The sequence below is a fragment of the Microchirus variegatus genome, assembly GCF_963457635.1.
Source record: "Microchirus variegatus genome assembly, chromosome: 5".
NCBI classification, from domain to species: domain Eukaryota; kingdom Metazoa; phylum Chordata; class Actinopteri; order Pleuronectiformes; family Soleidae; genus Microchirus; species Microchirus variegatus.
In genome coordinates, this window is record NC_139806.1 from 2,809,628 (window position 1) to 2,938,369 (window position 128,742).

General features: G+C 42.3%; 6 protein-coding genes across 12 annotated transcripts; all 6 read left to right on the forward strand.

Annotated features, from left to right (window-relative positions):
- Positions 1-6,300: 6,300 nt before the first annotated feature.
- LOC310927060 (proenkephalin-A-like) lies at positions 6,301-10,326 on the forward strand (the record flags this gene model as incomplete). Its single annotated transcript, XM_083889301.1, has 2 exons — positions 6,301-6,444; positions 9,724-10,326. The coding sequence occupies 2 exons, from the start codon at positions 6,301-6,303 to the stop codon at positions 10,324-10,326; spliced, it is 747 nt and encodes a 248-aa protein (XP_083745427.1).
- A 7,322-nt stretch (positions 10,327-17,648) lies between these two features.
- Positions 17,649-23,969, forward strand: LOC310926693 (low choriolytic enzyme-like; the record flags this gene model as incomplete). Its single annotated transcript, XM_083888877.1, has 10 exons — positions 17,649-17,708; positions 18,425-18,455; positions 18,554-18,619; positions 19,387-19,539; positions 20,678-20,798; positions 20,881-21,059; positions 21,581-21,662; positions 22,298-22,422; positions 22,585-22,642; positions 23,886-23,969. 9 exons carry the CDS (start codon positions 17,649-17,651, stop codon positions 22,632-22,634), a joined length of 867 nt encoding a protein of 288 aa, XP_083745003.1. The 3' UTR covers positions 22,635-22,642; positions 23,886-23,969.
- A 3,707-nt stretch (positions 23,970-27,676) lies between these two features.
- Positions 27,677-42,148, forward strand: LOC310926877 (epidermal retinol dehydrogenase 2-like; the record flags this gene model as incomplete). The annotated part of the gene is made up of 7 exons (XM_083889084.1): positions 27,677-27,791; positions 28,773-29,100; positions 32,108-32,239; positions 32,362-32,461; positions 34,149-34,293; positions 37,463-37,588; positions 42,052-42,148. Exons 2-7 carry the CDS (start codon positions 28,777-28,779, stop codon positions 42,146-42,148), a joined length of 924 nt encoding a protein of 307 aa, XP_083745210.1. The 5' UTR covers positions 27,677-27,791; positions 28,773-28,776.
- Positions 42,149-45,577: 3,429 nt separating this feature from the next.
- On the forward strand, positions 45,578-58,369 carry LOC310926694 (choline transporter-like protein 5-A; the record flags this gene model as incomplete). The annotated part of the gene is made up of 22 exons (XM_083888878.1): positions 45,578-45,662; positions 47,720-47,768; positions 47,951-48,024; positions 49,933-50,017; positions 50,335-50,419; positions 51,166-51,294; positions 51,417-51,477; positions 52,051-52,174; positions 52,673-52,756; positions 53,728-53,840; positions 54,017-54,148; positions 54,473-54,572; positions 54,689-54,781; positions 55,275-55,362; positions 55,552-55,820; positions 55,920-56,014; positions 56,202-56,305; positions 56,404-56,477; positions 56,777-56,847; positions 56,955-57,043; positions 57,916-58,000; positions 58,272-58,369. 22 exons carry the CDS (start codon positions 45,578-45,580, stop codon positions 58,367-58,369), a joined length of 2,187 nt encoding a protein of 728 aa, XP_083745004.1.
- Positions 58,370-85,846: 27,477 nt separating this feature from the next.
- On the forward strand, positions 85,847-88,968 carry rab36 (RAB36, member RAS oncogene family; the record flags this gene model as incomplete). The annotated part of the gene is made up of 10 exons (XM_083888880.1): positions 85,847-85,927; positions 86,428-86,519; positions 86,612-86,686; positions 87,134-87,235; positions 88,097-88,161; positions 88,237-88,288; positions 88,372-88,453; positions 88,532-88,622; positions 88,704-88,817; positions 88,907-88,968. Exons 1-10 carry the CDS (start codon positions 85,862-85,864, stop codon positions 88,966-88,968), a joined length of 801 nt encoding a protein of 266 aa, XP_083745006.1. The 5' UTR covers positions 85,847-85,861.
- Positions 88,969-90,217: 1,249 nt separating this feature from the next.
- On the forward strand, positions 90,218-122,307 carry depdc5 (DEP domain containing 5, GATOR1 subcomplex subunit). Of its 7 annotated transcripts, none has more exons than XM_083889413.1 (43): positions 90,218-90,466; positions 90,873-90,940; positions 91,032-91,119; positions 91,199-91,245; positions 91,322-91,407; positions 91,491-91,574; positions 91,657-91,706; positions 91,893-91,962; positions 92,576-92,654; positions 92,749-92,810; positions 92,891-92,960; positions 93,048-93,120; positions 93,206-93,309; positions 93,417-93,491; positions 94,903-95,037; positions 95,137-95,198; positions 95,968-96,041; positions 96,143-96,212; positions 96,301-96,337; positions 96,872-96,992; positions 97,064-97,290; positions 97,508-97,708; positions 103,958-104,093; positions 104,187-104,278; positions 104,354-104,413; positions 105,358-105,541; positions 107,145-107,305; positions 107,418-107,538; positions 107,818-107,985; positions 108,073-108,295; positions 109,660-109,796; positions 109,911-110,013; positions 110,307-110,369; positions 112,008-112,120; positions 112,343-112,420; positions 113,464-113,596; positions 113,870-113,969; positions 114,045-114,284; positions 117,528-117,697; positions 118,646-118,817; positions 118,935-118,995; positions 119,758-119,840; positions 121,562-122,307. In XM_083889413.1, the coding sequence occupies exons 2-43, from the start codon at positions 90,883-90,885 to the stop codon at positions 121,855-121,857; spliced, it is 4,767 nt and encodes a 1,588-aa protein (XP_083745539.1). In that variant the 5' UTR covers positions 90,218-90,466; positions 90,873-90,882; the 3' UTR covers positions 121,858-122,307. The 7 variants fall into 7 exon arrangements, with proteins under 7 accessions (XP_083745539.1, XP_083745540.1, XP_083745534.1 ...); XM_083889414.1 differs by having other exon boundaries at positions 114,045-114,224; XM_083889408.1 differs by having other exon boundaries at positions 113,870-114,284.
- Positions 122,308-128,742: the final 6,435 nt, after the last annotated feature.

A 128,742-nucleotide genomic window follows, 5' to 3' on the forward strand; every position in this document is an offset into this window, starting at 1 on the left:
ATACAGTACATACAGTTCGCTCTATGCAACATCATCTGCAAAACTAGCCTACGCTGTCGGGGGCCGACAGCAAGGGGTATATCCGCGAACTTGTCCAATCCTCAACTTTCCAATATATGAAAAAATGCTAACCACACCTGCCATATCTTCAAAGTGTCCAAATGTCATGAAAAAGCGTACACTATGTTTATTAAATTTCATGAAAAATCTACAATATGTTCAAACTTTCCATTCAATGCATTAATAAAGAAATGGAGGCTTAACTATTTTTATATTATAATTAATAAATGTATAATATAATGTAATAAATATTATGAATAAGTGCTAAATAAACCCATGATATCCTCAATGTGTCCAAATGAGCTCAATAATAAAGAAAAAATGCCTTAACTATTTTTTCTGTGTTCACTAATAAGTTAACCAGTTAACTTATTATGTAACTATTACCAATCATAGCCAAAGTAATAATGATTGTACTTGTAGATAGTTGTTACATGAATCATTGTACAACATTTGAAGGCAATATCTCCATCAGTCTGGAAGATAAAGCCCAAAATGTGTTTTTAGCATAATAAATTAATTAATTTGCTAATTAATAATAAAGCTACAAAGATAGGGATAATTCTCAGGTGGTATGTGATGCCCATGCAAAATTTGAAGCCAATACCTGCAATACTTTGGAAGATACAGGCGAAAATATGGTTTTCATATCATTAATTAATTAATTAGTTAATTAATTAATTAATTAATTAGTTAATTAATTAATTAATTAATTAACTAATTAATAATAATGGTAGACAGCTCAAAATCAATAGGGATCATCTACAGGGGGTATGTGACCTATAAAAAAAATAAGAACATTTAATCTCAAACGCTTTTACAGTTATCGCTAACGGTTGAAATCTGCGGACGGGGACGATTCCAGACTGTCCAGACCAATTCCATAACATCTGCGCGCGTTTCTCGCGGATATAATAACAGTCATTAAGCATTTGATCATTTCACATAGCTGTGAAAAAGAAGAAGGAGAACATTAACATTCGTATGACTTGATTATAAAAGGATAAGTCTTTTGTTTTGTCAAGTCTGACTCATATCTTGTTTTAAAGAACCTCAGAGCGACACCATGTGGTGCTGGGGGGGAAAATGCCAAAGGGAATGGAGTTCGATATGACATGGTATCGGCCAGTGATTCTCAATTATATGATTATATTTATACATCTGTTTTGATTTACTTATGGATAATAAATGGAAGGGAATAGACTTAATGAACGAAAATAGAGAGAAGAGGTTTCTGCACATCCACACAGACTCTACTTAATCTAACTAATTACCCTGAGTGCACTTAACGGACCCTAGACCTTTTTTCACTGCATATTGTCCAGCATGTGTCAGATCCTGACCTTTAGGTTTGGATAAGGATGGTACACACAGTAATCCGGTTCAATCAAGAAAGACATGGGGGGGGGGGGGTCATGACTTATTTCAGATTGTACTGTGATGAAATGATTTATGGAGTCTCGTGCGAGGTTGATGTCGTGTTGTCTGAGCGGCAACAGCGTAAATCCTTCAGACACTTATGGTGATGGTGCTAAAGGACTTCCTGAGACTGAAGGATGGAGATTGATTCCCAACAGTGTAGATAAAAGCAGCTCAACTTGCTTCGAGATTTCTTGAAGGCCTTTCGCGTCTCCTCCAAGAGGCTTCTTCAGGTTTCTGAAGAATCTGCAATGATTGGGGTGGTGATAATATGCACGTTATACAACCTCCCTGATATGAATATAATGCATCAGGAGAAGGTTATATGGTCTGAGTGGACAGTACAAGTCCGGCCAATCTGAGTGAAATGTTCATTTGTAACTTCCTGAAAGTACACTCTTAGAAATAAAAGTGCTTAGTAGAACCAAATCAAGTTCTTCGGCTTGTCCTCATAGGAGAACCCTTTTGGGCTCCAGGTAGAACCTTTTTATAAAGGTTCCACCAGGAACCCTTTTAAAACCCTTTATTCAGGAAAGGGGTGTTAAAGGGTTCTCTGGGTTACTGGAACCATTAGTGTTACCAAGAACCCTTTAAGAAGCAAATGGTTCCAGGTAGAACCTCAGCCCTTGTGTATGTTCCAATTAAATGTCTGGTACGAATCTACTACTACCCATTGATCATGTGACAAAAACCTCCCAAAACATTTTCAATAAATCCAGATCTAATGGGTAATGGGCAAATTTGACCAAAAAAAAAATTCCAAAATTTGACCAAAAGGTAAAAAAAAATTCCAAAATTTGATGAAAAAGTCATAGGTAAGGATGTCGTTCAAAATTGTACAAAAAAAAAAAGTCCAAAATCTGATTAAAAAAATATATATATTTTTTTTATGTTGTCCATAAGTTGACAAAAAATAAACAATAAAAATGTGTCCAAAAAATGTCAAAAAAAAAAGTCAAAAATTTGTCAAACAAGTCTGAGGTTAGTATGTCGTCCAAAATTTGATAATAAGGTAAAAGAAACATTTGGAGCAAAGAGAGGAGGGTTTTTTTTCTATCTCTTCAAACATTTGGTGCCTACGATTTTCTCTGACTCTCTCCAGCGTAACGATAAAAATCTGTTTGTGTACGTTTTTTCCACAGTCAGTTAACAACACCTGAATGTCAGTGTAATTAAGGCTTTTTATGAACACTTACAGTTAAAAGACTCAATCTCAGCACTAATGGAATGCCTGAAGGAATGCGTCCAATCAAATTACCTGGTCCCAACCGGTCGGAACTAACTGTTAACTACAGCGCTGTGTTCATCACACTGTTGTTACACTAGAAATCCCTTGGGTTTTGGACCAGACCATGTTTGTTAGGGTTAGATAACACTGTACCTGTGTATCTTGTAGAGTGGAACATCCCCTAAAGATTGATTAACCGTGACTCAGTGTGGGCTCAATACAACAGAAAAAAACTAGATTTCCTCCATAATCACATCTGCAATTAGACGAGCCGTCACACAATGATGTGGCGTTAGTCTTAAACACACACACACACACACACACACACACACACACAGCTCATAACTGGCATTACAGGTTAATCTTTATTGAGGCTTTTGTTCCCGTCAAACAAGTGTCGGGAACAAACAGTGAAGCGCCGCAGCAGCGACGTTAGTGAAAACACCTTTTCTTAATTAAAGAGCTTGTCTTCGTTACACCTGCAGCGACGATAAGAGCCGTCTGTGTGCGTGAGATAAGACGTGGAGTGGAGTATTATTGTATTATTGTGAGTATTATAGAGCCATAAACAGTCGCTGGTGTGTGTTATTGCTGCAGCGCTTGAAATGAAAAACTAGCCTCTGCGTCTGCCGTCGTAAACGTGTTGGATCGACGTCGTCGTCGTCAGCCCCGTGGAGCGTCACACATCGCCGCTCTGTCGCGTTACCCTTATGATTAACATGAGAATCCTTTTTACTCGTCTTTGGTGCAACTACAGGAAAAGTAGTGCGCGGAGGCTCATGGTGGTCTACAGTGACGCCGTGGTGAGGTTGCTGCTTCAGTTCCCAGATGACACGGTGACCCTGCTCTGCAAACACATCTGATGATGTACAACTTTTACGAGTCGACCTAGATGATGAAAACAGCATCATAGGGTCTTCATCATAGGCCGAGGAAGAGCTGCTATCGGTGCTCGTCCAGGCTCAGAATACATTGACACGACAGCCTCTGTACCAATGTTGTCTAAAACGTCTAAATTGAATTAAATTGAATTTTTATTAGGCTAACTGTTAGGCTATACTTAGAGGGCAAGGCTAACTTTCCCTGTTGGAAACAGTTTTCAGACAACTGTTATACAACTGCTCCTGGTCTTCTTTCTTCTGCCTTCTTCTACCATTTTGTCCCTTTCACCACAACCGGCCGAGGCAGATGATGCACATCGAGCACATTTGGGTTTGGTTCTGACAGAGATTCTATCACAGATTTCTTCCTTTTAAAAGGTTGAGTTTTCCCCCTCAGTGCAGGGAGGCCACGACTGGCCTTATGCATTTTGGCGCCCGAGGAGTGATTTGGATTTATTGTGTTTTATTCAGCTCTGTTGCTAAAGACTAGCTTGGCCTGTTATCTGTCTTGATAGGTTGGGCGTCTCTTTACAGATGATTTCTTAGGTTTTTGCAACAGTTGTCACATGTGTGGTCACTACAGTGTGACCATGTTGTGTTGTGGTCGTTGCAGTCCACTTTGTGGTGTGGTGTGTTACTGCCGTTAGCATGAGGTCACTGCACAGATGAATGGACCTGGTGGTCGTGTGTGTTTTTAAATTGCATTTGTGTGACTTTTATATGTGTTTGAACATTTCGCTTTCAACAGAATCAAGCTTTCCTGAGCCAAGCTTGTTCAACGCGAGATAGAACGATAGAACGAACGCGATAGAACCTTTATAGAACGGTTCCCAGAAAGTTCCCCTAACATTACACTCTTAGAAATAAAAGTGCTAAGTAGAACCATATGAGGTTCTACCTAGCTTGTCCTCATAGGAGAACCCTTTTTGGCTCCAGGTAGGACCTTTTTATTAAGGTTCCACCGGGAACCCTTTTGGAGGGTTCCACCAAGAACCATTTCAAAATCCTTTATTCGGGAAAGTGGTTTTTAAGGGTTCTCTGGATCAATATGGTTCTTACTGGAACCATTAGTGTTACCAAGAAGGACCATTTTCGGAACCCTTATTTCTAAGAGTGTACTTGCAACAGTCTGGGAACATTAACTGTTGGTTGTGGGAACGTTCCCTGAAGGTTGTCCGCTTGGTTCTCTTGTGGTTGCTATGGAACGGTTTTCCTCCTGTGTGTGTGTGTGTGTGTGTGTGTGTGTGTGTGTGTGTGTGTGTGTGTGTGTGTGTGTGTGGTGAGTGGAGGTTGTCACGTCATCATCATCATCATCAACATCATCACTCTGTTGCCACAGTGACGTAAGCGCCTCAAACTACTTAAACGCTGTGGAGCTCCACATCTCCAGTGCGCACTGAACCCCCGGTGAGAGACTTCCTTTGGTCCGGTAATATCCCGGTACAACCGGAGACTGAGTGTGTGAGAGAGAGAGAGTGTGTGAGTGCGCTGATTGGCTGCAGCGCGTGCCACACCGGGCGCCGCGCGCACATATTAAAGTCGCTGCTCGAGCGCGAGCCACTCCACGGTTTCCCAAACTCCGCCGGTTCCCCCGAGGGCGCGCGCGCGGGCAAACGGAACTCACAGAGCGGCTTTTAATCCCGTTTGTAACAACAAGAGGTAAGAGATGAACTTTTAATCTATGACTGTTTTATTAACCGCTGCTTTCACACACACACACACACACACACACACACACACACACCTATTTTCATTGATTATTGGTTGTACACAGATTATAACGCAGACTCAGCAGAAAACAATATTATGACAAATTAGAGATGGATTTATACACGTGCTTCCAACACTGTACAACATACACACACATTCATAGAGATTATAGTGTATCAAATAGCTATAAGAGTGAATTATTTATATCTATATATATATATATAAATCCAAGTATTTGTAATCTCACGCTCTTAAATATCCATAATAATATTCATAATTAAAAATGCAGGATTTATTCATTTTATTGTTTATATTTTCTTCATAAAATTTCAAGAAAGTAAAAATAATTTAATTTTCATGTTAAAAAAATATAATTTAACATATATATAAAATATAAAAAAAATCAATTCATGAATTAATTCATGTGACATTTAAGTGATGACTGTTTGCAGCCCTGTATTTTAAATGTTATGAATCATGATAATTATAATAATTATTATTATTATAATAATGACAACAATTATCATCATAACTGATTCATCTGTCAATGTCTTGATTATTCGAGTAATTGTTTGTGCCATAAAATGTGGATCAGTGTTTTGTCCTCAAACTAAAGTGATTCAGATTTTATGAATTTAATAAAAAAAACAATAAAAAAAAAAACACAACAGGAAATATTCACATTGAAGCCGAGGCTGAAAAACCATGATGTTCTCAATTAACCGAGTCATTTTCTTTCTCCGTGAAATGTCAGAAAATATTGATCAGTGTTGTGAAACCCTGTCAATCAGTTTGATTGATTTCCTTTGTCGTACGGAGCAAAGAAACCAGGAAATATTCACATTTAAGACGTTTATTGTTCATTTAGCAATCGATTAATTGCTGCAGACAATTCTTATTTAATGTGATGCATAATCATAATATTAATAATAATATTAATAATAATAATAATAATAACAAAATGTCTGTTGTTGTCCTGCCTGTCCCCCCCCCCCTCAGTCCATGGCTGCCCCCCCTCACAGCAGCTGCATGTGGATGCTGGTTCTGGGTGCGTGTGCGTCACTGGCCGTCGCCACAGACTGTGGTAAAGAGTGTGCACTGTGTGTGTACCGTCTGCTGGGACAACAGTCCGGTTTCTCCCCGCTGGTAAAGTCACTGTCTTTGATTCTTTCTTCTTCTTCTTTTTTTAAAACTCTGCACGACGTCACATTTGTGGGGGGTCGTTGTTTGCTTTTCTTGTCTCGTCTCGTCCGTGAAAGTTGAACGCATCCACAGCTTCGTTTTGTAGCACACTGTCGAAGAAAAAATAGTGCTACGGCGGTTAGCGGCGGCAACGCTAACGCACGTTAACGCATGCCGCGTTTCCATGGCGACAGACCGGAAAAAGATGCGCGTGGCGGCATGTTTACGTGACTCCCGATTGTTAAAACGAGTCTCTGAAGTAACGCTAAACTTTAAAGACAGAGGCTCGCTCGTTCAAACGTGTGTTCAAATGTTCAAACGCTTCCCAGACTTTTGTCTAGTATCTACTGCCCTCTCTGGTCAAACACCAGCTACTGCATTCCCGGCTTCTTCTTGCGCCGCATGACGCGTTTCCATGATGGCAGGCGCGCGTGGTGTCATGTTTACGTGACTCCCGATTGTTAAAACGAGTGTCTGAAGTAACACTAAACTTTAAAAACAGAGGCTTGCTCCAGTTCGACTGTAGGCGCGCTAACGACGCTAAAGGAGCTAACGGAGCTAACTGATAAACGGTGCCTGGACTCCGGTGTCGCGTAAACCGGCACGTAAAAGTGACGTTGCGCGTGTCTTTTCCCGGTCAGTCGGCATGGAAACGCGCCATGCGGTAACGCTGACGCCGTTAACGTGCCCAGCACGAACCAAAAACATGTTCAAAATGTTCGCGAAAATGTTCAAACGCTTCCCAGACTTTTGTCTCGTATCTACTGCCCTCTCTGGTCAAACACCAGCTACTGCGTTCCCGGCTTCCTCTTGCGTCGCTGGCTCACTCTTTCGCCACCCGCCTATCCAATTAGACTCCTCCCCCTTTTATGAAGCCTAGAGGTAACCACCCCTCCCTCCTCGGGTTAAAGGGGGTTAGTTACCCTTTAAACGGCGTCATTATTTTAAGGAAAATACGTTCTTGGGCTGAAAGTGACCGCTTGATCTTTTTCGCGATTAATTGAGCACTTGTTTGCTCCATGAAGTGTCAGAAAATGAAAAAAAAATGATTTCTTATGGAGCAAATGAAAGAAGAAAATCTTCACATTTAAGAAGCTTGTGTCTTTTGCTTTGTCTTTCTAATCTTTCTAATCTAATGACCCTTTTTTTTTGTCTCCGTCGTCTTTCCGGTCTTCTCGTCCCTTCATGTCTTCTCTCATTTCCCCACCGTCTTTTTTATCTCTTCATCTTCTGCTCTCTGTTATTACGAGATGACGATGATGATGATGATGATGATGATAAAACCTCGTCTTCTGTCGACACTTCACTGCACCCACGTGGTTCAATAGAGGGAAATAAAATGACATTTAAATTTTTTTTTTGATTTTCTGTTTCAGCTTTCTCTTTGTGTGTCTATATATATATATGTGTGTGTGTGTATATAACGTATACATACATATATATGACATTTTTCATTTTATGGACCATACGGCAAATCAATTATTAACATATTAATGGATTTATGGAGAACAATTGTTAACCGCGACCCTGAGTGCAGCGGAGACGACTTCCATCCTCTAAAAAGGTTTACAACAGAATAGAATAGATTCTATTGAAATCAATATGAATGATTTATTCAATAGAATAGAATAGTAACATAATAACGCTGCTTCTGGTTTGTGCATTTTACTATAAAAACAAAAAAAGTCAAGTCATTTGAAAGGTTGTTATTATGGATGTACATTTATTGCATTCTGGTTTTGAAAAAATCTTACAATAATAAGTGAATATTTTCGTGAGGTCTTTTCACTCTGAACACCTTGCCGTGCACTTCCCCTCTTGGCCACCAGAGGCTGCTGCTGCTGCCCTCCACCCCCGTAACCCCACGGGCACCAATATGTCCTCAATTCAATTTTCCTCTTCATTAATTCTGTCTTCCGAAAGCTCAGCAAGAATCCACCCTGGCTGCCATCACTCAGGGAGGTTTTCTGATAGATGAAATAAGTGAAATCCAATGATAACACATGAGGGGGGGGGGGGGTGGAGTGAGCAGGACGCACAGCAGCAGCAGCCCCCCCCCCCCACGGCCTCACCTTTAGTCTGATTACACTCGTGCCACTGGGGCTTTATGAACACACTCAGCTAAAGGACGAGTGGGATAAGTGGGTTGTTTGGTGAGGGACATGCAGCGTTTATGGTAATGTGACGCTGTGACGGTGGCTGAAGCAGCGAGGTCCAAATGAGAAACTGTGTTTTATGTCTTGAAACAGATGCACTGGGTCGTTCTCACACAGCATCTGTTGACTCCCGACCTCTTTCTCATCAACAGTTTGTCTCTCTAACTCTAACATGTTCGAGTAAGAGCAGGGAACTGTGTGGGGGTTATATCTTCTGTTTAATATGTATAATGTATATTAATATTTTTTTTTGTATATTTGTCTGATTTCTTTGCTGATGTTTTGTGTGTTTTTGTTTGAATGGTCACCGTTACCATTGATATTAAAACTATTGCGTTATTGGACGACAAAAATGGTATGTCCCGTCAATAAATGCATGAAACAGGTCCTCAAAATGGTTTTTAAAACAACAAAAATGTGCCTTTTGTAATCATCAATAATCAACAATAAACGTCCAATGCCAAAAGGACTAATACATTTTGGAATACTATCAAAACATCTGTGAATTCAGTATCAACCAAAGCCAAAATGTTGCACCTGTTAAGGGTCATAGAGAAGGGTCTATGACCATGGTTCTCAAACTGTGGTGCGTGTACCACCAGTGGTACGCGAGCTTCCTCTGGTGGTACCAGAAATAGTGTTCCACTCTAATACCAGGGTATGTGATCCGAGTTTAATGCAAGGGTGGTGGACATGAGCATCCAGATTTTTTTACGCTGGATGCTGTTCCTGATGCAACCCTCCCATTTATCTGGGATTGGGGGTGGCACAAGGAGTACAAGGATTGTGCTCCCCCTTGTGGCTGGGGTGAAAGTAGGGTGTCCAAATAACAATGAGCAATGGGGATTGGGAAAACTGGCTCAGGGGTTCCCCAGATCTTGAGCCCTTGGCAAATCTTTGGTCACAAGCCATGTTTTCTTTCAGATTGGATGAGCCAAAAATTGCTGGCACAAAAACTGCAACTTGTACAGTGCCCTTCCCATCCCTTCCTTACCTAGTAACACAATAAAATGCAATAGAGCCATTTAGGACGCTTACAATGATCATAAAGTGACTGTGGAAACCTTTTTTTTTTATTTCCTTCTAGACATGCTCACTTGAGTGCGACGGTGGGTTGGACAGCCAGAAGCTCCGCCTTTGCCGGGACTTCCTGTTGGAGGAGGAAAACATCATGCCTCTGGACGCCGACCCGCGTCAACAGCAGGACCAGGACACGGCAGAGGTCATGATCTCAGACGGCGAGGACACAACATCACCGGAACACCTGCTGGCCAAGAAGTACGGCGGCTTCATGAAGCGCTACGGCGGTTTCATGGCTCGCCGTTCCTCCTCGCCAGAGGGGACGCTAGAGGGTCCTGGCACCCAGGATGAGGAGGAGAGTGTTCTCCTGGAGGTCCTAAAGCTCCTGAACGCAGCAGAGCATGGCGCCAAGGGGGATGGTCAGGGAGGCGAGGCGGCGGCGGCGAAGCGGTACGGAGGGTTCATGCGCCGAGCCGAAAGTGGGGTCGCACAGAGCGACCTGCTGGAGGCGGTGTTGGGCCGCGGGCTCAAGAAGCGCTACGGAGGGTTCATGAGGCGCGTGGGCAGGCCCGAGTGGCTGGTGGACAGCAGCAAGAGTGGGAGCGTGTTGAAACGGGCTTGGGAGAACGGCAGTGAGCTACAGAAGAGGTACGGGGGCTTCATGGACTAGGATGCCACAGTTATGACCCTTCAATCCCTCCATTCCCCCAACCAATAACCGTGTAGTCTGGACTTGTTGGTGTCTGAATCAGCTGCCCACTCCCTCTGCTAATTACATCATCTGGCTTTGTATAACGTACTGCTGCTGCTGCTGCCTCCTTCATTGGATCAGTTGGTCCTGTAGTTAAATGTAAAAAAAAAAAAAAAGTTTGACAGAAATTGTACACAAATCATTTTTGGTCTCGTTATGGTTTTGTTAATATTATTTATTAAAAGAATCTGTTGATTGAGGTATATTTGTTGTGTGTATTTTTTTGTGTGTGTCTGCAAGGATGGGGCAGCCCATGGATGAGCGCGAGGGAAATGTTTTCGCAGTTTGAATCCCTACCAGGGGCTCAGGCCACCCTGAGCATGGTACCCAAGCCTCATTGTTAATCGGACATTCCAAATTGACCCCAGCCACAGGGGCCGTTTTGCCACAGACCTGAAAGGTCTGGTTCGGTGCAGTATGGTACGTATTTCTTGGCGCTTCAATTGGGAATAACGCCAAAATAACCAGCCCTACTGTTCCATTCTTTGGCACCCTTCCCTTGGGGAACCAAAGTAAAATTGTGCGGTACGGTCGGCTCCACCCACGACAGCAGGACAAAAAGAGCTGCTGGTGACGTCTGTTGCGTCGCGTTCGATGCCGCCAATCTCACAGGTGTCCACTCATGTGCTGCACTTTATCATCTATTCTCCTCGAAGTGGGAAGATAGTTTAACCTCTTCTTCATGGTTCACAAATTATTTCCACCGGAACAAAACCACTTCTAATGAAGAACTACACTTCCCAGCATGCTTTGGGAACAAATTCCGGTCTAATTGATTATTACAGAGCGACATTAGATCGTTCTGATTAGAGAAGGGCGAATGTCTTTTGACTCGCTAATGAAGTGATTCACACGCATTTGGAGACCGGGGTCTGATTCTACCGGTTTAGAGGTTTAAAACGAGCTGTCAATCAGCCTAATTGACCAAGGTAAGCCAGAGCTATGGTGCTGCGTAACTGAAGACGCTGCAGAGTCACAGAGTTGTTATTACGCACTGCACAGGAAGCATCTATTAAAGGCGACTTATTATACTTTTTTTTTCAAAACAAGTTATTTTTAGATCTGTAGTGACATATAAATAAAATTAAATGGGTTTTTAATAATTTGATACCTAAGAAATCTCAAATGACACAGATGGTGCCAAACTGTGCCAAGAGTGAGAATGCCCAAACATCTCTTTACTAAAACCTCTGTAATTTCACTCTGCTTTATTTCAGCAGCATCAGACTTTGCACAGCTCATGACCTCCATGTGTTTTTAAGTTCCTACTGCATATTTTAAAGGTGATATTTGCTTTAAAATGCAATCTTTTTTTAGGCGAGAGAAAAAAAATCCTTCAGTTATGCTGTGTACCACATTTACTCTGACACAGTGACATCTACAGTGAAACTTACACCTCTGGTGGAATCTCACAAGTGTAATCTTTATTTTGATACCAAGATAATCCACATAGAGCTTGTAACTGCAGAGATTTACTCTATTTAGTTTGGGCATGTCATTTTAGAGCAGGGACTCCGAAAAGAGGGTCAGGGAAGAAGAGGTTAAGAAATCGACATCATGTTCTCCTGAAGTCGACCTCAAACTTGTGATTTAACCGGAAAATGTTTAATGAGGTTATAAATCGAGATCCATTCGGACTGACCTGTTCATGGCTTCAGGAAGAACCCAGAGACTATGTGTATGTCCATATATATATAATCCATGATTAGAAATAAAGGTTTGCCATATTTATGCTAGGGCTATGGCCTAGAAGAGAATCAGATTATTTGAAATAATGATCAAGCAATTCAGCAGAGAACACAGAAGCCCCGGACATGGATTTAGTTTGAGTTTCACACTGTAGATGGCAAGTAATATACAAAACTCACCTGTTAGCTTAGCTGTTAGCTCCACCGGAGTGAGTGTTCAACCTCATGTGATTCAGGGTATGGTACAAATATTTTCCACTTTATCTCTTCTAATCATTCTTAACCTGAATCAAACCTTTAACATGTAAACATAAATAACTAGAGGTTAGTTTGGATGATTGTTTACCTCCTTCAAACAACTGGTATTCGCCAATTATTATTGAGTTATTCAGAGTAAACGTTTAGTCCCTAAAACTTTATTTCTTATATCCAAAACGTTATTTTGAATGCCCTTTTAGCTTTAGTTTGACATGCTTTTATTTAAAATATGAGTGCACTGCAGTGCAGATACAAAATGCACATCAAAATAATGCACACAGTCAATGTAAAAAATAACAAATGCTGTCAAACATCACACAAACTCAACAAACTCACCAAATAAGAGACAAACACCAGACTCATTCCAGGGAAGATGACCTAAGCTAAATCTGTGTGTGGTGAGAGACGACCCGTGACTCAGCATGAGTCATTTTTGTAAATTGGGTCAAGTCCTCCCTTACTGAACACATTGAACTTTATAATTACAGTTTGTTTGAGTCTGTTATCGACTGATGGTCTCTGCATTCACACCCACACACTAAAAAAACCTGAGAGGAGGATAAGTCAAACAGATGATGATGTCCAGTGCCCACGCAGAGGACAAACGGACAATAGCAGCAGTTAAATTCACTGACATGATCCATTTCAGCTCCATTTTTAATCACTGACTCAACCAAGGTATTATGTTGCATAAGAATAGAAAAATGACTGCCATAAAAACATTGATACAGCAGGTAACACGCACCACTGCTCCTCTACTTCCTGTTTACATTTGCTATAAAAAAATAAAAACAGTTTTTATTGCAAGATAAATACAAATGGAGTCTTTTACTTCCACAACATTTGCTGCTACCACAAATGCCTGGAGCAGGTTTCCGTCATAAAGCCCTCGGTCAGGCTTGCGATGTGCCCGACGGCCGTGTCAGTGAGATATGGAGCGCAACATGGTACCGGTGTGTGTGTCGACAATGGACAACGACACAACGAACAGCAACACAACGGCAACAACAGGGGCTGCAAATGAGTGACACTTTCCTGACGCCCAATCGGTTGACCGTCGTGGGTCCAGCGCCACCCAAACCGTACCGTACCGTTACTCTGGTACCCCCAAGGGAATGGTACCAAAAAATGGAATGGTTGGGGCCGATAATTAAAAAAAAAAAAATGTGTACCATACCAAACATCTCATAAAGGCTTATGTTAGCCCTCGACTACTCCGTTCATCAAAGGATTGTCGTCTGGCGGTTAGGGTTACAGGTTAGGGTACATTACAGGTCAGCCTAATTATCGTACTGAAGGCTACGAAAAGTAATGCACATCGTTTTTGTATGCTTTCGCTCGTAATTTGCCCTTTATTTCCTAACCCTGTCCCTTTCCCTAACCCTACCTACCACCATAACCATAATGCGAGGTAGAGACCTGAAAAATCTCCATAATGACTGAGAAACAGAAGATAATCCGTTCACCGAACGCATTGCGCACTTGCGCTAGAGGGAGAGCATTTTTGAGATTGAGGGTTAAGCGAGGAATTGGAATTCACCCAAAGCCAGACCCATGAAAATATAACTTTTTGATGCCTGCAATTCAACAGAATTATTCATCAATCCAAAAGAGATATTTAGTTTCACTGGAACGATCTCAGTTTCCTCATGTTCCTCATACCTCTCAGCCGTCTCTTCATTTCTTTAACTGGATTATCTGAACCAGTCATTGGCATAAATTAGATGACAGACATCTGAGACTCTTTATCTTCTCCAGCTCTCCGATAAAACAAAAATGAATGAAAAAAACATCCATTTCCGTGGTTACACACTGTGTTGTTATTCTTGAACTTCAAACAGTTCTGGGAAATGTTTTACCGTGCAATCACATTTGTACCTTTGGACTCAGATAAGCTCAGGCGATTAAGTTAGCCCCGGAGTCACGTTCATGGTGAAGATGAAACTTTTACTATTATTATATACAGTTAAACTGACAAGATGTGATGATAGATGCCATAGCAATAATTAATTATCCTAATTATTATTTTGATCGCCCTAATGCAGGGGTTCTCAAAGTTTTGATACCTGAGGGCCAATTTAGGAATGAAAGAAATCCCATTTGTAATCATTTTAATCACCGGATTGCAGTTCTACAGTTTAGCGTTAAGTAATATAAGCGTTAATATAATAACACTTTATAATTTACTGGGTAATTACCCAGTATTTTGGCCATTGTTCATACCTTCTAATTACAGGTTAATACCAAGTAACACATTTATGTTACCATATATTTACTGGGTAAATAGCTAGTAATTGGGGGCTGTAGCTACCTGCTTATTACCAGCTTATAACCCAATAATACACTAAAATTCACCATATAGAAACCAGGTAAATACCCAGTATTTTTGTTTAAACTTATTGGTCTGTATCCAGTAATGTCCAATAAACATTTAACAAGCTTAGTACCTCCTGGATTAAAACTATCAACTGTAATTCATTGTGGGGCCGCCCCCCGCAGTGAATGGTTCTACTTAGCACTTTTAATTGTAGGCGACCAACAACCACTCACTCTTACACTCACGCCGACAGTCAAGAGGGTCCAATGTTGCCGAATCCCCCAAATCTGCGTGTCTTTGGACTAAAAAAAGAACAATTTGAATAAAACCGTTGCGGTGCAAAACATAATGTTCAAGGCTTGTTAATGTTTCACCGTGGTCGCCCACATGAATAAACAAAGTCTCTGAGGACAAACAGGACGATGAGGACAGTGAACAAAACACACAGAGCCTTTAAAAGCCGACCCGTTTACTCGTCTCTCTCTATTCTCCGGACTGAACCAGAGCGTGTGTTTGTTTTCTGTCTGGAAGCAGATGATCTGTGCTGTGAAACAGGCGGCGGCACCGCTGCTGCTGCTGCTGCTGGCGGCCGCGGCGGTCCTCGGCTCCGACGCCGACCCGAAATGTGACGGCCTGAACAAGATGCTGCCCAGAGAAGACCTGCACAAGATCTTTGGCCACTGGATTATGGTCTGGTCCCTGAGTGACAATCCTCAAGCCTGGGACATGTTCCCAAACATCACCTCCTCCCACACCGAGTTCCTCCTCCTCGCCGACAACAAAACCATCATGTTCACCGAGGGCAACCTTCAGGACAATGCGTCGTGTACCATCTACAGTGCCAACATGTCCGTTGACGCCAATCATTCGGACCACCACAGACTCTTCACCGAATCCTCCGTAGTGTACGTGGATGGAGTCGTTCAGCCGTACCAAGAAATGGGCGTCATGGATCTGTACGAGAGCCAGCCCGACTCCATGATGCTGGACTACAAAAGCAAAATCGGCCGTTTCCTGATCTTCTACAGGAGGGAGGGGCATCACTCAGACGTGGAGGCTTTGACCGCGGCTCACAAAGATCACCAGCTCAGAGCCAAGTGTCTGGGTTACCCCGATTACCGGCCGTACATCTATGAAGGCGTCTCACGTTTCTGTGATCAGAAAGTTTGAGAGTCCGAGTGAACAAATGTCTAAGTGCAGCGTCTGAAATAAACACAAAAATGATAAACATGACTGTGTTTTTTTATTATTATTATTACCAAAGCTTTATAGGCATGACTCTCAAAGGCCTGGTTTGACTTCTGGTGCAACATATACATCAAAGTTGTGTTTTATTTACTTGAGATAGATCTAAATTGCTATAGATAGATAGATAGATAGATAGATAGATAGATAGATAGATAGATAGATAGATAGATAGATAGATAGATAGATAGATAGATAGATAGATAGATAGATAGATAGATAGATAGATACTTGGCTAGCTAGCTGCATTTTCTTGTCATCTACAATGCTAACTTGCTCGCTAAAATAAGATATATATATTTACAGATTATTTTTGCATCATACAGATTATTATTATGTCAATAATGTCACGTTGCTCCACTCCTACACTGTCGGATGTTTCTTCCTAAGCGTTTGTTCCTGTCTTTGTAAGACTTTGCAAAACTGTGTGTTAACACATGCGTTACACACACACACACACAAACAGGCGGTTGCGACTGCAGACCTCAGGTTTTCTGCACACAGGGTCTTGTGTAAGTGAGCGACATGAATGCAGTTGGACTTCACTGTCCAGGCTGAAGGACACTGACCCGGTATAAACACTGATGCAGCTACACAAACGTACAAAATCTAAACACAAGTGTGTGTTGATGTGTTGGTTTGTGAAGTGAAGGCTTCACACTTTTACAGGCAGCTTTTTCAACGTATGCTTTGGTCACATTTTAAGCGTTACAGGTGTGATTTTAATTTAATTTAATTTAATTTAATTTAATATTTTTTTTTTAAAAGCGTTTTTTTGTGTGTGTGTTTTTGTTTCATTGCGACAATATTTAATTCACTGATGTTATTTGATAAAATGATGATAATATATATATTTTTTAAGTAATTCATGGGTTGTTAGATAATCTAGGATTACAGATTATTAAATTCAACATATACATATATACACACACATATATATATATACACTGTTTATAAGACATGTATATGTATACATATATATATACATACACATACATATATACACACATATGTATATATATACGTAGACATACATAATTATATATACATACTTATATACGTACACATACATATATACACACATATATTAAACACGCATATATACTGTATATAACACACACACACGCATACACACACATATATATATATATACACTGTATATAAGACATGTATATGTATACATATATATATACATAATCAATCAATCAATCTTTATTCCAGACACAATAGCGGTCCATAGACATACACATACATATATACACACATGTATATATATACGTAGACATACATATATACACACATACATAATTATATATACATACTTATATACGTACACATATATTAAACACACATATATACTGTATATAACACACACACACGCATACACACACACATATATATATATACATATATACACACATACATATACACACACATTATTACATTTGATTAAAAGTTAATTATTATTATTTGTTACAAATAGTGTAACGAATAAATAAATGAATAAATACTATTGAGTCACTGCAGAGAAGCACCAACACCACAGACCACAGATTTATTTTTAAGAAATAACTGCCACTTCCAGTTTTTTAAGGCGACTTTGCCAACACGCGCGCGCCGAGCAGAAAACACGTTACCATTTAAGGACGAAGTCAGACGACTTTGTTGGGTATATAAGTCTGAACTGTCCTCTCTGTTTCCCACTGGTCATCTTTTGTTTTTCTGCAGCAGTCATGAGCGTTTACTCTGCTGTCGTGACTCTGATCGTCTGCACCGTCGGCTTCTCTTCACAGGTCAGGACCAACTCTGTCATTACTATCATCATCACCATGACTTATTTATGCGTTTATTTATTTACTTTGTGGTTATTGAACATTCATATTTTATTGTATCATGTTATTTGTTCATTATTTATTGTTTTTCCTTGCATTATTTTCATCATTACATTACAGGCAAATTATTGTAAAAGTTGTTTATATCCAAAAATGCAATAAATATGTTCAAATATCATCAATTTTCTGTCCAATATTACATTGCTGATAGTCGAAGAATTACATATAAATAAAAAAAAATGTACTTAATTTTTATTTGCAAATATTAATACTTTTTTTTTTCTACAATAAATCCTAAAATTTTAATTTACCTAAATGTATAACCTAGATTAAAATAAGTCCCATATGACTCGGTACCAATCATGTGATGATGTTACACATAAAAATGAATTAAATTTAAAGCACATCTCACATTGAATTATATAATTAATGTCTTTTTTATGTACATTTTTTTTTTTTTTTTTACAAATACTGAATTGCAATAAATGATGTAGACTTCAGACTAATATAATCTAATCTAATCCAGTCGTGCAAACGACAGACGGCACTTATTTTTCACTACATTTAATTTCTACTGAATTAGTTTTCCCACAAAAATTAACGTCAAATCTCTGCTTGAATTAAAGTGTCCACATCCACCGAACTGTAAACACTTTTTATTCTGTATATTGTCACAGGCTTCTCTGGAAAAGAGTGAAGAATACTCTGGTAAGACTTGATTATACTTATTAAAACAAAAAAGTGGCAGAAAAATGACGGACGACACGTGAACAAAGTGTTTCTTCTTCTTCTTCTTTTCTCCACAGGCAACAATGTAGAAGACGATGATTTCAGTGTGTCCACGCTGTTAGAGAAGGCCAACGCTAATCTTGGTATGTACCAACATACTCAAGCTCACATGACATGAGCTTTAGGCTTGTTAGGGAGGGGCCAGTCCAACTGTTATAAAAAAAAAAAAGTTATACCACGATATTCCATCATCAACAATATCTGTAATAATATTTTACACAATGTCTAAATAAAGGTGCTGATGCCTGACCATTACACCAACAGGGACTGTACCGACTTATTCAATGGAGTTGGTCGCTTCTTTTGTAGCTTCCACATTTCCTGGGTTTACTTAGCATTTTTATTTCTAAGAATGTAGAGCATTGATGAGGTCAGATGAGAAGACCTGTCTCGCAATCTCTGTTCCAGTCAAGTTCTTCCACATAAAAAGTCAAACCAGTCCTTGCAGTTATGTTGAAATAGAAAAGGGCCTTCCTCAAACTGTTGCCACAAAGTTGGAAGCCCTGCATTGTCCAAAATGTCTTGGTGTGCTGAAGGGGTAAGATTGTCCTTCATTGGAGACAAGGGGCCTGTAGCCCAAAGCTTAAAAACAGCCTCAATTCAACAAATAACAGGTGTGACCAACTGCTTTTGTCCAAATAGGGAATTTAGTCATTTCACAAAAGCCTCAGCGAGTAAAATCTACTTCTGCTTTTCCATCTGAAAATGCAAATATGTGAGCTGCTCGTTCTCATGCACCATAAAGACAATCAGGGATTTGGTGTTGATTATATGCGACAGCCTCATACAATCACGCTTACTGCAGATTAAAACACCCAGTGTCATGTTTGTTTGTTTGGTTTTTTTGCAGGAAAGAACCTGGATGAGCCTCTGGTGCTGTTTGGAGACATTGCAGTTCCCACAGGTTTCGAGAACGCTGATCCCTGCACGGCACGCGGCTGCCTGTGGCCAAAAGCCTCTGACGGAAACGTCTACGTGCCGTACCGTATCTCATCAGCCTACTGTAAGTACAAGAGCAGGCCCGGGGTTAGGGTTAGAACAGTGGTGACCAATCGTGACCAAACACAACAACTACCAATTAAGTGAGCCTCAGGGTTAGGGTTCTGCAGGGACAGCTTCGCATCACAATAACGTCTAAGCTGTAATCTGAGACAAACAAACACTGTGTTTTTGTAGCTTTTAAAACACAGTTTACGATGCACAATTACAGCAACAAGCCCGTCGGCAGATTCCAGACGAGATGTTGTCCAGGATGTTTTGGGCGTGCGTGCAGCGAGTCAGAGATTCCCAATCTCAGGTCATTTGAGTGAAATGTTGTCTGTCTGAGCATGAGCGAAACCTCTGGGCAAACCACAATGTGCTTGAAATCACTTAATGTTAATGACAAGCTCAGAAAAAAAGCAGGGGCAGTAGAAGCGGCAGTAGATGTAGTAGAAGAACAAGTACATTTGAGTGAAAGAAGTTTATGTCGTAATTGAAGGAATACAGAGTTGAAAGTGAAGTACAGCTGCCACAGATTCAATGATTCTTAATGAAATGGAAGCAATTGCAATTGTTGTATTTGACACTGATGTAATTTTACCAGCAGTAGTAGTAGTATTAATTGACGTAATATTAGTATATGAGTAGAAGTGATATCAATAATAGTTGTAGTAGTAGTACTAGTATCATAGCAGTGATAATCCAATCAATCCACTTTATTTGTATAGCACGTTTTAATCAATCAATCAATCAATCAATCAATCTTTATTTATATAGCCCACAGTTTACAAAACATAGTTTGTCTCAGGGACTTCACAGGGTTGGTAACATCCTCTGTCCTTAGACCTTCGATCAGGGTAAGGAAAAACTACCAGGGAAAAAACCCTTATAACAGGGAAAAAAGGTAGAAACCTTAGGGAGAACCACAGGTGAGGGATCCACAGGTGTGGGATCCACTCCCTGGACGGACAGACGTGCAGTAGATGTTACCCAAAACATACAATACATAATGAAAAGAATAAAAACAACAAAGTTACCAAAGTGCTGCACGACAGCACAAACCATAACCATGACAACAGACAGACATAGCTGCAGTTACAGACATTACTAGATCTTGTAAAATGACAAACGATTCCTTTCTTTTCTCCTTTAATTCTCAGCCCAAAGAGAGCGAGACACCATCGTCGAGGGTCTGCGCTCGTTTGGCCGGTCCACCTGCATCCGCTTCAGCCCCTTACAGAGAGGACAGAGGGACTTTGTAGACATCCAGTCCATGTCAGGGTATGAACCGACGGAGTGCTCATACACCCTTATCTGTTATCTTAAATGAAGAGGCTGAATGTGTCATGTTCTCCGTCGTCAGGTGTTTCTCATTTGTCGGGCGTCGGGGAAACGGTCAGGTGGTGTCTCTGAGTCGCAGGGGTTGTGTTTTCCAGTCGATCGTCCAACACGAGCTCCTCCACGCCCTGGGCTTCAACCACGAGCAGACACGTTCCGACAGGGATCAGCATGTTCGCATCCAGCTGGAGAATGTCATTCGCGGTGAGTCCTGTTACAGATAATCCTCTTTAACTACAGCTTGCAGGATGGATGGAATTTGGGTGCCTTGCTCAGGGGTAGCACAGCCCTTGCGCCTGGCAGGGACGCAAGTGAAGTTCTTGTAGTTTAGTCAGGCTTCCTTCTTTTTGAGAACAACAGGTGTTGAGACGATGATGCAGAATGAAACTCCGTGACACAAGACTTTTCACCAAACAAAGACGACTTTATTCTCTTACAAGTCAAGTGTCAATCCCGAGTACTGCAGCTCGCTTGGGAGAGTTTCAGCCAAATTCCCCAGAAGCACTAACCCCCCGTAAGCAAGACCCCACTTCTTTAAGGGTATCTGCTCATCCTGATATACATCACATCTTGCCCATATTAGGTCTTCTGGCTTCAGACTCTGTATGTGCGACTGCTGCATTTGCTGCCGACACAACTCCAGCGTCAGTTGGAAACTGGCAACGACAACTGTGTGAGTGTAAAATGAAGCCCTCAATGTGCTCGGCTTGTTTGTTCCCCTGCAGGTATGGAGGGGAACTTCAGGAGGATCAACACAAGAAACCTGAACACTCCATATGACTACAACTCTGTCATGCACTACGGAAGGTAGCGTCCCACTCTAATAACTAATAACAATTGTTACGGAAATGTTGTATTAATATTATTATATAAATATAATAGTATGACCTGCAGTGACCTAAGATCAAGAGACAATTTGCTATTTTGTTGAACAACAGTTGGAGACACAGGGGTTTGAGTCGTAAACACCTTATCTTCCTCTTTCCCTATGGGGGGTCTACCTGATTCCCTCTCTTCCCGTAGGAGGGGGGGATTCTTCTTTTGTCCTACTTTGTCTGTGTGGGGGGGGGGTCGTTAAGTCAGAGAACACACCCACAAGACAGGTTAACTAGAGACATTTTCCATTGTGTCTTCACAGGGTGACTGAATCTGTAAGTTGCTTTGTGATTGCTCTTCTTGTACAAGAATAAACTCTTGTTTGATTCCTGAGCTCCAACTTCCATCTTTTACAAAATTATTTTGACAACAATAATATAATATATCATTGCAATGGTGAAATATCAGGCTATGTTCAGAGATCAGGCAAATCAGTCATTTTGGTAATGATGTAAGCATGCTGAACTCTGAGAGCTGGTGCATAGATCGCCAGATTTGTTTCTTACAAGTTGGTTGAGACCAAAACTAAAATGTTGAAGGAAAAAAAAAACATTTCTGCTCCACAGGTTTGCTTTCTCAAGCAACCGGCAGCCGACCATCATTCCCACCCCCAACCCCAACGTTGCCATTGGCAGAGCCAACCAGATGAGCGCAACCGACATCCTCCGCGTGAACCGCCTTTACCAGTGCAGTACGTACCCGTTTCACACACACAACTGAATACTCTTAACTCTCAGAGTCCAAGATTCGTATTCGTCGTTGTCTTTGTTTACTAACATCATTGAAAATGAACGGAATATTTTCTCAGGTGGAACTAGGGATAACAATTGTGTTTGTCTTAATTTAATTGCAGATTCAAACGCCTACAAACGTGACTGGAAGTCAGTGCAGAAAGAGCAATAGTAACCAAAGTAAGTCTCATCCTCCGTGGTTCGTTTTATTCTTCATTTTTAAGTCTCTTGATGGTTTGGCACCATCTTACCGTCTTCTTCTTCACGCCACATCCTTAGTGCTGAGGTCAAATAAAGCCCAATTTATACTTCTGCGTAAAGTGCTCTGCGTAGGCTACGTAGAGACTCTGCGTCGACGCAGAGACTGTCGAAGAGCCTCTGCGTCGTCTCCGTCTGCACGAAATATTTTTTAAGTGTCCGTCACTCCGTCAAGGGACAACGGAGACGGCAAGAGCTGCGATTGGTCCTCAGGACAGGCCGAGCGAAGCTGCTCTGTGCCGGCTCTCAGTGCGCTCCGGGCGTCCTGACAGAGGCGGAGCTGATCCCCGCCGATAACGCCGCTGCCGAACTATAAATACGTCATATCTATACACACACAACACATGTTTAGACTCTAAATGGCCAATTTCTCGCCTCAAATTATCTTAAAACTGTGTTCCGTCACACAGAAAAGTGAGAAACGGCCACTGTTTCAACAACAACAGTCTTTCTCTCTCTTTCTTTCTCGGACGCCATTGCTCACTGTAGCCAGAAGCACAACAACCTTGCGCAGCGACCCCTACTGATCGGGCGGGAAATTGCAGCGAGTGTCCGTCACCACGACGCAGAAGTATAAATGCTCGAGGCGTCTACGTGGTGACGCAGACGGATAACGCATACGCAGTCGGAGAAGTATAATGTGGCCTTAACAGGCTGCTTTTAGATTTTAACCAAAATCGGGCCTTTTCTGTAGCTGCCACCAAACTATGGAACATTTTGACACTTTTAAAGACCCACCTCTTCTCCTTGGCCTTGACTGAAGCATAATAGTCAACCCGGACACTTGATGTTTTATACCTTTTATGTTGCTGTGCCTTTAACTGTACAGCACTTTTGGTCAACCCTGGTTGTTTTTAAAAGTTGACTTGAACAAACACTGACCTTATAAGGACCAGTCGTCCTCACGGAGACCAAAACCTGGTGTCAATGAGACAGAACCTCCTTTTCTGAGGAACTGGTCAGGTTTAAGGGCTAAGTTTTTTAATTGTTAGGTTAAGGTTAGGTGTAAACTGGTCTTTGTTTTGACTGACCCACAAAGGGATTAAAAAGGGTAACAGTGCGAACCTGTGTGCATAGCTATACTTATTTTTCCTGCTTAAATACACAACAACATAATTGCACACTTTAATAACAACCACTCATCTCTTTTTTTCCCGCCCGACAGAATTGAGAAGAAAGGAAGATAAATGCAGCTTCATGATCACGACTCGGAAATGAATTCTGTGCTTTAACCTGCTTTGAGTCTGAATGTGATTCACTTTAATTGTTGCTTATGAAATTAATTGAAAATGAATGAAATGTCGCCGTGCAACGATGTCGTCATATGTATTTGTGGCTGATTATTAACTGCTAACTAAGCTTGAATGCTGAATAAATAAGGCATATTCCCACCCTCAGCCTGTGTGTGTGTGTGTGTGTGTGTGTGTGTGTGTGTGTGTGTGTGTGTGTGTGTGTGTGTGTGTGTGTGTGTGTGTGTGTGCTACTACTTGAACGATCACAAAGTCAACCTGCATTTGATTAAACAAAGTCCAATTTGTTTGTTGAACCAGAAACAGGTTCCAGAGTAAACACAGATGATCTTATATAAGTATATAAATATATATATGCATATACATATATTTACATGGGGTTAAAACAAACTCTTCTGTCTTTGTTCCACACACAGCGTCTTCTGTGAATGCGAGCGGATTCTATAAACGAATCGGCAAACTTTGTCTTCACGACATCGGGCGGTTGAGCTGGAGATTAATTGTCGTCATTAAACGTTAATCTCAATTCTCGATCTTGCCATCGAGTCTGGGTTTGGACAAATGATATGAGCCGCGAGAACTTTAAATATGAACCGTTCAATCACAACACGGTGACGGTGAAACTTGAGGGATTTAATGATAAGTAACTAATGGAGGAGTCAATCGTCTGTTTTAACTCGTGAGTTCAGCTTGCTCCTGGATACATATACATATATATATATATGTATATATATATATACATATATATATATACATATATATATATATATTCAAGACACGATAATATATGAGACACAAAAACAAACCATTCATCTCCATGTTTGAGTAAACTTTGTTGAGGTAATGGTAAATGTAAACCGCTTAAAATTAACTTTATACCTTATATTTTCACTATGGGTTTATGCACAGACTGTAAAAGTGTAAATTAAATATTTGTATTAGTAGGAGCGTTAATTCTTTGAAATAGCTTGAAATTGTGTTGCCAAAGATCTAAAATGACTGATATCAGCAGATAGTCCAGTTTGTAAGAAACACTGCTGTTATAAACCCTGCACACACAGAAACAACAACCACCTCTAACTGTGCTGCTCTCACATCACATTTATTTTCCCCCTACACTTCCCGGCTCCTCTGCTTCTAAAGTGCTCTCGACGTCCGGCCTGCAACTGCATTTAAAGACAGAGAGTGATCGATTAGAAAGCAGAAGCAGCTGTGACAATCAACTCACCTGCAACTGCTGCCACTAAACACCTCCACTCCTCCCTGTCCTCCTGCAGCTGACTGCCAACCACACCTTACCTTCACAATCTAACATTTTCTTCCAAAATAAAGCCTCATAAAGTCTCACACGAGGCGGGTTTCAAATCTGATCTGATTTTTGAAAACGTAGGAGACCAAAGACAACCGTGTAACTGATCGTCAGTGTTTTAATCCTGAGAAAGCACAGACTAGTTTAATCCAATTCAATTTAATGTATGTCTATAGTGCTAAATCACAACATACATTATCTCAAGGCTCTGTGCATATCAGGGGGTAAAAACCTATACAATATTAAAGAGAGGAGAGAAACCCAACAATTCACACAATAAGCAAAAACACTAGGCATTAAAAGATGAGCGGCCATCTGCCTAGACAGGTTGTGGTGAAAGGAAAAATGGGGGACCGTGACGACATGTTTATAGAACGACAATGTCATTAATACAATCTTAATCTGTGTTGATAGAATAATATTTGAAACAAAACTAACCTTGCAATTTGAAGGATTTATGTCTCAGCAGCAGCAGCAGCAGCGCGTCATATTTCCGGCAGCGGCGGACTGATTCCACTGCCGGAAGTATAGTGCTGAGAAAGTAGTCCCTCAAAAATTAATGCGATGCGATGTTAGTTTTGTTTCAAATATTATTCTATCAACACAGATATGTACATCGATAGTCTGCCGTTACAATAGATTTGCCTCAGGTGCACTGTGGAGTCAGTATGAGTGTTTTTAATGCCATGCTAACATGTATCATTGACTTGCGCTAGCCATAGCATCAGTGAACTCGGGAACTAGAAGAACTGAATCAAATTTCTTGAAAACGTCTCCAGACGTCTCCATCACACCGACTGAGTTGGAAAATAGGTCTTACGTCCAAAATTCCGAACTATCACTTTAAGGTGCACATTTTGCACTTTAATCTTTATTCAGCTCCTAGTTAGCTTCCACAAAGTGGTTGCAATTTTCCCTGGGGTCCACACAAATGCAATAACACATTCTAAATTAAAAAAAGAGCACAAACACTGAAATGAAAAATCATAAAATGACAGAGTGACAATCATCCCTGGACTCACTATAACAACCTCACCACACAACACAGTCAGTGATTTCAGCTCCACACCACGTTCTAAAACATTACAAACATTAAACACAGGCCCCATCACCAAAGAGAAAACACATGAGCAGTCACTGTGACAAAAGCCCAGAAACAACTTTCAACAATCACATGTTCCTGCAGCACAGACAGGAAACAGGACACAAACTACTTTATTAACAGATTATTAACAAGGCCGTCAGAGATGGAAGACTTCACACCATTCACGCAACAAGCATCTGGCGTCCTCTGTTGGTCATAGTTGCAAGTACAAGAGCGGAAACACAAACAGAGTTAAGTAATCACACAAGTGGGAACTTGACAGGAAATGAAGAATGACACCAGGGACTATCAAAACAAAAGTTTCTCTAAATGGACGTACTTAAGACTTACCTGACCTTTATTTTTTAGTCTCCTTTAGCCACGTTTTTATTATTTTTCTCAGCACCTGTTTTTGTACTAATTTACTTATCTATTTCATTTTATCTGAAACTATCTATGTTTTTATTTTACCTCCTGTTATGATTACCTTACAGTTTAAATGCATAATAAAACACATTTAGCATGTTGCCTTTCAATGGTTTTATCTTATCAGAATGCTTTTAAAGCTCATGCACTGTGCCAACTTTATATTGATTCATTTACTGATTGTGCCATACTGTTAATAATATTAACATAATAGTCGTATTGATTCATTTCTTAATCAAAATTGATTTATTTATATAGTACGCGCATGAATGGGCGTCGTGAATTGGAAGTGGGAGAGGAAAAAAAGAAGAAAACATATTATGTGACTTTGACGTTTTTGAACAACACAAGTTGTTACACACTTATTTTATCATTTTTTTGTTATTTATTTAATTTTCTAAGCATTGATTTTCCTTGACACACCACAGTTTGAGAACCAAATAACAATACAATTGTAGGATATAAAATAAGGACAAATTCATAAATTAGACAAATAAGTGTAAGGTATACATATATAAAGTATAATAAAAATGACAAAGTACCACCAGAGGAAGCTTGTGTACCACTGGTGGTACATGCACCACACTTTGAGAACCATGAGATTAGGGTCAGCGGTGGACAAAGTGACAAATACCAAAAACATTGAATTGTAAGAAAAAAATTAAAAAAATAAACGAATGAGTAAAAGTATACATGTATTAAGTATCATAAACCATGGAATCTAAGATAAATAAACAACATTTTTCAGTGATTTCATAGTACACTACAAGTCCCATGATGCCTTGCGCGGCAGTGGGCGCGCTGGTCGGTCGTGAATGGCTGACTGCGTGTCACGTGACGCGCGCCTCCCTCTCCGCTGCTCACATCCGGTGTTTTATTCTCCGCAGGCGACACAAATAAGTGCGTGTCCGTTAGCAGCTCACACACACACACACACACACACACACACACACACACACGGAGGGAGCGTGACCGTGAGCAGAGAACACGTAGACCGACTCGGTAAGTTCATAAACCGCGATCTTCTCACTGTGTTTGTGTGTGTGGAGTCGCTCGGTGTCACGTGTCTGGATAATTAATGCAAACAAACGCGACAAAAACACACACACACACACACTTTCACACCGTGCTGGGCCACAGGACTTATCGCGATTTACATCTTTAACCCTTTTTTTGCGATATATGTATATATTTTCTTTGCATCATGGAAACATTTAAAAGTTTCAGTGTGTTAAAAAATCAATACACTAATAAATAAATAATAAACATAATGTTTGTTTTTGCACGTAAGTGAATTGTTAATTGTTACCCAGACCCAAAATAATCGCGATTCACAATATTACCGTGACAATTGCTCAGATTAACTTTTATTAAGGTGAGGATTTAAAGGTCCAGTCTGTAAACATTGGTAAGGCTGAATATTTAGCTGAGCTTAAAAACAAACGTCAGAACCAGTTTGCACCGGATAATTAACGCGACAAACGCACTGGAATTACTGTTTCTCCGTTGGTCAATATCGACCTTTTTTTTTGCGATTTGTATTTGCTCGTAAGTGGAAGTTGAAGAAACCGGTTTCTTGTAATCCAGACCCAGATAATCGCGATTCACGATATTATTGTGATGATTATTATTGTTTTAAAGTCTTACAGTGAAATCACCTAAACTACAAGTTTAAAACAGCAACATTAAAGGTGCAGTGTGGAAATTAATGATGAGTTGGCAGTATTGGTCCGATAATGGTCAAAATCACTGGATTGGATATCGGGACAGATTAGAAATGTCAAATCCGATACAATCCAAAAATCCTATATGTTGTGTGCTTCACTGTGCTCAGACTGTAAAACAAGTCATGTTCCACTATATTCGGCACAAAGTGTTGTCAACAGCTTCGTACGTTCACAAATGGTCTAAAAATGACCGTATCGGACTAATATCGGTGGAGGATAGCGAGACTCGCGGGTTTCCTCTTCTTCTCTTTCACAGATCGATGATGAATTTCTTCCTGGAGACGATCCAAGTGCTCCTGCTCTCCATCTGGTACAATGTGGAGTCCTTCGTGCACCTCTTTGTGCCCAGGAAGAGGAAGAACATCGCCGGCGAGGTGGTGCTGATCACGGGCGCCGGCAGCGGTATCGGTCGCCTCATGGCTCAGGAGTTTGCGTCCCTGGGCACCGTGGTGGTGCTGTGGGACATCAACCAGGACGGGATGAAGGAGACGGCCAAACTGGCCAAGCAGAGCGGAGCCAGCAAAGTCCACTACTATCTGTGCGACTGCAGCGACAGGAACGAGGTCTACAGAGTGGCCGACCAGGTGAGACCGCTGATGTCGCGCTGTGCGTACAGGAAATTCACCGCACGCATGGTGCTTTACACAATAAAACCAAAACATCTACTATATTGTAATCAGAGAAATAAGAAAATAGACGGATATGAAAATGAAATTGAGGTAATCAGGGTATCCGCGGGGTCTAAAAAAGTCTTGAATCCAATAATTTGAATTTAAGGCCTTAAAATGTCTTAAATTCTCCTAAAATCTACTTTTATTTAAAACATGCATAAACTTCAGTCTCGCTTTGAAATGTTTCTATTTTTGAGGATGTGATGACCACAATAACTATAACACGGAACTAAAGTAGGTCACCTGTGTTCCCGTTGACAGTTTATCGAGCACCACTAGCTAGTGTGCTGTGCGCGCGCTGCGGTGTGTTACAGCTTAGTCTTTTGTACTTTTTTGCCAAATGTGTCTTAAATCGTATTCATTATGGTCTTAAAAAAGTCTTAAATTTGACTTGTTGAAACCTGCAGAGACCCTGGTTCATATAACAAACTGAACTCACCAACAACAAGAGCTCAGCCAAAATATTTGCATTAAAAAAAATATTTTGCAGACAGCAAATCATGTTTATGTTTTGAAATCAAGTTTTCGCATGTGGCTCCACCTACCGCCGCCTACCAATCATTGCAGCTGCCGAGCAACCACGGGTTGCCAGTTACGTCAGAAAACGAAACCTAATAGACCTCGGTATTTTGAATTTGAATGTAGTAACTGTTTTTGGCCACATTCTGACATATGGCACCTTTAAATCCAATAATTTGAATTCAAGGCCTTAAAATGTCTTAAATTCTCCTAAAATAGGTCTTTAAAATCTATTTCTAACGTTACGTTTATTTAAAACATGCATAAACTTCAGTCTCGATTTGAAATGTTACTATTTTTGAGGATGCGATAACACAACTACAACACGGAACTAAAGTAGGTCACCTGTGCTGCCCGGGGACAATTTATCATGGTGGACACACTAGCTAGTGTGCTGTGCGCGCGTCGTGGTGTGTTACAGCTTAGCATAGCAGCGGAGAAAACTTCATGAAAGCCCACCGCTAAGCCCAATTGCTTGCATAAGATGAGTAATTGCAAGTTCAACAATTTGTGGCTCCATTTTCCTTCGTGTCTTTTGTACTTTTTTTACAAGTATGGATTTGAAATTGGCCTTAAATTATATTCATTACGGTCTTAAAAAAGTCTTAAAAAGTCTTAAATTTGACTTGTTGAAACCTGCAGAGACCCTGGGTAATAATAAATAGTGACGTTGCCAGAAAGACCAAATTGTCAGCACGAGAACACTCTGTTCTGCAGCATGGTGTGAAAATGTAAATTAACTGTTTTTTTTAAAGTTCAGCAAATCCGCATCATGCAAATAAATTTGCATGGAGCACTTGTTGGGTCAGAAAATGTTCTTGAATGTCTTTTTTATTTTTGTCTGCAATATTCAAAATGATTCCGATTTAATGATTTCTTTGCGTCACGTGGAGCAAAGAAACCACATTTCACATTTAAGGAGCTACAAAATCAGAAAAAAAAGATTATCAGAGAAGTTGACGGTTGTTTTGGGAGCGTTGGTTAGGGTTGGGCTGTGTGTGTGTGTGTGGGGGAGGTGCAGATAAACAGCTGTGTGTGTGTGTGTTTGTGTGTGTGTTGGAGGCAGGGCAGCTGTTGTGTAAACACACGTTTGTGGGCTTAACACTTGCAGGTGTTGTGATGTTGTTGTAAACTCTGGGGCCGCGTCAAGCTGTTGTTTACATAATCGATTCATGTGTTGATTATTTCCTCGCCGTGTCGTCGAGTTGTTTGATCCCTGTGGTGTCGTATAATGAAGATCCCGCTTAAAGCAAGTGATTGATTATCGAAATATTTGGCGGTTAATTTAGGAGCAACCTCTTTAATGTCACTCGGATCACACTCGGATCATAGAGTTTTCCCTCTTTCAACTTTGGTGTGAGGACTGAATCCAGTCTTTTGGACCTTGTTTAGGCTTTAAGGGACACTGTGTAGTATTTATGGGTTTATATAACCCAAAATCCACTTTTTTATACATATTATGTGCTCCTGCATTGTCTAGTCGTTGTATAATAGTTTTTGTTTCATTTTCGTAGTGTTTCAAAAAGTCTTGTAAAATAACATGGTCGCGGGCCGTGGTTGCATAGCCACTGTTAGCAGAGAGACGCCATGTTTCTACCGGAGCCTGTAAGGACAAACGCGAGAGAACAAATCGATTTACTTGTAGCGGAAGTCCCGCCTCCTCTCTCTCCGCTTCGTCTGCTACGGCAGCGGTAGCTCGCCCTCTCCCTCGCCTCACGAACCTCATCTGCTGACACGGAGAAAGACGACGAGGACGACATTTGACCAGCTGAGGACACCGTAGCGCTCAGGGAAGGGAGGGGGTGAGCAGAGCAGCAGGTCTTTGTTGTAAATTTCAGCCTCTCCTCTAGATGGCACTATAAACTACTTACTTCACCTTTAAACAAAGTTAGGCTAACCCTAACCCCAAAACATTTGTTGGCATATTCAAACTGATCCTGATCAACCGTGATTGACGTTGTCTCGTCTTCCACGTGGATTTCTAAACAAAACGGACGACAGACATCGCTAACACGCGGTGCGGCGTCATTTAATAAACGGACCGCTCCAGTTTGACTGTAGGCGTGCTAAAGGAGCTAACAGAGGTAAACGGCGCCGGAACTCCGGTGCCATGGCGTCACGCCCTTCTATTTCCCGGTCAGTGATCACGCGTTAACGTGCGCTAACATGTTAACGTTTGTCTTCCACTGTGATGAATGTTAAACGCACCTCCAATAAACCGCCACCTCTCTGGATCTACGTCGTCCTCGTCGTTCCTGTCGGCTTCCCTCATTTCTAAAAATCAAATGATTTTTCAGCATGGGTCGACCTCTCGTCCAGACCATTGACGACTCCTGTGAACAGATTAGGAATATTTCACTTTAACACATGACGGGTTATTTTGTTTTTTTCCTCCTCGCAGGTGAAGCGGGAGGTGGGTGACGTCAGCATACTGGTGAACAACGCCGGGATCGTGACGGGAAAGAAGTTCATGGACGCTCCCGACTCCCTGATCGAGAAGACGGTGGAGGTCAACTCCATGGCTCACTTCTGGGTCAGTCGGCTCAACTGAAATATAGATCTTTATAGTGTCTTATAATTTGAAAATAGCCTCTGATTTGACTCTTTCGGCCACAATCGCTAATATTTCCATGTGTTTTCTGTCTCTCTGCTCAGACGTACAAGGCCTTCCTTCCTGCGATGATCGCCAACAATCACGGACATCTGGTCAGCATTGCCAGTTCTGCTGGTCTTGTAGGAGTCAATGGATTAGCAGGTCTGTGATTACAACTTCTCTAAACGCCAATTCTAGTGAACAACTGCCTCATTTGCCTGGTTATTAAACATTGCATGTTTTATCGCCTATACTTACAGAAAGTGGAACCACTAAAACATGACATGAGTCTTGTTTTTTCACATTTTGGGGACTGGTATGGCCCCCTGAGTCACAAATATCAGTACTAAAATGATTAAAAAGTTGATTTTGCACAATATGGGCCCTTTAAGTCTACACACCTTTGCTCACGCAAACTTGATTTTCTGTTGTAATCCCAAATTTATAGAGAGTAGTTGTAGTTTGCAGATGTGTATTTTGAAACTTAAGCACGGACTGATCCTCTGTTAATCTCTGAGACGTTGGAAGGAGTTTCCTCTTATTTCTCATCCACTTATCTTTATTGTCGTGTTGACATTTCACACACAAACCAGCCAACAGGACACACAATGTCTGCTGTTCTAATCTGGGTGGTGGTTGTTCAGGGCTTGCAAAAGTTTATAATTATTATTTGTTGTTTGGGGTGTAAGGAGGATTAATAATTCCACTCAAGTTTTACATAATATGTAAAATAGTGAAGTCAACTGATGATTATTAACTACTGAGAAGTTGAGAAGGGGCAGGATTAAATAAGTTTGTTTCTTTCTACTAATTTTCAGATTTTTTATTTTTTTTAATATATATATATATATATATATATTATATATATTATATATATATTAATTCCTCAGTGTACACTTTCCAGTCGGGTCACTGACTCTGCTCATAGGTACATTTGTTCATTTTTGAGAATATTGCGACATGAACAGATCCAGGGAATGATTCAAAGTGTAATATGGGCAACATTTAAAAAGAGCTTTTTTTAGTTTAGAAATAACAGTTAAAAAAAAAAATTATAGTGCAATTATAGCACAGCAAAGAACATTGGAAACTTGTCAGGTTTACTTGAAACCATTTCCTTCCTTATTACAGACCTCAGATCATTACATTTTCTCGTCACACATCATTCCTCACTAGAGCTGCAACTAACTAACTAACTAACAAACCATTTTCGCAATCGATTATTCTGTAAATTATTTTCTTGATTAATCGTTTGGTCCATAAAATGTCAGAAAATGTTAAAAAAAAAAAAGCTTGATCTGTGTTTGTCAAACCCAGAAATGGCAATGTTCTCAAATGTTCTTCAAACGTTTTGTCCACAAACCAAAATTATTCCGTTTGAATGATTTCTTTATTATGTGGAACAAAGTCGCTCCACGATTAATTTAGTAATCAATTGATAATCGATTAATTGTTTCAGCTCTAGTCCTCACCTTGTGTCCAATTTGACTTTATATCAGTTTCACCTTTGTGTTGAGAGAACGCCCTGCAGTTGTTTGGTTTGAGGTGACCTAGAGCAACACTGCCACGTAGGAGATTATTACTCCCTCACCTACATTTGTCGCAAACATTATGGAGCCTTATCGGCTGTAGGCGGACATGGGACAGATTATATAACGGCCGTGCTCTAATAAATCATTACTGTTGTGATGTAACGACCGTGCTCTTTTACCTGGATTTGTTCCAGCTGTGTGTTTTACCTGGTCTCGCGTTACAAACGACAACCATAGCGTTTTGTTTTTATTTTCCTATATAGAATATTACATCTTATTATAATAATGATGGATCAATTTTCTCTCTCTCTCTGCAGACTACTGTGCCAGTAAGTTTGCAGCAGTCGGCTTTGCAGAATCGATTGCTCTGGAGCTGCTGGCAAACGGCAAAGACGGCATCAAAACCACCATCGTGTGTCCGTATTTCATCAACACTGGGATGTTCGACGGATGTCAAACTAAGTGAGCCTTCTTCGCCGTCACTTTTGCCTTTTTAACCGTTTTCTTCACCGACCATTAGCATTAAAGCTATACTTGCCTTTCTTGCATTTTTTCCACTTTTCTTTTGTAATCTTAAATTGCTCCTAATAATCGTATGGCCCTCTAAAAACCTAAGATAAACCCACTAGGTTTTGAATCTGTGTCATCGTGTTCACATTTTTTACTGTGAAAAATGCTGTGAGACGTGCAAGAAAGGTAAGAATTGCTTTAAGCAACGTCATTAACATAAAATGTCTGCGACCCCCACCTGACATTTTCCACGATTCAGTTCCAGCACTCAAACAGAACGCCGGCCACTGATTGGTCAGTGATTGTCGTCATGGAAGAGTCGTGAGCGCGACGTCTGATGTAAGAATCAAAGCGAGTTAAAGACTTTTAATATTTAGCAAAGGATGTTTCTAAAATCCAAAAGTCTTGCGTATAAATCGTCACGGCATGATAACTGGGACATAGAGTCCATAATAATGGCAAACGATGGCGAACGAGTAGAGAAGCGAGTCGTGCTGGAACTAAACTTCTTTTTGAGTTTTGATGCAAACTGAAGGCTACATGGGTTCTCCGGCACATTTGGAGGAAGGGAAGGGTGAGGTGAGGGATGTTCAGCCGTTATTCACGTGCAGCGTCACCAATGCATGTTGCCTTTCCAAACATTTGTTGCTGACCGTAGCGTTGAGGCGGACTGGCACTCTCAAAATGCCAAGTTAATGTGTCGGCACCATCGAAAGTGACATCCCTAACCTCAATTCTTAAGAAAGCTGTGGCCAAGAGGTCAGGCGTTCCAGATGACGCCATCAACTATAACGTTGATGCTTCTGTCATCACCGAGTCAATAATTCACCCCCGTGGGCCACAGTAGTGATTTCAAATTACTGGCTTCTATAACCTAAGGCTAATATTGGTTTGGCTTTAAATTAACCATTTCCAAAGAAAATGATCTTCATCTCATCTTTTAATGTTCTCCATTCAGATTTCTGTATAAACGTAGTAGAGATTGTCATTATCAGGGGTTTACTGAGGTGTGTGTGTGTGTGTGTGTGTGTGTGTGTGTGTGTGTGTGTGTGTGTGTCCACAGTCCACACCAAAAGACGTTAAAACAGTCCTAGCTCTGAGCGAGTGTGCACCAGACTGTGAGATGGACTGACGTGAGCGATGACGAGGTGATTGAGGGCAGAGCAGTAAAGACGAGGGCTGAGGATGGTAGTTTGAGTCGCTGGGCGAGTCTATTAAGAATAAAGACTTATTTGTAAAGACAGAACCTCTGGAGGGGCAAGAAATTAATCATTGAAATGAAACTTTGAACCCAACCGAGTGTGATATTTTCATGGAGCATGAAATGGATCAGCAGTGTAGGAATAAAATGAGCCATGTCATTATTTAGTGATTCATTTATTAGCAGAACCGAGGGCCGAGCAATTATTTGTTCTCAAATTGGAATTGCAGTTTGAAACAACGAATAGCAAGCGCTGCATTTTAATCATCCTTTTATTTATTTTTTATTGTTCCATTTTCTATACCAGTGCAAAAATTAGATTAGATTAGATCATTTTTTGGGTAAATTTTTGCTGCCGTTTGTAAATGTCCATGGATTATCTTATCTCTTGTGCTTTCATGCCCCTAAAACTGAGATATTGGAAAACGCTGCTGGCTCTGTTTTTGTTTGAAAATTGCAGGGCGTCTTAAATGTAGAAAACAACTACCAAACTACTTGCTTTCACTTCCTGGTTGATCACTTGTTTAGTTTTAGACATCATCAGACTCTTTAAATGAGACGATTGATGATAAATAGTTGAACATTATCGGCATAGAAGAGCACTTTTTAGGCTTGTCACTCCTTTTATTGTGAGATGGCAGAGCTACAGTGTTGAGGGGATTGTAAAGTTTGTATTCTACAACGGGAAGCAATAAATTCCAATATTTCAGAGAAAATATAGTTAACGGACACTGACGAGGGGAAGAAGCCACCAATGTTTGAACAAAAAACGGAATAATGCCAGAGGTCTTTACAGTGATGGACTGACGGGGTCTTCGCGTTCATCAACGTCTGGAAGACTCGTGTCCATTTTCATTTTCCGTTTCCCTGCCTTCATCCATGCGTTAGCGCCCTGAGGCTACCAGGACACATTGTTGATGTCAGTGACGCACACCTGACCTGTCACTTTCTACTTTTCACATGTGGCGGGCACAGACGGACCTGCCTTTAAAATAACCACAAAACATCATGACAGAAAAATGTGGCCCGAGGTACAACCTCTGAGTCGTCGGCCTCCTTTAACTGCAGGTGTCCGTATTTTAGGGCTGCAACGATTACTCGCATGGCCTGTTCAGCGCAGGGATCATTGTTCCACACGGACCGTTTTAGCAGACGCACACCGCACATCTGAATTTCAGCTGGCACAATGGCGGAGACTGAGAGTGAAACGGCCCGTAAAAAAGGCAGAAAATGCCCAAAGTGTGGGACCATTTCACTCATAAACAAGAAGCTAACAAGGTGAAGTGTAACCAATGTCAACGACAACTGGCATAAACACAACAGCACGTCCTCAATGATTCAGCATCTGAGCCGATAGCATCCAGTTGCTAACGCTACCAGTGCACGCTAACGTAAACATGCAGCTATCTTTAATATTTTTTATATCTAATATTTTTGTAGTCAAGTATTCTACCGATTATTCCTCAATTAATCAACGACTTGCTGAAGACTTTATTTCAGGTCACGTTGACACAATTGTGAGTTTCATGAATTTTTGTGAAACATTTAGCCTACAGTGGTGTAGCAGCACTGGGCAGCAGTTCACATTAGCTTTCAAATTATGCATAAACATGAATTCCCCCCCCCCCCGGACAAAAAACCCTTCTGTTACCGTCCTGCCATCACTGAGAGGATATTTCTCATTACCCTACCTCGTAGACCATTTATGATATCACGAAATTTCAAAAACTATGCACTGCCGAGCTGAGATTGACACAGCGTCCCCCATGACCCGCGGATTTATGGCTGTAGAATTGTCAAAAATTGGTTCTGAATGGTTGTTTGTTGGCCCTGAGAACCGAACCAGTGGCCCCTGCAAACCCTCATGTGCAGGGATAAAGTGGTGGACGATGAATGAATGATTTCTCTTGTCCTTTTCAGGTGGCCATCTTTGTTGCCAATCCTGAAGCCAGACTACGCAGCAAAGAAGATCATCCATGCTGTGCTCACAGACCAGGTGTATCTCATGATGCCAAAGAGCATTTACCTCATCGCTTCCCTCAAAAAGTAAGTTTTCCCTTTCTATTCCACTGAACTGCACACATCTCTATCTCTCAACACAGACGGGTTTGCACGGCTATCCTTCTATTCTCAAGACGCCTCAGAAATTGGATATTTAGCATCTGTAAAATCAAGCCCGACTCTCTGCAGTTCACACACACACACCACAAACTCCCCTGACACGGCTGTTGCTGCAGCTCATCGGTATTCAGGGCCACTGGTTTCACGGTGTGAATGTGAGTTTAGTTGGTGTTAAGTTATCAGCCTATTCTTGTCACGTTGGGTGATTTAAATCTGATGCTGGAGTTAAATTGTTTAGGTTAGATTTGAATGTGTCTGTCCCCTCGTCATCCCCCTCAGTGTCCTACAGTGGAAGATCATCGTCCTCCTCGGCTCTTACCTGGGACACGCGACAGAAGCAGGCTGCCACGCTAACCGCAGTCTGCACCGCAAAGTGCTCTAACGCATCTGACAGACTGTTGAGATGTCGTACCCCGCTGTACTTTTGTCCACGATGGTAACGCCATTATGAAGTGACTGTGATCTGAGGAACAGGATATTTAGCTGAAGAGCATAGTTCAGGCTCAACAGTATCATAAACATGGTTGCACATATGAGAAAAGATATCTCAAGGTGTTCACTGCTTTCTGTTTCCATTAGTCAGCCTTTTCCAGTAAGTCATGTTTGTGTACTGTTCACTCTCCCACACCAAAGTTGTTTTTTTTTAGTTCACAGGCTTGTGTCACATGGGTGAATCCAATAAAAGTCACAGATAAACAACACAAAAGGAGAATAAACATATTTTAAAGATCTTGCTCACTTCAGCAGGCATAAGTTTTATTAGTTCTGTCTTTTGGTAGCTAAACTCTGTATTTCTGTGTCCTTGCTGACAGTGAGTCTCTGCATCTCAGGCCTTTTCAATATGCTTTCTTCACATTGTCTACGCACTTTGTTGTTTGTTTCTATGGTGCTCGTGGTTTTAGCCTGCAGAGGTGTTCGTCTCATTTCGTCACCAGTTACATTGTTCTGTGGAGTCAGTTTAGACAGCAGGTTTAGTTTCACGTCCTGTTTGACACATAAACAACCCTCACCGTTTCACTGTCACTGAACCTGTTTGTTGTGTTGCCAAGAAACAAACCGACTCCAGGAGGTCTGTTTTATTGTCTTGTAAAGAGTCATTTGGATAATTGGATTCTCCTTTTATTCTGCTTTCTACTGTCTGACCTTGCAAAGTGTTAAATAAAGATTTGTTTATTTTGCCACATCCTGGAATGATGCACATTTGGCCATGAAAGTACAGCTGCAGGTGTCCTCACTGTCAAAGTGCATCAGAGCAGATGGATCATTTCCTGATTTTCAAAAATTAATTAAATTAAAGAGATATGCTAATATTTTCAACGGATCCTTGTTCAGGGCGATGCCAACTATTATGATGGTAAATTTCAAGTCATTCCGAGATACTTTTTGTTTTCGAGAAGAAAGTCAGCTCACTGTCAAAGTGCATCAGGGCAAATGGATCATTTCATGATTTTTCAAAAATTCATAAAAATTATTCCTTAAGAGATATGCAAATATTTACAACAGATCCTTTATCAGGACAATACCAACTAGTATGATGGTAAATTTCAAGTCATTCCGAGATACTTTTTGTTTTTGAGAAGAAAGTCAGCTCACTGTCAAAGTGCATCAGGGCAAATGGATCATTTCATGATTTTTCAAAAATTCATAAAAATTATTCCTTAAGAGATATGCAAATATTTACAACAGATCCTTTATCAGGACAATACCAACTAGTATGATGGTAAATTTCAAGTCATTCCGAGATACTTTTTGTTTTTGAGAAGAAAGTCAGCTCACTGTCAAAGTGCATCAGGGCAAATGGATCATTTCCTGATTTTCAAAAATTCATTAAAATTATTCCTTAAGAGATATGCAAATATTTTCAACGGATCCTTGTTCAGGGCTATACCGACTATTATGATGGTAAATTATAAGTCATTCCGAGATACTTTTTGTTTTTGAGAAGAAACTCGGCTCACTGTCAAAGTGTCAAATGGATAATTTCCTGATTTTCAAAAATTAATTAAAATTATTCATTAAGAGATATACAAATATTTTCAACGGATCCTTATTCAGGGCGATGTCGACTATTATGATGGTTAATTTCGAGTCTTTCCGAGATACTTTTTTTTTTTGTTAAATATGTTTTCTCTAATCTAAAGTGTTACCCAAACGTTTTATATTGGAATCTATAATAAAAGTTTTAAGAAAAAAATAAGCCGTCCTCGGCGGTTTCTTACTCTTTGTTCTCGGACAAACATCTCTCTCCACTTCCTTCCTGTCTTTGCTCCTTTTACCGCTTCTCTCAGTTTGGCGAACAAATGGGGGGAGAGGTCGACACTATGCAAACTCAAATTGACAAATCCCACGTTCTGCTCTGAAAGGCTCACGGGGCGCAGCGATGACACAACTGCGCGTGGGCAGTTCTGATAAACGAGGAAACGTGACCCCAGTGTGCAGTGACTCACTGAGCGGTGTCGGAGCAGCGGGACCTTTTTCAATTTGCGCCTCACTTCTAAAAGCACTTTCTCCTCGGTCAATTTTTCCCCCCACTCTAAATTGCTCTCCATTTGTTTGGCTCGTTATCATCCTGTGTACACATTTCGTTAAGTGTCTGTGGACTCGCTACTGTTGTTATCGAGTTCAGGTCCAAGTTCATTTATTTATACAACCTTTTCTTTCCTTTTAAAAAAAAAAAAATTCACAAACGGGGAGCTTTTAAAGAGGGAAAATAAACGGCAACAATAGCCAAGAACAGGGCATTTTAAACAACCTACCAAGATCAGCTGATTCGTACGACTACGGAACAAAATACAATATCTAGATAGTTCAAATCAAACTAAAGCCTGTGTCACGGTTCTCTTCATACTGGAATGAGGGTGAACATCAGGGCAACAAAACGGCCTCAATAAAGTCGAAGAAATTTGTGTTTTCTCATTACTGTGGATATGAGCGCTAGCTTAATTTGGCCCAGGAGTGAATACTGAATGCATCAGGTTCAATCTGGAGACGAGAAGTCAGATGTTGGCGAGTGTGGTGCAGCGATACTGCAGGACGACACAAATACACAAATGTGTAAAAAAAATAAAAATATTTTAAGAAATAAAACAAGCTATGGTGTTTAAATGATGTGTTATGTATACATATATGTACGTATATATATACATATGTATATGTATATATAGTTCAAAGTTCAAATGTGTTCTCGTCTTACGTGTTTTTTTCAAACCATTAAATGCCTGATATCTTTGTAGTTTGCCTCAGAAAACCCTCCGTGCTTCTGCTCACTTCTTCTTCTGCCGCACTTTCATTAGGTTTGATAAGAGAGTGAGATGTTTTCTCTGGTCCATTTGTCTGAGGACAGAGCCATTATTCTACGTTAGAAAGCTTCGCGCCTGTCACCTCCGTTCATTCTACATAAAAGCCATTGTATTGGGTCTTCTTTTTTTTTAATAACCTGTTGTTTTATGATCAAGTCTTCGTCTCTGCTCTCTCTCTCTGAAAACGACGGCCATTGTTCAGTCTGACAAAAGCTGCAAACATGGCCTCATTGAGGAAAAGATGCACACAACGGCATTGTTCTGCTTTGTTGCAATTGTTCGTTTGTATCGTTGCTGCTGATGAAGGCACTGACCTCTGGAAAAGGTGTAGGCAGTGTCCACATTTTCAGAAGCGTTAGCAACTGGATGCTTTGGGCTCAGATGCTGCATCTTTGAGGACGTGCTGTTGTGATTACGACAGTTGTAGTTTACAGTGGTTGCACTTCACCTTGTTCGCTTCTTGTTTAAGCGTGAAATGGTCCCACACTTTGGACACTTTCTGCCGTTTACGGGCTGTTTCACTCTCCGTCTCTTCGTGCCAGCTGAAATCCAGATGTGCAGTGTGCGTCTGCTAAAAAGTTCCGTGTGGAACAATGATCCCTGCGCTGAACAGGCCAGGCGAGATTTGTTTGCGGCAGTAACCCGGACGCGCAGCCATATTGGAGCTACTCGGAGGTAACAACTGCTATGGATAAATGTCCGAAACCACAGCGTTATAGATGCAAAGGCATGCTGGGAAGGACTTAATCCGCAGGAAAGGGCACAATATTTTACCTATATATTTCACCTGACAAGAAATGGGACGAACAAATTCGGATGTTGTCCAGATTTTTCCATCGTAGATCCTCTGATAACTTTGTTCTCCCTGATTTGTTATAACTTTTGGTAGTCTATAAAACTCCAAATGTTTTTCCTAATGACCGATTGGTACAGCCAAAAACACGGCAATAATTCACCTTTTCCTTTCGTTAGACGTTCAGTTTGATGAAGCGGTGAAAACCCTCGATTAAACGAATAAACCCAACTCCCAACTAAGGACAGCTGAACTCTTAGAGATGTGGTTGTGATTTTCCGATTTCTCTCCCACAGCATCCTCCCCATGAAGCAGGGCATCCTGCTGGGACAGTACCTGGGAGCCTTCAACATCATGGACAGATTCACGGGACGCAACACAAAACAGGAGTGAGGGAGGGGGCGGAGTCATCCACTTCATCAACAACCTCTTTTTAAGAAGAAAAAATTCAAGTGCAGGACAGAAGAGATGAACCAAGGCTTGTACTGGCTACACATAGAATACAATTATTATTATTATCTCTCTATCTTACTCCATATAATCCATATATTAAACGTACATATTCTTAAAGTGCCCACTTAAATTACATTCCCCTAATTACAATTAAAAAGTGCCCTTATCAGGACAATGCTATTTTTAATGTTAGTATCATTAGGAAAGTACTCATTGAAGACGACAGGTCTTAGCACACTCAGCACTTTTCCCTCCCTGTGTGATTTGTTCGCATTTGGTTAATAACTAACGTGAAAAAACATTTCAAAATTCAAATTTCAAACCTTTTTTGATGTTGTTGATGATGTAAGTTGTCCAACAAATCATCCCAAAGTCCGTTCTGAAACTTCTTTAGTCTTGGATGATGGACAGGCTGCACCCTGTGGATCAAGTAGGTGAAGATGCTAAAGTGTTTATACTGACATTTGTACTGTTGAAAAATTTAAAATACAATAGGTGGTGGATTCACTTAATTTAAGAGATAAATAATTTTAACATTACATTAACAATGTTATGTCGCAGAAATACTCGTTTTTTTGTCACGTAAAAACCATTTTGCCTTAGCCGAGCACTAATACTCAGGTACAGTGAGTTTCTCACATCTGTGGTTTGGACCAATCAAAGCTCATGAAATATATGTGTCAGAACTTCATTTACAAACTGAAAACTACTGACTGTTCACACAAAAAGCTGAAGTTTAGTAGTGGAAACACCCTTAACATGTTGTTTTCCCCCCATTTGTCCCTCACGCTGTTCATCTAACTGACTCAGGTCTGTTAAACGTACTGATTTTGCATTTTGGGACCGACTTGTCTCAAACTGAGCCCAGATAAAAATGTCAGTTAAATTAGCAGTAAATTAGCGTAGCTAATTAGAAGCAGTATGCCTCCTTAGGTTTCCTGGTGAGCACAAATCAGACTTGAGCTACGTTTATTACCTCTTTTATTTCCTACAGCGCTGCTCGTGTATTTGGGTCATCAAGCTAATGCTAATTTGAAAAGCTTCACAACTTAATGGTTCCGCTAGCAGCACGACGCACAGCTGTGCTTTAAGGTTGGCCCACAATAATGGAAGGAAAGGATCTTTATTGTCGTTGTACAACAAGGATGGAGGGTTGATCAGAGCCACTGCTCCACCACAAGGGACCAATCTGACTGAGTGGCTGCTAGCTTTGTTTTCTTTCTCCGTCACATGAAGTTTCGATATCACTGTGTTTGTTTTCGTTAATCTTGTTCAGCTTGCTTTACTACATTTAACATTTCAGAAGTTTCCTGACCTCATGTTTTTGTTGTTGTTGAAGTAACAACCGTATGTTTTGCACTCATTTCCAGACACGTATTCACGGTCCTATATTAACACTTCAGATACACTATTACGGACAAAAGTATTGGGACACCTGACCATTATTATGCCAACAGGGACTGTCAAGAATAATACAGGAATGTGGAGTGCATTGTCCTTCACTAGAGATAAGGAGCCTAAATAACAGCCCTGTTTCAGTAATTAACTGGTGTGGTCAAATGCCTTTGTCTATATAGTGCATATAAACATATATATACACATATATATATATATACATATATATACACATATATATATATATATATATATATATGAAATTAAAACATACATATATATATTCACACATATATATGTTTTAATTTCACAATGTGCCACTTAAGTATAAATCGAAATATGTAATGTCAATTCACTGATTGCTGACTGATTATATGTGTAATCTGTGTAATTCTGGTTTTATAGATCTTAAAACAGCCTTTGATTGTTTTTTGGTTTTTGTTGTTTTTTTTGGGGGGGGGGGGCATCCTGTGGAAATCAGAAGAACCAAGACTGACATTTTCCATTTCCCAGCTGACCGATTATTGCCACATGAGCAATAACTGAGACGCGATTATTAGGGAAATTGGAATTAATTTATTAATTGAGTCTTCCCCCACCGGTGACTGTACGCCAACATTCCTGAAGTATGCATGTGATGGAAAAGTATGGTGCATGTGAAAACTGTCATTTAGAAAAGCCATCATTAAATTGTACTCCCTCCAGTGTTTGTTCTCTTTCCACGGGAACGTACGTGTGAACGTATGAGAATTCACTGGGAATTTTGGTTCATGTATAGAAACTGTTTAATTTACAAATATAAACATGTTTGTTTTGTCAGAAGCAGACGTGCATGCAAAATGGTACAAATAACTTATTAAATCTGATTGTTTTAGCCAAAGATTAAGCTGCACTATATTTTAGTTTATTCAGCTTATTGATGTTTTATTTAGTTATACTCTGTCCATCAAATTGTCACCGTCTCATTTGTAGTTACATTCAATGGCATTTATGTTTTGTATTTTGTTGTTTACCGGACTAATCAGTGCTCGTTTTCATTATAGTTCACACTGACAGATCACAGCACAGGCAGACGGAGGTTATTATCATCATTATTATTATTTTATTATATATTATTAGTTTAATCCTCCCATATTCTTCTGTTACTCGTACAAACTCTCCTCCCTCCCATTCTGACTGCATTCATTGACCCTATTTATGTCTTGTCTTTTGTTGAGCTAAAATAATCACAATAATAAAATATAGAAGGAACAAGCGCCAGTTGGAACCTTAAATAACGGAGTTCCTCATTATCGCTGCGTGTTGCGCTGCTGTCTGTCAACTGTCTCTTAGCTGGACTACTACTGCCACCTAGTGGATTATTAAAGAAAACACACTCAGCCTCCGTTTGTTGGTCATAATTTGACTAAAACTTTACATAAATCCAGCTGATGCAGCTTTCAAGTGTTTTAGTCAGTGAACAAAGTGACTTAAACTTCTACCAAAGACATTTTCTGGTAACATTTACTCAAGTATCTCTTTAAGGTACTTTATACAAGACTGCTTATAATGAGTAATAATAAAGGATTGTGTATTTCCCCTGCTTTGCCAGCAGGGGGCAGTGGTGCACAGCTCACCATGCTCTGGGACAAAGAACACAGACACTTAACACACATTTATCCATTCAGAGTCGATCTGTCCATGTTATAATGGACGAATGATTTTTCATCAATCATCATTCAAATACTAATTAATAACAATGCAAATACAACCTTGCCATTATGTCGCTCTACCCTGTCACAGAACTTTAATTTAAGCAGGTGGAGTCTCAGCCACAACAGCGTCACGTGACGTCTGTACTCACGTCTAATCCATACGATGCACACGGAGACAGAGGGGAGAGGAGGCAAGGAGTGAGGGAGCAGGAGGGGAGGAGAGGAGCCGCTCAGTCCTTTGTCCAGTGGCAGCAACACACCACGCGTTTCACCGCGCGTCATGGCGCCTCACCGCTACACCGCCAGCAGCTCCGCCACAGTTCAGTGTGAGTCTCCTGCTGCAGCAGCGGCGGCTCAATACTATGGTGAGTGCAGCCGTACATACTCTACTGTATAACACAGAATTATACACTTGCATAGCATGGCTTAACTGATATTAACACAAGAATAACACTTACAGAAAAGGAAAGTCATTCAAATGAGACCCTGCAGATTTGTCTTTATTGTTTTGCACATCATTTCAACTCAGGGAATTTAAGTTTCCTGTGTGGAGGAGAGTTGTCACATGAAAGCAAACATCATTTTCAGTTTTGATATATGTAAAAGATATAAAAACATGAAATTAAATTAAATACATGCAAAGAAACACTGCAAGTGTGGCAACAAAACAGGAAGTTGGACCTTTATTTCAGGATCAGGATATTTTTGTCTTTTACGATAGTCACAATCGTGACCCCAGACCAATCATCGCTCGCAAGGAGTTGTCAATCATAACTCACCGGGTTTTTGTTTCTTAACTTTGTCGTGGTCGTCCCTTCAGGAGACGTCAAAGAGGCAGCCAACGTAACGTTCGTCAGGATCATTATTTCTTCCTAGCTTCCTCTTCGTAGCGTCGAACCTGCTGGTCATGATCCAGAAGCTCGTCGTAGGAGTCATTTTTCCACACCTAATAGTCAGTTAGACTTGGTACGATTGGGGACTCGATTCATTTTGGGGGTTGCGAAGTTCGCTCTCACACTTGTAACTCCCCTGAAACACAGGTAGGGAATTGTCCATGGAACTTCATGGTGATTGTCCTTGATTCCGCTCTTTATCCTTTTCTTGACAAACGTAACCTATAATGTAAGTGGGTAATCCGAAACGATCGCAGGGCTATATGACCATCCATCCATCATTGTCAAGCCTGTCTCTAATCTCTGTTCTTCAATTATGTTACACTACACATGCGTTCACCGTTTGTGGCGTTCACGATAACGACCAAATTGCTTAAAAATTTGCGCAAATTTGCGCCGTCTGATCCCGGCATTAGTTACTTAAAGGTGAAGTAAGTAGTTTATAGTGCCATCTAGAGGAGAGGCTGAAATTTACAACAAAGAACTGCTCCTCTGCTCACCCCCTCCCTTCCCTGAGCGCTACGGTATCCTTAGAGGGTCAAATGTCGTCCTCGTCGTCTCTCTCCGTGTCAGCAGATGAGGTTCGTGAGGCGAGGGAGAGGGCGGAGCTACCGCGGCCGTAGCAGACGAAGCGGAGAGAGTGGAGGCGGGACTTCTGCTACAAGTAAAGAGACGCTTGATTTGTTCTCTTGCGTTTGTCCTTACAGGCTCCGGTAGAAACATGGCGTCTCGCTGTTAACGGTGGCTATGCAACCGCGGCCCGCGACCATGTTATTTTACATGACTTTTTGAAACACTACGAAAATGAAACAAAGAATATTATACAGCGACTAGACAATGCAGGAGCACATAATATGTATAAAAAAGTGGATTTTGGGTTATATAAACCCATAAATACTACACAGTGTCCCTTTAAAAATAGGGTCTTTAAAATGACCACGTCAGCTGTGTGAAGCTTCACAGACGCCCGCTGTAATGACACCAGTGATGTGGTCAACATTAACGCTTTGTGGCGAACACATCATCTGCACATGGATGTGACATCACATGTCAGATAGTGGAGCTGGTTGATGAGGAGCTCACAACAACTGTAGCAGGAAAGGTGTAGGTGTTTTTGTCGTGACCACACTGCGGTTAATCTGGTCAGCGGCAGGATTAAGATTAGCTGAGTATTATTGTCCACTAATGCTGTCAGCTGACCTCAGCTCTGGTTCTTCTCATTCTTCTCAGACGCTTTTGGAACCTTTTTCTGGCATAAACACTGACCTTGTCAGGACCAGTGGTCCTCATGGAGACCAAAACCTGGTCCTAAAACGTCCTAAAAGTGTTGTTATTAGTATTATTATTATTACCAACTGTACACAGAGGTTATGAAAACGGCAGTAAAAGAACTTTCTTTAGCATCAGCTCACTACATGAACAAAATACATTAAACCCAGCAAGAGAAAGGATGAGCACATACAGCACACACACGTTTGCGCAGTTTTTTTTCTTACGACTCTAGATTAATATTTGTTTGTTTTTTCCAGGAGAACCACACAAGTTTGATCCGTCGTTTCGAGGTCCAGTCCCCAGAAGGTAACATTCTCTCCTAAAGCAGGAAATGATGGTGGCCCTTACAGGACAACTAACTGGGAAACAAACATTATTATTTATTTGATTATTTACGCATGTACAATAACACATTTTCAGGTACAACAGTGTTTTCCCCCGTCACAGTCACAACTTTCTTTACAACATACTCTTCTCCATCTCTGTAGAAGCTGCACTGACGTCTTGTGCTGTTTCATCTTCATCATTGTCATCCTCTCATATGTGGCCTTAGGGATAGTGGGTGAGTGTGTACACACACACACACACACACACACCTATACACAGTGTTCTCAAGAGCGGGATGAAGCCTCTTTGATCAGACTCATCTTGCAGAGTATTCTCTCGTGAAAACACACATTTTGTCTTTGTTGTGTCCTCTTGATCTTCTCCTAATGTTTTACGCACACATGGAAAACATGTTTTGGCTGAAAAGCAATATACACTGATATTTATTACCCAAAAATGGTGGCCCCAGAAGGACAAAAGCTTGGGATCCCCTGGTTATGGGTCTATGTGGACCAACGTATGAATGGGTGAATGATGAAATGTACGCGACACGGATGTCAAATTCCTTGTGTCTATGTATATTTGTTACCTCTTTAGAATCTTTCCTGTCATTAACACTGACCTTGTCAGGACCAGTAGTCCTCACCAAGACCTAATGAGGCAGAACCTGAGTAAGGCTGAACGATTTTAAATAAATATCTAATTAATATATCTAAATATCTAAAGAATTGCGATGCATATCAGAGGGAATGGTCGTCGTTTCATAATTTAAAACCAAAGAGGTTGTACACTAAGAAATAGGGGTTCCAAAATGGTCCTTCTACAAGGGCTGAGGTTCTACCTGGAACCAAAGAAAGGGTTTTTCAAGGGTTCTTGGTAACACTAATGGTTCCAGTATGAATCATTTTGATCCAGAGAACCCTTTAAATACCCTTTTCTGAATAAAGGGTTTTAAATGGGTTCTTGGTGGAACCTTTATAAAAAGGTTCTACCTGGAGCCAAAAAGGGTTCTCCTATGAGGACAAGCTGAAGAACCTTATATGGTTCTACTTAGCACTTTTAATTGTAAGAGTGTACACACTAACCCTACACACAAACACAGGCACACTCACCTCATTAATCTACATTTTTACTGCAAACACACAAACATACTGCAGTTATACTCACACACTGTAACAAAGACCTCTTCAGTCAAGCAGTGCTACTACCAGACATGGATGACATCATTTGTGATGACATCATCCTCACTCTCTCGCTCACACACACACACACACACACACTATATTTTGTTCATATCACATGTAAAATGCTGGCTGGATAATACTCTTTTGCATTAGCAGAGAGAAACCACATAACCAGCTTTTACTTTTTCTAAGGAATATGAAGAAATGAGATTGGGGTTAATCATGTATGCTGTTCAGTAGATATTAAAAATAATTCATATTCATTCATATTTTTATAGATAACAAAAGCACAGAGCCAAGTGACTGACATCAACTGGCAATGGATTTGAAATTAAATGACAATTTATTCATGCTCACACTCACACACACATACACTCATAAACATAATGTATTCTCTAGACCCTAACCTTAATCATCACACCTAAATGCCTAACCACAACCCTTAACCTAAACCTAATTCTAACCCTAATCCTAAAACAAAGGCTTAATCCTTAAACCCTTTGTAGCTGTGACAACCAGCCAAATGTCCAAAATGTGTCCTCACAGCCTACGAGCTATTCTTCTCAGGACACTACATTGACCTAGTTTCTTTTGGACAGTGTAAACAAAGTGTTGTGCCTTACTATAAACACAAATTTAACCAGATGCACAGAAATCAGGTTCCACATCATTAGGACCAGTCTTGGTCTCCATGAATACTACTGGTCCTGACAAATGCAGTGATATTCTTCCTAAAGAGGTAACAACTGTACGTCTGTTTCTCTCTTGTGCTACAAATGTTACATGTGTGTCTAACAGAGAAGGAGAGCTCAAAAATGGAAATTTTATTTTTCAGTTTTGTAAAGAATAAATGTTTTGTGCTGACGAAATTAAGAATTTCAATGGATTAAATATTTCAAATCAAACAAAGTTGTGAAACAATGTCAGTCAGATCATGTGTCCTGGGTTCTTCTGTGCAGCCTGGTTACATGGAGACCACAGGAAGATTCTCCATCCAACAGACAGTTACGGTCACTTCTGTGGACAGAAGGAAACACCCAATGCGTAAGTTACTCTTGTATAATTAAATATTAATTTTAACACAAAGGCCAACGGGAAGGGTACCAAAGAATGGGACGGTTGAGGCCGGGTTATTTAGTACAAATGGAAACGCAAATAAATATTATAATATTCCACTCATTGGAAGCAGCCTATAGCTGGGAGCTCCAAGTCCAGTTGGTGCCAACTCAATATTCAACACCCCTAGAAGAAATTGTTTCATCTCTGCTCTGGAGCTCCCTCAAAAACGAACCATGGAAGCAATCACTGAAAAAAGCGGAATGACAACAAATAACTGTGGCTGTATGTACTTTATTTTGCAGGGAGAAACCCATCCTGTTCTACTTCAACATCCTGAAATGTGCCAGCCCAGCTGTTCTCATCAACCTGCAGTGCTCCACAACTCAGGTACCTATGGTGTATTCCAAAAAATCATGGCTGCAAATGTATCTCTGGTTAGTCACTGTTAGCCACTGTTAATAATGCTGGTAGATAACAACACCCTACACATTATTTTGGAGTCCTATGTCAGGGTTTGTGAGGTTGCTACAACTTCTGAGTTGGGAATCCAACTTGCAGGGTGTTCCAATTGAAACTTCCAACTAGGCGCTGGGAAATTCCAACTTTTAATCAGTCAGCACACTGCAGTATCTCCTGCAGCAACACATCTGCTCCCATTGATTAACACAGGACATAGAAGTTCAGTTAAGCTCAAGCACTGTTTGCAGTGGTTTGACTGACTGGATGTTTTATTTCTGTGCCATTAACAGAGATGCCCAACCCTCATGGGTTCATAAGAGAGTGGCTCTGATGCATTTCTGTGTCCAAACCCTAACGAGCATGAGATAATATTGACTGAACACAACCTGCACCCAACATGCACTCTGTATTTGTTGTCCGAGCCCAACAAATACCTGATCTAAGCTGTGAGAGAAGCGTGGTCTGACTGTCATACAGGTGTTTGTTAGCTTCAGTTACGGCTACGTCAAACAACACAAATTACAGTTACATCCAGGAAGAAGCAAGATACAGATACACACAACACACACGGTATAAGTTACGGTCCTCACATTTCCACAGTTTTTTGTTGTTGTACTGCAGTTCCATCTTTACTAATACATAATAAAATGTACTGTGTATCTATTTCCTTCAAGATGTGTGTGTCACAGTGTCCAGACAAGTTTGCCACCTACTCTGACATGCAGCTGCAACACAGCATCAACAAGAGTCACTGGGAATATTATAAACAGTTCTGCAAGACTGGATTCAATAATCCTGACAAGGTACTCGCGCTAAAAATAAATAAAAATAAAATATGGATCATGCGCGCGGCCCTCACACAGCTTTTGTAACAGCAGAAAACGTTCCATACACTTAACCCTCCTGTTTTTCCTGTGTTTTCCAGCCAATATCTGAGGTTCTAAGGGATGAGGATTGTCCCTCTATGATCATACCCAGTAAACCATGTAAGCATTGAACCATAGATTAGTCTGTAAAAGGATGGACAATTTGAAAAGTATAGTCCAGACAGTATGACATAAGTAGTAAATGGCCACCAGGGGGCTATGCTACTGGTTGTAAAAGGTCTTTGGGAAAATAAGCTTCTACTTGATTTATACTATCAGGAAGCATTTTGAGGAGTAAATGGCTTCTATCACTATTTTTAGATGTTTTTGCAATTTTTCATGATGATCAATTTTGTAAATTGTGTTCCAATGAAGAAGAAAATAGACAATAACTGATGGCACATATAAGTGGACACCACTGTGATTACAGATGGTGTTGGTAAAGGCGTCGTGATCCCTGTAAACTGACATATTGCCATTCAAATCTCAAGGCTTCAAATGGGAATTTGTTTTTCAACCATAATATTTAGTCCAATTCTACATGTATGTTTATGTATTAAGCACATTTTCCCACAGCTAATGCAACATTTTCCACTCACGGCATCTGTCAGAGTTTATATATTACACAGTTGTAGATAAGCTTCTGTTATTTATGTGTGTGTATGTGTGTGTGTGTGTGTGTGTGTGTCTCAGTTCTGCAGAGGTGTCTTCCAGACTTCAGCACACTGAATGGAACAGTGACCGTAGCAAACAGAACCAGGTTCATTGATGCTCTGGAAATTCCTCACAGTGTCACCGAACTCCAACAAGCTGCCAGGTGCTGAACCGTACATTTCCTGACATACATTATCTCTTCTGCATATAAACAAACAAAGCACAGAATACTTACTTTAGGTCCCTGTTTGTTTAAATGCGGTATAATAACCTTGAACAAGTATGACTCTTGTCAGTTGGTGGTGTTTATTAAAGCTGCACTGGTTGAACCAAACCCTAAAGCATTTGTGCCCCACTGTGGTTCGTTTGAGCCAGTGTGAACACAGTCTGAGACCTCTAATGTGAATCAACGAACCCGACTCTGGTTCACTTGAAAGAGGTGGCCTTGGCCCACTCACAAGTTGAACACTGGAAGGATAGTATTTAGGATAATTGGGTCAAGGTTCCTCGTTCCCCATCCTCCATGTCTGGGAGGCCCCAAGTCTTCCTTGGTTGCAGTGCAATGAGTTAATTGAACGAGTTGGGCTAAATGTGCTATCTTACCTTTCCCTGAGGAGAAAGCATTAACCACCTCTGACTCTGCTTTAATTTCTCTGTGCAGGGGAATAACTGGACTGGTGGACACAAAGGAAATGGGCATGAAGATCATGGAAGATTATGCCAAGTCATGGGTCTGGATATTCATGTAACTACACACATAACACACAACCGTTGAGTTAAACCTCAATGTCTGCACCTTCATCAGTAATGTCTCGTTCACATGGAGCATTTTTATCCGGGGCCGGGTCGCGGGGGCAGCAGTGTGAGAAGGGACACCCAGAAGGCAGAGGGACGCGACCCTTTCGTTCTGCGGGGAAAACTCCAACACATGCGGCTGAGCTATAAGCAGGCCCACACCAGCTTGCCGCCTCTCACAATGGGCAACTCCAGAGTAGTAGAGAGTCCAGCCTCTCTCAAGGAGTTAGGTTCCAGAGCCTAGACTGTGCGTGGAGGTGAGCCCGACTATTTCTAGTCGGTACCGCTCTACCTCCCGCACCAGCTCAGGCCCTTCCCCCCCCAGCGAGGTGACATTCCATGTCCCCATAGCTAGGGTTGTTGTCCCGCGATTTGGCAGTTAGGGGCCCCGCCCACGACTGCCACCCAAATCACATTCCACCGGCCCCTTATGGCCCTTCATGTGGGTGGTGGGGCCACTAAAAGGGGAACCCATGTTGCTCCTTCGGGCTGAGCCCGGCCGGGTCCCACATGCAAAGACCCGGCCACCAGGCGCTCGCCTGCGAGCCCCACTCCCGGGCCTGGCTCCAGGGTGGGGCCCCGGTAACGCCAATCCGGGCGACGTACACGACTTCATATTTTTTACTTCTCATAAGGGGTAGGTGAACTGCTCTTAGTCTGATCCGTCACCTAGGACTTGTTTGCCATGAGAGACCCTACCAGGGGCATTAAGCCCCGGACAACATAGCTCCTAGGATCATACGGATACTCAAACCCCTCCACCACGGTAAGGTGGCAGTTCAAGTAAAGAAAGCCAAAACTATTTTCAAAATGGTAGGAAACAAATGTAAAAATTTGTGTTTTTTTATATACTACACACACACCTTTATGTTAAAGGGATCATACTCTTACTCCAGTGCTTTCCGATCTTCCCCTGTACAGAGGTCTGCTTCTTTCCCTGGCTGTTAATCTGGTTTTCATTCTGCTGCTGAGGTTCACAGCAGGTCTGCTGTTGTGGTCCATCATCATCACTGTCATACTGCTTCTGGCATACGGTGCGTACTCTTAGAGATTTCTTCATGAATCTTACAGTTTCTATCTAATCAAAGAGTGAGAATATCTGTTAATCTGCCTCACGCTGCAGGTGACCGACCAGATAAATTACGAAAGAAGGACAATGTCAATGTTTGAGAAACTCCTCCCCAGTGAACATGTGTGTGCGTGTTTGTAGGTGTGTGGTACTGTTACACCGAATATTCCCAGCTCAAAGACAGACCAGGTTCTGATGTGGCCCTCACAGAAGTCGGCCTGCAGACTGACTTGCAGATCTATCTACACCTAAGACAGACATGGGTCATATTAAGTAAGTCTCTGTCCAATCTGTAGTCAGTAGAAAAACAATCTGATTCTAACTTCTAAATATTTACAGCCATTTACATTACACAGAAAATACATTCAAATAAATTGGCAGATTAGAGTGCAGAGAGAGAGAGAAATCAGGCTGTTCACAAGAACTTAGAAACCCACCATGTATAATCATTTCATTTAAGTTATAGTGAAGTTCCAATTTTAAACCACCAAAGACATAACACTGTACAACATATTGGTCATATGTTTCTGTTGACTCCTGTTTTACTGAAGGTCATAAACATGGGGTAAAACCAAATAACGTATTTGTGTTTGTCAGTGGTTTCTCTGGGAGTAACAGAAACTATCATCTTGGTGATGTTCATCTTTCTGAGGAGAAGAGTCCGCGTGGCCATCGCTCTGCTCAGAGAGGCTAGCAAGTAGGACATTCAAAATCTCCCAGTGACATTTATTATTCTACCAAACAGTATTTATTTCTTATGTTTACCAAGTAGTAATAAGTGTTTTGTTTGTCGTGATTTCTCCGATATTGCAGAGCCATTGGTCACATCATGTCCACACTGTTCTTTCCAGTCCTTATCTTTCTCTTGCTGACAGTCTGCATCTCCTACTGGGCAGTTACTGCCATGTATCCTTTACAGTGACAACAAGCAACAATGGCATGTTCCATATTTTATGTTTTCGTAGATCAGAGTAATTTAGGGATTCATCTAAAAGGTTAAAAGGCCGTAAGAGGGAGAGCTCCCACCCTGTTTTTGTTTTTAAACACATTAGCTCTGCTCTGAATATATGTGCCATCTATCCTGAGTGAATCCAGCCGAGTCCGCCAGTGCTTTGATTTCACGCTGCAGAAAAGTCTGGCAAAGACAACGTTTTGGCCAACTACAGAATCTCCCCTGGTGTGCATTTTATGAGACTGACTGTCACTATCACTACCTCAACCAAAATCAAAACCCTAACTGTAAACGGAGACAGAGGAGGTGCAGAGGTTAAGTTGTCTTGATTTACAAACAAACAAAATTATTGTGGATGTATTATAATATTATCATTATTATTATTATTATGGATTTTTTTTTCTAGACAGCCTGTTAGAACTTCTTTATCCAGCATTGTAAATCCAGTCACCTGGCCTCCTCAGGTGAAGCCATCTACAAAGTGATGTCTCCTGATGTGACCTGTCCCTATGCCAACAATACATGCAGTCCTGAGGTGAAGTTAACTATCTTCTATGTCTTTCATTCTTCACTCTAAAGTCATATACAGATATTTATATGTGTCCATTAAACTAGTACATCCTGTAGAAAAGGCATGTAGAAAGTGTTGTATATAACATTCTATGAGCCTTCTTACGATGAAAATCTCACTGTTCTGTGTCTATTCCCCTCATGTTTATGTCAGACCTTTAACAAAACCAACATCTCAACATCAGCCTCGTGTATGGGCTCTCAGTGTCTGTTTGCCTTCTATGGTGGGGAGACGTCATATCACCACCACCTCTTCCTGCTGCAGCTCTTCAACCTGCTGGTCTTCCTCTGGCTGATCAACTTCAGCCTGGCCCTTGGGCAATGTTCTCTGGCTGGAGCTTTTGCCAGCTACTACTGGGCCCAGAGGAAGCCTCAGGATATCCCACCATGTCCACTCTTCTCATCATTCAGTAGGACTATCAGGTCAGGATGCTCTCTTGAGATCCAAAGCACAGAGCCCTCATTTGTTGGTGTATAAAAATTTAAAAAAAGGAGAGTTCTTCCTGTTTCTGTCTTTGTCAGGTATCACACAGGCTCATTGGCGTTTGGAGCTTTAATTCTTTCAGTAGTCCAATTGCTGCGGATCATACTGGAATATCTGGAGCAAAAACTAAAAGGTATTGAATTTACTTCCATTCATTTGGACTGCCTAAAGTCCCTAACCCTTAACAAAGAATTTTTACAGGACCAACTCACAACTTTATTTGAACAAAATCATCTTGACTTCAACTCAAACCCATGTTTCCCCCTCATCCCATCCCAATAACCACCTTCACTACACTGTTGTTGTGTTGATCTATGCAGGTGCTAACAACAGCCTATCCAGGTTCATGATGTTCTGTCTGAAATGCTGCTTCTGGTGTCTGGAGAAATTCATACGTTACCTGAACCATAATGCTTATATCATGGTGAGCTGGATATAGCAGTCCTTAATGAGCCATATGGATAGTAATTAGCCACTCTTCACTGAATCAAAAATAAACTTCTTTTATCTTCTAACAACCAGGTGGCGATCTATGGTAAAAACTTCTGCACCTCAGCCAGAGAAGCCTTCTTCCTCCTAATGAGAAATGTGGTCAGGTAAGGTCTCGCTAAGCTTTTTGTTTCCAGGTACTGCACTCAGTTGAAACACAAGCCTGACCTGGGATTTTACCATTCCAAACCATATCGTATCTAACTGAACTGTACCATGATGGGAACAGCATATTCTTATTCTAAACAACACCTCTATGAGATGCCCTCTAACAGGGTCCATAGATATGACTTATTTTTTTCAGTTTAACATTCACATATGGCTGGTTAATTAAGGCGGCTTACCTCTACCGTGTGTGAGACCAGAGTAGAGGTTATTCTTTAAAACTGTATCTCTGTCCAAATAGGGTTGCCGTTCTGGACCGAGTGACAGACTTTCTGTTGTTTCTGGGCAAAGTGGTGATAGCAGGAGGAATTGGTGACTAACAACACATGTTTCAAATCATACATCACTCACAGTTACATATAATTACATCTTTATACAGCCTAACGCCCATAATATTTTCATGGGTGCCCATATTTCAGGTGTGTGTGCCTTCCTTTTCTTCACACGGAAGATCCCTTTTGCCCAAGAAGAAGTGCCCAACCTCAACTACTACTGGGTGCCCCTAATGGTTGGTCTTTCTCTCTCACTCATACACACACATACAATGACATAACTCATTCCCTAACATCAATGACATTGATCAGCTTCACAAAGCGTGTGATTATCTATCTCACTCAATATAGCAGTGTTTTAGTTTCATGTCATCTGCAATATTCTCACACTCAGACATAGTGTAAGTTTCAATTCCTTGCTTAACCCTAAATCTTTAGCATCAATCTCAAAAATGTGCACTCCCTCTAGTGTCCCGATTCTCAGAAAAATTAACTTGAGGGGCAAGTTTAAGGGTTGTATCGCCCTCAATATTGAGATTTTCCAAGACCACCCTTGTGGTAGTCCTCCTCCATGGCCTCCCCAAACTTTTCCCAGACCCGAGTTTTTGCTTCTGCGACTGCTCGGGCTGCCATCCACTTGGCATGTCAGTACCCGTCAGCTGCCTCAGGAGTCCCTCGAACCAACCAGGCTCGATGGGACTCCTTCTTCAGCTTGACAGCATCCCTTACTTCCGGTGTGCACCACTGGGTTCGGGGATTGCCGCTGCGACAGGCACCTTACGGCCGCAGCTTCGAACAGCCGCGTCCACAATGACGATTAATAAATAATGTGATGTAAATGTGTTCTTCATCTTCTTCTTTTTTGGAGTTGACAGACTGGACGCAGCTTTCGCGTTATTCTGCCCCCACAGTCTGAAGAAGTATCTGCATTTAAGGGGTGTCCCATTTCTAAGTGACAAAATAACTCTCAGGACTTGGTTTTGAGAGCCAGTTAAGATTAAGGGTTGAGCTTGAGGGTTAAGATAGGAATTGAAATTGGCCCATAATCTACATACTGACATGCAATGAACGCATGTGTGTGCACTGCTTTTTTTTTTTGTCTCATCAGACTGTGGTGATAGGTGCTTACCTGATAGCTCATGGTTTCTTCACTGTCTATGTCATGTGTGTTGACACGCTCTTCCTGTGCTTCTGTGAGTACAATACTATCATTACTTAAGTTGATTTTAGTACAGCCTTGGAGTGGTTATCCCATTTTAACTTTTGAAAAATTAGGTTTGTTTAGATTTTATGCTCCTGCACTGATTTGACTGAATACTTTCTCTTCTTGTCTCCTCTTCACACTGCTAACCCGCTCATCGACGTCTATCCATGTTATAATGTTACACTCATTTCTGCCACTCATTCACTACTGCCCATTCTCCCCTGCTTTCAATCCATCTATCCATTCATTAAACCAACCAGGTGATGACTTAGAGAGGAATGATGGCAGTTTTGAAAAACCTTTCCATATGTCTCCAGAATTGCACAGAATCCTGGAAAAACCCTGCCAGCAGCGATGACATTCTGTACTCTATGTTCTCCACATTGCTCCATCAGCAACTGGATCGGACTTTATTTGACTGTGAGGGACAATCAATACTGAAAATCCATGAGCAACCACCCAGGGCCCTACACTGATGAATATAACAATGGGCATCTCTGGACATACTAAAGGCCACATTATTATTATTATATTACTAATACTTTAACATACCCAGATAGGACACTTTTAGAAATAAAAGTAATAATACAACTACGTTTGATACTACATATTTCTGTCAAAATGAGACAACTACTCGACCAAGGACCAATTAATGATGAAAAGTAAGACTTTAAATTGAACACCCTGGAGCAACAACATACACAGGTTTTCATGCAACCACAGCTCCGGGCAGCCACCTCAGCAACGGCTACATAAAACAAGCACCATTCAGAGTCCATTCCAGTTAGGCAGTAAAACATATATATATTCACATTTATAGGCTTATTTCTTATCTCTTACTCTCAGGCCTATCTCTTACTCTCAGACAAGGCAACTACAATGTCCGCAGGCTTCTGCCACTGGTTCAAAGCCACTACTTTACTGTCTGGTTAACCAGGAAGAAGAATTCTGAGAGCGGCTGTGTCACTTCAGGTGAACTGATTCCATTTACTGTACATATGGCCTTCAAACTGTGGAGGACAGCCTTACAACTCCCAGAATGCAGACTGACAGATATTATTTAAAGGCCAAAAAGCTTCTACCTCCCCGTCGGGGAATTGAACCCCGGTCTCCCGCGTGACAGGCGGGGATACTCACCACTATACTAACGAGGAAAAGTTGTGATCTGGCTTACCAGCAATCGTAATGAGTAATGTGATCGGTCTCCACTACTCCAAGGGCAAGGCAGCAGGACTTTACCATTCCAAATGGCAGATGTAATGTAGAGCAACTTTGAATGGTACAAATGCATCCTTTCTCTGATATAACTTCTTCAGGATGTAAGAATCAGTGCTAACTGGCTTTCTCAACATCGCATGATGCTTGATCTGAAGTAATATATCAGAAGATAAGAAGAGCTTGCATATAAATCTACTTTCTCCCAATGTTTGACACATTTTCTTTTTTAAATCTCACTGTAAAGCAAGCTCAATGTTAATCTTATGATACATGTACATTTTTGTATTTGTATTACCTGATTGTTTAAATATCCTTTTTTTTAAGTTTTTAATAAAATAAATTAAAAACAATTTGGTCCTCTGCTCATTAACTGAGTTTGTGATTATTCCACAAGTAAATATAACACTGATAGTCATTTTAACCTAATTATTGGTTGTAATGACTTAAAGGATAATACCTTGAATTTGCAAACTACAGACATAATGGTTTGTGACAGTAATAATGTTATTATTTGCTAATTATTGGTTGTAATGACTTAAAGGATAATACCTTGAATTTGCAAACTACAGACATAATGGTTTGTGACAGTAATAACAATATTCCAAAATATCTTTCCCAGTGTCTCTCTGATTATTCCACAAGTAAATGTAACAATGATAGTCATTTTAATCTATATATTGGTTGCAATGACTTAAAGGATGATACATTGAATTTGCAAACTACAAACGTAATGGTTTGTGACAGCAATGTTATTCCAAAATATATTTCCCAGTGTCTCTCTGTGAGTTTGTGATGACTTAATAATTAGAGATGAGATCCAGAGAACAGAGGTCTGAATAGGGTCCGACAGTGATGAGGAAGGACTCCACCTAGCATCCTGGCAATAAAGATGGAATAGGCTAGCAATAACAAAAGGAATACTTAAGATTAAAATACTTAGAAACAGAGCATGAACCCATCTCATTTCTCAGTTTACATACACTTGCTCTGATCTCCAGACCCTGCCACACTACACCCCAACTCTCCCCTGGATGCAGGTTACCTACGAAGTGTCAAATTTGTGAATAACTGCACAGAGGGACATCCCCTTCGATAGCTCAGTTGGTAGAGCGGAGGACTGTAGGTTGATACAAATGGGCATCCTTAGGTCGCTGGTTCGAATCCGGCTCGAAGGAGGGAATCATATTTTCATTATTTTTAATAAAATGTAAAAATGTATAAAATATATATAAATTAAAACAAAAAAGTAAAAAAAAAATATGAATAAATAAATCAACTCATTTTTTATATATATATACGACTTATATATGAATATATGAGATTAGTGTGTCACTACAGCCCTACCTCTCAGAGTGCAGCCTGCCAGGTATTAAATAAAGTAAGCGTTAAGTAAACGGCCCTAAACCAAATCCCATTCATTCTCTATCGTAGTGCTGAACCACCCTGATTACACAAGAGTGTTTCGTGAAAACACTTGTGAAATTGGAGAGCCTCAATGGCAGGGAAAAGGAACGATGCATTGGCCGGGAATCGAACCCGGGCCTCCCGCGTGGCAGGCGAGAATTCTACCACTGAACCACCAATGCTTGATGAGACCACTGTGAGTTTTAGCGAGCGCGAACGCAGAAAGACCCAGACAGACCAACAACTGTGCTCAGGTGAGTTCCCTTGTCTCACATTTTAAGTTTCATGCAGATCGGACATTCTACAGAAAAGTTAGAGCAAAGTTCCTGTTTAAAATGGCCAACTTCCTGTTGGGTCCACGGCGTGACTGTAAACATGTTCAGGTAAGTTCCCTTGTCTCCCATGTCAAGTTTCATGCAGATCAGAAAATGCAAAAAAAATGTCAGAGGGTACTTCCCGTTTAAAATGGCCGACTTCTTGTTGGGTAAAAGGCGTGTCTGTAAACGTGTTCGGGAAGGTTCAAAAGGACCTAACACATTGGACAAGGTCTACTCCAACATCAAGCTGGGCTACAGGCCTAGACCACTACCGCACGTGAGCCAGTCTGACCACTTGTCCCTGCTGTTAATCCCTGTTACTTCTAGTTACACAAGAGTGTTTTGTGGGAAAAAGTTGTGAAAAGGGAGAGGGGCATTGGCTGGAAAAAAAGATTGCTGTATTGGCCAGGAATCTTAACCCTGGCCTCCCATGTGCCAGGCAAGAACTCTACCACTGAACCACCAACTGTTTTGTATGAGTTTGAGCCATAGGACAAACAGATAGCATCGTTGCACTATGTTGTTGACGGACACAACTTGGCGATACTTTCGCATGACAAGCTCATGGATCTCCCGAAGTTCACACTAAAAATTACCCACTAAACCACATTCTGCATGATCTGTGGTACCTCAACTGCTGGTCATTTTACTACTGGTAACACAGAAATGTGAAAACGTGAACAAACTTGTGAAAAGGGAGAGACGCATTGGCTGGGAAAAAACGATAGATGCATTGGCCGGAATTCGAACCCAGGCCTCCCGCGTGGCAGGCTGAAATTCTTTCACTGAATGGGTGATGGCTATTTTCTATGAGTTTTAACGGCCAGACAGATAGATATCATTGTTGCACTATGTTGTAGACGGACACAACGTGGCGATACGTCTGCATAACAGACTGATGGATCTCCTAAAGTTCACACTAAAAATGACCCACAAAACCACATTATGAATGGTCTGCTGGTACCTCAACTGCTGGCCATATTACTTCTGATTACACAAGAGTGTTTTGTGAAAACAAATTGGAGAGCCTCATTGGCGGGGAAAAAGCATGATGCATTGGCCGGGAATCGAACCCGGGCCTCCCGCGTGGCAGGCGAGAATTCTACCACTGAACCACCAATGCTTGATGACTACTTAATGAGTTTAAGCGAGAGCGATCGCAGATAGACCCAGACAGACCAACTGTGCTCAGGTGAGTTCCCTTGTCTCACATTTTAAGTTTCATGCAGATCGGACATTGTACAGAATAGTTAGAGCAAAGTTCCTGTTTAAAATGTACTTCCTGTTTGAAATGGCCAACTTCCTGTTGGGTCCACGGCGTGACTGTAAACATGTTCAGGTAAGTTCCCTTGTCTCCCATGTCAAGTTTCATGCAGATTGGACAATGCAAAGAAATGTTAGAGGGTACTTCCTGTTTAAAATGGCCGACTTCCTGTTGGGTCAACGGTGTGTACGTAAACGTGTTCGGGAAAGTTCCCTTGTCTCCCATGTCAAGTTTCATGCAGATCAGACAATGCAAAGAAATGTAAGAGGGTACTTCCAGTTTAAAATGGCCGACTTCCATCAGAAATTGGAGAGTCTCATTGGCGGGGAAAAGGAACGATGCATTGGCCGGGAATCGAACCCGGGCCTCCCGCGTGGCAGGCGAGAATTCTACCACTGAACCACCAATGCTTGATGACAACTTTGCGAGTTTAAGCGAGCGCGCGCGCAGATAGACCCAGACAGACCCACAACTGTGCTCAGCTGAGTTCCCTTGGCTCACATTTTAAGTTTCATGCAGATCGGACATTGTACAGAAAAGTTAGAGCAAAGTTCCTGTTGAAAATGGCTGATTTCCTGTTGGGTCAATGGCGTGACTGTGAACATGTTTAGGAAAGTTCCCTTGTATCACATGTCAAGTTTTGTGCAGATCGGACAATGCACAGAAATGTTGGAGGTTACTTCCTGTTTAAAATGGCTGACTACACACGTCTTCACACGTGTTCAAACGTGTGTAGCCTTAAAAGGAATGGGTTTTCCAGCACAACAGTGTCCCAAAACATACAACAAAGGCAACAAAGGAGTGGCTCAAGATCATGGAGTGGCCTAGCCAGACTTTGGAGCTAAATCCTATAGAAAATCTATGGAGGGAGCGTTGAGTTGCCAAGCGACAGCCTCGAAACAGGTAAGCTCTCTTGCCTCACAAGTCAATGCTTGATGACTCAATTTTATGAGTCTTAGTCGTCACACAGATAAAAATTTTGCACTATGTTGTGGACAGACAAAATTTGAGAAGCCCATGGATCTCCCAAAGTTCCGAACTAAAATTGACCCACAAAACCTGATCCTGCATGACCTGCTGGTATCATAACTGCTGGTAAGACAAGAGAGTTTTGTGAAAAAAGTAGTGAAACAGGCTGCATTGGCCAGGAATCTAACTCAGGCCTCCTGCGTTTCAGTTACAGAGTAAGGCAGGATTCCACTTCAAAAAAATGTTCAGGTAAGTTTCCTTGTCTTACATGTCAAGTTTTGTGTTGATCGGACAATGAACAGAAAAGTTAGAGGGTACTTCCTGCTTAAAATGGCCGACTTCCTGTTGAGTCAAGGGTGTGTCTGTAACTGGTTCAGGTAAGTTCCCTTGTCTCTAATGTCAATGCTTGATGACTCAATTTTATGAGTTTTCACTGTCAAGGTGGAGGTGGAAGCATTATGCTTTGGGGGTGTCTCTCTGCTAAGGGGACAGGTCAACGTCACCACATCGAGGGAAAGATGGATGGGGCCTTGTACCATGAAATCCTGGGTGACCAAAGCTTTCTCTCAGCCAGTAAACTTAAAGCGGAACTAGACCGGAAGTTCCAATTAGTGCTGTTTTAGTGTGTATCTGCGTCATTACCTTGTTTATGAAGCCCTGATGTTTCGAAAAAAACAGTTAAGCCACTGCTGAGAACGCTGTGTTTTATTGTAATCTCGGGCTCAGCGAGATCTCTGAAAATCCCGTTATAGTTACGTAAACATCGGTTCTCCGGAACAGCCGATCGTCCTGCTCCGGGCATTAGTCCGGGTACATCCGGTTGCTTACATTGTATCGCAGAATAGGAATAACGTCTGTTGTGGAGGCGTTTCACAAGCGACAGTGTCTTCTGACTCTGGGTCTGACTCTGGGTCAAAGTCATAAAAGGGACTGCGGCGGGGAGTCGTGACGAAGCTATTTTTAAACACTGTTAAAACAATGTTTTGATAATGAGGAGCAGTGCATCCACCGAGAAGAAGGGGAACTGCGCTTCTGAGAGCGGGTGTGCCGAATGTCACTTCAGGGGTACTGGCCAAAAGGACAGCTTTCTATCGGCTCGTTTACAGCATCTAAGAGGTTTTTGACCATAAAAACAAGTTAATATGTGTAAGTAGACCTCGATAACTAACGTATATGTGCAACAGGACCACTCTTATGTGATCTTTAAAATGAATGGGTCTTCCAGCACAACATAGTCCCAAAACATACAACAAAGGCAACAAAGGAGTGGCTCAAGATCATGGAGTGGCCTAGCGATTTTTTTTTTCATTTTTTTTTTTTTTTCATTTTTTTGGGAAACTCGAGGTCTCGAGTTTCCAAAAAAAATTCAAAAAATAATAAAAAAATGTTTTTATTATTTTTTGGAAACTCGTGATCTCGACTTTCAAAGTCGAGATCTCGAGTTTCCCAAAAAAATGAAAAAAAAACATTCAATTATTTTTTTCTTCATATTTCTTTGGGAAAGTCGAGATCTCGACTTTGAAATTTTTTTTTTCTCATGTCACTTCGGGGGCTCCGTACAAACCTGGTGATGAACTACAACTACGGGTCTTCCAGCACAACATAGTCCCAAAACATACAACAAAGGCAACAAAGGAGTTTTTTCTTTTTTTTCTTTTTTTGGGACACTCGAGATTTCGAGTTTCAAAAAAATAAATCAAAAAATAATTTTAAAAAATTTCATAATTTTTTGGAAACTCGAGATCTCGACTTTGAAATCTTTTTTTTCTCATGTCACTTCGGGGGCTCCGTACAAACCTGGTGATGAACTACAAAAATGCCTGACCTCTGTACTTGCAGAAAACGGTTCCTCCAACAAGTACTGTTTTGATAGGGGGTCGAATACGTTTTACACTCAATTAAGTGCAAAATAATTTAAATCTTTTATTTTATGTGATTTTCTTTTTGATATTCTGTCTCTCCCTATTGAAATAAATATCATTAAAATTATAGACCCTTCATTACTTTGGATGATCTTACAAAATCAGTTAGGGATCAAATACTTATTTTCTCCACTGTAAGTCATTTTGTGCTGATCGGGGTGAATTTTGACAGGGACCTGCAAACCAGGAGGGGAATAATGCCATGACTCACATCCTTTCTTACAGTGGACAATGAATGGCAGGATTGACGACATCCATTCTCACAATGGACAGCATGCACAGTGAATGGTTGCACAAGACAGAGTATTCGCAAGAGCAGAAACCAGCGAATCAGGGTGTTTGACTACCAGGTCAGCAAGCATGTATGCCAGGGGAGCAGTACTGATATCAAAACAAATAATAATTAAATCCCGACGAGGATGGGATTCGAACCCACGCGTGCAGAGCACAATGGATTAGCAGTCCATCGCCTTAACCACTCGGCCACCTCGTCTGGCTGCCTACAGTTTTTCTTGACTAAATTGGACTTACATCAAATAACGGATACCTACTCCTATTGAAGTTGACTAAAGAGTGCTACTATTATACATTAGCAAGTGTCAAGAGTATTAACAACTGACAAGTCTCACAGTTTTCGTCAAAGGGGGTCAGGCTCAAAGCACAATTTAAGGGCCTGCTGGATTTAATGACTGCTAGAGATAATCTCTCACTCACAGTTGAGCCTACTTCCCCAGTAAAAAAAAGATTGAAGATGAGATTATTCCTGAAACAAATTGCTTTGCCTTTGTTGTCTACAATGGAGCACAACGTATGAGCAGGCCATTACCATAACATCTCAGCCAACTCATCTCTCTGTTTGCCTAACTTGCGTGCTGCTGTCCCAACTCATCACAAGAATTCTGACTTAACTACACTTAACAATGGTGTTTCCAGATACATGAGACTTCATTTTCAGAAGAGAGCTCCGGATAGCATTCAATTGGAACAATGCTCACCACTGTCTGGTTAATCATGAACAGGGATTTGGAGGAAACTGGCTGCATCGCTTTCGACAAAGAACATGAGACTTTGAAACTGTGGAGGGTGTGAAAGAGGGTTGTTAGGGTTACTGAGTGAGACTTTTGATCCTTTTCAGAAGAGAGCTCAAGACAGCATTGGTGAGGCTCAGTTTAGAGAAAACTGGCTGCATCACTTTAGGCAAAGTACATAAGACTTTGAAACTGTGGAGGGCAAACTTCCACCTCAGTGTGCAGCCTACTACAATATTATAACAGAAAAAAAAGGTTCCGCCTCCCCGTCAGGGAATCTTACACTTAAATCACACAAATTTGTGACTGATGACTTATTTCACAGTTAAATCAGTCATCCATGACTGAGGAACAATGCTCACAACAGAGAGAAAACTGGCTATATCGATTCAGACAAAGTGTTTCCACGTAGACTTTCACACTGAGGAGGGAAAACTTCCACCTTTCAGTGTGCACCCTGCCACATTATTATAAAAGACAAAATGGTTTGGCCCACCTCTATGTGGTTTGGTTGGTTTGCATATTACGAAAGTCGTTATGTTGAAAAATGCAGATCGTTCACCCCTTTAACCCAGTTTCAGGTCGTTGGTTTCACCTGAGTCAAGGTGTGAAAGAGAGTCGATAGGGTTACCTGAGAGACAGAATCTGCTATTGTTTGAATGTTGAAAATCACATTTGTTCTTCTGGGTGACACTTTTAATCCTTTTCAGAAGAGAGCTATAGACAGCATTCAATTGGAATAATGCTCACAAATGTCTGGTTAATCATGAACAAGGATTTAGAGAAAAATGGCACTTCAGGCAAAGTACATGAGACTTTGAGAGTTTGAACGGCAAACTTCCACCTCTCAGTGTCGACCACTTCAAAATAAAGGTAAAAAATTCCAACCTCCCCGTCGGGGAATTGAACCCCGGTCTCCCGCGTGACAGGCGGGGATACTCACCACTATACTAACGAGGAGAAGTGATGCCATTCCCTTCCATAAACCAATTTGATCCCATCTCACCTCTACGTGGCTTGGTGAGTTTTCCATTACATTTTAGTACATACTCATCATGGGCAGAGTCATCACTGCACGGCTGCACGAAACTGCTGTAACTCCGTTTTACACGCAAGTCACACAAACTTGTGACTGGTGACTTATTCCAGAGTTGTTTTCAGTGTACTGAGTCATTAGAATCAGTTAAATCTGTCGTCCATGACTGGGGAACAATGCTAACAACTGTCTGGTTAATCATGAACAGGAATTTGGAGAAAACTGGCTGTATCACTTCAGCCAAACTGTTTTCAAATACACTAGACTTTAAAACTGGGGAGGGAAAACTTCCGCCTCTCGGCGTGCAGCCTTACCATGTTATTAAAAAGGACAAAAAGGTTTGGCTCACCTCTATGTGGTTTGGTTGGTTTGCATATTACGAGAGTGGTTATGTTGAACAGTGCAGATCGTTCACCCCTCTGACCCAGTTTCAGGTTGTTGGTTTCACCTGAGTCAAGGTGTGAAAGAGGGTCGTTAGGGTTACCTGAGAGACAAAATCTGCTATTGTTTGAATGTTAAAAATCACTTTCAGAAGAGAGCTATAGACAGCATTCAATTTGAACAATGCTCACAAATGTCTGGTCAATCAATCATGAACATGGATTAAGAGAAAACTAGCACTTCAGGCGAAGTACATGAGACTTTAAAAGTTTGAACGGCAAACTTCCACTTCTTAGTGTGCAGCCAACCACATCATTATAAAGGCCAAAAGCTCCTGCCTCCCCGTCGGGGAATTGAACCCCGGTCTCCCGCGTGACAGGCGGGGATACTCACCACTATACTAACGAGGAGAAGTGATAACTGCACCTTCCAAAAACCAGACTGATCCCATCTCACCCCTACGTGGTTTGGTGAGTTTTCCATTACATTATAGTTCATACTCATCGTGGGTAGAGTCATCATTGCACGCCTGCATGAAACTGCTGTGACTTAGTTTTACATGCAAGTCACACAAACTTGTGACTGGTGACTTATTCCGCAGTTGTTTTCAGTGTACTGCGTGATTAAAATCAGAAATCTGCCGTACATGACTGGGGAACAATGCTCACAACTGTTTGTTAAATCATGAACAGGAATTTGGAGAAAACTGGCTGTATCACTTCAGCCAAACTGTTTTCAAATACACTAGACTTTGAAACTGGGGAGGGCAAACTTCCACCTCTCAGTGTGCAGCCTACCATGTTATTAAAAAGGACAAAATGGTTTGGCTTAACTCTATGTGGTTTGGTTGGTTTGCATATTACGAGAGTCGTTATGTTGAACAGTGCAGATCGTTCACCCCTCTGACCCAGTTTCAGGTTGTTGGTTTCACCTGAGTCAAGGTGTGAAAGAGGGTTGTTAGGGTTACGTGAGAGACAGAATCTGCTATTGTTTGAATGTTGGAAATCATATTTGTTATTCTGAGTGACACTTTTAATCCTTTTCAAAAGAGAGCTATAGACAGCATTCAATTAGAAAAATGCTAACAAAAACCTGGTTAATCATGAACATGGATTAAGAGAAAACTGGCACTTTAGGCAAAGTACATGAGACTTTGAACGGCAAACTTCCACCTCTCAAAGTGTAGACCACTTTATAATAAAGGGCAAAAGCTCCTGCCTCCCCGTCGGGGAATTGAACCCCAGTCTCCCGCGTGACAGGCGGGGATACTCACCACTATACTAACGAGGAGAAGTGATGGCTACACCTTCCAAAAACCAGACTGAACCCATCTCACCTCTAAGTGGTTTGGTGAGTTTTCCATTACATTTTAGTACTTAGTATAGTTTGTTAAATCATGAAAAGGAATTTGGAGAGAACTGGCTGCATCACTTTATGCAAAGTACATGATACTGTGGAGAGCAAACTTCCACCTCTCAGTGTGCAGCCCACCACATAGTTGTAATGTCCAAAAGCTCCAACCTCCCCGTCGGGTAGATTTTGTACACCCGCAGGTTCAGTTTGATAATTCAAATGCTTTGAGACGAAACTCCCATGTTCGAAACCTAACATTGCATTGAATGATGTGTGAATGCCACACCTTTGCATGCATGACTCACACATGATTAACACAATGTGTGATGAACGTGTTAATTACACGTGCAATTCATGCACATAAAGGTGTGGCATTCACACATAATTCAAGCAATACTACTGATCAATCTATACTGATTCAGTGATGAAGTGCCTGCTAACATGAACCATGATCTGAAACAAGTATTTTTTTATTTTTTTTCAGAATCCTGGGCATAAGGATTGGCATGTGAAGTTGCTGCCAACCCATGTGTCCAAGGCCTCAGTGTGGCATCAATACATGAGGTCGGCTAAGGCTCTTGGTATGTGTATAAATTGATTTCTATACAATAGCCAAATGCTTATATAGACTGCTATATGTAATGTGTAAAATGTGATTTTTTTGGAAAAGTTAAATAATTATTTTCATTGTGGTTCTTGCTGTCAACAGGTAGTGGAACACAGCTCTCCTGAAAGTCGCCTCAATATTCCACAGCTTGTTGGAACGGCAGATGGCAGAGTGATAGTAAAGACCATCGACTGGCAGACACATCTGAGTCCCTACTTTCGGAAGCTCCCACAGATCAAGAGTTATCAGCACTTTAGGTATTTATATTCAAAATTCTGCATTTTATAAATAAAAAAATCACGAATGGACATGATAGTGTTCCATGTGAACAGTGAGCCATGTTTTAAATATCCTGTTGTGTGCTTCTATTCTGTCACAGCTTTGATGCCAACAGACCAGGTGTGATGCTTGCTCAAACTCACAGTGATGCAGAGCCCATCGAGTTTCAGCTACTGCGCAACCCAGGAGTTCTGCCCCCTGTTGACAGTCTTCCCGTCCTGGCCCCACCTGGACTGACCATGGACAGGCAGACGTATCTTTTTGAAAAAATCCGGCCTTTCTGTTCTGATGAGGCAAAATACTTCACATGCCCAGCACCAAAGGTTACAGCACAGAAGAGTAAGCAGAAGAGGGTGCGTTTGTGATGTCATAATTTCGTCTGCATATCAACTGTGATGGACAGAGTGGGTACAGCCACATTGTGGGGGAGGAACTGGTATTGAAGATGATAATATAGTCCATGGTCTGGAAAATATTCCTTCACACACTTAGATATATTTTATTTCTTTATTTTAGTTCTATGCACCATATATCTAAAACAAACTCCCAGAAAACTGTAGGTCTGCTGAAACTCTCACCTCTTTTAAATCAAGAGTGAAGACTTTTCTGTTTGCCGCTGCATTTCAGTAATTTCCAATACTGCACTGTAACCTCTATTCCTTATATATACTCTTGATTTTATTTTTTATCTTTTTATTTTATTTGTATCTATTTTATTTTTTAATCTTAATCTTTAAATTTTACCTGCTTGTTTTTATTTTGATGTTATATCTGATTTTATAAATGTCTCTTTTCTATGCTTTTTAATGCTTTATGTAAAGCACTTGTGCCTACATTCAAATGTATCTTCCTCAAAAATGATCAGATGGACATGGGTTTGACATTGTTGGAAAGCTTAGATATCACACTTTCGGAATCTGTAAATAACTCCAAATGTCCCGAAGTAGACATGTGAACCCTTTTGCCATGGCTGGACACATATAGTACATACTCATCATGGGCAGAGTCATCACTGCACGGCTGCATGCAACTGTCTGGTCAATCATGAACAGGGATTTAGAGAAAACTGGCACTTCAGGCAAAGTACATGAGCCTTTAAGAGTTTGAAAGGCAAACTTCCACCTCTCAGTGTGCAGCCAACCACATCATTATAAAGGCCAAAAGAGTCTGCCTCCCCGTCGGGGAATTGAACCCCGGTCTCCCGCGTGACAGGCGGGGATACTCACCACTATACTAACGAGGAGAAGTGATACTGCACCTTCCAAAAACCAGACTGATCCCATCTCACCCCTATGTGGTTTGGTTAGTTTTCCATTACATTATAGTACATACTCATCGTGGGTAGAGTTATCACTGCACGCCTGCATGAAACTGCTGTGACTTAGTTTTACACGCAAGTCACACAAACTTGTGACTGGTGACTTAATCCGCAGTTGTTTTCAGTAAACTGAGTCATTAGAATCAGTTAAATCTGTCGTCCATGACTGGGGAACAATGCTAACAACTGTCTAGTTAATCATGAACAGGAATTTGGAGAAAACTGGCTGTATCACTTCAGACAAACTGATTTCAAGTACACAAGACTTTGAAACTGTGGAGGGAAAACTTCCCCCTCTCAGTGTGCAGCCTATTTTTGGCTTACCTCTATGTGGTTTGGTTGGTTTGCATATTGCGAGAGTGGTTATGTTGAACAGTGCAGATCGTTCACCCCTCTGACCCAGTTTCAGGTTGATGGTTTCACCTGAGTCAAGGTGTGAAAGAGGGTCGTTAGGGCTACCTGAGAGAGAATCTGCTATTGTTTGAATGTTGGAAATCACATTTGTTATTCTGAGTGACACTTATAATCCTTTTCAGAAGAGAGCTATAGACAGCATTCAATTAGAAAAATGCTCACATGTCTGGTTAATCATGAACAGGGATTTATAGAAAACTAGCACTTCACGCAAAGTACATGAGAGTTTAATTTTTGAATGGCAATCTTCCACCTCTCAGTGTGCAGCCAACCGCATCATTATAAGGGCCAAAAGCACTAGCCTCCCCGTCGGGGAATTGAACCGGCGGGGATACTCACCACTATACTAACGAGGAGAAGTTATACCATCACTTCCAAAAACCGGGGTGAACCCATCTCACCCCTAAGTGGTTTGGTGAGTTTTCCATTACATTATAGTACATACTCCTAGTGGGCAGAGTCATCACTAATCCTTTTCAGAAGAGAGCTATAGACAGTATTCAATTGGAAAAATCACAAAAACCTGGTTAATCATGAATATGGATTAAGAGAAAACTGGCACTTCAGGCAAAGTACATGAGACTTTGAGAGTTTGAACGGCAAACTTGCGTTTTCTTCCACTTTATAATAAAGGCCAAAAGCTTCTGCCTCCCCGTCGGGGAATTGAACCCCGGTCTCCCGCGTGACAGGCGGGGATACTCACCACTATACTAACGAGGAGAAGTGATGGCTACACCTTCCAAAAACCACACTGAACCCATCTCACCTCTAAGTGGTTTGGTGAGTTTTCCATTACATTTTAGTACTTAGTATAGTTTGTTAAATCATGAAAAGGAATTTGGAGAGAACTGGCTGCATCACTTTAGGCAAAGTACATGATACTGTGGAGAGCAAACTTCCACCTCTCAGTGTGCAGCCCACCACATAGTTGTAATGTCCAAAAGCTCCAACCTCCCCGTCGGGGGATTTGAACCCCAGTAGGGGGGATACTCACCACTATAGCAACGAGGAGAAGTGATATTGTCACTTTCCAAGAGCCGGCGTGAACCCAGCTCGCCTGTTCATGGTCTGGTTAGTTTCTCATTACAATTAAGTACATACTCGTCGGTTTGCATATTACGAGAGTCGTCATGTTTACACAATGCGGATCGTTCACCCCTGACCCAGTTTCCGGCTGTTGGTTTCACCTTAGGTCGTTAAGGGTTAAGCTGTGTCATTCACACATGATTCAAGCACATCAGCACGTTTGTAATGGAGCTAGTGAATAGCAATAACAAGAAAAAAATGTCCCTGTATGTGACTGAAGACTAGTATCACACATTACGTAGATGAAAACTCACCCATAAGGTGACAGAGGGTGATGGCGTCACTTCACCATCTCAGACAACTACTGGGTCTGTCCTGCTCTATTTCTGCCGCTGTATAATCCATCTGTTTGTTGTTTTTGTGACAATGGAGTCTGCTAACACGTTAGCATAACGACCGCTAGCTTAAAATGCTTACAGTCCACTTACATATAGCAGAAGTTCTGTCTCTGTCTTTGTTGAGAAGTTCAGCCACAGTTCACTTATTGTCCAGTTTTCTTTGCCTTCTTTTGGTAAACAAAGCTTTGATGGCTTTGATGACAATCGCTTTAATTTCACACTGCACACGCTCAATAATTGCTGGAAAGTTCCACACACTCTCTCTCCCCCCTCCCTCTCTCTGTGTGCGTATTATTTTGGCCATGTGTATTCTCTGTGTTTCCAAGTACTAGAGACTTTGAAACTGTGGAGGGAAAACTTCCACCTCTTAGTGTGCAGCCACATTATTATAAAGGCCAAAAAGGTTTGGCTCACCTCCATGTGGTTTGGTTGGTTTGCATATTTCAAGAGTCGTTATGTTGAACAATGCAGATCGTTCACTCCTGACCCAGTTTCAGGTTGTTGGTTTCACCTGAGTCAAGGTGTGACGGGGTCGTTAGGGTTACCTGAGAGACAGAATCTGAATCTGCTATTGTTTGAATGTTGGAGTTCACTTCTGTTATTCTGAGTGAGACTTTTGATCCTTTTCAAAGGACAGCTCAAGACAGTATTCTATTGGCACAATGCTCACAGCTGTCTGTTTACTCATGAACAGGGATTTAGAGAAAACTGACTGCATCACTTTGGACAAAAGGTTTCCAATTAGATGAGCCATTGAAACTATGGCAGATATTCATTTCTCAGTGTGCAGCTAACCACATATTGTTTTAAGAAATAACAATAGCATAAAAAAGTTATCCTCCCCGTCGGGGAATTGAACCCCGGTCTCCCGCGTGACAGGCGGGGATACTCACCACTATACTAACGAGGAGAGGTGCATATGTATCATCCAGAAGCCATAAAGAATTTAGTTTGCAGCCAAGGCAAGTGAAAGACCAATCGTCTTTCCAAGGTAATATCTCACTCAGAGTCAAGCCAACTACCCAATTCACAAGATAAGAGTTTGATTCTGCTTGATTCTATCATTTTATGTATAAAACAGGATTCCAACCTCTTGAGGCTCAAGCCTGTTGAGAGAGTCGTTATGGCGAACAATGCAAATCGTTCACACCTCTGACCCAGATTGAGGTTATTGGTTTCAGTTGAGCCAAGGTGTGAATTTGGTGGAATCTCAAGAGTATTATCTTTATTTTAATACCAAGATAATTCACAGAGCCTGTAATTTTGACCACAAAGAGATTCAGGTAGGAAGAGGTTAAGAAGCAGAGCAGGTTTTCTAAATGTTTAAGTCACTAAACTTTAAGACACTCCTCATTACATTGCCCTGTTAAACTATATTGCTCTGTTTGCATGTTGGATTTGTACTGAAGTAACAATACTTTTCCATCTCTCTGGAGCAAAGACCCTCCATGAACGCAATAGGATTACAATTTAGAGAACAGGAAGTCCACTGCCTTTACCCTCACTCCCTGTCGGATGCTGCACACAGGTCTTCAACAAAGTACCAGCACCACTCACAGCATAGCATTAAATTATTTACATTACTTGAATAACAAAAGGTACTTTTTCTGTAATGTTCTACACACCTCAGCTCCACTCCAATTACATAACTTAATATGTGAATATACCACTGTACAACAGAAAGCTAGGATGAGGCCATCATAGCGCATCTCAGACAAAGAAGGCAAACATTTCCAGTCTGCATGTGTATCTATTTCACAAAAACAATATATATTTCGTCCCTGGGTGGGCTTGAACCACCAACCTTTCGGTTAACAGCCGAACGCGCTAACCAATTGCGCCACAGAGACAGCTGCCCTGTCAAATTAGCTGGTAGTCCAATGGCCAAAATCATTGTGACTGACGAGTTTTCAAAGACCTCTGACCGAATCTGCAGACATTTCAGAAGACTGTGTCAAGAGGGGGGAAAAACCACTTCAGAGAACCTAGTCCCAATGTCCACATCACAAACCGCAAATCACTCCACTCCTATTATGTATTTTACCTTGCTATAGGTGTAAATAATAACACAATTAATAACAATTACCGGAATCATTCAGAAATCACTTGAAACAGCATCCCCCCCGAGACCCTCCAGTGGAAGATAAAACGGTAGATGATTGATGGAAAAAAGTACAGTGACCAGGTCAATGTCCTTACCTTGCAGCCAAGGGGGTATATTCCATTCTGTTGTTGCATAGCATCCTTGCAGTGTCTCCAGTGCCTCCTACAACCAAAAAAACAAACAAAGAGGAAATCAATTAGTTCATCACTGAAAAAACTGTTGCATTGGCCGGGAATCGAACCCGGGCCTCCCGCGTGGCAGGCGAGAATTCTACCACTGAACCACCAATGCTTGCTACATCCGATCCATCGTTGCAAGGACTTTGATCCTTTGAAGACCACTGTTCCTTTGACACATCAGACACATTCTATAAACAAGGCTTTATAATCTCACCCGTACCATGTGACTGTGTCCAGAGGGGGGGAAAAAACACTTCAGAGGACCTAGTCCTAATGTCCATAGAATTCTGCCACTGAACCACCAATGCTTGCTACATTGTTCATCCTCGATTTGAGGTACTTTGATCCTTTTAACAGCACAGTCATTTATGGCTTTGAAATACCAGACGCGTTGCATTAACAATGGTGTCATAATCTCACCCGTGCCAAATGTAGGACAGATGAGATTATATGTAGTCCGTAATTACTAAATATATAATATAAACATTATACACGGGAATCGCCAGGGAATCAAAACACTACATATCATATTGGAAGGACTTTGATCCTTTTAAGACCACTGTTCCTTATGGCTTTGACACACCAGACACATTCTATAAACAAGGTTTTATAATCTCACCCGTACCATGTGACTGTGTCCAGAGGGGGGAAAAAAACACTTCAGAGGTCCTAATGGCCATAGAATTCTGCCACTGAAGCACCAATGCTTGCTACATTGTTCATCCTCGATTTTAGGTACTTTGATCCTTTTAACAGCACAGTAATTTATGGCTTTGAAATACCAGACGCGTTGCATTAACAATGGTGTCATAATCTCACCCGTGCCAAATGTAGGACAGATGAGATTATCTGTAGTCCGTAATTACTAAATATATAATATAAACATTATACACGGGAATCGCCAGGGAATCAAAACACTACATATCATATGCTATTTAGCAGCTGCATGAATATTCATGTTTGACTCACAAACCGGTATGGTTCCACAAAACCAAACTGAAAAAGGATGCCCGTCCCTGGGTGGGCTCGAACCACCAACCTTTCGGTTAACAGCCGAACGCGCTAACCGATTGCGCCACAGAGACAGCTGCACCCCTGCCACTGGCTTAGAGTTTTGTTAGTCCGTTCGTAGTACTATGAAGTAAGCATTGACAGAGCTAAACAGCATAATGTGAACAGTTATCAGACGTGTACTCAAACATATATTAAGATCAATGTCGTGTTACTGGTAAAAGAATCAATGTCATATTTTCAGTGAAACGATCAATGGTAGTGCAGCCTGAAACTGGGTCAAAGAGGTGAACCACCTGCAAACATCTGAGTTCAACTTAGCTTTGGGAGAGGGGTAAAGAGTGAGAGACCCTGAGGTGTGAATGGGGGAGGATAGTGAGGACAAAAAACTACATACCTTTGGCTGTGTGCCAGATGTCAAACTGGTTTTGATATTGAGAAATTGTTCCCTCATGATTGTCGTCATGTCAAGGCCAGGTCCATAATCTCAGTAATAGCTTTCCTGAAAGTCAATGGTCCCATGGTTACAGACCTGGTGGCCTTTGCAATCTCAATCAGTCAATATCGATAAATACTTATGAAATCATAAATTGCAACATAGCAGTGGTAATTTTCCATTATAATTATTCTGCTACTTTTCTCATTTATTTTCCCTGCAACTGTTCTATGTGGAGTATCTCCCTTAAGTCATCAAAAACATGTAGCTGCACATCGACCATTACCTGTCTACATATGCTGTGATGTTAACACACACGTTATTGTTTTAAAAATAATTAAATGTAAATTGATTGTGTAAATTAACAAGCAAAAACAAGGTCGACTTAACTTTTAACAGTTGACTTAATTGTCTATCAAACCATACTTTGATAATTTCGCCGTTTTACATCTGACAAATATCATACTACACCTATCACTGCTGTGTGAGCAGAAATAATCAAATATTAGAGACGGTCTTACCTGATGAATGCAGTTAGATGGCCCAGGATGTCCGTCCAATTCAGCGTGGTCCTCTTCATTCATTTTATATGAGATCTTGCTACTGGAAATGGAGACTTTTCCATTTCAGTGCCCTCTGCAAACTTGGGTGGTTAATAGCCTGCAGCCAGATTCTAAATCTCTGAAACTCTAACTGACTCCTTATAATTTCCTTGTTTAAACTATACATTATGACACCACGCAATTTATCACCATTTGAAGAGAAGGGGGGTGGGGATCCTCATGCAACAGCATAATCATTCAAGTGTCTCAGTACAACCCGAGATCAGTGTTTCCACAAAAATCGATGCATTTCCAGTGTATACGTGGCCCGGCTAGCTCAGTCGGTAGAGCATGAGACTCTTAATCTCAGGGTCGTGGGTTCGAGCCCCACGTTGGGCGCATAGCTTTTTCCCTGGTGTCAGTGTTCCCCATAAAACAATTATGGCGCTTTTCCACTAGCTCCAGGCTACACGGCACGAAACGGCCAGTTTAGTTGTGTTTCCACTACAGAGAACGTACCATCTCAACGTGGGCGTGCTTATCACAACACGGCTGCAACCCGGCTGCGCGAAACTGCTATGACGTCTTATACGCGAGACACACACGCACATAAACAATGACGGACGTGGACTCGGTCTGTGGCATTTGTTCACACACAGAAGAGAAGATCGCCAGAAAAGCTACAGGCGGCAAGAAGAAATACTGTGGAGGCGTACAGAAAAGTTTGGGAAGTCATACAACATGAAAGTGAAGATGAGATGTTACGAGACGACGAGTGAGGGTAAGCTAATATAGTTGCTATCGCTAACTAGCTCATATACAGTACTGTGCAGAAACGATGTTTTTTTGAGTATGTAATACTCACGCATGTCTTGAACCAGAAACATTAATTAAGGTTCCACTCCAGTATTAACAGAGTTGTGTTATTGTTCAAGTGTAAGGGTAGATCACACTAAATACTGGACACCTGTAGAGGATGTTTTTTTTTAAACAACAAAAAACTGCATACATATATTCTGATTGTGTTCCAGTATGGTGAAATAGAAATAATGATCCTCTATTGTCATTATAGCAACAATCTAATGGTGGCCTCAGACTTCTACATAGTACTGTACAAGTGTACAGCGTAGTAATGACCGAAAGCTACCTCTATTTTTGGTATTCTGGTATTAACGTAAGCATGCTGCCTGTGTGTTTCAGATGGTTCTGTCACTCCTGAAAAGGAATGACTGATGTCCAGCTGGTGAAATCCATGGTGGTGACCTGCTGTGCTCTGCATAACCTGTGTGAAAATCATGGTGAGACCTATGACACTGAATGAGATGCACACACAGCAGCTACAGTGGTTGAACCTGTGGTGGCAGTGGCACAGGGTGTAGAGGAGGGCAGAGATGTAGGTGAGGGCAGAGATGTAGGTGAGGGTCTGATGTGTCACTTGTTGTGAATTTGTAAAATGCTTTATTATTGTACTGTTTTTCACTGAATTACAAATAAAAGTTTGTACTTCTCAGTACAAAGAGAAGTCTCTGCAGAGATGTCTCCTTTTGTCTGTATACGTTTTGTTTGTAAAGGCTGCCACAATTAAAGGAAAAGAAATACGCATGACGTAATCACATAAGTCACATTGTTGTTTATTCAAACAAAAAAACACACCAAACCAAAGTTAAAGTGCACAGCAAATCAAATAAACTGTACATAGGTGGTGGAGTCCTAGGACAGGAGGGAGGAAATAGGTAACATGCTCCTGCCACCTATTGCCTGGACAAGCTGCCCAATCACTCAAAGGAATGCGTGGTTGAACGCAGCACTCTCGTGGTGTGGCGGTTACGTTGTGTCCGGTTCCACTCCTGCTACTGAACATCTTCCACCTGAAGCTCTGCTAGGACAGCTGTGAGCTTCTTTTTCTCTTCCCTCCATAACACTATAGAGAAGAAGAAAGGGGTTATTAATCAAACCATTAAGGAAATACACAAATGCTGTAAATCATGTTTATTATTTCTTACAAGTTGCACAGATCTGCGGTCTGTGGCGAAGTTGGTGCCCCCGATAACGAAGCAGCTGATGGCTCTGCTGGGGTGGATGAACACTCCTCACATATGGAATGGGATTCTTGAACAAAAGAAGTGTACACATACGTTGTAATTACACGCATAACAATATATATATATATATTCAGCCACAGACTGAAACACCCTAAATGAAGGAGCTTTATCATTATTATTATCCTTTATTCCTCCCTGCAACTGTTAGCTCTCAGTAGACAACATATAACCACGCTCCTCATCCCATGTGCAATATACTGTCTTTTTGCAAAAGTGTAATATAGACATATAATATCCGATGCTCATTCTCTGTCTATAATGTAAATATAGAACCCATACTGTATATTCTTGTCTAGTCTGTTTTAACACGTAAAAACAAAACGTAACATGGTAGTAAGTCTAATTCATGACTTGTACAAATCTGGTTTCTTTTACAGGTTTACGTAATGTTTTGTTGTAGGTTGAGCACCTAATAGCGACATTGCTAACTAGCTAGCCAACTACGTTGTCTCGTGTAAACAGACGGACAGAGCTTACCGACACACATGATGTTACTTTTATAATGTCTTGTTTAAGTGAGTTTATTCTCAGCAGTAGTTAAACGTTGCTCTCAGGCTGAAAATAAAAAACTTACCGTTGGCGTGTGCGGAGTTGTTGGCGTTGCTGTGTACGCCGTGAGTGGACATCGACTCCCGGTAAGACCTGCTCGTTACGGGCGGCTCCGTCCAGCTCTCTGTATTTTGTCGTCTCCGACTAAACACAGGACAGTCTGGACCTCGTCGTTGGACCATGGAGTGTTCTTATGCAGAGTCGCCATGTCGAAGTATTTGCGCGCTACTATTTTTTGAAAAATGGTGAAATAGACTCCCGCATCATGTATTTTATGTCGCGCTCATGACGCACCCAGTGACGACACTTCTGGCCAATCAGTTGCCGGCAGTTTTGACCAATCAGCGTATAGTACCTGCGCATAGTACCGGCACCACTGAATGGAACCTCACCACCGCAGGTACTAAAAATAGTGCAGAGTTCCAGGTACTACGCTAGTGGAAACACTCGCTAAACCGTGTCGTGTAGTGTAGTGCCGTTTAAAGTCGGGCTGGTGGAAAAGCGCCATTAGTCATGTCCCCACCAGAGCAATCAGTGTGAACATCCGTAAAATATGAACAATATGTTATTCCTAATTAAACAACCAATATTTTGTGTGGTGACACATCACAAAACAATTGATTACATTTTGAGTTGAATTGTGTAACAACTACATTTTGTCTTAAGGAGATGTACTTCATTTAAATGAAATATTTTTGTTTTGTTTTTTTAATTCTCGTCAGGCAACCCATTCACACAGCCAAGTGCTTGTGGAGCTATGTATTTCCTGGGCCACTGCTCCACCCAGTGGTTGAACACAAAAACTGCATGTACATACATATGATATGGCATGACATGCAAGTGCACAAGATGGATGTGAAAGCAGTATGTTATAACAGTGCAATAAAAAATATTGTTGTCACTAAAATCAGTGAACATTCCAAAATAAAAAAAAAGGATGCCGTACATCGGTGGATGTACGGCAAAGTTACAGGGCCCTTCCTGTTTGTTCGGGTGATCTACTTCCTGTGTGCAGATCATAGCTTTCACACATGTTCAGGGCCGGCCCTTGGTCTCACATTATCAAGTTTGGGGCCGATCGGTCAATGTATGGGCGAGTTACAGGAAACTGTTTTGGTCGACATACTTCCTGTGTGCAGGTAATGTGTGAAAGATGTGTTCAGGGCATACATATACACACACATATGTATGTGTAATTATAAATATGTATATATATATATATATATATATATATATATATATATATATATATATATATACACACACATATATATATATATATATATATATATATATATATATATATATACACACATATATATATATATATATATATGTATGTATATTTATATATATACACACATACGTAAATATATATACACATACATATATATGCATACACATATACACAGAGAGCTCTTTAGTGTTCAAACTTTGTCTTATTTACAGTTGTTTACACATGCAGAGTATTATTTGTGTTTATTTTCACTCCTAATATATACTAAATACACTGTACATCCATTTTTGTTTTAACTAAAAGACTGCTAAAGTAGAAACAATTTAAGCCACAAACTTTATAATATCATATATGGTTTGAAATTAAACATTTCACATTGAAAAACAAGGTGTTCTGCTGCTAACATGTGAATGTTGATTTAAGTAGACCATAATAAAATTGTAAAAAATTTGAAAAACGTTTTCAGGTCCTCCAATATTGGTATCTTATGCCACAAAAATTATATATTTTTTAGTTATTATATAAGCTATTTTATGTTTATTTTTTATTACTTCATATGTATTTGTTATTGCACAGATCAGATAAAAGAGTTTGTAAAAGTAAAACAACCTCAAGCGACCTCAACCTGCCATACACTGTGGTAACGCTACTCTCGCTCATTAGCAGTTAGCACCTTTAGCCGCTAATGGCGGCACAGAAGCAGCCACACCGTTACGCACTTTCCTCAAATCCGACAACTTCCGGGAGGTTGAACGAGCAGAAACGCCCCCCCCACGCACACGCACACACACACACACACAATTGACCTTGTATGTAATGGGGCCTCTGTGAGCTGCAGCCATTTTGAACACGAGGCTGCGCAGTTTTAAATACATTAACACATTTGCAGAACAACCCTAAAAACTACAGATATTTTGAAAACGCAATTTTTCCAAGCTATTTCCGATATCAGTAACACGTTTAGCACAACAAATGAAACATGTCATAAAAAAGGTGTATCGTTAAAAACCTGGGAATAGTTAATTAGTTGATGACAAAAATTTTAATAAAATAAAACAATAACACTTAGCGCCAAAAAAGCCACTCGCAATGCTCTAACAAACACACGTGTGTGACATAGTAAGCCATAGTTCGGGAAAAACTCACCCTTAAAGTGTTAACTTTGCGCGGCCACCGTCCAGACCATCGAGCGGGGTTAGCACTGTTAGCACTGTTAGCTGCTAATGGCGCCGCAGAGCCAACAGCGCCGACAGAGTGGTATTTTTCCCCCCTTCAAACTCATCTTTGTCCGTGGGGTCAACGGAGAGAAACAATCGCGACTTCCTCACCGAACGTTTCCTCTTCACTGACGACGTCTACGGCAACTTTGACCGCGGTTCATCCGTGTCTTCCATCACCGAGCCGTCCGCCTGACCAGCCGCGTCGCCTCCTTCACTTGTCTCCTTAACCTTACACGTGACTCGAGGTGCGTTCAGGTACAGCGCGTGTTCATTAGATAAAGTTCGGTGCAGCACAACCAGTATATTTCGGTTAGTAAACTACAATTAAAAGTTAAATCATGTATTTGCATATACATTGGAGCTTAAAATACTATTGAATTGTTAATAGTTATTCAGATTGAGTCCTGGTGACCTTTGAAGATATTCATTATGTTACTTTCATTGGTTAATTAACAGTTAATGGTGATAGAAAAAATAAATATCACTTTCTCAGTTTGTAAAATAATAATAATAATAATAATAAAAAACTATTTTAAACCATGTTTTAGCATATACATTTCTTTCAGTTTTTTGGCGTGGTACACTCCGCAGAAAGAGGAGTTAAAAGGTCAAAGGAAGCCAGAGGATAAAAGGAATACGCGTTAAAATCCACAATTGCAGGAAAAATACATGGAGGGTAACAATATTGTTTAGTCCATGCTTTTGTGGAGCATAAAATGCGAAACAGTTAAAAAAAAAAAAACAACAACAATGTGAGTAATTAACTGATTATGTTTGATTTTAACTAAAAATTCAAAATGTCCCCGATCCCAAAGACGTTCCTCCTATTAGTTACAATATGAAACTAATAACAATTGAATTGTTCTATTGATTTTAACCTTTTATCACCATTATATTATTATTTCTTGTTTGGCTTTAGTTCATCTGCTCTGTGAAAGCACATTGTAAACTCTTATTATTACTATTATTATTAATATTCACAATTAAAAATGTTAATAAATAGAGGGCGAAAATAATTGCTTTGCACTGTTATAGAAATTATTTACAGAAAATAACATTGTATTGCACAAATACAACATGTAGCAAGGTAAATATATATATATATATATATATATATATATTTATACTATTTAAAATTTGCTGCATATGTAAAAGAGCATATGAATAAATACAGGAATAACAAGTGATAAAATACAAATGACAAAGACAAACACTGTTGTTTTCCCACTCTTTTAATAATAATGAGTATAATAACATCAGCAGGTAAACGTTGACTGTGTGTGACCCTGTGCAGTGGGAGGTCAAATCGTCATGTGACATGGGCGCTGCGTGGACCGTTGCCATGGATACGGGCCGCTCGACAGACAACGTTCGGGCTTCGAGAGACTCAGCCGACGCGCCGCAGAGCCGGAGAGACGCAGCCAGAGGCGCCGCAACGTTTTCACCTGCGGTGAGTACGAGGGCCGGTCACGTGACACACACACACACACACACGCACACACACACACAGAGGAAACAGTCCGCACCTGTGAGCGTTTCTTTTTTAGAGCCGCTGTATGTGTGTGTGCTTGTGCTATCTGCTGCGTTCCTTCCAGTGTTGCAGTAAACAGACGCATGCTACGACTTCCGTTCGGGTTTTTCCACAATAATATCCTTGCCTATGAGATTCCTCTGGCTTACAATGTGAGCTTATGCGTGGGCTTTTATTTTGAAGGTTGAGTGACCTACATTTCGTCCTTGAATATGATAACTTCATTATGCTGCAGCCGAATAAGCTGATTACGCTCGAATGTACTACTGCTGTGAGTACTATTACTCTAATAATGACAGTGATGGTAGGTAATATTTGTGAGTATAGCACTTTTATTACACCAGCGCTGTCTCAAGCCTTTATGGGAAGCTGAGCAGAATTGAATCTGGGTGCCCAGAGTAGCCTGTGCTTTTATTGATACAAATATAAACACAATATAAATTGCATTACTTATAGTCTTCAAAGTGAAGCATGAAGTGTGTTGATACTGAACTTAAACTAATAACAGATGAAACCAAATATATTGTTTACAATTGTTCTAAATCGTCAAACTCAAGGCCCGGGGGCCAGATGTGGCCCGCCAAGTCTTTTTATGTGGGCCGCGAATGATTCATTGATCTTAAAAATCTGTGTTAAAATAGGTCTATGCTGCTTTAAGGCGTGCGTTGACCATGAACTACATTTCCCATAATGCATGGCGATTGGGTTACCCGCAAAGTGACAGCATCCCGTCCCAGATACAGACATTTAAAAGTGTTAGTTTTAGGCAAGAAACACCATCACGGACCAGGTTACTATACTATAGTTATCTATACTGCAGCATATGTGTACCTTGAATAAGTAATAAATACAGAAAGTTATTTCTTACTTTAGTTTACATTATATTTGGTTACATTTAGTTATATTTATTCTGTATGACGGTTTCATCTGGCCCTTTGAGAGTAACCATGATGCTGATGTGGCCCTGCTCTAAATCTATCTAGATTTATGCCCTTTATTGCGCTTTTCCACACACCGTTCCAGCACAACTCGGCTCTGCGCGGCTCAAATCTACTCTGGTTTATTTTGGGGGGGCTTTTCCATTAGCGATACTACCTGGCACCTCTTTAGTACCTGTTCTGGCGAGCTTCCAAGCGAGCTGAGCCAATGCTTTTACGTGACGTCAACAGACTGCGGGCCACCGATTGGTGAGAGGGTGTCGTCACTGCAAGAGTCATGAGCAGGGGGACAAAATTTGCGTTCCCTGACCGGGAATCGAACCCGGGCCGCGGCGGTGAGAGCGCCGAATCCTAACCACTAGACCACCAGGGACCTACGTTGTGTGTCATTCGTAATGTTGGAAGAAACTTCGCAGAGGTATTGAGGAGGTACGATGGTAACGGAAGTCAACACCTTATCCGAGCAGTTGAGTCGTGCCGAGGCCGAGTCGTGCCGGAAGAGAGCCGTTTGTGATCATGAATTTGACCTGTGCATTTAACCCCCAAATCACCCAAATCAGGCACAATACTTGTCTGCACCCATGGAGCAATGAGTTAAGCTAGGTTTACGGTCGCTGTAGTGTGCCTGGGGGCGCGCAACATAAATTACGTCATATGCTCCAATACGTGAAACACAGAGAGACGGACGGTCATTTTGAGACCAAATGTAAGCATATGCTGAAAGTTGTTGTTTACTAATGTTGCTAGGCAGCGGACGTTTATCTGTCAGCACAAGTAGCATATTTTGGTTGTACGCCCTCTGTCGCTGCGGCGAAAACTGCAACAAACTGAGCACGAACACATCTATGCACGCTAGCGGGCCGTGCACCGCGTCACGTACGAGCATAAACAAGGTTATAGTCAAGTCAAGTCAAGTTCCCTGACCGGGGATCGAACCCAGGCCATGGATTGAGAACCACTGATTGTAGATGATGAATGTATCCAAATGGGAATGAGAAATTGGGTCCTGACGATGATGCAGCTGACTCTCCCACGTCGTTTCCCCTCAGGTCGTCGTGCAGGACAACATGAACGGGACCATGCCGTTTCCATCACCCGTCAGCAGAGACAGGGCCATCGGGGACTTCCCTAAGGTATCGTCTGTGCCGTACATCACGACTTGTTTGATTGTTAAATCAGGTCTCAGCGCTCCTGAGAAACGTCCCTGTAATTCTTAATCACCCGCCCCCATCTGCCACCGCTTTATCCTCCACATGAGGGTTGCACTGTGCCAAAGGCGATAGGTGGGAACACCCCCAGGGCAACAACCATCCACTCTCACCTATGTTCATTTTAGAGTGTCTAATATGACCAAATCTGCATGTCTTCGGACTGTGGGAGGAAACCAGAGAACCCCCACGCACACACAGGGAGAACATGCAAACTCAGAACATGCAGAAAAGCCCGTGTTCCGACCGGGTCGCTAACCCAGGTCTTGGGTCGGTGCAAAGGCAAGAGTGCTAACACCAACTGTGGCCCTAATTTTAATCAAAGTAATGAAATCTGCTTTCTGTTTTTCTGAGGCGCGATCCTTTGTTGCTCAAAGTGCAGCATCGCAGAGCTGCTAGCGTGATTGTGGACTTTGTTTTCTCAGTCGTACACTCCTGAGGCTTCTCTGCAGCTGAAGGCAGACTGGGATGCTCAGGCTAAAGCAGCGTGCAAAGACAGAACAGCCAGACATCTGCCGTGAGTCTCTCCAGGGTTGAAACTGAAACCTTTACATCCTTTAGACCCCGTGGTTCTCAGAGAAAAAACAAATTACTGTCGGCTTCTTCCAGGTGGGACCGACAGAAAATGTCCAAGGTGGTGCTTGTTGGAGACCTCAGTGTGGGAAAGACCTGCCTCATCAACAGGTACTAAATCTAAATTATTATCATTATAATAAAATAAAATAATTAAAAGTATGTACAGTCTTTTCCAGTTTGCATTGTTTAAAAACGAAACAGTAATACAGAAAAGGGATGACAGATTGTTGACTTATTTTTTTTCATTTAAAAACTACACTCATAATTTGAACGTATATTACATATATTATAACGTATATAAGACCGGATGTTAATCATTTGGCAAGATTAAAGGACCATCAGACTACCATTTCTGAGGCGTAAGAAATCATGATAATGTATAATATTGTACATACAATAAGTGGAATTTTCTTCAGTATTACCTATTTAACCTTTTATTATATACTTATGTGTGTATAAAGAGCTGATAACTAGTGACAGGTTCAGGGATTATTGCGATCACACTTATCTAATCTAATAACAAAAAAAACCTTGACTCGTTTTTGCTGTTTTCAGGTTTTGTAAAGACGTATTTGAAAGAGACTACAAAGCCACCATTGGAGTGGACTTTGAGATCGAGAGGTTTGAAATAGCCGGAGTGCCCTTCTCCCTGCAGATGTGAGTAGTAAACGCATGCATTCCATTAACATCGGAACTCGGAAGTCTACCGAGTCCACCGCGTTCCAGCGATAAGTCGGAACAAAAGGTGGACACCACCTAGGTGGCTAGCCATTGTTAGCGCTACCAGTCGATAACATACAAGCAGCGTACACTCTTAGAAATAAGTAGATATACCTTATATGCTTCTACTTAGCAGTAGAACCATTCTTCGGCTTGTCCTCATAGGAGAACCCTTTGGGAGGGTTCCACCAAGAACCCTTTTAAAACCCTTTATTCAGGAAAGGGGTTTTAAAGGGTTCTCTGGATCAAAATGGTTCTTACTGGAACCATTAGTGTTACCAAGAACCCTTGAAAACCCTTTTTCAGACGCAAATGGTTCTAGGTAGAACCTCGGCCTTTGTAGAAGGACCGTTTTGGAACCCTTATTTCTAAGAGGCAAAAAGGACTATTCACACTATAATTCTGAGTTTCCATCATGGTACGGTTTGGTTTGGTTTGGTACGGTACAGTTTCGCATGGTAAAGTCCTGGGTCAGGCTTGGGTTTCAACTAAGAACAGTACCTTTTACTTGGTAGGCAGGGTATGGGCTGCGCACGACGGCTATTTAGCATGACAACGAACGACAACGTCGACTAGACTGCGGCCGTTTGCCTAGACTGCCTCTGGATATTTTTACCGATTGCAAGGGAGTGCCGTTTTTCCGTCGCCCAATCAGCTGACTGCGTGGATGGAAGCTTAAGCAGCAGTGTTTGTACAATGGAAGCCATCTTGGAATCCAGGTTGGTGATGTTGCCCCAAGCTGGAAATCCAAGTTCAGACGACAAATGTCATCTCCGTCTTTGCTTTTTTTTGCCTCAGATGGGACACCGCGGGGCAGGAGAAGTTCAAGTGCATTGCGTCTGCGTACTACAGAGGTGCTCAGGGTAAGAACGTTGCATGTGCGATGTTGTAGTCAAAATGAATGGGTGACTCTGACCCTCATCGATCCTCCTTTTCAGTCATCATCTCAGTCTTTGACATGGCAGACATCAAGACTCTGGACAATACACGGTAGGTGTGATCCAAACAGATAGAAAAGGTGATTATTTATCCAATGATTTTGCATTACTAGGTCTTCTGATTTGTTTCCTCAGCAAGTGGTTAGAGGAGGCCTTGAGAGAGAACGAGCCGGAATCGTGCTTCATCTTCTTGGTCGGTAATAAGAGCGACCTGCTGGTGAGTATGTTACAGCTTGGTTTTTTAAATTGAACACTTGTTTTTTCCTCTAATGACCCAACGGCCTTGTTCTCCAAGCCCTCAGCGGAAAGGCAGCGGACAGAAAAAGATGCCATTAGATTAGCAACAGACCTACGCGCAGAGTTTTGGGCGGTGTCGGCTAAAACAGGTGAGATCCCCTCACTCGTCGGTTGTTGCTTCGCGGTTCGCAAAGACAAATCGGCCGTTGTAAAAATCGTCTTATTTTCAGGGGAGAACGTGCAGGGGTTTTTCTTCAGAGTGGCAGCTTTGGCTTTCGAGAAGTGCATTCTGAAGGACACGGAGAACGCGCTCCCTGCCAGCATCGGAAGAGGAGATGCTATCAGTGAGTGACGACTCGACCTCGCAGAGGCGACGTGATGTAATATTACGGAGTGTAATTCCACTGATACAAACACTGTTTGCTTGTGACAGAGTCGGATCTCGCCCAACTGGACGACACAACGTCGCAAGAGAAGAAGAGAAGCTGCTGCTGATGAAACAGAGGAACCGAGAAGACTTGCAGAGCTCCAGCTGCCTCTGTAAACGTGCCTTAGGATACATTGCGTTTCTTATACGAAGGGGCCGTATGTCAGAAAAGTATTGTATTAAGTCGGGAAAAAAAGAGCGTGATATGTCATTAGAGATTAAGGAGAGTCATTTTATTCACAATTAATGTTTTGATTTGTTGTTTTGGTCTGTTGCGCCACCGACCCAACCCAGGTCATAGCACCTAAAAAGCCTCGGTACCTCTCTCTAAAATGTCTCAACCAGACGATAAGTAAACCGAGAATCTGCAGTGGAGATGAGTTAACATATATATAATATAGCTGTTGAAGACATGTTGTCGTTTGTGGATAATTTTCTCCCAGAAATAGAAGCAAAACAGAAAACCTCAGCCAAGGTTAGTTCAGTTACTTGATGATATGAATAAAATAAAAGTGAGAATGTGGATATTAAGCCTAACCTTCTCTAATACAATGTACTGTATATCCACTTTGGACGTCGCTGGTCAGACATTGAGAAATATCAATCGAATATAATGACTGATATTTGGCAACACGTTTAATTTTTAGCTCATGGTACAAAAACAACACATTTGACCAACAATGTCCTAATTGCACAATTCTTCTTCACTGCTGCAATAGTGTTTGTTCTGTCCTCGATACAGTATTGTCGTGGAATATTGACTCATCCATAATTATGGGTTGTCCACTGAGTTTGTTCACTTTTCACATTTACCGTCATAAAGGTGTCTTAGTCTGCCACTAACTAACGTTCTAATATTAACACTTGATATCATAAATAGAGAAAATAGGGCAGCAGGTGATCTGTTGAAAGCAGCTGTGCATTGAAGACACCAGTATTTTGTTATTTAATAAAGTTGTTGTTTATTCTGAACTGTTTTGCCTGGATAATATTATTATGAGATTATTCTGTATGGTGTGTATGGTGCAGACATGAATAAAGTAGTATACATTTTAAATAGGCAGTAAATGCTATGATCACATGTGTAACGAAGTCTAAGTGAACTAATGTTTTCAGAAAGTCAATAAAGTGTCTCCCTGTCTGCAAATCTGTCCATGTACGAGTATGTCTGGTGGGAAATGAGCGGAGTGAGCCCTCTTGCTTCTCCATAAACGCTCTTTGAGCGGACGCGAACCAATCACGTCTCACGTTTTTTTGGTGGCGGAAGTAGCTCCAGTCCAATACATCCATGGTCCAGTGTTAGCTAGCGTTAGCTAACGTGCTGTTCTTATATTTCCACTCCCAAAAAAGAAAGTAGTACATGTACGTAGGTGTATTCTTAATTTTTATTTTTATTTTTATTTTTAAAACGAGCATGAAGTGGTGTGGCTAGTTGCCGCTCGCTCGTGGTAGTTAACTAAGTTAACTTTGCCGGGAAGTTTTGTCATGTTTGACACACGTTAGCCTTAGCTAATGTCAACACCCTGGCGGAGGTAGAGTTGTTGTCGTGGAGCAGAAGCTGCTCAGGTACCGACTGCTCATGTTTACCCGTTCACTTACAAACACAATTCACTTTATTATGTCTGTAACATTTCCTGTACTAATGCAGTACAACACACACGTGATGTTTACAAAGCAAGTAGACGAGGTGACACGTCCTGAGAAAGCACTAATATTGTTTTAGAGGCGTGTTAAAAACACAACAGAACGACATAAAATTAGATTAAGACAAATACAAATAAGTTAAGATAATTGGTAATGTTAAATGTAGAGCTGCAACTAACGATTATATTCATAATGGAGTTTTTGTGTGGTCCAGAAAAGTTAAGTTATTATTACTGATGTACATAAACAAGTGTTGTCCCTGTTCAATAAAGCATAGCTTTTAAAAAGTGTACACATTGTGTCATAAAGACCTGACTTTGTCTCTCAGGAGCTTCATCATGAAAACCAACAAGTCGTACAAGCTCGTTCTCCACAAGAAGGGCTTTGGTGGGAGTGGTCAGTGACAGTTTGTTATTTGAAGAAACTCTTTAACTCTCTTTTTAATTAAAAGACTGTCATTGAGGACTTTTTTTTCCCTCCTGAGCAGATGATGAGCTCGTCGTGAACCCGAAGGTTTTCCCTCAAGTCAGTTTGCGGGATATCATTGAGATCGCACACCCCACAGATGAATACAGGTGAGCGTTGCTTATGTGTGCACTGTAACAGGTGTGTTTCAATCAGTGCTGAGACAATAATCTGCTTTGGTATTCCCAGTCCTCTCCTGCTGCAAGTGAAGAACCTGAAAGAGGATCTACAGAAAGGTAAAAAACCCAAAAGTCTGGCTTGTGTACAATAATTACAATGGACAACAAATTGTGACATTGTGTTTCCCTTCAGAGACCATCAGCGTGGACCAGACTGTAGCGCAGGCATTCAAGCTTCGTGCATATCAGGATGTCATTATTAACATTGTGGACCCAAAGGTACGTTTCACTGTCATACCGCTGCACCTGCTCAGCTCTCGCCACTGTCTGTGCAGCAACTAAACACACAGTTGACCTCGCAGGATGTAACACTGGACTTGGTGGAGCTGACCTTTAAGGACCAGTATATCGGCAGGGGAGACATGTGGAGGCTGAAGAAGAGTCTGGTAGGTCGTGTCGAGGTCGGTGGTGTCTGTGTCACAGAGACACATGGAGGATAGTTGTAACTGTGTGAAATCTGTGTTCCAGGTGACCACGTGTGCGTACGTGACACAGAAAGTGGAGTTTGCAGGAATCAGGTAGTGAACGTTCTCTTCATTCCTTTTTTTGAAAAATGAGGTTCATTGGAAACTCTGAATCGTGAGAGTGAGTAATTGTTTGTGTCTGTATGGTTGCCCTCTGTGACCTTCATGTGAAGGATGAAGTGGTAATGAATGAGTGACAGTCAGACATGGAGGAAACTAAAGATGCTTTTACTTCTCCAGAGCTCAGGCCAGTGAACTTTGGGTGAAGGGAGAGAAAGTGACCTGTGGTTACATCAGCGAAGACACCAGAGTGAGTCACTCACTAACATACTATTGGATGCTTGAACGTCCTGCTGGTTTAATACGTTCCGACCTACTCACTTCTACCTACCGACCTACCTCTTACTACTTAACTACCTACCTCTTATCTTTTACTGACTTACTTACCAACCTACCTAATTACCTACCAACCTACCTCTTACTACCTACCTACAACTTACCTACCTACCTACCCCTTAATACCTACCTACAACTTACCTACCTACCTACTACCTCTTATCTTCTACTGACTTACCTACCTACCTACAACTTACCCACCTACCGAATTACCTACCAACCTACATCTTACTACCTACCTACGTACCTACCTACCTACTACCTCTTATCTTCTACTGACTTGCTTGCTTACCTTACCTTACCTACCTACCTATTACCACTTATCTTCTACCTACCTACCTACCTACCTACCTACCTACCTACCTACCTACCTACCTACCTACCTACCTACCTACCTACCTACCTACCTACCTACAGCTTACCCACTTACATACCTACCTACCTACAACTTACCCTACCTACCCACCTACCTACAACTTACCCACCTACCTAATTACCTACCTACCTATCTCGATCTCATGACACAGGTGGTGTTCAGATCCACGTCTGCAATGGTCTACATCTTTATCCAGATGAGCTGTGAGATGTGGGACTTTGACATCTATGGTAAGTTGTTCCTCGACTCATCTGAGCAGGAGTGAGATAAAGGTTCTGCCGTTGTTGACCTGCAGCTCTGCTCCAAACTCTCTGTGTGTCTCAGGTGACCTCTACTTTGAGAAGGCGGTAAATGGGTTCCTCTCTGACCTGTTTGCTAAGTGGAAGGTTTGTGGGATTTTATTTCTTCTTCTTTTTTTTTTTACAGAAATGATGGTTTACCAAAGTCATGTTTAATGTTACTACAGGAGAAGAACTGCAGCCATGAGGTGACAGTTGTCCTCTTCTCACGGACGTTCTACAATGCTAAATGTATCGGTGAGTCTTCAGTCTGTATGGTCACAATGATACAGATGTCATCTGCGTCAATGTTAAACTCATGTGAGTTTCCATTTTTTCCCACAGATGAATTTCCTGAGATTCTGCGAAGCTCCATCAGGCAGGATCATGAGGGCCGTTTTTATGAAGACTTCTACAGGTAAGCTTTCTGACATGGTGTTGTTCAGTTGGAGCTCAACGGAAGCACAGGGCGGTTGATGCCTGGAAACCTGTTTTCTGAACAGGGTTGTGGCTCAAAATGAGAGACGAGACGAGTGGACGTCTTTGCTCGTCACCATCAAGAAGCTTTTCATCCAGTATCCTGTCCTGGTGCGACTGAAAGAAGCAGGTAGTGAGTGTGAAAAATCTGTCAAGTCTGACTGTTGGATGTTTGGATCATCAGACGCATTTTTTGCAGCTGAAATACAAAGAGTTTCTTTTTTTTTCTCATCTCAGATGGTTTTCCTCATGGTTATAACTCAACTGCTGCTCAAGGAAACTACCTGGAGGCCATTAACCTGTCATTTAATGGTACGTATCCGACCCCAATCCCAAAGAAGAACCGGTCTATAATCCAGTAATTCCTAAATACAGGCCCCCAAACTAATGAGCATAACCTTTTAGTTAAGGTCTATGTTTATGTGTAATAAATAACATACATAAAATTAAGTTTTAGACCTGGACATTATTAGTTTACCGATTCAAAAAGATATTATCAGTTCTGTCAAACGTTTACGCGTCAACGACGTTTAACGGCGTCAACGTTAACGCACAACGCGTTTCCATGACGACTGACTGGGAAAAGACGTGCGTGACGTCATGTTTACGTGACTCCCGATTGTTAAAATGAGTCTCTAAATTAATGCTAAACTTTAAAAACAGAGGCACACGTACGCACCACACAGGTACGCTGGTTATTTGTAGCGCTGCTGTTTTCCTTTAACAAACAGACCGTTCCAGTTCGACTGTAGGTGCGCTAACGGCACTAAAAGGAGCTAATGCAGCTAACGGAGCTAACTGGTAAACGGTGTCTGGAATCCGGTGTCACGACACGTAAGCATGACGTCATGCACGTCTATTTCCAGATAGTCGTCATGGAAACGTGTCATGCGTTAACGCGCATGCACAGCACTAGATGTTATGTGTCACAGAAATGGCTGTAAATCAATCAATTTGCTCTTGTTGTGATTTATATCTTCGCGATAGTTCTGCCATCTTTAAAAAAGGTTGGTCGTCGTGTAGAAAATTTGGAAAACACTGCTCTAAACCAATGTTATCAGGTATATTTACTGGTATAGCTCATTGGTATAGTCCACAGACCTTGGTGTGGAGGTCAGCTAATACCCAGTGTGGGCCCTTAGGCAAGGCTCTTAATGCTACTTGCCTTTCTCAGATGTGAGAGTTGATCAATGTAAGTCGCTTTGGATAAAAGCATCAGCTAAATGACATGTAATGTAATATTTGAAGTTAGGCATGGGTCCTGCTGTCTGTCTTGTCTGTGGAGACATTTTTGCATTCTCAGTCATGCCAAAAATGAGGGTCCGTGTCCACAGAGTTGTTGTGTGGGTAGCGACCGTCCACGGTGACCATCATCGTCTTCTTTGTCTCTCTTGACCAAGTGTCAAAATGTGGCGGTGATCGCGATCACACACAACAGCTCCATACGCATGACCTTTGCAGTGATGCGTCACACGGACTCCAGCCGACCTCCGCAGGCACACAGAGGCTGAAAGTACGGTCCAAGCCTTACGTGATAAACCGCCAGTGACCAATTGTTAGCTTCCTTTCTTTGTAGAGTTTGCACATCCTCTTCCCGTGAATGGTGTGTGTTTTTTCTTTCCCCGAGCTATCGCTTTAAGACAGATATGAGACGCTGTGAACCTCTCCTTTAATATCTTATCCGGTAACCAAACAAAACAGACAACAACACTGTCTCCCGCAGTATTTGACAAGCACTACATCAACCGAAACTTTGACCGCACCGGACAGATGTCGGTTGTCATTACGCCCGGGGTGGGAGTGTTTGAAGTGGACCGCCTGCTGATGATTCTCACCAAACAGCGAATGATTGACAACGGTGAGCGCGACGACGCAAACACACACAGACAGTTAAGAGTAAAAGGACGAGCGTTTGAATGTGACTTAATGTCGGTGACTTGTGCTTTTCCCTCTTCAGGTATTGGAGTAGACTTGGTGTGTATGGGGGAGCAGCCATTGCACGCAGTGCCACTATTCAAGGTAACAGTGTTTGTGTAGACTCTCGGTTGTGGCGCTTTTCCACTATACATAACCGGCACGGCATGGCAGACTCCTTTGCAAAATGTTATTTTTTTAAAGTCTTTTTAATAGTGCTGGGCATGTTGATGCGTTTCCATAACGACTTACCGGAAAAAGACGTGCAGGACGTCATATTTACGTGACTCCCGAGACTTAAAATGAGTCTCTAAAGTAACTGCTGCTCGACCAGGTAGAAAACTTTGCTAGCACTTTAGATGAAGGAACACATATTCACCATTAACAAGGTGCTTACTAACACGTATAAGTAGCATACTATAGCCCTTTATTAGTAATCATTAAGCACGTATTAACACCTTACTCTACATAATCTACCTCTATTACGACACGAATTAAGATCTTTCCTACATAAGGTGTTAATTAGTGCTGGGCCCTTTAACCGCGGTTAACGGATACCGCGTTTCCATAACGGCTGACCGGAAAAAGACGCGCGTGACGCCATGTTTACGTGACCCCCGATCGTTAAAATGAGTAACGCTAAACTTTAATAACAGAGGCACACATACGCAGTACACAGGTACGCTGGTTATTTGTAGCGCTGCTCTTTTCGTTCAATAAACAGACCGCTCTGGGTCGACTGTAGGCACGCTAACGGCGCTAAATGAGCTAACTGGTAAACAGATGGTAAACTCCATTAGTGTTATCCGTGCTTGCATCAGATCACATATTGCTCAGGTTTTGTTTGTGATTCTGTTTTTATTTTTCTCTGTAGCTGCACAACAGATCCACAGCTGGAGACTCTCGTGTGGGAGACGACTATAATCTGCCTCACTGGATCAACCACAGGCAAGACGACGCCATCATAGACACACGCACACACACACCACTGCAAACTGTATATGAGGGTATTATAGTGAAAAGTGACATTTCTCTTCAATGCTTCGCAGCTTCTACACTTCCAAAAGTCTCAACTCTTGTAGCTCCTTCACTCCCAGAATCAAACTGGCCGGTCGTAAGGTACGTTCACATTGTATAGCATTAAAAAAAAAAAAAAAAAGAAGCTTTTCTTGTGTGTTAATACTATTTAAATTGTAATCACTTCTAGATTCATGCAGAAAAATTCAAGAACAGCAGAGACCACAGTGAGTTGTGATTGTTTTGTCTCTGACGTCCTTTTGAAAGGGGACATATTATGCAAAATCAACTTATTAGTCATTTTTATACTTATATTTGGGACTCTGGAGGCGAGGTCAACAGTCTATTCTTGGCTGGACAGTGCAGCACAGAGTTCTACACAAACTTCCAGCCTCAGAGGATTTACATTTCATATATGACGGCAATGTGCCGGCTAGAGTCTGCAAATTATGGCTTTTCCAAATGCTAATTGCTGTTAGCTGCCGAAGCCTCAGTGACGTTGACGTAGTTTCCTGTGTCTCATTTGCACATTTAAAGAGACAGGCACTCAAAAGCGTGCGTTCTGAACAGGGCTGTTTTGGCAGAGTGATTGAACTGCTGTGGTGCTTCATCCTTATTTTGGTATTTTGACCAAAGCATGTCACAGACATGTTCATTAAGACACCAGGGAACAAGGTTAACTTGTAGAAATAGGGTCTCCTTTAATGTCCTGACAGGTAAATTCACGTCTTCATTTTTCTCCTCATGTTCACCTCTTTCAGCGATCTGTGCTCCAAAGGACTCTGACAACAGCCTGCCCATACAGGTGGACTATGATGCCTATGACGCTCAGGTGTTCAGACTTCCCGGTCCTTCACGAATTCAGAGGACCACCAACTTCAGGTACAGATGTCTACATTTGCGGCGCTCGGTTCTCTGTTGAGAGTACAACACGCTGACTGTGTGTCTTTCAGAATGGTGCGAGACAAAGAGATAAGCGGAAGGAAGAGCTGGGGATCGGTGGAAGTCGGCGCAGGCATTGGGGCGTCACCTCCCGTGTTCTCCGGCGGCGCTCCTGAAGAGCAGCGCAGCCTGGCCTCTGATGATAGTCTGGGGCCGGTGTCCAACATGCTGCTCATACCTCGCATGCCTCCCGCCCATTATGAAGTCAGCAGTTCCCTGGGATACACGAGCACCAGAGGTGAACGCTCAGTCCACATCCGTTACCTGTTTTCAAACCAAACGCAGCTTACCTACAGTGAAGCATGGTGGTGGCAGCGTTATGTTGTGGGGTTGTTTCTCTGGGCAACAAAAAGTGACTATTTCCAAAATGGTCTGATGACTTACTGTAGGCACTGTGGTTTGTGAATGGTCGATTTGACGTCTGGGTTCACGTCTCTTCATGCTGTGTCGTTCAGAGTTGTTGGAGAAGATGATGGACTCTCAGCGTGACTCCAGCGCCCCCGGCAGGTTCACCGTGGGAAGTGCAGAGTCTACGCTGCACGTCCGGCCGGGAGGTTACACTCCGCAGAGGGCTCTGATAAACCCCTTTACTCCGTCCAGGATGCCCATGAAGCTCACCTCCAACCGCCGGCGCTGGATGCACACCTTCCCTGTTGGTGAGACTCACACACACACAGTGCACGTCATTGTGTTTCCTAACAGTGAACGGGTCAATGCTGTAAACAATAAACAATATGCCGAAATCGGCATGAATCTTTATTCTGAAAAGAGGACGTGCACACCATCTCTTTTATGCTGTGACGTCAGAGAAGGTGCAAAGTGAAGCAGAAAATAGTTTGTGTTTACATTTGACGAGCCACAGCGAATATCTGTCATGTATTTGAGTTCTATTTCATCCTTACTGACCGCCAGATGCGGTGCTTTAGCACTGAATGTCTCCATCTTGCGTATGCGCAGGTCAAGTGTTTATACCAACAAAGTCACCCATGACCCCTGATGACGCCGGCTAGCCTATATCTTCCGGTGACATCAGAGGATCTGTTCCTTTTCATCTTCTCGCTTTGCAGGTAGACGCATGTCAGCGAACTCTAGCTGAATTAAAGCGTTCATTGCCGCTTCGTCGCTGGTAGCCTTGTGACAATCTGTCGGAGCTGCGAGCTGCTCGCCCTCCAAGGGCTGCGACGAGCGGAGAGGTTCGTCGCGGTTCGCCGTGAACACCCCAAAATAGAAGTGGGATCAGCCAACGCTACAACTGGCTCAGTATACCAGGCGTCTTCACTTCCTTTGAGAATATGTCTTCTCTGTAAAATTAAGTCGGTGAAGGCGTTGTGCGCTCTCTCCCGACATTTCTGTGTGTTAATTACGGGCGCTAGAGGTTAGCATTGCCTGCTCGACCTAGCGTCTGTATAATCGGTACACAGCTGATAGTACCCGCTTTGTTGCGGTCATATGTTGGTGAAGAAAGTGCATCTATACTACTCCTATATCTGTGAGTAATTGTACAACTTGTACCGTTTTTTATCTGTACTTTTCCATGTTATGAAGACAGCATTGCTTTAAGACACAGAGTCTGTGTAATCGCTACACAATTGGTTGTACCTGCCTTTCGTTGTAGTTGTATGTCGGTGAAGCCCCGACATCCGTACTTATGCTGTATCTATGAGTAACAGTACAACGTGTACTGCCTCTCTCCTTTTTTACTGTCATGTGTCGGTGCAGACAGCGTGTGTGCTCTCTCTTCGACATTTGTGATTTAATTACAGGCACTTGTGTCAGCACTGCTACTTAATCTAGTGTCTGCGTAATCTGTACATTATACATGTCAGTGAAGCCAGTGTACTCGCTCCCTCTCCTGACATCTGTACTACTGTTATCCGTGAGTAACTGTACAGTGAGTACCGTTTCTTGCTTTGTTTTTTCTTTTCATGTATTGGTAAAGACAGCGTGTCCGCTCTCTCTCCCGACATTGGGTTGTTGCGCTGGCGGTCACCATTGCTTGCTTGACCTAGCGTCTGCATAATCGCTACACCTCTGTTTGTACCCACCTCCAGTTTTAGCTTCATATGTCGGTGAAGCCAGCGTACTCACTCCCTCTCCTGACATCTGTATTTCTGCTATATCCGTAGAAGCTTGACCTAGAGGCTGTGTAATCGGTACACAGCTGGTTGTACCCGGCCCACCTTTCGTGGTGGTTATATGTTTGTGAAGCCAGCGTACTCGCTCCCTCTTCCAACTTTGTACTTCTGCTGTATCTATGAGTAACTGTACGATGTGTACTGTCTCTCTTTTTTACTCTCCTGTGTCGGTGAAGACAGCGTGTGCCGACATTTGTGTTTTTAGTTACAGGCGCTAGTGTCAGCACTGCTTGCTTGACCTTGCGTATGTGTAATCGGTACATTACACATATGTCAGTGAAGCCAGTGTACTCGCTCACTCTCCTGACATCTGTACTACAGTTATCTGGGAGTAACTGTACAGTGAGTACTGCTTTTGCTTTGGGTTTTTACTGTGTTGATGATGATGATACACCGTTGGCTGTACTCTTCATTCTAGTCCCCTGTAGTTAGCAGACGTGTTCCACTAAGGCTAACTGCATTGAATACCTGTTGTGAAGGCAGTTTGTTCGCTCCCTTTCCCATCGCAGGTGTACTACTACCTCTAGTAACAGCCATATCTTGAGCTGTGTTGCTAGGCGGGATGGTTGTATTCGGCGCAGCAAGCCGACCTTTTGCTGGTGAAGGCAGTGCTCTCGCTCCCACTCCCAGCATAGGCAGTGTTGTTGCCCTCCAGTTAGCAGAAGTGTGAAGAGCCCACTAAGGCAAACTGTATTTGTCTGTGCGACACCTGTTGATGAAGGCAATGCGCTCGCTCCCTCTCCCATCACAGGTGTATGCTACTAACCGTCAGAAACAGCCACATCTCGAGCTGCGTCTGCTCGGTGGTGACAGTCTGTAGTGGCGCAGCAAGCTGACCTTTGCCGGTGAAGGCAGTGCTCTCGCTCCCGCTCCCAGCATAGGCAGATGCTGGTGCCCTCATAGTTAGTGTGAAGAACCACTAATCCTAACTGTATTCGGCTGTGCGACACCTGTTGGTGAAGGCAGTGTGCTCGCTCCCTCTCCCATCACAGGTGTATACTACTTACCGTCAGTAACAGCCACATCGAGCTGTGTCTGCTCGGTGGTGACAGTCTGTACTGGCGCAGCAAGCTGACCTTTGCTGGTGATGGCAGTGTTCTCGCTCCCGCTCCCAGCATAGGCGGACGCCGTTGGCCTCATAGTTAGTGTGAAGAACCACTAACCCTAACTACGGCCGTGCGACACCTGTTGGTGAAGGCAGTGTTCTCGCTCCCTCTCCCAGCATCTGTTGCTTCTCCCACTCTACAGCCGCCTACTGTCACCATGCTTGGTGACCACTCCTGTGCGACCTGTATGGCCTCCCTGCAGCCGGAGGACGGTCATGATGGGTGCTCTCCGTGCCTTGGCCTCGAACACCTGAGGGAGGGGCTGTCGGAGGATCCGTGCATGAACTGCAGCTTCATGCCCAGGGCAGTGCGGGTTGCCAGACTGGCTGAGGTTGAACACCTGCTGGGTCATGTTCCGGAACCGGACCAGCTGACCCCCACCCAGCGACTGCCACCAGCACAGCCTAACCGACCTAAGCGTCAGGCTGCAGAGGCTGTGGGCGCCCCCTCTGGGAAGAGGGTCGAGGAGTCTAAACTGGCCTCCAGGGGGGACCAGCTGACTGAGGAGTTAAACTAGATGAAGACCCTCTTCATAGCCGTCCAGTTCTGGGATCGGTGCAGTGGACGTAGGTTTTTCCGCTTCCACGCTGCCACGGGCGAACCGGAGGAAGATGTACTCTCCGTGGCGGCTTCAGCCACCGAGTTCACCAACTATGGGTCCAATGTGGTTCCCCAAGGTGCTGCCTCACACACCCCTGGGGTGAGCTTCCGCTCCCCAGCCAGCAGTGGCGGGTATAACTTCATGGGTGCCACCATTCGCATGGCCCCACAGGCTCAGCCGGCTCCCGCCAGTGCCTCTTCAGGCGTGAACCAGCCCAGCTCCCCCACTGTTTTGACTCGCCGCCAGTGGCTAGCCCAGGGGAGAGTCCGTGGCTGATTATCGGCTTTTACAGGGGAATGGTTTACCTCTTATTCTTGAAGGACGCGTACTTTCACGTCCCCATAGCACCAGGCATTTTTCTGCAGCCTGCTCTCAGGGCCGCCATTATCAGTCCGGGGTGCTCACTGCTCCCGTTCGGCCTCTCCCTTCACCACTGGTGCTTGCCAGGTGTGTGGCAGCAACCATCTCTCCCCTGCAGTTGCGGGGCATGAACATCCTCAGAGTGATTTTCACAATGAGCTGCCTGGTTCCCTCTCAGAGTACACTTTTCTAGGGGGGTGACTCTGGATGCTGTTGCCATGAGGGCCTGTCCATCACTTCGGCGTGTGGACGACATCCTCATCCTCCTTCTCCTCTTCAGAAGGACCGCTGCTTGCGCTACGCCCAGTATATGCGCCTCTTAGGCAAGCTAACAGCTGCTGCCACTGTGGCTCCCTTAGGCCCGCTGCCACTACGCCCCCTTCAGAGGTGGCCGAACAGTTTTCCACTTGTATGCCAAGTGGCACCAGCACGGGAAGCTTTAGGCATCACAACGCTCCTGCCTCCTCGGCCTGCTCTGGCCCCACGGAGGGTGAGATGGTTTCTTCTTCAGGGCACGCCCATGGGCTCCATTACATCCCTTCGGGAGACTGTCACACGGATGTATCCCTCACAGCTACGGGCAGTGCACATGGCACTGCAGCTTTTTCTTCAGTTCCTTCAGTAGAGGCATGTGCTAGTACGGTCAGACAATGTCTCAACCGTCTCTCTGACATAATTGCACACACTCTGATATAGAGGTGGTATTTAATATCTGGGATGTTTTTTCGGCAGGGCAGAGGGGGATCTCTTTGCCACAGAGGAGTCGACCCATTGCCCCGCTCTGGTTCTCCTTGACAGAGAAAGCCAGCCCTTCTCAGCCGCGAGGATGCTCTCGCCCACGATTGCCCAGAAGCTCATATCGATGCTGCCTTCCCACAGAGCCGCTGATTCCTCAAACACTGCAGAGGGTCCTCCAGCAGGGCCACAACCTGCTACTGGTGGCCCCCTTTTCTGCCCAGGCCCATGACATGTTTTTCCTCTGCTGCACAGGCTCTGCTGCAGCTCATCGCGGCGTCTCCCCAACAGGTTGGATCTCCTGTCTCAGTTAGGGGGCCAGGTCTGGCATCCTGACCTTCATTGCCTCCAGCTCTGAGTCGGCCACTGCAGGGCACGACCTCCGGGCAGAGTGTTCAGACACAGCCCAATGTACCACACTGAAAACTATGGAGTTTTCTACCCAAATGCAGTATGTGAACAGGTGTAAACTGTCTGCCTGGTGTTCCGACAGGGGCGAGGACCCCGTCTACTATACAACTACAACAATTTTGTAGTTCCTACAGCCACTCCCGAATGGCGGACGGGAGGGCTTATGTGGCGGGCTTTTCATCTTGACACACTCAAGTTGATGACAACACCGTGGAGTGCCACAGACTCGTGTCCTTTTCCTTAAAGGAAAGCCTCATGGCTACAACTACCAAGGGTACAGAGAATTCTGGCTTGGGGTCTGCCCCGGTGCTGCCCCCCCCCCCCTTGAGTTTAAGACTGCCTTTCTCCTCACCATCACTTAGTAAGGAGTGCTGAGGAGCTACATGCTCTCTCTGTGAGGGACTCATGTCTGAGGTCGAACTCAGACTCAGATTGCTCAGGGGTCACGCTGTGGCCAAATACGGGCTTTTCCACCTCAGGTTCTGTCATCGTCAAACCTTAATCCTGGCACAGTTTATCCTCCCAGCAGGGGAGGAAAGGTCATAACGGCCATGCCCTGTCCAGGCCTTAAGAGTCTATATAACTTCGACCGCGAGCTTGAGACGGTCAGAACAGCTGTTTCTCTACTACGGCGTACTAATAAGGCCGTGCTCCCTCCAAACAGTGACTCTCACACAGAATTATGGACATCATCACTCAGGTGTACAAACACGGTGGTTATCCCCTGCCATCCGGGGGAGGTGCCACTCTACTAGGGCTGTCGCTACATCATGGGCGGCTCTGCGCGGCGTGCCCCTGGTGGGCATCACCAGCTACCCTCTCCAGATTCTATAGGGTGAATGTGCCGCCTCTACCCTTTACTCTCACTGAGGTACGTACTGGCATTCCTCGTGACTTTGTTGTTATGGTCATCCAGTGCTAAAGCACCGCCTCTGGCGGTCAGTAAGGATGAAATAGAACGAAAGTTACGTATGTAACTACGGTTCTATGAATCCTGGATGACCGCCAGAGCGTTCTGTCACTCGGAATCCTCGTGGTTTTGCGAGAAGATTCTGCAGGAACAGATCCTCTGATGTCACCGGAAGATATAGGCTAGCCGGCGTCATCAGGGGTCATGGGTGACTTTGTTGGTATAAACACTCGACCTGCGCATGCGCAAGATGGAGACATTCAGTGCTAAAGCACCGCCTCTGGCGGTCATCCAGGATTCATAGAACCGTAGTTACATACGTAACTTTCGTTATTTTCCATTTTGCGAGAGAGTCGCATAATAACAAAAGAGGCTGTGCATCAGCCTGCAGTGCTGTAAATAAAAGAGGCGTTCTTTAACGCAGACGGAGAGTCCCATAGTTAATGTGTGGTTGCCGTACGAGCTAAGCTAAACGAGCTAAGCTAAAGGAGCAAGCGGTCGTCGGGGGGTCTGCCAGCTTGGCGATGGTAACAAAGATAAGGCTGAATCCCAATTCCACCCCTTAGTGATTTAGGGATTCAGCCTAAGTCTATAGCCCTCATGACAGTCAGTCTGTTTGCGTTACGTCTTGCGTTGCCGATCTCCAGGTCCGTCTGGAGAGGCGATCCAGATCCATCACCAGACCAGACAGAACATGGCGGAGCTGCAGGGCAACCAGCAGAGAGACTCTGCCCACACCTCTGCTGAGCTGCTGGAGCTGGCTTATCAGGAGGCCACTGGAAGGTCCCCCAGCATTTCCCCCCCTCGCAGTCTGAAACACTCGAGTGTGTGAACGTGAATGCTTATTCCACGTATATATATCTTGATTTATTTAAGGCGAACGAACACTCGACAAGCTGGAGAGAACAGCCTTTACGTCGGTGGAGCGGTGGACGAGTTCACCGGAAGCCCAGGGAGCAACAACAGTGGTGATACATGCACTTTTCTAACACCAGAACACGCTTATTTTCCTGCTAACTTCTTTAATTCTGCTCCGTGTGCAGGAACGCTGACGAACCACGGCTCCTCGTTTGAAGACGTCTCCCTCGTCGGATCAGATCCAAGTGAGTCCAGCTCGTCACAGACCACGTCATACGTCAGGATCGGGGCTGATTTCCTTCGTCACTTAATGCATGATGTCAATAATAATAATAAGCCTTTAGAGGTGTGTCTTTAATCTCACCTGTGAGGGCTTATTCAGCTTCAGCAGGCAGGTTTGTCCAGCAGATGTCTGTCTCCCAGGGTGGCAGGTATAAAATACTCTTACAGATCATGTGGTCTGGAGTTACCCTCCTCTTCCTCTCCCTCTGTTTCCTCTGTCTTTCCTCTCTCTTTCTCTGGGCCTCCTCCTGTCGATCTGTAACTGAATTATTCAGTTTAGAAGACGTTACCAGCTGATTTAATTCCACCTGATTAATTTTACGTCAATCATTTTTCCTTCCACTTTGAATGTGTGTATCTCTTCCTGCATGGCAGCGTGCGCACTACACATCATCCCTGTAAACACGCGCTTTCTCTTCCTCCGCACAGTATTTTGAGTCTGTTTGCATGATGGAATTATCTCTGCTTGGATCCACTCGGTCACTCTCACTGTTGTTGAGCTCAGGAAAACACTTTCCCGCCTTTCTTCTTCCGTCACGCTGATCACAGACTTGACCGTCACACAGAGCCACAATCTGCATGTTTGATCACCGCTGCACAACCACAGTCCTCCCCAGGAATCACCAGCAGGGGGAGATGAGGCCAGTACAATAACACTTGTGTTTTTTTTTTCTTCCCCCTCTCTCTCTCTCTTCTACTTTCTTTTTTTGTCACGTTTGCATCTTCCCTCCCTTCCATCCTCTCTCTACTCTACTCTTTTCCTCTCTTTTACCCCTCCACTCTGCTTCCCTGCCCCCCCCCCCCCCCCCCCACACTCATGTACCATTCCACACTGGATACATGCACTTGTCTTTGCTGTGGGGATTTGTTTGTGTGTGTGTGTGTGTGTGTGTGGGTGCTCCTGAAGCCCTGCTGCTGTCTGCACCCCCGACAGTGCCCAGCTTCTGCTGCACGGTTGGGGTGGACTGGAAGTCTCTGACCACGCCGGCCTGTCTGCCCCTCACCACCGATTACTTCCCTGAGCGGCAGGCGCTGCAGAACGACTACACCGAGGGCTGCTATGACCTGCTGCCGCACAGCGACCTGGAGAGGTAGACCCTTTAAAAATCTATCGTCTTACATTACTCAAATGTGCACTTATTTGGTGATATTTATGTTAAAGGTGAAGTAAGTAGTTTATAGTGCCATCTAGAGGAGAGGCTGAAATTTACAACAACAAACTGCTCCTCTGCTCACCCCCTCCCTTCCCTGAGCGCTACGGTGTCCTCAGCCGGTCAAACGTTGTCCTCGTCGTCTTTCTCCGTGCTCCGACGCTTGATTTGTTCTCTCGCGTTTGTCCTAACAGGCTCCCGTAGAAACATGGCGTCGTGGCAATGCAGTAGCGGCCCTGTGACCATGTTATTTTACATGACTTTTTGAAACACTACGAAAATTAAACAAAGAATATTATACAGCGACTAGACAATGCAGGAGCACATAATATGTATAAAAAAGTGGATTTTGGGTTATATAAACCCATAAATACTACACAGTGTCCCTTTAAAGCTCCCATAGAGTGGTCCTATCGCACATACATGAGTTATGGAGGTCTACTTACATACATTAACTTGTTTTTATGGTCAAAAACCTCCTAGTTGCTGTAAACGAGCCTATAGAAATCTCTCCTCACTGAAGCTCTCTTCAGTTGCGCTGTTTCCAGCCAGCGCAGAGCTTTCCCAACTGTCTTGTGATTGGCCAATACCTGGAAGTGACGTAATCGGCACACCAGCTCTCAGAAGCGCAGCTCCCCCCTCTGGAGCGGTGGATGCACTGCTACTCATTATCAAAACATTGTTTTAACAATGTTTAAAAATAGTTTTGTCACAACGGCAGTCGCTTTTATGACTTTGACCCAGAGTCAGAAGACACTGTCGCTCGTGAAACACCTCCACAATGGACGTTCTTCTTCTTCTGCGGTTCAATGTACGCAACCGGATGTGCCCGGACTAGTTCACTTAACCGGACCGTTTTTTTTTTAGAAATCTCGCTGAGCCCCGAGATTACAATAAAACACAGCGTTCTCAGCAGTGACTGAACTGTTTGTTTCGAACCTTCAGGGCTTCATAAATGAGGTAATGACGCAGATACACACCAACAAACAGCGTTAATTGGTACTTCTGTCTAGCTTTAACAAGAAACAGTAAAGTCTTTAAAGGGGACATATTATGCAAAATCAACTTTTTAATCATTTTAATACTTATATGAGTTGTGAAAAAAGATGACTCAGTCATGTTTTTGTGGTCCGCCTTTTTACGTCCGCACTCATTGCTAGGTCACAATGAGATATTTCTGGAATTGTCGTCTCTCGGAGCTCCGCTTTGTACCTAAAAAAACGCGAGAGTGCAGGCGAGGGCGATAGTATCCGTAAGAGCGGAAGTCTGCGAAGTTTTCTATTCAAATTTCCGTCCTTCCAGCCCCCCGGCTAGAGTCTGCAAATGATGGCTTTTCCAAATGCCAACTGCTGTTAGCTTCCGTTAGCCTCAGTGACGCTGACGTAGTTTCCTGTGTCTCATTTGCATTTAAAGAGACAGGCACTCGATAGCGAGCGTTCCGAACGGGGCTGTTTCCTTGTCTCAGCTTGCCTCCACGCACTTCCCGTACTTTATCCCTTTAATACAAACGCGCTGCATTTTCACATTTGCGTGTCTCCATCAGGCGAGAGGACGAAGGTCCGGTGATGAGCGCTTCTCAGGTGTTTGAGGAGTTTATCTGTCAGAGGTTGATGCAGGGTTACCAGATTATCGTCCAGCCCAGTATCAGGAAACCAAAGCCTGCTGTAGCCACGCCCCTTGGCAGCAGCCCTCTTTACTCCAGAGGTAAGTCAACTATGTGTTCGTGCACAGGTAGACCTTTTTCTTTCTAACAAACGAGCTGCTTTGTGTGTGTGTGTGTGTGTGTGTGTGTGTGTGTGTGTGTGTGTGTTTTCAGGTCTGGTCTCTCTACGTCGAGCAGAAGAGGAGGAGACGGTCTACTGGCTCAGTATGGGTCGCACCTTCCATAAAGTCTGTCTCAAAGACAAAATAATCACCGTGACTCGCTATCTGCCAAAGTGAGTACACCCCGTCTTATTGACAGTGTCATGTCGGTACTTTCTGCTCACTTTCCTATCTTGGTTTCACAGTTTCAGCAATGAATCATTCTTATACAATATATACAAGGTGTGTGTGTGTGTGTGTGTGTGTGTGTGTGTGTGTGTGTGTGTGTGTGTGTGTGTGTGTGTGTGTGTGTGTGTGTGTGTGTGTGTGTGTGTGTGTGTGTGTGTGTGTGTGTGTGTGTGTGTGTGTGTGTGTGTGTGTGTGTGTGTGTGTGGTGTGTGTGTGTGTTACAGGTACCCGTACGAGTCGGCTCAGATCCAGTACAGTTACAGCCTCTGTCCTCCACACTGTGATGCTCAGTTTGTGTCCTGCTGGGTGGAGTTTGGCCACGAGAGACTGGAGGAATACAAGTGGAACTACCTGGACCAGTACATCTGCTCTGCCGGCTCCGAGGACTTCAGGTATAGGACTGATGCTTCTTTATTTAAAGGACATATCATGATTTGTTGGAACGACTTGGCACATTGTCTGTCCGATCTGTTCTGCAGTTTGATCGACTCTCTCAAGTTCTGGAGGACTCGTTTCCTCCTGCTGCCGGCCGGAGGAGCGCGACGCGTGGCGGACGGCGAGGGCCACTGGGACGTCTACGGGGAGGGAGCAGGCGCCGGCGTCGGCAGCAGCGGGGAGTGGCTGCTGCTGGATGGTTTTGTCCGCTTCCTGGAAGGTCTCAACCGCATCCGGCGACGCCATCGCTCCGACAGGATCATCAGAGTGAGCTGACCTCACATCAGTGTTTACGTTCATGTTCTATACAAGCAGTTGTTGCTGAATTTTAGCACAGTTTCCTGTGCGTTTACTTACCTTTACTTATTCAAGTATTTTCAACATTTTAAAGACGATACAAACAATACAAGTACAATGACATGAACGATAGAAAGGGGGCACACTATTATAGATTTATAAGGCTTCTCTTTGATTACTCAAAGCTTATGCTGATTGTGTAGTGTCATCTATTTCTTCCATGAAAGAAGTCTATTTCTTCCATTTACTTGATAAAATCTCTCCTCTGGATCTTAGACAAAAAGCCATTTTTTCCATTGCATAGATCTTGTTTCACTACGTCCCTCCATTGTTTGAGGTTCGGAGTGTCTGGTTGATTACAGTTCTTGGTGATTGTTTTCTTACAGGCCATCAGCAATATTTTACACAGATACTAGGGCTGTCAAAAGATTAAATTTTTTAATCAGATTAATCACAGAGTAGCTGTGGATTAATCACGATTAATTACGATTAATTACCATTCCTAAATATGCCAGAAAAATTCACATTTTCTCTTTATATTGTTCTAGGAACGGAGAGATAAATAAAGTAGGTGAAAATATAAATGTAAAGAACAATAAAATACTGTAAATAACTTGTAAAAACCTATACAAATTGTAAAGAACCCACATTATAAGACAATATAAATAAATAGAAAAAATAAAATACTGTAAAAAACTTTTAAAAAAACTACACATTGCACTGTAAATATAAAGTATAGAAGTTAAATAGTTTTCTTACTAAACTCACAGCAGGAAATTCCTCATCAGCACTTTGAAGCACTGACGCATTTGGGCTCAGAGTGTCGGGAGCCCCCCTATCAGCTCGGGGCCCCAAGCAGTTGCCTGTCTTGCCTGTCCATAAACTGCACGTCTACTCGTAGCGCGATGAAAGTGAGAAAGTGTGTTAATGCGTTAAAAAAATTTTTTACGCGTTAATTCCACAAATTAATCATCCTGGGTTAACGTGTTAATTTTGACAGCCCTAACAGATACACATCTACTCTTGAGATAACATCCTCAAAAAACCAGAAGTAAAGTACCTTTACATTGTTCGTGCCTTCATATCCCAACATTTTTCTTAAAGTAAGACATATTTCCCCCCAAAATATCAGAATTTTCGGTGACCTTCATGTTTCCGCACAGCCTCCAGCACTCCTCCTCTGACTGAGTTTGCTTACGTTTAATATGCGGTGTGATAAAATAGCCAATCAAGTTCATCCAGCCAAATTCTCTCCACTTTGTGATGTCTTTTATTTCTTGTTATACTGTGAGAATCACCTTCGTCTAACATCTCCGTCCATGTTTCCCCCTCAGCCGAAGGGCACGCCAATGAAAGGACTGCAGGTCGCAAATCCTCTCCCTTCGTATCTCTCTGAACCCGTTCCTCCCCCGCAAGGCAAGAAGGGCACGTCGGCTCTGTCGGCGCTGCTGGAGATGGAGCAGAATCAGAAGTGAGCTTCTCAGAGACTGCAGGAACATCAGCAGCAGCAGCAGCAGCAGCAGCAGCAGCAGCAGCAGAGCCGTGAACCTCAGTCTTCACCGTGTTTCTTTCTGCTTCCTCTCAGGACACTGGAGGAGCAGCAGCAGCAGCAGATGAAGTCCTCAGCAGCCGTCAGTGACCCTGCTGCTGTCGCCACAGCTCCAACAAATGTAGACAGTCCCCGAAAGGTGAGCGCCGGCCTCCTCGTTACACTACGTGTGGATCGAGACGAGGTTCTTCTTCAGTTTCGTCCTCGTTCAGCTTTCGCTGGCACATCTTGAGTTGACTGAATCTAGCAGCAGCAGCTTCTTTGATTCAGTGATTTATGTTTGCCGATTCTTCACTGTGAGGCTTTTACTGTTTTTTGTTTGTTTATTTTTCCCTTCTTCTGTCATCTGCGCTGTTCCTCATGCCTCTGCTCTGCTCCTGGGCTTCGGGTGTTTGATCCTGGGGTATGTTCTTCTGTCATCTATACTGACAGGACACTGCCTTTATTTTGGATTTTATACGTAGTCCACGCTCCACCTACATCTATCACTCTCAGGTCAGTTTGGAGGTTGCTTTGAGGGCATTGCTGAAGCTCGGTGTGTGTGTGTGTGTGTGTGTGTGTCATCTGACTCTGCATGAGTGCATGAGCATGCAACTGCTCCCTCTCATTCCTGTTGTGCTCGTCCTGTAGTGTCGCTAACGCTCTCGGTGTAACACCAGGATCACATTTAACTGCTAATATCTTCCATGCAAAGTCAGTGTGTAAAACCCCCACAGCTTTATTATATGATTTTTAACCACCCAGACCATAATAGATCAAATTAAGTGATACATTTAAAATCACTTAATTATATCCGCGAGAAACGCGCGGATATTATGTAATCGGTCTTATGCGTCCCCAGATTTTAGCTGTTAACTGGAAACTGGAAACTGGAAAGGCGTTTGAGATTAAATTTTCTTATTATTTTTATGGGTCACATACCCCCTGTAGATGATCCCTATTTTTTTTGAGCCGTCTACCATTATTATTAATTAATTAGTTAATTAATTAATTAATGATATAAAAAGCATATTTTCGCCTGTATCTTCCAAAGTATTGCAGGTATTGGCTTCAAATGTTGCATGGGCATCACATACCACCTGAGAATAATCCCTATCTTTGTAGCTTTATTATTAATTAGCAAATTAATTAATTTATTATGCTAAAAACACATTTTGGGCTTTATCTTCCAGACTGATGGAGATATTGCCTTCAAATTTTGTACAATGATTCATGTAACAACTATCTACAAGTATAATCATTATTATTATGAACGATTAATCGATTACTAAATTAATCGTAGAATTAATTGTTTTAGCTTCTTAAATGGGAATATTTTCTTTGTTTCTTTGCTCCACATAACAAAGAAATCATTGTTACAAACCTTATAGACTAAAATGGCTGTATGACAAAGGCGTCCATGTTTGTCTAGAGTGTGGATTGACAGCCGTATTAAATTAAACTTTTAAAAAGTCTCACATGTAACATTTACTGGGGTGAGTGATTCATCCTCACGCGTGAAGTGTGATCCTGGGGTTACTAACATGCACAAGTAGACTCTTAGTCGTCCCTTAGATTAGATTAGGTTAGATTAGTTTGCATGAAGTCATGACTGTGTGTTTTTTTTCTGTGTGTGATTTTCTCACTTCCCCTCTGGTGGCATCGCAGTCACAAAACAAAGAAGAGATCCTGGAAACCTTTGTGTTATGTGTAAGACACGGACGCCACATTGTTTTCCAAAAAAGAAGATTCAGTTGACTGTGGACGTGTAGCGGCCTTTGTTATTATATTAGTAATTTTAGACCATTTATGAACTATGAAGCTGTAAACAATCCACTCCAACTTTATTTATAAAGCACTCTAAAAACAACAACAGCTGAAAAAGAGATACAAACGTGTGACCTAATAGACCTAAGAAACTAAAGCTATGCTGTAGTTCTCCAACATTGCTGTACTAAACATGATTCAGCTCAAATGCTTTTGCATTTTGACTTTTATTTACATTTTTACAGTCAGATGTACAAATCTGCAAAAAATATATTAAAATCTTTGCAGAAGGGCTTATGATTAAAAATTATCCTGTAGGAGAGGGAAACTCTTAAAACATAAAAAAAATAATTTAGTGAAGTAGTTGAATCCACTGTTTCTGTGCAGTTTCCTGCTGAAGCCAGCGAGGCTGCAGATAAGGGAGTCCAGCCTGGAGCGACAGGCGGAGCAGCGGCGCCACCTACAGGAGAGACTGCAGCCAGCAGCGGCACAGATGCCAGGTAAACATTATCTACCATACAAAGCTGACTTAAGACAGTAAAGATAAAGTCATATCCAGGCATCTCAGGGGCTTAAAGCGTTAGCTTAGCCTCAACATGGAGTGTGTACAATAAATACTTAGGCTATATACTGTGTATATTATACATGTTTCTCAATAGATTCATAATATCTATATCAGCTGGTGGTTTGGCACTGATCTGGCTTCTTCTTCCTCTTCACAGTGGCCAGTATGCAGCAGGAACCCTCTCTCTGTCCTCCTCAACACCCATGGAGATCCTTGAAGCTATCAAACATCCCACGTGAGATTTGCTCTTGCGTGTCTGTTTTTGTTGTGCGTCTTCTTTACATGAACTGGCAGCTGTGTAACGGAAAGGTCACGGGGACTAGAATCTATAACCCTTCACTAAGGCCCCGTCCAAATACCTCCCCTAACCCTACATTTTGCGTGTTCACGTTTTGCTGGGATCAAGGGGAAATGTGATTTTCCCCTTATAATCGACCCTCAAAATGTAGTGAGCTCTGATGCTTAAAAAGATGTGGAAGATGAAATTACCCGTGATGCTTTGAAGAATTCAGCGAGCCGGCTGATATTTTTCAACAAATATGGCGACCACATCTGCCGAGGAACATTTTCGTTGTAATATATTTCCGCACGTTAAATAAGCACGTTACGATGTCGAATTGTGTTGGGAAATGTTGGTTTGATACACATCCAAAGGACCGTTGAGCTTTGGGCACTAATGTCAGAAAATAAGTGACCATTTATGAAAGCAGCTAGCTAACTAGCTAGCGAGCGGCTACCCGCCGAGCGCCCCGAGAGAGCACGCCTGCCACGCATTTTTCCTGAATGAAAATAGTAGCACGCTCCACCGGCAGAATTGTCAACATGTGACGTAGGTTAGCACGTTCGTTACGTTCACTACGCTAATTTGCATGTAGTGGTGTCCCAATACCACTTCCCTCAACGAGGGGAATTTACGGTTGAGGGCACTCAAAACCAAGGGTACATTTAAAGGGGGAGGTGTTGGGACGGAGTCTTACTCTCCACTAGGATACCTCAAAGCTCAGTGCTGGGGCCGCTTCTCTTTGCAGGAGTTACTCGCTCACTTGCATCGTCTTCTCTGATCACTGCCAACTATAGCTGTCACTCACCCTGGATAAACCCCTTGGTCTTGGCCAGATCTGGACATGCCCGTTTTGCTATATCTCACACTCCGAAACCGGGGGAAAACTGTGATGTTTTGAATCTCCTCCTCGAACAAATCACGGATCATTGTGAAGTCGCTCAAACGGGACCTCTGAAGGTGGTTTTTAAGTGTGCCTTTGCTCTCTGGTGTTACAGGACAGGGGTGCAGCTGCTCCCAGAGCAGAAAGGTCTGCCGCTCAACTGCTTCATCAGTGCTGAGGCCGTTCACTGGCTGGTCAACAACATGGAGGGCGTGGCTACGCAGGGGATGGCTGTGGATATTATGCAGGTAGGAGCTGCCTGCGAGAGCAACGAAGTCGTAAATGTTTGGGTTTGCCGTTAGCGTACAGTGTGCTAACCTATTAGCTTTTATCCTTTGGCGTTTCCTTTGTAATGAGCAGACGTTTGAGAATCCAAGACTTTTAGATTTGTTGTTTTTAATCCAACGAGAGACGCAGAAATGAAACTGGGTTTATTTACCATAATAAAGACGTTTTTGGCTAAAAAAACACTTTATGGAGTTCTAAGATCTAACCTTGTTTTCTGTGTTTCTTTTGTGCAGAAATTGTTGGAGGAAGGTTTGGTGGCTCACGCCTCTGGAGACGCAATGCGCACCTTTGTCTACGGTTTCTACTTCTACAGGATAGGAGGAGAAAAAGACGGTGAATTGGTGAAAAATGACACACTTATCGTGCACATGTGCAAATTGGTAGACTCTTGTCTTGTGTCCACTGCAGGTCCCACGTCTCAGATCCCCTCCACGGCGCCAGGAAGTTGGTCGCCCGCCGCGCTGGAGGACTTTGCACTATTCCAGCGGAAGTGGTTCGAAGTGGCTTTCGTGTCGGAGGAGCCGCAGCCCTGCGACCTCCCGGCCTTCCTCCTGCCGCGGCTGCCCAGCCGGCCCGCCTCCTACGCAAGTAGGCACAGTTCCTTCAGCCGCAGCTTTGGAGGACGCAGCCAGGCCGCCGCACTGCTAGGTACACCCAGCCCAATCCTCCCCACACCACCACTCCATCCAGTCTGACACAGATCACACACCGGTTCTCATCAGAGTCTGGGTCCAGTATTTACTCGACATGTGAGCATTTGTTTTCAGGGTCTTGGCTGTCCATGAATACACAGCCAAGACCCACCGTCACATCAGGTGAACTCTCAGGCTTTTATGCAGCTTCATCTCCATCTACCTCAGGCACATTGTTTTCAGTTTGTCCCGGAAAACTGTCAAAAATCCCTGCCGTGGTGAGGGGGGCGTGGCCATTTTAGGTCACTACGTATGGCAACTGCAATAGTGTAGTCATGTGGAAGGAAAGTTTAAAGGTGCATTATGTAATAAATGATAAAATCCTCCTAATATGTCACAGAGACTCAGGAATAATGTTCATATAACAAACTGAACTCACCAACAACAACAGTACAGGCAAAATATTTGCATTAAAAAAATATTTTGCAGACTGTAAATCATGTTTATGTTTTGAAATCATGTTTTGGCATGTGGCGCCACCTACCGCCATCTACCAATCATTGCAGTCAGTAGAGTCTCAGCTGCCGAGCAACCACGGGTTGCCGGTTAGGTCAGAACTGTCGAAACCTAAAAGACATCGGTATTTTGAATTTGAGTGTAGTAACTGTTTTTGGCCACATTCTTACATATGGCACCTTTAAGTGGTCAACATACTAAATTACAGGTACAGTTATAAAACAATGTAAAATGAGTAGTCATGTTCCTTTCCTCCATGCAAACAAAGAAATCATCAAAACTGGATGAATAATTTCAGTTTGTGGACAAAACAAGACATTTTTAAACAGGTTTGCTAAACACCGATCAACATTTTTCAACATTTTACGGACCAACCGAGTCCTCGAGAAAATAATAATAATCGACAGATGAATAGCTTGTGAAAAAATTATTGTTATTTGCAGCCCTACACATGTCAGATTGAGCCCATTAAAAGCTGAACGCAGTTCAGTGAGTAAGAAATAAAGCGGTTACAGTTTCCAAACAAGCTGAAAACAATGTGACGCTAACACTCGACCAATGGCGTCGTCTTAGATCATCACCATGTAACACGTCATAGCTGTTGATGATACTGGACTCAGCTGTGATGGACACTGGACTGTCGATCAGACATCACACTACTGTTCAAAAGTTTGGGGTCACCTATACAATTTTTTCTTGTGTTTTCCATCGAAAGTCACACTTTTATTCATCAAAAGAGTTGCAAAATGAATAGAAAATATAGTCAAGACATTGACAGGATTAGAAATAATGATTTTTCAGCTGTGCTAACATCATTGCACAAGGGTTTTCTAATCATCCAATAGTCTTCTAACACTATTAGCAAACACAATGTACCATTAGAACAGTGGAAATGTGCCTCTATACACCTATGTACATATTCCATTAAAGACGTTTGCAGCTAGAATAGTCGTTTACCACATTAACAATGTATAGAGTGTATTTATGATTCATTATAATGTTCTATTCATTGAAAAAAAATAAATAAATAAGATCACTTCTAAGTGAGCCCAAACTTTTCAACGGCAGTGGAGCTGTGATGTGGCTTTGTCACATGACACGCACGAACAATGATGTCATCAAATTTCTACACCCCCACCGACCAATCGAGTGCATGCCGAGTGATTACGGTGCGTTCCAGTTGTCGTCGGAAGTCGGAATCGCTGTAAAACTGTAGCAGCTCCCCTCAGGTGGGATTTCCCATTTGAAGAGTCATAATTTGCGTCAATAGTAAAAAAAACAAAAAACACAGCTATTTATATACGATTAAATGCTTTACTTGTTTCGCATTAAATCATTCATACACATATTACACCTGAAAGGTCACTCCTAAATTCCGACTTCCGGTGTGGAAAAAGGGAACGCACGGCGACTGTGGATCAGATCCATCCAGCAGCAGCAGCAGCGGCTGGTGTTTGTGCTGTGGTGTCAGTGGCTGTGTGTCAGTAGTGCAGTGGTGGCGTGGCGGCCATGTCCTCACTTGACACACTCTGTGTCACAGGGCTGTGACCGTGTCTCTGCTTCTGTCCTCGTACGACTGCTTCAAACATTCAACAAGCTTCGCTGGTCACATCAGCAGCTTCTCTAACAACGCTTTCTTCTTCTCTACCTTTACAGCTCATTAGTTATTTATATATATATATATATATTTATATATGTGTGTGTATATATATATACACATATATGTGTATATATAGATGTATTTATGTATATAGATGTATTTATGTATGTATGTGTATATATATATATGTTTATGTATGTATATATATAAACATATGCGTATGTATGTGTATATATATATGTATGTATATATATATACACATATATACGTATATGTACGTATGTACGTATATTATATCTTTGACCTCGTTCAGACTGGTTTCTCCCCTTCACACATTATTTATGTTTGAAAATAAAGGTAGTGGCTGATTATAGGAGAAGACATAATTCCCATAAACTATGCTTTAATTTGCCTATGAAATTGAAATATATTATTATTATTATTATTATTATTATTAATAAAATAATAATATTAAAGGTGCATTATGTAATAAATCATAAAATCCTCCTAATATGTCACAGAGACTCAGGAATAATGTTCATATAACAAACTGAACTCACCAACAACAACAGTACAGACTAAATATTTGCATTAAAAAAATATTTATGTTTTTGAAATCATGTTTTGGCGTCAAGTGGCGCCACCTACCGCCATCTACCAATCACTGCAGTCGGTAGAGTCTCAGCTGCCGAGCAACCACGGGTTGCCAGTTACGTCAGAAAACGAAACCTAAAAGACCTCAGTATTTTGAATTTGAATGTAGTTACTGTTTTTGGCCACATTCTTACATATGGCGCCTTTGATATCAATAACCCTTTGTTTGTCAGTACTGTGGCAGGTCCAGAAATGATGTCCGCTGGTTACAAACCTTTTTCAAATAAAGACAAAACAAAACAAAATTTAGAATTAAAACAAACAGGCCAAACTATCTCCAAACACAAGAAGAAGACGGCGACGAGAAATGAGCGGGTTTCCGTGCGTGCGGTCCTAAACATAAGAAGGTTTCGGACACATTTTTCCTTCATAAAGGATCAGTTAAATATCTTTGATAATTCCACCTTTGCTCTTCATGCCCTCCATGTCTCCTTCTCTTGCTTCCCTGTGTTGTGCCCGGTGTTTCCTCTGTCCTCCTCCCTCGTGCAGCTGCTACAGTCCCCGAGCAGAAGACGGTTACTCTGGACGTGGACGTCAACAACCGCAGCGACCGCACCGAGTGGTGCAGCTGTTATTACCACGGAAACTTCTCCCTGAACTCTGCCTTTGAGATCAAGCTGCACTGGATGGCTGTGACGGCCGCCGTGCTGTTTGAGATGGTAACGATGGCCGTGAAGTCAATGTCACAGCGTAACGGGATCTTCTCTTTTCCCTTTTTACGCGCACCGTACGGCCGTACTGGAGTTTTAGAACGCTAATAATTATACAAATATTTAGTTAGCTCTGCAGTTTGGCACAGGGATAAAACGTACATATATGTACCGATATATCGGCATACAGTATCAGATAATATCGTACATGCCTAGATAACGTGGGCAAAATACCACGTAGGGCCCAAGATAGGATTGCGTCCATGTTTTTATTTCCCCCGACCTCGGAGGTGACGTTCAGTCACATGTAGAGCTGAAACAATCCATCGATTAATCGATTACTCAATTAATCGTCAACTATTTTGATAATAATCGGATCCACGCTTTTTTCATGATTAAAACAAGATTTCCGATTGTTTTCGCTTCTTAAAATGTGAATATTTCAGGTTTGACAAAAGCCGATCGTTTTTTTTAAATTTTATGGACCAAACGATTAATCAATTAATCGATAACTAAATGAATCGTCAACTATTTTGATAATCGATAAGTGGTTTTAAGTTTTTTTCATGATTGAAACAATATTTCCGATTGTTTTAGCTTTTTAAAATGTGAATATTTCAGGTTTGACAAACGCCAATCAACGGTTTTCTGATTTTATGGACCAAACGATTAATCGATTAATCGATAACTAAATTAATCATAGACTATTTTGATAATCGATTAATTGGTTTAAAGCTTTTTTCTTGATTAAAACAAGATTTACTTTTTTTTCAGTATTTTCTTATATTTTATGGACCAAACGATTAATCGAGAAAATAATTGTTAGTTGCAGCTTTAGTCACGTGGAAGTCCAAATAAAAATATTACAATTTCAGAACCCCCTACTATGTACACTTTATGTACATAGTAGTATAAAGTCTTGTTATGAAGCTTCCTCACTGAGCTGCTGTGTGTCAGGTTCAAGGTTGGCACAGGAAGGCGGCGTCGTGTGGCTTCCTGTTGGTGCCGGTGCTGGAGGTTCCGTTCGCGCTGACGTCGTATCTGTACGGCGACCCGCTGAGAGCTCATCTCTTCATCCCCCTCAACGTCCAGTGTCTGCTGAAGAACGGCAACGACAACCTGTTTGAAGGTGAGTCCTCCTCTGGTCCTGAAGACTGTGTGATGTGTGCGCTTCTTTTCACGTCCACGTGTGTGTGTGTGTGTGTGTGTGTGTGTGTGTTTGTGTGTGTTTTCACGTGACGCACAGGTTTTGAACCGGAGACGTACTGGGACAGGATGCAGCTCTTTCAGGAGACCATACTCTACAGGTCTGTAGCCCAGGTCATTAACTGCTATATTTGTATTTTAACATTTTGACACTTTTTTTCGTGTCCGATTCCGATACCGACGTCACAGATTTGAATATCTGCCGATATGAACTTATGAAGCTGTTAATGTACACTACCGTTCAAAAGTTTGGGCTCACTTAGAAATGTCCTTATTTATGAAGGAAAAGCACAATTTTAATTTTGAGGAGAAAAAAAAAACAAAAACAAAAAAAACATTTTGAGGAAAAAAAATACATTTTTGGCAGATATTCAAAAAAAATTTTTTTTTCAAAAAAAATGATTTTGAGAAAAAGATATTTTTGAGAAAAAAAATTAGATTTTGAGAAAAAAAATCGATTTTGAGAAAAAAAAATTGATTTTGAGAAAAAAAAATTGATTTTGAGAAAAAAAACATTAAATTTTTAAGAAAAAATACATTTTGAAAAAAAGATATTTAAATGCAGTGGGTTAGGTAAAAATGTAATTTTGAGAAAAAAAAAATCATTTTGAGAAAAAACATTTTATTTCGAGAAAAAAAAAATTATTTTGAGAAAAAAAAAATTATTTTATGAAAAAAAAATTTTTTTTGAGAAAAAATTAATTTTGAAAAAAAAAAAAAGAGAAATGTCCTTATTTTAAGGAAAAGCACTTTTTTTCAACGAATATAACATTAAATGAATCATAAATACACTTTATACATTGTTAATGTGGTAAACTTTTTCTACTTAATCTAAATGTGTTTGAAAATGTTGTTTCTTGCAGATTTGGCTTCGTGCACGACAAGTTTTCAGCCTCTGCTTTTAACTTCCCCTCTGAGAACAAGCCTCAGTACATCCACGTCACAGGTTTGTTTACGTTATTCTCGTAATCGATTAATCTGACGATGATTTTCTCGATGAATCGTTTGGTCCATAAATGTTAAAAAAAACCTTCAAAACGATGAATCGATTATCTACGGAGCCCCTAAAGGGACAAGAAAAAGAAAAAAAAAAAAACGTTTCAGGTGCTCACCTGATACGATCAGGTGCTCACCTGATCCAATCAGGTGCTCCCCTGATACTTTCAGGTGCTCCCCTGATACTTTCAGGTGCTCACCTGATACTTTCAGGTGAGCACCTGATACTTTCAGGTGCTCACCTGATACGATCAGGTGCTCACCTGATACGATCAGGTGCTCACCTGATACTTTCAAGTGCTCACCTGATACGATCAGGTGCTCACCTGATACTTTCAGGTGCTCACCTGATACGATCAGGTGCTCACCTGATACTTTCAGGTGCTCACCTGATCGTATCATGTGCTCACCTGATACTTTCAGGTGATCACCTGATACGATCAGGTGCTCACCTGATACGATCAGGTGCTCACCTGATACTTTCAGGTGCTCACCTGATACTTTCAGGTGCTCACCTGATACTTTCAGGTGCTCACCTGATACGATCAGGTGCTCACCTGATACTTTCAGGTGCTCACCTGATACTTTCAGGTGCTCACCTGATACGATCAGGTGCTCACCTGATACTTTCAGGTGCTCACCTGATACTTTCAGGTGCTCACCTGATACTTTCAGGTGCTCACCTGATACGATCAGGTGCTCACCTGATACTTTCAGGTGCTCACCTGATACGATCAGGTGCTCACCTGATACTTTCAGGTGCTCACCTGATACTTTCAGGTGCTCACCTGATACTTTCAGGTGATCACCTGATACTTTCAGGTGCTCACCTGATACTTTCAGGTGCTCACCTGATACTTTCAGGTGCTCACCTGATACGATCAGGTGCTCACCTGATACTGTTAGAGGCTAATCTAAGCTAACTATGTGTGTGCGTGCGTGTGACGTCAGTGAGTGAAACAGGAAGTGTGTGTTCGCCGTGTGGTTGTTTATGTTGGAGAGCCGCAGCGAGAGACTGTCACGCTTCATAATGTGGCTTTGTCATGTTCTCCCCTTTACGAGAGAGACTCATTGTACCCAGAGAGGCTGTGCATCACCCTGCTGTAATGAAATAAAGTGCTGTGTTCAACGCAGATGGAGTCCCGCAGTTGTTGTGTTGTTGCCGAACGAGCTAACCCAAGCTAAGGAGTCAGCGGTCCCTTTACTGCGGTTCAGGGAACTGCCGGATTGGCGTTGTTAACAATACTTTCTCGTGCTCATAAGAAAGTAATTGCATGCGGGCATGATGTCCGTGAGATCATCCACTGCAGTCATTTCGGTTTGTGTTTCTGTGTGAAAATGACAGTGTTTCACTCACTGACGTCACACGCACACACATAGTTGGTTAGCTTAGCTTAGCCTCTAACACTATCAGGTGAGCACCTGAAAGTATCAGGTGAGCACCTGATCGTATCAGGTGAGCACCTGAAAGTATCAGGTGAGCACCTGATCGTATCAGGTGAGCACCTGAAAGTATCAGGTGAGCACCTGATCGTATCAGGTGAGCACCTGAAACCTTTTTTTTTTTTTTTTTTTTCATGTCCCTTTAGGGGCTCCGTAATTTTCAAAATAGTTGATGATTAATTAAGTAATCGATTAATCGTTTCTACTCTGTTGCTGTTTCTCCGTCAGGCACCGTGTTCCTGCAGCTGCCGTACTCCAGGAGGAAGTACTCGAGCGGGCAGCAGCGCCGGCGCCGGAACTCCACCAACTCCAACAGCCACGGGCCGTTCGGCAGCGAGGAGCGCGTGGGCTACTACTGGGCGTACAACACCATGCTCACCAAAGCGTGGAGGACGGGCGTGCTGGGCGACGAGAGGTTGGCCGACCGTCTGCTCCGGGACTTCACCGACTTCTGCTCCAACAAGGACAACAGGCTGCTGAGCCTGTGGGACGGCTGCCAGGAGAAGATGACCAGCGCCCCCTGATGGCCACGTGACAAACTCCATAACAGTGTTAATGAACTCCTTGATGCCGTGTTCACGTTGACTTTACCGGTGTGAACACAGCACGAGGAAGACTTTTTATCGGCGAACCGGAAGCTGATGGAAAAGAATGTTTTTTAAAAGAGTAAAGTTTACAATAAAAGAACTGTATATAAACCTTTATACTTTTTGCTTCAGTCGCACATATGCTATCAGAGTGTTTAAAAACTGCAAACTATCGCGGGTTAGGGGATAAGATTTATTTAAAACGCCTGCTTTATTGAAAGTGGAATTCAATTTAATTTAGTCATCCAATAACACTCGTCACAGACCTATCTGAGCAAACTGACGATGAGAGACGCAGGCACTGCATTAAATATGATGCAGGATTTAGCTTAAAATTACGTTTTTGTGTGGGAAAAAAACACAATATTCTGTAATATTTCCATATATAATAATCACCAAAGACGCTGTGTCGTCGATTTAAATAAAGTTGATTTATCCAGATTAGGTCATCAAAAAATGTCATTGAGTATCTTTTGAGTGAATAAACAGAAACAAATGGAGAATAAAATGTAAATGTAAAAAAAAAAAGTTACTTTAATTTAAAATTAACTTTTCTTGTTTTTACGTTATACGTTTTCACAGTGAATAAATGTAATTGAAAATAACCTGGTCACTAATTTATTTTATTTATTTATTTATTTATTTAACGGGAAAACTCGCTTTTTGGGCCGCATGAGTATTTTTTGTTGCAGTACCACGAGTGGCCACCATGTCAAATGGTCTTGTGCAGAGGGGGCGGTGCTCTATCCAGTTCTGATCATACGTCCACGGTGCGTGCTCCGAGCTCCCGTCGCTATTCTCGAAACCACTTTGCGCCCACGATCCTCACTCCGCAGCGCTCATCCTCGACCCGTCTACGCGGATTGCGTTGCCGTCCGTCAGCAGCGAGGCTTCTCAGCTGGTTAGCAAAAACATCCACAGAAGAAGAGACGAGCAGGAAAACGACACGAAAAGAAAAACGCGAACTCTTTCTCTCTCAAACACGAAATAGCGATCGGAGTGAAGTCTGTTAAGGTAAGTAATCTCATTTGTTTTGCGCGTATGTTAGTTATACTAACCGGCTATGTTTATGAATGACTGGTGTGAGTGTGTGCCAAAATTCAGCGTTAGCCAACATTTGCTAAGTTAGCTCGCAGGCTAGCGCCTACCAGCCTGCGTCTAGCTGCGACCATGGAGGCTAATTAACGCTAGCCGTTTTTTTATGACACGCCAGCGACCTTGTTTTAAGTTGTCCGTTGCCATTTTTTAAAACTACTTTTGACGCGTTACTCGGCGCCACGTGTTGCTATGGTGTCTCCACTTGGTTCAAAATAGTTTCATTGAAGCTAATGTTATTAATTGGGGCCAAACACGCTCAAACTACTGTGGCCTCAGCCCAACTTCCTGCGTTAGCTAGCCTGGTTGCTAGTTTGACGTTCTTCACTGGAATTGCGTTATGTACGATTTTCTACAACAAAGTAGCAGCAAACGTCACCAGCGTTTACATGCGTGTAAATAAAATAATCCGATTGAACAATCGCCTCTGGCCGACTGTGAAATGCTGCTACAGCAGTCGCACAGAGTTAGCTCGCGGCTAGCTGCCGTGTAGCCTCTCTCAGGCTCATCAGAAGCGTTCGCGTCTACCGTGTGAACCACCGGTGACAGTTTGCGCACAAAGCCGCGGTGTTCGCAGTGTGCTGCGGTGGACTTTGGGGCGTCCGTGTCTCGAGATAGAGGCAGGTGGATCATTTTGTGTGTGGGTGGTTGAGACAAGGCCGTGTGGACACCGTTAGCTTGTGCTGTGCCCCCCCCCTCAACATCTTAAACGGTGCACTGCCTCACGAAAAGGTCTTGTTATGAACAAAGTCTTCTTATTGACTGTAGAGGATTTAGTTCCCTAATGTGTCGCCAGTAGTTAACCCCGTTAGGGTGTAATGTGCCAGTTATACGCTTAATAACATGGTCTGAGAGAGGGTTATATTAAAGAGTGTATACTTAAAGCTCATACACAGATTTCTGTCCCAATCTTGTCCTTCGTGGGTGCTGATTTTAGGCTGATTTGAACACATTATCTGGCTAAGTTATCCTATACTGCAAGGCTTTTCAACTTAAGAACAGGCCCGTTAACCCATGTGTAATGAATGTATTATTAAAAAGCCAATAAAACCGTAGCTTTGCTTATTTCTGGCACTTGTTATTTCTGATACTTTGCGTCCCCTTTTTGGCAAACACTAGTACAGCTGTAATTGTAGGCGGCTTATGTAGAATATTTTGCAATATGAGCACAACTGTAGCAATTGCACCTGAATATTATTGGAACTGTTACTTGTATTTCTGCAAAAATAGCCCATTGTGGCCATTGCATCTTATTGTTGGTTATATTGTTACCTCAAAAGAGCCAATTGTGACTGTTATACCCAAATGGTGGTGGTACTGTAACCTTTGTGCACTATATGCATATTGTATTGTAGCTGAATGTTGGTGGTTTTGTTACTTAAATAATTGATTTTACAACATTTTGTAACTATTTCTATCCGTTTACTGTACATGCAACATGTAAAATAGTAGTACAGGGGTTGACCGGCCCACTCGCTGGACGGCCTTCTGAAAAGCCGGCCCTCCGGAGATTTTAGTTGCATAGCCCTGCTATAGTGTGAGGGGTTTAAAATTTTTTATCAAACACGACTGATATTTCTAACTGCACAGCGATTAGGGGACTGAGCAGAACGTCACTAGAACCAATGACAGCGATCATCTTCTCAACCATTGCGTTTCTTAGCACAAAACATCGCACACACAGCAGTCTGCTTTCATGTGTGTTTATATTCTGAAGTTGCGTTAAATCGTGCAGGTTTCGTGGACACAGACGTATCTCGGGGCTAGCCATTTTTCGCAATACCAGTCGATAATCGATGATCTTTCCACGTGCGATATACGATCGATTGATGCACCACGGCAAATGAGATGCCCCGTCCATGTTCAATACATGGATTTTATGCACTTTGTTCTATATACTGTGAACATACATTAAACAGATATTGTGATCGTTATCGTTATCACGATTGTCTTGCGATGTATTGATCGGCACAGAATCACCGTATCGCAACGTTATTGGTATCAAGGTCCATGTCGTATACGGAGGTAACCTGTGATTCACGCCCCAAGTAGCAACATGTCTATGGTTAAAAATTAAACGGTGTGTACGGCTGAATATGAGATATTCTATATGAGAAGATAGCTCTGCTGCAATGACAGTGTTAATGTGTTGATTATTCAGAGACTACAATGGAGTAGCATTGAAGTGTGAACTGAACTGCATTGTTAAAGAGATAGTTGTATGAGGTGTGATACTAAAGGCCACATTATACTTCTCCAACTGCGTGATGCGTTATCCCACTGCGTAACTACGGAGACGACTCCAGCCTTCATACTTCTGCGTCGTGGACGGATACAGGCTGCAATTTCCCGCCAGATCAGTAGGTGTCGCTGCGCAAGGTTGTTGTGCTTTTGGCTACAGCGAGCAATGGCGTCCGAGAGGGAAAGACTGTTGTTGTTGAAACAGTGGCCGTTTCTCACTTTTCTGTGTCACGGAACCCAGTTTTGAGGTGGATAATTTGAGGCGAGAAATTGGCCATTTAGAGTCTAAACATGTAGTTTGTGTATTAGTCTGTAGACGCTCGGTGCGCACTGTAAAGGCCACATTATACACCTCTACGACTGCGTATGCGCTATCCGACTGCGTAACCACGGAGACGACTCGAGCCTTCATACTTCTGCGTCGTGGTGACTGATACGCACTGCAATATGATGTATTTATAGTTTGGCAGCGACGTTGTCGGCGGTGATCAGCTCCGCCTCTGTGGACGCTCGCTGCTCACTGTGAGCCGGCACAGAGCAGCTTAGCTCGGCCTGTCTTGAGGACCAATCGCAGCTCTTGCCGTCTCCGTTGTCCCTTGACGGAGTGAAGGACACTTAAAAAATATTTTGTGCAGTCGGAGACGACGCAGAGACTCTACGATGGACTCTGCGTCGACACAGAGGACTCAGCGTAACCTACGCAGAGCACTTTACGCAGGAGTATAAATTGGGCTTTACACACAGTCGGCCAGTGGGGAAACGAGAAAAAACGTGTTTTAGTCACTTAACTGAAGGTTCACCTAATAAAGTCTCTGTTATTGATGGGATTGCTGCTTTATTTGTAAACTGCTCATTCTCCTAAGTCAGAAAATCTGTGGTTTTTGCTCACAGAGACACAGGAGCTGCTGGTCTACTGCTGTGTGCTGTGATGTAAAATGACTGATTTTTCCCTCCCTGGAATTTGGTGCTGATATTGAGTTTATGTCATGACACAAACGTCAGTATCATTTCAATGAAAGGCTGCCTAATTGCAAGAAATGCATGAACATATCCTTAAAATACACATCCAACTAGTGTAGATTAAATCAGTTATTCCTTGTCTTTCTGCTGCCAGCCCCGGTGTCTGGAACCACACTTTACCAAACCTGAACTATCACATTTGTCATACGGGGTGAGTGCGCGATAATTACCGACGTGAACAAAGTCTATTGTTCTTAGTTCGTATGTGGGGGAAATGCACAGAGGAAGCGTTTTATTAGTTTGTGGTGACGTGTCATCAGGTGGCTGAAGCGGCTCTTTCATGTGTGAAGAGTCGCTGCTCATCAGGCTTCACGCCGAGCTATAGACGCACAAACTGAAAGTAAACAGAGTCGACTCAACAACCGAAGCGCTGTTTGGTACACGATAGAGACACTGTTGTTGTTGTGAGGTTGACAGCACTACTCCTTAGCATTAGCAAAGGCGACACATGCAATTTTTATTACGTTTCCTTAAAATGTGAGCGTATATTATTATGGACATTTAAAATTGGCAGATATTTAATATGTGGTGTTAAAGGCAGCACTCCAAGGTCTCATACTGTCGGTGTTGGTGTGTTCATATCATTTAATCGAGAGCTGGGCACACTGTGCTACTTTTGGAGTTTACGACCAGTGGATTTTATGAATAAATACAAAGAGCAGCACCAACTTACTGTGGCAGGAAGAGGAAAAAAAAAGAAGGACCTTGACTAAAGGAAAAGGGATATGGGAAGAGATTAAGTCAAGGTGGACTGGATGTAAAGGGGAAAGAATGGAGTACAGCGGAAAACTGAGAGGAGAGAAGGAAGGAATCGGAGAAGCCAGGATGAGTGTTATTTTTAGAAGAAGAAGAAGTCAGAAACAGCAGAGAACATGTCATGTCCTCCTGGACCAAGATCTGACGACCAGTATTTCACGTTTACAGAGTCTTGAGATGAGGATTATTTGAGAGAATGCCTTTCCACATTCATCAATACAACAGCAAAACATGGATAATGAGCCCAAATAGCGTTTATCTCTGAGATGATTATTTAAAGACTGAAGCCAAAATCAAAGCTTCAGGACTTACCAACAACACATGACAAAAACTATGGAGAATAACACAATCTTTTTTCTACTCCGTCCTGATGAGTCTGTTTCTGCTGCCGTCACACCCACCACAGTCTCTAAACTGGCTGGTAAAGCAGGAGTTCTAGCAGACTTGGATCAGATTTCCAGCATGCTGGAAATGAGATCGGGAAAAGAGTCGCTGATCCTCTTTTATCGCGTCTTTTAAATATTTCACACTTTGCGACTGCTTATCGCGTTCCGGTCGGGCATCGGAACTTCCTCGACAGTCACCTGAGCTTAACTCGACTGAACATTTATAGGCTCTTGGACACACACGGTAACATCACAAGAAGCTCTTTGGAACACTGTCAAATCACACTGGGTTATTTGGTTTGGCCCTCGCTTTGAGACTTAATGCCAGCTTGAGTGAACGCTGTCATTAAAGTAGAAGCGCTGCTTATTGTACCCACTGCACATACTGTGTACTACTACTACTGGATTAGGCCTGTAAAGTCAAAGTCGACTGGTCGACTAATTGGTCGACACGCTCTGGCTCGACCAAAATTGTGATTGGTCGACTAAATTTTATTTATTTTTTTTATGGTGAATTTCATTAGGAGGAAAGTACCACAAGCAAAGAGGGGTGTTTTACAGCACCCGTGCTTCACAGGTAACAGCCTGTCTTCAGAGAACACCCCCCTTGTTTTCCACTATTTTGGTTTAGTCCAGCCCAGTGGGTTGTTGTCGGTCCGTGGCTCATGAGCGACAGACAGATTAGTGTTGCCAAACATGACCTATCATTTAAAAACGCTAAGCTAAGGTTGCTCTGTCCATTTTGAGTATAAACATATCAGAATTATTAGCATATTTCCCCCCGTCGATTAGTCGATTTTTGGTCGAAATTTCAGGGCTTTAGTCGACCAAGAGTTTCTTTGGTTGATTACATCCCTATACTGGATGTAATGAGATTCGTGTTTTTCAAAGGCTCTGGAATGAATCCCCAGATTTCACAATCACAACATTAAATCCTTACACCACTGACCCTGAGGCGATTGGAACAAACAGCACGAAGTTGCAAATAACCCATGGCGAATTTTGACACGCTGTCACTAGTCACATTAAGAGCAGCGCGATTAAGCAAATACATTAAACAGACATGACTTCACAAGGAGAATGGAAAAGTCAACACTGAAGAAGAGAGTAGAGCTTGTTTGTTGCGGGAGCTTGAACTTAACCATTTCACTGCTTCAGGACAAATTTGAAGATTTGGGCAATCAAAAAAAGTGAATGAAATCACTTGAATTTGATCGATGTTTTGTTTTTTTCTGTTTTTTCAGGTGTTGAAACCTGAAACCTCAGCACACAGCGTTGTTCTCAACCTTCACCTGCTGTTCCACAGGACCAAGCAGTTATGTGA

Excerpts from the sequence above, each read along its gene's own strand:
- depdc5 (XM_083889408.1), top strand. The coding sequence starts at position 90,883 with ATGAAAACCAACAAGTCGTACAAGCTCGTTCTCCACAAGAAGGGCTTT. Across the intron at positions 107,539-107,817 it reads GTGACTCGCTATCTGCCAAA|GTACCCGTACGAGTCGGCTC; the intron begins GTGAGTACACCC and ends TGTGTGTTACAG. Across the intron at positions 117,698-118,645 it reads CCGCCGTGCTGTTTGAGATG|GTTCAAGGTTGGCACAGGAA; the intron begins GTAACGATGGCC and ends GCTGTGTGTCAG.